This window comes from Vitis vinifera, chromosome 4, assembly GCF_030704535.1.
Source record: "Vitis vinifera cultivar Pinot Noir 40024 chromosome 4, ASM3070453v1".
NCBI classification, from domain to species: Eukaryota; Viridiplantae; Streptophyta; class Magnoliopsida; order Vitales; family Vitaceae; genus Vitis; species Vitis vinifera.
This window is the reverse complement of record NC_081808.1, coordinates 3,638,678-3,763,033: the sequence shown is the minus strand read 5'-3', so window position 1 is coordinate 3,763,033 and position 124,356 is coordinate 3,638,678. Positions and strand designations below refer to the sequence as shown.

Genomic DNA, 124,356 nt, shown 5'->3' with positions numbered 1-124,356 from the left:
TATAGAGAAGTATAAAGCTCGTTTAGTTGTCAAAGGCTTTAAACAAAGGAAGAATGTAGATTATTTGACACATTTGCCTTTGTGACTAGAATAACATCAATTAGAGTATTGATCGTTCTAACTTCCATTCATAATTTAGTGATACAAATGGATGTTAAGACTACATTATTGAATGGGGATTTGGAAGAGGAAATTTATATGGATCAACCTGAGGGTTGTGTAGTTCAAGGGAAGGAAAAAAAAGGTGTGTAAGTTGGTTAAATCACTATATGGGTTAAAACAAACTCCCAAACAATGGCACAACAAGTTTGATCATGTGTTAGTAACTAATGGATATTCCATTAATGATGCTCATAAGTGTATTTCTACAACAAGTATGAGGATAACACATGTGTAGTCATCTGCCTTTATGTTGATGACATGCTAATCTTTGGAACTAGCCTAGAGGTTGTGTGTGAGACCAAGAAATTCCTAGGTTCTAAGTTTGATATGAAAGACCTAGGAAAGACAGATGTGATTCTATGAATTAAAATAACTAGAACACCAAATGGGCTGAAACTTTCTTAAGAACACTATGTTGAAAAGATCCTAAGGAAGTTTAAATACTTTGATTGTAAGCTGGTGTCAACTCCTTATGATCCTAACTCACAGTTGAAGAAAAATAGAGAACATAGTGTTGCCTAAATAGAGTATGCTTAGATCATAAGGATCCTAATGTACTTAAGAACTATACCAAACCTGACATTGCTTATGCAGTAGGTAGATTGAGTCAGTACACCCAAAGTCCTAATCAGGACCATTGGACTGTTGTTCGTAGAGTCCTTAAGTATTTGAGAGGCACCATTAACTATGGTTTGTGTTTTAGTGGATTTCCAAGTGTCCTTGAAGGATTTAGTGATACAAATTGGATATCAGATTCAGATGATATGAAATCCACTAATGGATATGTTTTCATCATTGTTGAAAGTGCAATTTCTTGGAAGTCTGCCAAGCAAACTTGCATTACTCAGTCTACTATGGAGACTGAATTTATTACATTAGAAAAGACAAGTTCTGAAGTTAAATGACTTAGAAACCTCTTAGCATATATCTCTTTATTGACAAGACCAATCCCGTCTGTGTCTATGCGTTGTGATAGCCAAACTGCAATTGTTAAAGCTAAGAGTAAAATATTTAATGGAAATAACAGACATATACGCCTAAGGCAGAATATTGTGCGACAGCTGCTTGAAACATGGGTTATATCCCTAGAATTTGTGAGGTTAGAGTTGAATTTGGTCGATCCTTTGACCAAACCACTAAATAAGAAACTAGTGGAAGAAACATCAAGGGGGATGGGGCTTATGCCTATTACAAAAGTTAAGAATGGTGGTAACTTAACCTATTAGAATGGAAATTCCATGAAGTAGGTTCATATGGGTAATAACAAATTATTTGTTGACTTGAGGTGCTCTATCAACTCTAATTATATGAGAGTCCATCCCTATGGTGTAGATAGAACGTATTCTGCATCGACTAAGGTTGAGTGTTTACTCTTAATGAATACCATATTCCTTATGGATGGTATGTTTAATACGGAACATGCATGATGGATTCACCTATATGAAAGTGGAGGTGGGACCGCTTCCTATGAGAACTTAGGCAGGTTCTCTAGAGCTCTCATGAATATCCATGTAAGGCGCATGACCTGTTTGTGTCAACCCATTTTGTACAGCTCATAGTGTAGTTGAAAAAACCAATGTGGATAAAAGTCTATTAAGTTACATAAAGAAACACTGGTTCATAAAAATTTATTTTTACCGTGTTTTGTGATTCAATACTTATTTGTCCTAAGACTGATTCATAACCTTTGTGCACCAGTACTGATGCATTGAATTTTTTTTTCCTAAAAAAAAAAAATCACGTTTACGCTCTGTAGGGGATTGTAGGAAGAGTGTAAATAATTTTTTTATTTTATGTTATTCTATTAGTCATATATTTTTGGGAAGAATCCTCCTAGGAATTATTTTTATTTTATTTTATTCCATTAGTTTTATATTTTTGGGAAGAGTCCTATTGGGATTGTGCTAGTGAAGTCTCATTCATTTTATCTTTCCACATTAAGTCATATTCTAATTACAAGTAGAGTCTCATTGGGATTGCGTTAGTGGCCTATAAAAGCAGGTCACCTATCACTCTCTAAATATGAATACCAATTTTCCAGAGAGTATTTTCATACATCTATCTGGAGAAATTTTTTCAAAACCCGAGTTGTACACATCTCACTTACAGAGTACACCCAAGGCAAGATCTGATTGTTGAATCCTAGAGGTAGACCACCAGTACCTTGGTACACCGAGTTCGTTTTCTAGGAAGGTAGATCTATTTCAAAGACAGTGTTTGTCACGCTTCAACCAATAAGTTTTTCTTCTTATTAATTATGTTATTTGCTTGTGTCTTTTAGGCTAGTCATTTGTTTCCATACCCTTAATACCAACAAAATAAGATAAGACAACTTTCAATAATTTTTTTCTTACCTTGTCAGAACACGTATAGCACTACATTTGGAACAAAATATTGTCAATTTGCTATAATCTTACCTTAATTGGTTCAAATCGCTAATCATGCACATAGCAGTGATCTTAGCCTTCATATGCTATTAATTTTGTGAGTCCTTAAACATTCTTGAATTCAAACACTCATGGTCAAGTAATGAGTTTATTTAAATTAATAAAATCGACTATTAACTTCAAACATCCTCAAGAATGTCATTCAGTGCTACTCGTTATAGATGTGCTACTTAATAATAACATGTTGCTTTTATTTTTAAGTTGTAAGGTGAAGTTAAGTTGAAAAAACGATTAGTGTTGGTACTGTTGTAATTGCTGGTTGGGAACAAGGTGTTAACTTTAATATCACCTAGATCTAACTTTGAAGACACCTAGCATACAACTTTATTTTCTTTGATGCCCAGTTTACCAACATATGGGTGCCTAAATAGTGAGCAACCCAAATAGATCCACCAGAATGAACTCTCCGGGCAGCCTACCACCCAACTAAGGTGATATCTATCTGAGTAGCCAGGTGATTACATACAACAATCATTACATGCAGTGAATAAGCAATCGTTACAAAAAGTCAAGATTTGAGTGTTATGCATTACAACCATAATTGAAGGCAATCATAAAGGCAAGAATCACATTATAGATCATCATCTATAAAAGACACTAAACAACCAAAAGGAAAGGTATGCAATCTAACCCTTGCATGAACTTAGCCATCGAAGGGGCTCGCTCGGACCAAGATCTAGACATGCCTTTTTGTAGGTCCGTCTAATGCATGTAAGAGGAAAACTACTCAGAGGAAGCACTGTTGACCACGGTCCAACAATTCCCACTCGCAACTCTTCTCCTAGATAAATTAGTATACCAAGAATAAATACTTTGAACGAGTGTTGGATGTTAAATCACTAGAGATCTCTTTCATTGTTTGTAGTTGTTTCTTAATGAATTTTGAGCTGTAAAATTTTCTTTGTAAGATGACTACTTTATCAATCTCAAAAGATTATTTAATGGTTGAATACAATTAAGTCAACTAGATGGACTTTGCCTATGATTAAGTTTTCAACTACCAATGCATGAATAATTGGTCATTTTACATATGAATGGTAGGGATTTTTTTTTCCCAAAACTAACAATATGCCTCTTGTGAATTTTAAAGGACTCTAAAAAAATATTTTATGTAAAGTTTCCTATGAAAAAAAAAAAAAAAGTCAGTTTGTAAGCCAATGCACCACTGAAGTTTGTTCACACCCATTGAACATCTAGTTACAATGAGGCTAAACCGGGCTCATCACAATGAACATCAATCTTTATGGTGATTTAAAGAGCCATCCTCCTATAGGTGGTAGCATGTCAAACCTTACCAATACATGGTTGTCTCTATCTCCTATACGACAAGCCTTGTCATAGGACCGTTTTAAAAAGTTTTATTAATAAAATTTGCATAAGCTTGACAGAGGGTTTCCAAAAGAAGTGGCATTACTCTTATATTAAATTAAGTCATTTTTTAACATGAAAAAATTACTAATAGTAATTATATAAGGCCGCATGTTATGGATGTCGAGGGGCCTATTGATGAGATGACACCATGCACCCTTCAAAAAAATTATTTAACTCTTATTATGGGAAAAAAAATGAATGTTTCTCTAAAAAAAATTAATGATTTTTTATATCGCCTAAAGGTGTCACACTCGATACAATGATCGGATGTTAATATATTTGTTTGAGTTGGGATAAGGCTCGAGGAAATGTGATATGGACTTTACACATCTTGATGGTCGAGTTAGTCTTTTTACCACCAAACATTGAATTAATTTAAGAGTCTTGATATGATAATTTGAGTTGTGTGCTTATCAAAGTGGAGTTGATATATTTGTTTCAACCAAATTGAGAGTAAGCAAGAATCATCATGTAGTGTAACATGTATCATTGATTCATTATCAAGAGCTCAAATATTATCATGATGAATGATGAAAATATTATAAATTAATAGAATATTGTTAGTTGGATTCTAATGATATACTAGAAATATCATATGAGAATTAATTAAAACTTAAACAAGTATTAGAAAAAAAATTTAAGACATTGTAAAAAGTAAACAATAATACACATGTTAAAGGAAATACAAGTTTTGATGGTGTACACTCAATATTAATGTGGGGTAATATTTGTTTTCATTAAAGGCGAATGGTTTGTATAAATTTCATTTAACAGTTTCTTTTAATACCAAAAACAAGGACCAACGTGATTCCATGATACTTAAGGATAAAGGAAGACCATCTAAGTGGGGATAATATTAGTACCATAATATGATATTTTCATAATATTGACGGTAATTACGAACATATTATGCATAGATCTAATGACTTCTTCTCATTGCCTACCAATGGTTGAAGAACAATAAACTAACTCATATACTTGTTTAAAATACTCATTGCATCTGATTTTGAGCGCTACATGATATATGGGATGATATTAAATATACCATAGTTATCATAAATTAAACATGAACTCATCTCATAATGTAAAGGATGTTGGTCATACCTCATAACATAAGATAATAAAATTTAGCTTCATTTGATGATTCACCGCATTGACTCCTTATACTCATTGAATCAAAATTGGTTGAAAGATGATTCTCGTTAAATATTGTTAGCATTTATTGTGTCCTCCCTTTTGTGCGACTTTTTGACAACTATTATGCTTGGATCAACATCCCCTTTATCATTCTCGTCATAATCTTTATCATGAGTATAATGTGTGAAATCAACTTCATTGGTGAATGAGCTCTAATGGTGTTGACTTTGATCATGTTATCCAACATCTCCTCTATCATTATCATCTTAAGCACGATCTCGATCATCAACTTTCTCTCATCTTTAGGCATCATAATCAAAACCAAAAGCATATGTACCTACTATTTTGGGCAACATTGAGAAAGTTAACACTAGCACAAGAAGGTTGTGTTAATGGTAGCATTACCTACTCAAATGAATTTGATTCAACTTCGCTGCAACTATCGTTTTAAACTTCTTTAAACAAAATTCTTTTAACTTTAACATTATAATAATGAATAGTGCAACAATTTATGGACAAGGATTTCCGTTATCATTATTTCTATGTAGGGGTCTAGCCTATATAAACAACTAGTCATGCTCTCTATCTCCTTTATCAATGGGAATACTAAAATTGTGTTTTGCTCTAAAAACTATCAAGGAAAGAAAAAGAAAACCGTTAAGAAAAATGAATTTCTCATAATTGGTTTTATTGTAGAAAATAGTAAAAAAAGTCAAATATAATTAAAATTAGTTAAAAACTTGTATATTTTTAAATTATTTGATATTTATATAGAAAAATTAATTAAGCAAAATGGGATTGAAATAAAATATCAAAATAATTTATGGATTTTAAAGGTATTTTGTATTTTATTTCATTCTACCATTTCTTTCTATTTTATTTCTTTCAAACTTTCCAAGAACCCAACATCTACGAAATCAAAGAAATTCATCTTCGTATTTTTATCATTTTAAATCTATATACTAATAGTTTTACTTTTGATGATATAAATAATAGACCTAGTTTTATGTTGCAATTACAAAACTAATTGTTGACAACATAAGTAAGACGATTCAATTGTTTTGCGTGGATTATAACAAATGTGTTTCAATTTTTTTATTATAAAATATTCATCGTATTATCATAACTATTTATACTTCTATTTTTTTACTACCAAATTCAAAAGGTATTAAGAATTTTTATGTAATTTATTATTGTTACATGATAATTTTAAAATTTTTTATATTTTATTTATTTATTTTAAGATGTAAAAATCAATTAGATTTAATGATGGAGAGCTTGCTTGCTCATATCATTATAATAAGAGAATGACTTATGACTTAAGACTTATGACCAATAAGTTACAATAAATAGACAGGGACTTCACTGCAAAATCTTAAATCTCATTGGTAGAATTCTTGACGCTTTTTATATTTTACAAATTTTATTTTATTTCCTCGGTACACACTCCTCACCTTTCAAAATTTTCCATATATTTCTCTTACAAGAGATCTAATCTCATTTAATTGTTTTCAATTTTGCCCCCCAGTTTTTCAACTATCACACTCGCATTGGTTGGAACTCGGGATCCAGATCTAGAGTTTCATCTGTGCGTTTCATTCGGTTTCGAGCTGAATTTTGTGAAGGAAGTTCGGTTTTGTTCGTGGTGGTGAGATCTGGCATTTTTGGTGGATTATTCGGGCTTGATTTTTAGGTAATTTGGTTTTTTATTGAAATTGTAATAACTGTTTGGTTGTTGAGAAAATGCGGGCAACGAAAATTGGAGTTTTACTTCTTCTTCCTCTTCTTCTTGGCTGTTCTTTCCACTTTTTCTTTTTTTCCCCCTTTTGGTGTTCGCTTATTAACGAAGCAAGAAGTTCGACCTGGATGTAACAATGGAAATGATAGGTTTTTAGATTTATTCTTATTTTATTTTATTCGTTTGGAATTATAAGTTCTTATTGGCTGTTGAGAAAATGTGGGAATAGAAAATTCAAGTTTTACAGTTTTTATCATTATTGCTAAATGTTTTTGTTCTCAAGGTAGCGAAAAGCTAGACCTTTAGGTTTATTTTTCTTATATTTCTTGTATTATATAGGCATCCATAGGGCAGATTTAAGGGCTTTCAGCTTACTTTTTTGGATTTGAAGGTAATTCCATTGTGCAAAGTTTTATAGTCTTGGGTTGCTGACAGACCGAGGATAATCAGATTGAAGCTTTACGATTGTGGTCGTATACAACTCAGTTGAAATGAAATTTTGTTTTTTAAGTGAATTTAAACAGTTTAAGTTATGTAGGGTTGGGGATTCGTTTTCCTGTATTTTGTTCTGTTTTATCAGCAGCCAAACAGTGGGTGATGAGAGGTGTGGGAATTTCATGTTGATATGTGGTTATGTTAATCTAATAATTATATTGCTTGAATTTTTTAAGGTTGGTCGTGGAAAATATCTGGGTCTGCTCAAAATGCCTGTGAAACTGCAGCAATCATCATTTCGAGATCGGACGCCAGAGTTTCTTAATGTGGCGGAGAGGCTGAAGAAGTCATTCTCGTCAACTCAGAATGGGGCAAATAGTGCTTCAAAAGCAGAGGAACAGCGCTTTGCAGTTGCAATGCAGTCAGAGTTTAACAAAAGAGCTTCAAAGATTGGGTTTGGAATACATCAAACATCGCAGAAGCTTTCAAAGCTTGCAAAATGTAAGTAACAGATATGCGAAACAAGTATTGATGCATATGATAGTTATGTGTATTTTCTTGGTTGGTAATTCTTGGATGATACAACTGAAGTGTATTTGAATGGAAATGCACATGCAGAAGCTTTCAAAGCTTGCAAAATGTAAGTAACAGATATGCGAAATAAGTATTGATGCATATGATAGTTATGTGTATTTTCTTGGTTGGTAATTCTTGGATGATACAACTGAAGTGTATTTGAATGGAAATGCACATGCAGAAGCTTTCAAAGCTTGCAAAATGTAAGTAACAGATATGCGAAACAAGTATTGATACATATGATAGTTATGTGTATTTTCTTGGTTGGTAATTCTTGGATGATACAACTGAAGTGTATTTGAATGGAAATGCACATATTTTTAGTGGAAGAAAGAAGCATTTGAAATATTATAGTGGACGGGTGGGTGGCACATGCAAATGTGCAATTTCGGTTTTGGTAATGTGAAGTAATTTTAGTAGTTTATTGGCTGTTGGCTGTCATGAGAATAGAAGTGGAAGAGTTGATTTAGATAAAAAATATTAGACGAGTTTTTCAATTGCAGTTGGATGAACAACCTCATGGTTTCTTTCATTACAATCTCCATTTTAATCTTTGATATTGAATATGGAAGCATGCATACACATATAGTGTAACATAGGACAATTAATCAGTTTTTATGGGAAATTTGTATGACAGGTTGTCCACTTCACTGAATCCTGCAGGTTTTGTTAAAATTAAAATTGGATTAAAGCAGGAAACTGTGTATATCATTATACTATGCGTGAAGTTATAACATATTAGCATGTATGACATGTTCTCTATGGTGCTTGGACTTTTTTGGTTGTGAATTGATTTTGAGAAGGAATTCTACTAACCAATATGAAAAGGAAGATTATTCTTAAAATTATTTGCTTTCCATGTCCAAAGATTGGAGTAGAATTAGGCAATAGTATCTGAATTTTGTATTAGTAAAATAAAGACATAAAATCGTGCCACATATATCAATAACATTATCATGCCTGGAAAAAAAAGGGGAATGTGATAATCTGTAATCTGCATGCATGAAAAAATATGAGTTTTGATCAACGTCTATGATGTGTAGATACATATATTGACAATTTGAATTGCCTTGATTTACAGTGGCTAAAAGGACTTCAGTTTTTGATGATCCCACCATGGAAATCCAAGAGCTGACTGCAGTTATAAAGCAGGATATTACTGCTCTGAACTCAGCAGTAGTAGATCTTCAGCTTCTCAGCAACTCCAGAAATGAAAGTGGGAATATCTCCAGTGACACCACCAGTCATTCGACCACAGTTGTTGATGACCTGAAAAACCGCTTGATGAGCGCCACAAAGGAGTTCAAAGAAGTTCTCACTATGCGAACAGAGGTAAGTAAAAATTTTGTTGCACACTGTTACTTGCTGGATTAGCCAAGTAACGTCAACAGAAGTCTATTCTATGATATCTTCTCCTAGACTGATTGCATTTTATTGGATTTATGAAGAACTTGAAGGTTCATGAGAACAGAAGACAGTTGTTTTCCACTGCTTCAAAAGATTCTACAAATCCTTTTGTTCGTCAACGTCCATTGGCTACCAGGTCTGCTGCTAGTGCCTCAGCAAGCCCTCCTCCATGGGCTAATGGATCCCCATCTTCATCCCAGTTATTTCCCAGGTAAATGCTTGTTCAATTGTCTTTGCTTCATACTGATGTGAGATCACCAGCATTGTGAGTTCTGAATTACTAATAATCTTTCCGTGGCTGAAACATAACACAGCTTTACCACTGAGTTTTGATATGTCGAGGATAATTCATAACTTATATTAGAGTTACATTTTTTCATTCCAAAAATTGCAAGGCAACTATCATCAATTAAAATTGTGAATGTATTCTTATTACTTCTAAAATTTTCTCCAAAGTTTATTTGGCAACAACTTGAACTTTTTCTTCTTTTCTAATTTCTGCTCTCTGAATTCTTTCCTTCTGGGTGACAGGGAATATTTCCAATGATGTTAATATGCTTCATCCAATTAACTTTACTTCTAAACTCGTTTTGCTTTTAATTGACTTCTGAACGTGGAAGTTCTTTTTTAGGCTTCTTTGTAGCATGTGAAAATTCTAGCTGCTCGTAATTTCTCATGAAGCATCATTCTTGAAGATTGACCTGGACCTGAAACTTTGGTTAGTGCACTACTAAAACCTTAGTCCTGATTTTTCTTTTTCCAGGAAGCAGATTGATGGAGAGAGTCAGCCACTGATACAGCAGCAGCAGCAGCAGCAGCAACAGCAACAACAGCAGTTGGTTCCATTACAAGACAGTTACATGCAGAGCAGAGCGGAAGCTCTTCAAAATGTGGAGTCTACAATTCATGAGTTGAGCAGCATCTTCAACCAGCTGGCAACACTGGTTTCTCAGCAAGGCGAACTTGCTATCAGGTTTCAATCAATATTTTTGTATATCTACATTTCACACCAAATACACATAGTTATCATTGATCAATTTCAATGATCTGATTGAAATTGTTCATAGCTCATATATTATAAGTTAACAGAGCCTGAGCTAAATTGCACAGCTTGTGAGCTGAGCCTGATCTGCAAGCCCTGCTTGGTTAACTAAACAAGGCTAATTTAAGATCAAGGGGCTTTAGTTTCGGTAGATCTCCACTTGTTTACGATTATTTGTGTGTCATCTACATTCCAGAGTAATATTCTGTACATGCTTTTTAAGATAGTACTATTTTCAGTGTTTTTGGTAATGGGTTTTTCATTATGAACTTAGAAGATATAACTTCCGGGTTTTTAATGACAGTACCCAGTATGCTTAAAACAACCCTAGCACTGCTTGTGCCTAACAGAACTTTAATTATCCAAGTGAATCAAGCTATTAAATTGCTTAACCTTTTGTTTCTTGGGGAATCATATCAAAACAATAAATATTGATTAAGAACTCAATACTTCCCATGAAATAGTCTATTTCCATGGAGCGAATATCATTGAAATGGAAATGTTTTTGGTGCATTTTTGCAATGGCCATTTGCAAAGTATTTGGAAGACAATAAATTCTTTTTCACTTGCCATTTTTACATCTCAAAACACATGATTAGAAGGACTTGAGCATGATTTTAAGGCTTTTGACAAATTTTGTAAGGCATGTCCTTACATTTAATTCACCTACGAACTAATGCGAAGCACAGATTTCATAGAATTTGTGTATTTGAACTTAATCCCTGATGCATATTCTCTCATGGCAGAATCGATGAGAACATGGATGACACGCTGGCGAACGTGGAAGGGGCGCAAGGGGCTTTGCTCAAGTATCTCCACAGCATATCATCTAATAGGTGGTTGATGATCAAAATATTCTTTGTATTGATTTTTTTCCTCATGGTTTTCCTATTTTTTGTGGCATAATTCATGGTGGAAACTGAGATATAAAAATGAAAATGAGAGAAAATGAGAAATCCTATTACGGGTATACACCAATTATTCTTTTGTGCCCCCTTCCTTCCTTGGAGTGAGTATTTGTGCACGTTCAAATGAGATTATTGTGCAGTTTGCCTTTTGTTGTATAAGCATGTCCCTGTACTTGTAAGAGCTGTTCAAACCGGTGAAATATCATATTTATTATTTTCCTCACTATTTGTTCTTAAGCTATGTTTGGAAGCAACCTCAAAATACATGTCCTTACCAGCCATTGCACCCATTTCTGGTCATTTTCCAAAGAAACAAAAGGGAAAATTTTAGTTGTTCGACTATTGTTTTCATTATTTTTTCACATTTGTCTGGTAGTACCTTTTTGTGTAGGTATTGTCAGTTTTCGGTCTAATGAATGCTTATAATTTTAAAATGCGTTTACATAATTAAATGAAATCCTATGCTTATATGATCGTAGCATATGTTTCTTCTAATTACTTTAGAATATTACATTTAAAGTCTGTTGGTAGTGATTTTAAAAAATGTTTTTAGCGATTTTAACATTTGAATGATATTCAAGTGTTGAAAAAGTTAAAAAAAATTTCAAGTGTTTTCTATATAAAGATGGGCTACTAAGTATTATTAAGAAATTTAAGGTCAATGGTGCTTGGCTTCTATTTATTTATTTTTCTTAATATAAATATTATCACCTAATCAAGATGGAGGTTAAGAACAAAATAGCATATTATTTTAGAAAGTAGAATATCTAGAAGTAAATGGGCCTACTGTTAATTTTGTAGATTTTTTAGGTATTATGTAATATTAATATAGAGATTATCACTTAATGAAGATGAAAGTTAGGAAAATTTCTTATTAGAAAAAAAACAAAATGGTATTTTATTCCAATGGGAATTATTGAGCCAACTAAGCTTATCCAAAAAAAAGTTAATAGAACAACTCTTAATTTTGTAGATTTTTAGGTATTACGTAATCCAACACTTTGGATGGAAACTTTTTTTTTTAAGATATTATTTATAAGGTTTTTCTTTTTTCTTTTATTAAAAGAGTTTAAATAATGTCCTTATTTATAAAATTGATATTAGTTTTAAAATATTTGTTATGACACTTTTGATAAAAACATCATTTTACATTTTAGTTGCTTTTTTTTTTTCTTTTTTAACTTTTTCACTCTTCATTCTTAGAAATGACAATGGGGACGGGTTCGAGATGGGTCACCCCTATCCCAACCCTGCCCTGTTTATTCAAAACAATTCTCATCCCCTTCCCATTTAGAAAATTAAACGGGATGGGGCGGGTATGATAAATTCTCATATCTACCCCGTCTTGCCTCGTTTAACTTTTTTTTGAATTTTAATTTTTTTTAAATTACTTTTAAAATTTTTAATTACATTAAAATAAATATATTTTATAAATAATTAAATTGTTATATTTTTTATAACTTATTTTATTAAAAATATTTTATTATTATTAGTAAAATAAAAAATTAAATTAAATTAATTTTATATATAATCGATGTGAGACGATGCAATACCCAAACTCCGTCCCAGGTTTTTAAAAAAAATCTTAAACTCATTTATTAAAATTGAACCCTGTCCCATTAGGGACGAGGTGAAGCGGATATCCGAAAAAACCCGTCTCATTGCCATCACTATTCACTCTCTCTATTTTTTTCCCTTCCCAATTATCCCCCTAGACTCAAATTTTGAAATTTCTATCGATTTGTTTTTCATTTTATACTTTTAGAACTTCTAACTTCTTATTCTATTATAAATCAATCTACTCCCATCAATTTCGTTTTTTACAATGAGTTCTTAATTAGAATGTTCCTTTTAGATCTTTCGAATTTCTTACTTCTCATTCTCATGGAATCAAACCAATTCTTCAATTTTAGTATAAATTTTTAAATAAAATGTTCATTTAAGTTGTAAATATTGTTGGTGCACATATGACATACCAACTTTGTCCCGGATAGCTTTCTTCGCTCTTCTCGATTGCTACACGATCCAACAATGCATGGTCTTGCAAAAAAAGAGTGGTCAGATGGTGACCCCTCTGATGTTTATTTTTGGTGTTGATGCCTTTATATAGCGGGGAGTCTTGTAACGTTTTTTGTGTCTTTATGATTAACATTTATTACCGCTTCCATGTGCATTAACGTGTAAAGTCAATTCAATTGGTCAACAGGAATGACCAATCACTGACGCTATGCAATGAATGCAATGATTATTTGCCTTGAATGACGTATACATACAAAAATATGGATTGAAACCTAATAGCAAGGATATACAAAAAAATTTGGTGTGAAATATAGATTGAAATCCACAAGTATACTTGAGTTCTGTTTACAAATATAGTGAGCCTTTATTGTAAAGATGGTTGTAGGGAGAAGAATAAGAACTAAGGGTGAATTTGAGAGAGAAAAGTCGTTAATGTATCTTCTTTTTATTGGAATTATTGTGGACTTCATGAGTATCATGACCACATGAAGTTAATCTCTACTATTCTAAAGGTCGTGAGGTTCATGACCAAAGGCACGAACCTAATGTATTTACATTTCTCATTTTACACATTTGATGTATGAGCAAAATTAAATATATATGGTACATGGTATTTGGAAAATACAAGGTATTACAACCAAAGTCATGAACCTACCAAGTTATGTACAAGGTACAATGACCGGAGTCATGCACCCAAATTAAAAGTTTTCATATACTATAAATATTACATGGAATTAAGAAATGAGGATTCATGTATCTAAAAGGAAGTGTTCATTTGTGACTCTCAATGAAAGGTCACTTCAAATGATATAAAGGGGTTCTTGGTCCCTCTCTCAACTCATCCTTAGTATTTTGTACAAAGATTAAATGTGAGAGAGTAAGGAAAGGAAATGTACAAGTTACTAATACCGATTCAAGAGATATAAGGTACTGCCAAAAGTGACTCAACATTGTAAACAACTTACATGAGGTGATCTTTATCACAATGACACAAGATGAGTTTTATAGATCTATTTTAGGTTCATTAAACTAAAATTGAGAGTTCTTATTTACTTGATTTTCTAAAATGCCATCTCTTAAAATTTAAAGGGCTTAAATCCTACTTATTTTAAGGGCATTTTTGTTTACCATGGGTTATCTTTCTTGCTTTATAATCATGGGTATCATTAAGACCCTTTTAACCAAACAACCCTTGTTCTCTAGGTCTAAGAAGTAGGCATCATGGACATGGATCAATTATGGGACTCACTTTTACAAAAGGAAAAGTGGTATTGCAACCTAGATGACTTTGGAATCAAAGGAGTAGTGGAGGGACCTTCCGACCTCCCAATTAGATGGATAACTGGTGTGTTAACTGTGAATCAAAAACCAGCTCAACATTATTTTTTGAGTTTTGACCCAAAGTAGTACATTGAAAAAAAAAATTATATAAAATAAATTTGTTTCTAAAATAATGCTCAATTTAATGCGTCTGTGCCACATCGTGGTTGGTGACTACGGTTTTATTTTTCTAAAATGGTTAAAAAATCGTAGTCACCAATCACGACTTTAACGTTAAGTTTAAAGCCGTAGTTGATGACTACGACTTTAACAATTTTTAAATAAATTCAAAACTATAAGTTTAAAACCGTGGTTGGTGACTATAGTTTCTAACCGTTTTAGAAAAATAAAACCGTAGTAACCAATTACGGTTTTATGACATGACAACTTATGTGACATTTATGCACTAAATTTGACATTATTTTGAAAACAAGTTTATTTTATGATTTTTTTTTTAAATGTACTATTTTGGGTCAAAACTCTTATTTTCTAGTCCATGTGTTCCTATGGACAATGAATGTTTTCATGGTTAAAAATTATAAAATTAAAAATACCAATAGTTTAATAAACTTACCTTTATAACTATCATAATTAAAATGGTTAATATCAATGATAAGATGATAAAATGTGTTTAAAATTTGTAATTGTTATATATATTTTTAATTTTGTATAATTATTTTTAATTTTAATAAAATATATGATTATAATTCAATCATCGGTCCAATTTGTGAACTGCGATCTAGTAACATTTTTAATTCTCATTATCACAATTTAAATTGTTAATATCAATGATAATATAATAAAACATGTTTACTTTCTAATTATTATACATTTTTTCAATTATTATACATTTTTTAAGTTTATATAATTATTTTTAATTTAAAAAAAAAATCTATCATTATGATTCAATCATGGGTCTGATAAGTGAACCGTGATCTAGTAACATTTTTTTGTTCTCATTTTGAAAAGATCAAATCAATAGCATATTAATGATTGGAAATAACAATTTTTGGCTCTACATTATAAAACCCTAAATCTTTCATGTTTAGTATAAAATTTGATGGCAACTCTTGCCACCGTCAATTTCTCATTAGAGCCAAAAAGGAAAGAAATGGGTTTTGTAATTTTGAGAAATACGAGGGATTGGATTGCAAAGAGAAAGATTCACAAGGACCAACCTGTAAAAACCCACACCTATAAAGTGATTTCTTCCACTGTCTCCTCATTACGTTATCGGTAACCCTTAAAACTTACTGAAACGAAACAAAGTCTATCACATTACGAAACCCTAACCCTAATTCCTTTTCTCTCTCTTTTTCTCTCCTCCAAACATTGAGACATTTTCTTCAAAACTCTTGTAATCTCCCCTTCCACCTCCAACCCTAGCGATCTCCACCGAATCGCTGTTCCCACGAAACCTCTGATTTTCGAAAATTCAATAATCGGAATCTCTCTCTTCACAATTTTTTTTTTTTTTTTTTTTCCATTCTGGATCTTCATATTCGATTTCCTTGTATAATTGTATAAAATTTCAGTTGACTTTTGCGGACTCAGTTATTTTCTCTTGCATAAACCCTAATTTTCTTCTTTCCAAATTGCTGATCTTTCGGATTTTCGATTTTTTGGTGTAAATTTCAGTGTTCTGAAGCACTGAGGAAATTTTTGTTCTATAATATGCATATTATGTACCTCAAATTTTAAGAAATTGCGGCTCCCACTCGTTTGGATTTTTGTTCGTTTGCAAGATACGTGGCGTATTTGGAGAAGAAATGGTGGGCGGTGGTAGCAGGAGAGACGAGGGTTCGATGGTGATCAACAACAACAACGTTTTTGCGGTGCTTGAGAGCCTAAGGAAGAAGAAGAAGTCCGATAAGGAACGTGGAAGTTCGAAGAGTAAAGGCTCGTCCAAGGCCCAAGAAAAGGATCCGGAGCCGCAGGTGTTTTGGGCACCTGCGCGTTTGACAGTGAAATCGTGGGCAGACGTTGATGATGACGATGATTATTACGCCACTACTGCACCTCCCCAGTCCGTTTGGGGTACTTCGGAGCAGTCACAGACTATGGAGAAACCGACCCAGGTTGAGGTGCGTGCTTCCATTTCTTTAAGTCGCTAATTCATAGTTGATATTGAAGTTCTTTATTTATTCATTTTGCTGTGTATGCTACATCGATATATGTGTGATGGTTATGTAATCTCTGATATATCAGCTACATATATTTGAAACGTAGATACTAGATATAGATAATGATGGGTTAAGCTGTTGTTATGGTTCCATAATTCTTGTTCTGTGATTCCTTTGCTTGGTAACTTGGTTTTTTTTAACTCAAAGCGTTTTTTGGATTGGAGAACCTTTGTTGTTATAGCAAGCACTTGGGTTTTCATTGTGCATAGTCATGGCATGGATATTTTTAATTCTCTCTAAAATAACCTTGTACTGATTGTTGAGAAAGTTTGTAGGCCTTCTTGTTTTCTTTTAATATGCTTCTTAATTTTAGATGCCAATACCATAGATATTTTGTGAGGCATTTTTCTTTCATCGGGTAGGTGATAAGTCTTCACCGTTAGCACATAGTGAACTTCTCTAGCCACTGAAATGTTTTCCTTTTTATTTTTGGGTGGTTTTTTCATGGGGTGTTGAATGATCCCATTGGTCGATCCAAGATCCAAATATATCTGTTGTGTTCTGATTGGTCAAACTGCACAAATTCCCATATATGCTTTCAAAGCTTTCTTCTGTTCCATGTTATTTTGTATTTCCATGCAGGTATGCGGATCCTTCTATGTTCTTTTAATAGGTCAATGGGTATGGAGAATGATTTAATTCCTTTAACCTTAGTGGAGGTTTCTTCCCTTTTTTCCATATCTATTTGTTATTATTATTATTAGTATGTTTCAACTTTCATTTCTATGTTGTTATCATTATTACTATGATGTTGATGATAATTTTTTATTGCTACTGCTTTCGCTATTCACTGAATGTAGTAGCTGATGTTCTTTTTGGTAAATGGGATGGGTAAATTATTTAAGGACAACCTTTACACTCAACCAATATGCTCATGAACTATAGTGCCTTCAATTTTCCTTTTGTGGGTATATCTTCTTTCTTTAATCTTGTCCATGCTTGGATGCAGACCTGGAACTTCCCATATCCCCATTCCAACATATTGCCACTTGAGCTAGGCCTCATGGGCTTTAATTTGTATGTGTTCTTGTAACCTTGTGCCTGCAAATGGATGCTATGGGTCAAACCATGTGGCTTGCATCTGTGTTTGTTTGTTTGGCTGATCTATAAAGAAATTAATCCAGCAACTTTATGGTTGTTTGTCTATGAGGTTGAATTTGAATGTAGAAAGAGAGATTGTTTGTATGTAGGAAAGCAGGGAAAATAAGATGAATGGTTTGAGAGGGCCATTGGGTTTGTTTTGGTTTATTATCTATAGGGCACAAAGAACGCCTAATACAGACATTATATGCCTTTGGCCGTTGTGTGCTGACGTGATTGTTTTGTGGTTGCACAATGGGCAGCAGTTACAGATGTTTTATTTTTGTAATTTTATTTTTTTTTCATTTACTTTTTCGGTTTTGCTCATTCAGTTGTGTAGATAAGAGCACCATTCCTTATCTTGTTGGTGTCACATATGAAATATGAAACAAATGTATGGAAGCATGTGGCGACAATGTGGACGATTGATAGAAACCTGGAATTTGGTCAAATATCTTTTTAAATGCTAGGCCTTACAATTTTTTTGGTAACATTAAATTATGCTCGTCTATCTGGAATAACAGGAGTCTGAAAGTGAAGAAGATATTCTTGATGAAGTTGATGATGATTTAGAAGAAGAGCATGACCATGAACCAGAGGTTCCTGTGCAACCAGAGCCAGTGGTGAAGAAGCCTGTTGAATCTTCTTTGGTGTCAAAAGAAACAGAAAGACAACTCACAAAGAAGGAAAGGAAGAAAAAGGAGCTTGCAGAGCTTGAGGCCCTTCTGGCTGATTTTGGAGTTTCCCAGAAAGAAAGCAATGGCCAAGTTGAGTCACATGGTAAGTATTATCTATTATCTGCAATGAAAACTTCCCCATTTTCTATGTACCCCATGTCTTTTCCCTGAGCATGCTCTTTTCAATATCTCCATCCCTTTGTTGAGACGCCAATGTGCTTTTGTCATTGTTGTTGGAGCCTCCTTGAGAAACACTGGTTTTCAGAAATCATACAGATTATTCCCAAAGTAATGTTGCTGTTTCAAGGGACTTCTCTCACCCTCATGGCTGCCTGAAAGCTCCATAGTACAATGAATCTAGAACTGCGATTTGGGCTCTTCAATTAGATTACCACCTTCAAGTGAAATTTTGAAGAAAAAAAAAATTTAAATAGAGAACAGGTTTTGCCGTCTGTTGTTTGGTTAGTTCTAGCAAAACACGGAAACCGACCACTGTTTAAAACCAATAAAGTTGAGTATTGCTTAAACAAGAAATCTTTGTCAGGTGTTTCACAAGAGAAGAAAGAGGAGGATAAGAAGGGGGAGCTTAATGGTGATGGAGAAAAGAAGGACAATGCTCCTACAGAGTCCAAGAATGCTAAGAAGAAGAAAAAGAGGGATAAATTGTCTTCGAAGGAGGTGAAAGAATCCCATGATCTGCCTGATAGCTCAGATGCTGCCAATGGGCTGGAGGAAGCTGCTGCAGGTGAGCAAGTTGAAGAGGAGACACCTGCTGTGGATATGAAAGAGCGGCTAAAGAAGATGGCTTCTGGGAAGAAGAAGAAATCAACTAAAGAGATGGATGGTGCTGCTAGAGCTGCTGCTTCAGAGGCTGCTGCAAGGAGTGCAAGGCTTGCTGCAGCAAAGAAGAAAGAGAAGAACCATTACAACCAGCAGCCAGTCCGGTAAGAGCCCCATTTTGTTCCTCACATATGAACATGTATTTGCCCTTGTTCATTTGAAGTTGATACAAAATAATCAGAAGGCTCTGGTTTTGTGGAAGATTGCCTTTAGTAGTATTGCCATGGACTCAGAGCTTCTTTTTCTTGGGGATCTTATTATGGCTGGCTATCATGGGACATTGTTTTTCTAGTTTTGTGCATTGAAAATCCTTCCACGGACGGACACGGGAGTTGAACTTCATATTATTAGTAGTATATTTAATATATTTTTTGTGTTTTTAAAAATTGTTTTAAAAATAATTTTATACATAGTTTTCATTTTCAATTGTTTTTTATTTATATAGTTATTTTTAAAAAATAATTCTTAGAAAATCAATAAAAATAATTAAAATATGTTTTCAGACAATATTCTGTATTTTTGGAAAAGGTGTCCATAGTGTGCTCAAGTCTGATCAATAATATTTGAAAGAGAAACTTATTTTATTCTTGGAATAAAATGAAAACAAAAATTTGACAGATTTATTTTTGTGAAGAATAAAAAATAATCATTGAAATAAAAGTAAAATAATAATTTGAACTTTGTACGGATTTTGGCAAATAATAGGTTTTTTTGGAAGGTCTAAAAAATATAAATATTGAATACTAATGAATTTTTAATTTTAATGAGCCAAAAAAAATTCAGTTGTTTGGTAATTGTTTTTAACCATAATTTTGAAAATAATTTTTAAGAATAATTTTTTAAAATTATTCTTTAATTTTGGTAGAGTAAAAGTTTATTCGAAAACATAAAATATTTTTAACTTGTTTTTTCATATTTTTAAATATGTTTTAAAAATATTTTTTTATATATAGCATTTTATTTTTAATTATTTTATATGCTTATATAATTATTTTTTAAAATATTCATATAAAAATAATTAAAATATATTCTTTAAAAATTTTTCTATTCTTAAACAAAAAAAAAAAAAAACCAAATTTATTGTTAAGTGTATTTTTTTGTACTTCTTGTTATGAAGAAATAAAATTGTTTTAAAAAATAATTTCATATAGGTTGATGGTGTTTTTATGAATTATTTATTTACTTTTTTTTGTAAATGCAAACTTTTATATGATATATAAAACTCTTTATGCAAAAAAAATTTAATATGTTTTTAAGAATTATAAAAATAAGTTCCATTTTTTATATAAGAGATTTTATATTTTGTAATGAAAAATTTACTTTTAGGAAAAAAAAAAAAACATACACATATTAATCATGAATAAAAAATTATGGAGGTTATATAAAATAAAATTATTCAATATTAAATAATAGATATAAGATTTCATCACTTTTGAAGATGAGATTTTAGAGGTTGAAAAACTTTAAATTTAAAAAATTATTAAATTAATGGTGGGTTGTAAATACTTTCTAACTATTCAAATAATTTTCTTATTTTAAAAACCGTTTTTAAAAACCATTTTTAAAAATTTAGAAAATCACTTAAAATAATTTATTAATAATCTTTTTTATTAGGGATTCTTTAAAAAATATTTTTTAATCTAATAAAAATTATTTTTTTTAGCGAAAAATATACTCCTACCGAACTCCTTAAATTTCTCTACCAAAAGAAATATCAAAATAAATAAATTTTAATTAAAATTTTGAAAATATAAAAACCATCTAATTTTTTAATAAAAATATTTTTATTGTAAATATAAAATCTATTGGGCAAAAAAAAAAAAAAAATCCTCTTTTACCATGGACTCACTCAATTTTTTTTAATTTTAAAAATAATTTTATATATAGTTTCAAAATTTAAATTTCGTAAATAAAAAATAATATGATTGTAAAATATATATATATATATATATAATAATTACTTTAAAACATAGTATAAAAGATGAAAAGTAAAATAGGCAAAATGGCGAAGATCAGACTTCAGCGTTCTGACTGATCCATGTTGTTCTGGATGGATGTCAGATAAGGTCATTTCCGTCATTGAACTACTTTACAGGGGCATTTCCGTCAACGAACCCAAAAAGCCCAAGAATTGTCTCCAACTCAAGCAAACTCCTTCCTTCTCTTTCGTTTCCCTCTCACTTTCTTTGCCGAGAAAATCACCTCACAAGTATCCACTCATTTTCTCTCGAGAGTAAATGCTCATTTTCCATCTGTTCAGGTTCCATTCCTCTCATTTTTTTTATTCAATTAAATAAGTCTTACATTTACTTATTCAAAATTCGGTTTGTTTCTTATGTGCCAATCGTTACCTTTTTTTTTTTTTTTTCCTTTCTGCTTTTTGATATTTTTTGCGTTTTTACTTTTTGATCTTTGATATTCGGTTGGTTTCGGAGAATAGAGAAGGGGATGAAGAGGAAAGAAGTAGGTTTTGTGTTGGTTTGGTTTCGAAATACGAATGAAGTGGCCGAGGAAAGTAGGAAGGAGAGAGAAGTGAACTGAGAATCTTAGGGCCTGTTTGGTGGCGCAAATGAAAACCATTTTCTATTTTTTTAAAGCAGAAAAGATGAAAATGGTTGAGAGAACAGGTGTTTGCACGCTTGCAAAAAATTGTTTAAAATTGTTCTATGAAAATGGATCGTTTAGTTTCAATATTGAAAACGGTAAAGAGAGAGAGAGAACATCTTTGTGTTTTTCATTTTTGAAAATGAAAATGATTATAAAAACTATTTTTATTTCCATTATTATCAGGGGCTTATGTTTTATGTGATAATAGTTTTGGGATTACTTGGATAGTTGGATTAGGTTCAGTTGATGCACAATTGTTTGAAAATTGAGGAAAAGAAAAGGAAATTTTGGTTTCTTTAATTATTGCTTTGTTTTATTGGCATGCAAACAATTGGAAACTAGTAATGATGTGATACTCAATGATTTTTTTTGGGATTGAGGGTGGGGATATGAGAGGTTTTCCAGCATAGGGACAAAATTTAAAAAATTAATGTTACCTATCAAGAAAATATTCAACAATTTTTTCATTGTTTAGTTGCTGTGAAGTCTGAGAAAGAAATAAATAAAAGAATTCATTTTTGTTGGGTAATAAAAATGAGAACTGTTTTCAGATATGAAGAATGTGCTAATGAGTTTTTTGAAACTAGGTTGTTTTTGGAAATGTCGTATCATTGCCTCTGGATTTTTAAAAAATACGGGTGCTTTAGTAATTAACCATGGCCTGAAAATGGAATGGTTTCAAATACATTTATCATTTTTATTTTCAAAAAATGAGAATGTTTTTTCATGGAAGCAAAGTGTTTTAATTTTTTCTACTGAATGGATCTTTATGTTTTATGTTAATTTTGGTCTCCAAAAAATAATTGATGATACGTCACAGCTGAATTCTTATTTTAGGCTCAGTGTAATGGATAGCATTTTGTTTCCTTCCAAACAATTAAAAATTCTGATACTGTTTTTGAACAAATGAAGGAAAAGAAAAGAGATATTAGACTTACAATGGCCACAAGAACCCCAACCGGTTATAAAGATTTCAAATTTTCATTTCTTTTCCGGTGGTGGCTTAGCAATTGAATGGATGATCTTCAAAATTTTGATTCTCTTTCCTTTCGTGCCATTTTTTCCCAGCAATCAATTGGTGGATTTACTTATCACTGAGTGGATTAATTGGAGTATTCATTTTTTAATTGAAAAAAATTTACTTATTAAATTTATATTTGGAAAACGTATCTTGCCAATTAGATTTTATTTAACATGTAAAAGGTTTTGGGGTCATGCTCCATTCTTTTTCAGAGAAAGCTTACGGAAATATCATAAAATAAATTTTGAATCCCAGATTCCATGGTTTGGAACCCAATACTCCATGCAATTATTAACTTGGTTGAGTTTACTTTTTCATTTTTAGAAACTAAGACAACATAAATGATATGATTTGATGGCTTTGCTTCCTTTCTAAAGGCTATTGCTTGTTTGCAATGTTTGATTTTCACAAAATGGTTGATCTGAAGTGTTTTTTCCACCTTTTTTCCTCAGGATTGGAATGTTTGGGTGCTTTATAGTATTCTGAATTTGCAGGGGACTGAGACAGGGTCTTGGTCCCCAGAAGATGAGTTACAATTGGGTGGAAGCATATAAGGGGAGATAATGAGCAAACTTCACAGCCCATTCCTTGGGCTTCCTCTTCAAAGCTCTAAAAATGGTATAGACCGTGGCAATTTAATTTCTCTGAACACATGGGCAAAAAAAGGTCTCTGTAAGTGTATATGCTCAAAAGATAATTGTTGGATATTTCAACCAATTAGGTTTTCAAATTTTTGTGGGAGAAATATATTATTATTGAGGAATTTTGGGTCAAGGAGTGGGTCAAGGGTAAAATGTTTGAAAGAGCCTTTTTCTCGAAGCAGATCTCTGGTAAGGTCTTTAGTTCCTTTGTGGAAAGAGGGGTTACTATTTGTCAGGTGTTCTGTCTTTTTGGCTGTGATTTCTGGGGTGTGCTTATTGGTATGGTATGGACGGGCAAAAGCCAAGAGTTTTATTGAAGCCAAACTTTTGCCTTCTGTTTGTTCTGTGCTGAGCGAGCATATTCAGCGGGATCTTGATTTTGGCAAGGTTTTAAAAATTTCACCTTTAAGCATCACATTGGAGTCATGTTCTGTTGGGCCTCATAGTGGTGAATTTTCTTGTGGTGAGGCCCCCACTGTAAAACTTCGTGTTCTTCCTTTTTCAAGTCTAATGAGGGGAAAGATTGTGTTTGATGCAGTTTTATCTCATCCCAGTCTTTTGATAGTGCAAAAAAGGGATTTTTCTTGGTTGGGTATACCTTCTTCTGAAGGTGGTTTGCAGAGGCACATCTCGACTGAAGAAGTGATTGATTATCGTACGAAAACCAGGAGGATTGCTAGAGAGGAAGCCGCTGCTCGCTGTGCCAGAGAAAGAGATGATGCAGCTAGACAAGCTGCAGAAATGGGGTACATTCTTTCTGAGCAAATTTCTGGTCCATCTGAAGTTGATGCTGTGCAAAAGGATGCGACTCATTCGATGGGGTTAGCTAGCTCTGAATCTTTTCTGTGCATGGATGAGAGGACACATTGGAGGGAGCATCATTGCATGGACACGGGTGTTGCATATGATCTGAAGCATGCAGATTTAGAGAAATCATTTGGTGTAAAAGTTTCTGGCTCGGGGCCTAGATTTTGGTCTAGAACTATATCAGTGAATCCAAGAGACAAATTAAAGAGGAAGGCCAACAGGAGTAATAACTCTGCAGCTGGTGTTACTGCCAAAAGAAGAATTCTTGAGCGCAGTGCATTAATGGCTTCTGCATATTTCCGGGGTCTGTCACCTGGGAATTTTGATGAGCCGTCACAGTCAACTGCAGGTTATGATTCTGCAAAACTTGACAACGTTTTACTGAAAATTGAGGGTAATGCCGATGGCTGCACTTCTGTTGTGGATGGATATAGAGAACCTATTCCATCTGCTAACCAGATTGGAGTACTTAAGATTGGAGGGGAGAAAAATGTTGAGCATGGAGAACTGAGAACTGCTATCAATGATGCTGGAAGCAAGGGAAGTTTAGAATTAGGGAACAACATAAAGCAAGATATTGGGAATAGAGATGATTCAACAACTCAACTTATTACAGAACATAAAAATCCCAGTGCTCCTGTTAATAATATTAGTTTGACACATGATCCATTTCATATGACTATAGGTAGACTTAGCGAAGTTAGAATATTAGGTGAAAATATGGAACCACTTAGTGAAGTCAAAGGAGTAGCCAAAACAGATGAGTGTAATTTAAACAATGAGGTGTTAGGAGGAGCTCATGTTGTAAACAAAAATATGGATATGGGAGATAACTCCTGCGGATTGCAAGACCATGTGGTGGAGCCTCTTCATGATTTATCTGCAAGTCAAGAAGGTCATAAATCTCGAGGTTTGATTTTGACAAGGTTGGGGCCTTGGCATGCAATGCACCATTCATTTCCCATTTGGCCCTTGTCCCCGAAATCATTGTTACCCTCTTTTCCTAAAAATATGGGGGATCTATTATCTTGTTTTCTTGCTCATTCTATTCAAAAGTTGAAGTCATGCATTGGTCAGAAAGTCGAAGATATTGTTGCAGGCCACCTAGACGAAGTGCATACCGAAGGTATTGAGAAAATGTTTCCAGTTACACTGGATTCTGTTCATTTCAAAAGTGGAACTCTGCTGCTACTAGCATATGGTGACAGTGAGCCCAGGTGAAGTCCACTTCTGTTACATTTGCTGCAAATTTACTTTTAAAGATGAGAATACCTTCTAAAGATGCTTAAAATGGTATAATTTGTCAAATCATGTATGATAGATATCGATCTAATGCATTTTCCATTTTTAAACTGCACCAACCAAGTGGCCTTCTGGCTTGGTTACCTTTCTTTTGGTGGTTGTATGTGGATGAGCTTTGACACATGTATCGTTTGATGACTTATTACTTTTGCATTAAAAATGGCGTTTTGTCTTCTATGTTTAGCATTTACAGTTTTATACATGTGCTCTCTGCTTGAAGACAATGCTCTATATATAAAAATTTGAATATGCATTGTTTCAAGCATTTATACATGTTTATTTATTTATTTATTTTTTTATGATAGGCATTTAAACATGTTAACTATTAAATGACCTAAAACTTTAGAATTTAGATAGAGTTTTATCTTCTATGCTTAGTATCTACAGTTTCATGTGTGTGCTTCTTGCTAGAAGATGCTTTGCAATATTTAAGATTTTGAATATGCATTGTTCGAACATTTTATGTTTTTCTTAATACACCATTTGCAGAGAGATGGAAAATGTCAATGGACATGCAAAGTTTCAAAATCACTATGGTCGTATGCATGTTCAGCTGAGTGGCAACTGTAAGATGTGGAGATCAGATGTGACATCCGAAGATGGTGGCTGGTTGTCATTGGATGTTTTCGTTGACAATGTTGAGCAGCAATGGCATGCTAATTTAAAAGTCATTAACCTTTTTGCACCGGTAAGGTACAAAGTGAAGGTTTTATATGAACTTGGAAGAAATATGATGGCTACAACCTAGGTGATCTGAATTGTTCGTGTCCTGTTTATCTCTTTTTGCAGCTCTTTGAAAGAATTTTAGAAATTCCAATCATGTGGTCCAAAGGGAGAGCCAGTGGTGAGGTGCTTCTCTACCTTTAATTTGATTAATTTTCTTTCGTTCTTCAAAATTATCTATAATCATGTTTCTATTCAAAGCTTCATCACATGCATGCTATCTCTTAGATAATCCATAAAGAATTCTAGATTCCACTGTCTGTTTTTTTTTTTTTTCTTCTGTTTGGTTGTTATACAAGTGACTCAATGTTTGTATCACTGATCAAAAGTTTTTTATCTGTCCATTTTTGGGTCCACCCATATAATGTTACCATTCTGATCTCTTTATACGTTTTCCGTGTACAGGTTCACATATGCATGTCAAAAGGAGAAGCTTTCCCTAATCTTCATGGGCAGCTTAACATGACAGGGTTGGCCTTTCAAATATTTGATGCTCCATCAGGGTTTTCAGTATGTCCTAGTTTCTTTTGTTCTGAAATGCTTTCCTCTGTACTTTCTGGAGATTTCTCTTAAGCTTTATGATGTCTTGTTACTGCTTATTTTTTCTAATTTACACGAAGGCACATTTTAAGTTCCAAGGTGACATGATTTCCATATTGTTGGCAAACATGGTGATATGGGGTTCAGGGGACATCCTAGTATGTTGGGGCTGTAGGAGTTTCCTAGTTGCTTGCTGAACAAATACATGACCACTGAGGTAGAGGCATGAAGCTATGCCTTGCCTTTTTTTTTTTTTTTCCTCCCTTCAAATCTCAAGCAACTTATCAAAAAAGTGGGGAAAAAGCAGGACCTCTTCTCAAGCAGGCAATTTTAATGATAATAAATGTGATTTTCAAGATGTAGAAATTTGTTTTATTTTTAAATTTTCTTTCATCCTTTTCCCACTGAGCGCCTTTTATTTAGTTTTGACAAATCAGTAAATTTAGACTTGGAGAGAGTGCACCCTGTCCTATGAGTTCTTGGGTCTTTATTCAAATGTAATTTCTATGGATAAGGTTAGCAAAAGTGAGGGAACCTAATGCATTATGATAGAAGAAGTTGGGAAATGCATGGGTTAACCGAAGTGAGTGAACCTGATGGACTGTAATAAAAGAATTGTTTACCTGGAATAACAACGACTATCTTCCTTGTCTTAGTGGGTGTTTGATGAAACTTAATACTTATTACTTAATGACTTAACTTGACTTTAAGTTAAATTATTCTTAAGTTATTAACTTAAAACTTATCACTCATTTTTTACTTTAAGTATTAAGGTTGTTTGGTCAAATTAACTTAAAATTTATTTTAAGTTGTCAAATTGACATATTTACCCTCATTAATTGTAATTAATGTTTATCATCATTAATTTTAACTAATATTTATTTTCATTAATCTTAAATAATAAATTTGTTTATTAAACATCCGTACTTGAAGTATTTTAGATATATAAGACAACCTTAAAATATTTGCTATAAAAAATGAGTTATGAATTTGGAGTCATGATTGTTAAATATATTCTCATTAGATGTGGACAAATAATACAAAAAAGATTTGAGATTAAGAATAAGTTAATTATTTTAACTTAATATTTAAAGTTATTTTTAACTTTAAGTTGTGATATTAAGTTATTTTATCAAACATGCTTAAAGTAAGAGGCTATCTAGAGGAAGGAATATCTTGGCTGAGAAACTGAGAGAGGTTGGGGTAGCTCCATTTGGAGGATTAAAGGATCCTCTTTCTCGTGAGGTGCTGAAGAAGGAAAAGGAGCTTGATCAAAGGACATATGCGGATGTAGCAAAACTGAGATTGGGTAGACTTGGGGATAAGGTTTGGTTGGAAGTGGGAAGAAGGGTGAAGCCTAGTAGATTAGAGCAGTTGGGTCGTTGCTTAGTGGGTAGTTGGGAAAAGGTGGAGAACCATCCCCCTGAGTTAGATTACCTGAAAAACTGGGCTGTCCACGCTTGGCTCCTCAAAGGCAAGCTGGACATAGCTGTAATGGGAGGTGGGCTAATACTCTTCGAGTTCGAATTGGTTAGTGAGGCCGAGCGTGTTCTTGCTAGAGGGAAGAGAAAGGTTCTAGGCAGTGTATTATTGATGGAAAGATGGCACCCGGAGGTGGGGTGCTTTAGCAATGGAGCTTTTGCTAGCGAGGTATGGGTGAGAGTGGTAGGTCTTCCCCTTCATTTATGGAATCGAGAGGTGTTTAAGTTGATAGGAGATGGTTGTGGTGGGTTCATTGCTGCGGACAACAAGACGGATTCAATGGCAGAGCTGCAATGGGCTAGAATGTTGGTGAAAACGGTGGGCAGGGACACACCTTCCTCCGTCCAGATTGTGGATGAGATGGGGTGCTTCTTAGTCCAGCTGTGGTGGGAATCCCCACCTTGGTTCTCTCAGGTGGTGCCGGCGGGAAGTGGTCTCGGGAAAGGGGCTGCAGTGGCTGTAGAAGTTACAGGAAGTGGGTCTCGTGATGAGTGCAGAGGAGGCGTGTTGGTGAAGGTTGGACAACCGAAGGAGCAGAGGGGAGTAGCTGAGCCGCCCTGTGGTAGCTCTTCAAAAGGGGGTTCAGGCTTTCCATATGTGTTGGCTGAAAGGGGGCCTGGAGCAGAGGTGATTGATGGAGAAGACAACTTTGGGATGAGAAGTCGAGGAGGAGGGAAATCAGCAAGTCTGGGAGTTTTTAAATCTGGACCAACAGCTTGTGTTTTTGGGCCCGTTTGGGTGACCCAAGTCAGAAGCGGGCTTGGAGAGGATGGTTTTAAGCCAGACCATGAGGGAGCCCAGATGGTTAGGCCAGACTGTGAGCCGAGGCCCATCACATTAAAAGGATGGGTAATGGGCTGCGAGGATAGGCCTTTCCTCATAAAAGATTCGATTGTGGGCTGCGAAGGGAGGGCCGGTATGGGCTTTGAGCCTGAGTTGGGGGGAATAAGAGGAAATAGGGCTTCTCCTCTAGCCGAGGTCGGGGAAATGGAGATTAGGGCTACGATGGAAGATTCGGGTGGCCAAGATAAGGAGGACGGGGGGGTCGCTTGCTTTCTCGGAGGAGATTGGAGGGATTCTGAGCCTCTCACGGCGAAAGCGAGAGCGCGAATGATTGAAGAAGCCTTGTCAACTGAGGCATCCAGGTACGAGTCCGTTACTGATGTTCTTGGGGGGGGGGGGGGGGGGGGATCAGGTCCTCTTCTCTTCTTCTACTCTCTCTGGGTGCGATCGGGCTATGGTGGTGGGGGGTGTTAGGGGTACGGTAGTCATTGATGAAGGTATTGGGTATCAAGCTCCGTTGCGTGCCGTACTGACTGATGGCAGTCCGTGGGAGACGGGTACAGAGGGGGGAAAGAATATGGGTTTCAGGTCAAAGGAGAGTGAGGATCTGGAGGAAGAAGAGGACCAGGGTAGCGGATGGGATGACAGTAGCTTGGCTAAGTTCAGTAAGACTCTGGGATTCTCGACAGTTGGTGTTGAAGGGGAAGTTCTTAAACTACTGTTAAGGCTGAAATCCAGGAGGGATCAAGGCAAGAAGAAAGAAATTTAAGGGATGACTAGGTTTGATAGGGAAGTGAAAAAACTGGAATGGTCGATTAATTATGAAGGAGAAAGCAGGAAGAAAGGCTCGAATAGAAGAAACGGGGATAGAGCTCTGTGTTTTAAATGAAGATTAAAATCTTATCTTGGAATGTCCGGGGGGTGAATGATAGAAATAAGAGGAGTTCAATTAAGGCCTTAATCAGATCCCAAAAAGTGGACTTGGTATGCCTGCAGGAGACTAAAATGTCTCAGATGTCTTTAGGGGTGGTGAGAAGTCTTGGAGTGGGGAGATTTTTAGATTGGGGAGTTCTGAATGCGAGGGGGGCAGCAGGAGGGGTGTTGGTTTTTTGGGATAAAAGAGTGTTGGAGCTGGAAGGGATGGAGGTGGGTCTCTTCTCCATTTCCTGCCGTTTCAAGAACTGTGAAGACGGATTTAGTTGGATATTTTCAGGAGTGTATGGTCCTACCTTGAAGAGATATAAAGAGCTGTTTTGGGAAGAGCTAGGGGCCATTCGCGGTCTCTGGAGCGATCCTTGGTGTATCAGAGGAGACTTCAATTTGATCAGATTTCCGAATGAGAGTAGAAGAGGGGGTAGGTTGTCTTCTTCAATGAGAAGATTTTCGGAAGTGATTGATGACCTAGATTTGAGGGATCTCCCCCTTCAGGGGGGTCCATTCACCTGGAGCGGAGGTTTGAACAATCAAGCTATGTCCAGGTTAGATCGGTTCTTGGTGTCGAAGGATTGGGAAGGTCACTTTAAGGGGGCGGTGCAGTGTACTCTTCCTAGGCCTGTGTCCGACCACTTCCCTATTCTATTGGATGGGGGAGGGGTTAGAAGAGGTCCTGTTCCTTTCCAATTTGAAAATATGTGGCTTAAGGAGGAGGGATTTAAGGATCTGTTGAAGAGGTGGTGGCAAAGACTAAGCTTCAATGGTTCGTTTAGTTTCATCCTTGCTGAGAAGTTCAAGGCTTTGAAGGCTATTTTAAAGTCGTGGAACAAGGATGTTTTTGGGCAGGTGGGTGTCAATAAGAAATTGGCCCTGGACAAGGTGAATTTCTGGGATGGTCAGGAGAAGCTTCGCCCCTTATCATTGGAGGAACTGGAAGCTAGAAAGGTAGCAAAGGGGGACTTCGAAAAATGGGCTCTAATGGAGGAGGTTTCTTGGAGACAAAAATCAAGAGAAGTTTGGCTAAGGGAGGGTGATAGAAACACAGGATTTTTTCATAAAATGGCTAACTCCCATAAAAGGAGAAACTGCCTGTCCAAGATTAAAGTTGACGGAGTATGGTTAACAGAGGAGCAGGAGATAAAGAGGGGTGTGGTTAGAGCTTTTAAGGACCAGTTGACTGACCCGGGGGGCTGGCACCCATCTATGGAAGGTTTGGACTTTAATAGAATTGGAGATGAGGATGCAGCTAGACTGGAGGAGGTTTTTTCAGAGGAAGAAGTCTTCAAGGCTCTTTCAGACCTGAACGGGGACAAGGCTCCGGGTCCAGATGGTTTCCCCCTTAGGTTTTGGCAGTTTTGTTGGGATTTTGTCAAAGAAGAGATTATGGGTTTTTTGATTGAATTTCATGAACGTGGCAGATTCGTTAGGAGCCTAAATTCGACCTTCTTGGTCCTAATCCCAAAAAAAGCTGGCGCCGAGGATCTTAGAGACTTTAGACCGATCAGTTTGGTGGGCGGGTTGTATAAACTGTTGGCAAAAGTGTTAGCTAACAGACTTAAGAAGGTAGTGGGCAAAGTGGTGTCTTCAGCTCAAAATGCTTTTGTTGAAGGAAGACAGATTCTCGATGCTGCCCTTATTGCCAATGAGGCAATAGATTCTTTGTTGAAACGAAATGAGAGTGGGGTGTTATGTAAATTGGATTTAGAGAAGGCATACGATCACATAAACTGGAATTTTTTGCTGTTTGTATTGCAAAGCATGGGATTTGGGGAGAAGTGGACCGGGTGGATCTCCTGGTGCATCTCTACAACAACGTTTTCAGTCTTGATCAATGGCACCCCGGAAGGCTACTTCAATAGTTCAAGGGGGCTGCGTTAGGGGGACCCCATATCCCCTTATCTTTTTGTGATAGGAATGGAGGCCCTTAGTAGGCTGATCAATAGAGCAGTGGGGGGAGGGTTCCTATCAGGCTGTAGGGTTAATGGAAGGGGTGGGGATGGGGCTTTGGTCTCTCATTTGCTGTTTGCCGACGACACTTTAGTGTTTTGTGAAGCTTCTGAAAATCAGATGGTCCACTTAAGCTGGTTGTTGATGTGGTTTGAAGCCATATCAGGTTTGAGAATCAACTTGGACAAAAGCGAAATTTTGCCGGTTGGTAGAGTGGAGAATTCGGAGAATTTGGCTCTCGAGGCTGGTTGTAAAGTGGGCAGGCTGCCTTCTTCTTATTTGGGATACCGTTTGCATGGACAAAAGGAAGGGGGGCTTGGGAGTTAGACGCCTATCCATCCTTAATAGGGCCCTTCTTTGCAAGTGGAATTGGCGTTTTGCGAATGAAAGGGAGAACTTTTGGAGGCATGTCATTAGTAGGAAGTTCGGGGAGGAAGAAGGGGGTTGGGGTTCTAGAGATGTTAGGGAGAGTTATGGAGTAGGATTTTGGAAGGAAATAAGGAAGGAAGGTGCCCTTATGCAAAATAAAGTCGTTTTTTCAGTGGGGAGTGGTAGAAGGGTAAAATTCTGGAAAGATTTATGGTGGGGGAACTTCGCCTTATGCAATTCTTTTCCCTCCTTGTATGCTATTGCCTCCTCTAAGGAGGCTTGGGTAGAGGAGTTTTGGGATACTTCGGGAGTGGAAGGGGTTTGGAGTCCTAGATTTTCTAGGCCCTTCAATGATTGGGAGGTGGAGGAGGTGGAGAGGCTTCTTTTGACAATCCGAGGTGCAGGGCTTAATCCTCTTATGGAAGATAGAATGATGTGGAATGTGACTTCGAATGGGATTTTTTCAGTTAAATCACTCTATAATGATCTATCTTCAAGAAGAGCTGGTCCTTTCCCGCATGGCTTGATATGGAGCCCTAGTGTGCCTTCCAAAGTGAGTTTTTTCACTTGGGAGGCTTCTTGGGGTAAGGTGCTTACTATGGATCAGCTTAAAAAGAGGGGGTGGGCTCTTGCTAATAGATGTTTTTTGTGCTGTGAGGAAGAGGAGTCTATTGATCATATTCTCATACATTGCTCCAGGGCAAGAGCTTTATGGGAGTTTTTGTTCGCCCTTTTTGGGGTGTTTTGGGTCCTCCCATCTTCGGTTAAAGATACCCTTATTGAATGGAGGGGCTTTATGCTGGGCAAGAAGCATAGAAAGGTGTGGAAGGCAGCCCCGTTGTGCCTTTTTTGGGCGGTTTGGATGGAAAGAAACAGGATTGCTTTCGATAATGAGGACTTTTCGGTTCATAGGTTGAAAAATTTTTTTGTTTGTAATCTTTGGGTGTGGACAAAGTCAATTGTAAATGAAGGTCCTCTTCCTTTACTTAGTTTTTTTGATTGGCTAGGCGCTAGATGAGGGTTGGTTTTGTATTTCCTCTTCTTTTGTGAGTGCCTTAAGGGGCCTTTTGTATACTCCCTGTATGCTATTGGGTTTTCCTCAAGGTGCCCTTTTCTAATATATTTCTGCTTTTGCCTATAAAAAAAAAAATGCTTAAATTAAGTTATCAAGTCATTTTAAGTTATTAAGTTGATTTACCAAACACCCTCTTAGTTAGAGAGACATTCCTTGTTCAATAAGTAACAGAGTGAAATTTTGGGGTTGGGCATGTAGCAGAAACAACTACTGTAAGATCAAAACTTACATGCATGTGAGCTGTGCTTAAGAAAAAAAGAGCTGAATCATCTAAGTGTAAGGCAAGAAATTTGAGTGCGAACATTCATTTAGCTCTTGAAGGAACCTTACAACAGTATCTTTTTAGCTTTTCACTAGCCAACTGGTAAAAATTCTTATATGATGGAACTTTTAGCTCTTTGTCAGGCTTGCAAAAATTAAATTTTAGAAACTTTGAATTAATGACTTAAAGCTCTTCTTGCTTGGCCATGGATGTTTGACACTATGCAGTGCTTTTTCACATACAAACAACCTGCTCGTAACATTAATTATCACCTAAACCCCTTTTTGACTCTATTTTACATTAACTCTGCCAGCCTAGTGCTAAACCTGTAACTTTTGCTTGCTGTCAGACATTCCAGAAAGTTTTTCCATTCATTTCAGCCCATTGGACACCTTCAAATATGGCCAATCTAACCCTTATTCTTCTGATAAACCCTAACTCTACCTTCCTCTCCATAAATGCTAAAAATTGAAGTCCTAATTGATGTTTATTTGATTCTAAACAACTATTTTAAGGGTTGTTCTACATTGAGAAGAGGATTCGCTTATAAGAGGTTTATGTTAAAGACCGACATTGACGTCATTGAACTTTTGCATTTGTTTTGGCTGGATACTCTGGTCATTCTCTAAATGAAGTTATTTGGTGTATGTTTATTTAGACATTTTGTGTGGTTTGGTTGTTGGCACTCTGGAGTATATGCGAAAGTAGAATTCTAGAATGGATTTTTGGTATGTAAATGCAGATGAATGAAGTGGTGAATAAAATGAGGTCAAGAATGTTTCCCTTCATATATCTTTTCTTTACTAGAAATAACAATAATTCATTGAATTATGAATCAGTAGTTGAATAAGGATTAGTCATCCTTGACGGATATTGGCACAAAAGAAAAGGAAGTAATATGAAAATACAACCAAACAGCCCAACCATAGAACTTAAAACACAAAGCTCAAGGGGCTATGTAGGTAACTCCCCCATAAAAACCTCTAGCAGTGATGCACCTTGCTTGGATAACTTATCTGCCGATTGTTTAGCTAGACCAAGGATCCAAGTATAGGAGCACCCCAACTCTGTAGATGGATTATGATTTTACGTAGCCAAATGTCCGATTTCCTAGGTCCTTGCTTCTTCAGTAAGACATATGGATATAACTGTAGTTGAGTCACCCTCCACTAGGACATGTTCAAGCCCGAAGAAGTAACCAGTGTCAATCTTTCCAGCAATGCTGACTTTTTTTTTTTTGACGAATAAAGCAAGATAATATATTAAAAACAAAAAACGCCTACAAAGTGCCCTAAAGTACACAGAATGTATACAACATTATGCTTTTTATCTTTTCTGCATGGTTGCAACCAAGGAGGAAAATGTCGTGATATTTCGGCGATATATCGCCAAAATATTGAGTATCAGAGCATCTCGACACGATATATGTTAGAGAAATATCGGTTCCACGATATTTTATCAATTTATCGTGAATTTCACCCATTTCTCATTATTTATTGGCATTTTATCATTTTATCTTCAATATATTGCGATAATTTGGGCGGTCAAATGAGGATCAATGCGGTCAAACTTTTAAAAATGCCTCAGGATTTCCGTCGAGGGGGCTCAAACCCCAGCCAAAAGGTTTGGCTGGCAACGAGCCAACCGCTGCGGCAAGTTTGCCCCTTGGTATATAATGTGCACCAAATATATATAAAGTCAAATTCATCATATAAACATAATTTTTTTAAAAATGTTTTAAAGAACAAATTAATTATAATTATTTTATAATTAAATAAATTTTTTTCATCTATTTGAATACCAAAAATATAAAAATTATCGTGATAATTTTCTTCATAGTGTTTTTAATATTATTAATATATTAATTAAGTATTAAAAATTATACATATATCATCATTTATTTTATATCATTTAATACAATTAAATTAAATTAATTATAATTTTAATATTAAATATATTTTAAAATTAGACATATTATAATCAAATATCACAAATATTATTATGAATAATATTTGATATAATTTAATAATAAATATATATTTATGAAATTTATAGTTTTTTTTATTAACACATATAATATTATTATCAAATATGATAAATCATATTATACATATATCAAATTATTTAATAAAACAATTTAAAAATATCATTATACTTCTAATTACATTTTTATGAAGTTTTTCTTATATTTTTATAAATTTTGATCAATTTTAGGCTTATTGATATTTTTTTCCAAAATATCCGCCGATATATCTCTGATATATCCGATATATCCGTAAAGTCGAAGTACCGATATATCTGTGATTACCGATATTTTCATCCTTGGTTGCAACATAATATCCATACCACAGTTTTGTTAATGTTGTATTTTATTGTAGTGTCTCACTTTATGCTTCAACAGGATGTTTTTTCTCTGATTTTGTTCTTGTTTCAAGCTAATGTTAATCACCCTTTCTTAAGTTTCTCTCTGTAAAATGGTAAAGTATTCTCACATACTTTAGTATTTCCTTTCTAATTGTCTCTTCTGATATATTGCTTTTTCTTGCTTGTGCATGAACATTTGGCAATATCCAATTTATCTTTTTATCCGGATAAGTTTGAATATTGAAAGCTAACTCATATGACCAGTTTGGAAGTACTATATACACTATGCCTTTTTGACAGGACTTGTCAGCAAATTTATGGTTCCGTGGTCAACAAATATTCTTGCACAATGCTAGTGGCTGGTTCGGCAATGTTCCTTTGGAAGCTTCTGGAGATTTTGGCATTCATCCAGAGAAAGGAGAATTTCATCTAACGTGTCAGGTACAATTCTTTGTATAAGCATGCACTAGGCTTGGATGAATGTTTTTAATACTTCAGATCAGAGATGGTCCATTTTAGCTAATGCAAAAAACTTAGTATTTTACTTGTATCAAGGAGTTGCATGCTGCCAATTGTTGTCAAATTGAATCTTTATAGTTGTTTGGTGGGAATCTTTAGTTAGATTGGGGAAGAAATCTGTGAAGATTTGAGACAGTTCCCCTCCTACTCTAGTTGAAGATTGACGATCATAACCTTGTACATGTTAAATGCTAAAGAATGGTTTTTCTGACCTCATCTTTTGTGGAATGTATTCTGATGAGAAGTAAAAGGTATGTGAAGGATGGGTTATCCTTTAAGAATAGGACAAAAAAAAAGGGAATTACAAGACAAAAATAATCAAGGGAGCTTTTTACCAACAAGGGAACAAATGCTTATCAATGTAGTTGAATTGATTCTCTTTTATAACTTATCCTTGATCCTTGAATCTATTTTCTTTAAGTCTGATATTAGGGGGTGAGGAGAGGTCTCGCTCCTTTTAGATTTGAAAATATGTGGTTGAAGGAGGAGAGATTTAAAGATGTTATGAGATTGTGGTGGGAGGGGCTTAATTTCAGTGGGTCTACTAGCTTCATTAAGATGAAGGCTTTGAAACCTATTATGAGAAGTTGGAACAAGTGTTTAGGAAGATTGAAGTTCAGAAGGCTTTGGCCTTGAATTGTGTGAATTTCTAGGATAAGGAGAAGAGTTGTCGTTCTCTGCCTCTGGAAGAGGAGGATTCTAGGAGGGAAGCTAGGGAGAATTACAAGAAATGTGTTCTTTTAGAAGAGACGTATTGGAGACAGAAATCAAGGGAAATCTAGCTGAAAGAAGGGGATAGAAACACAAGTTTTTTCCACCGAATGACTAATGCGCACGGTAGAAAGAACCAAATGGCTAGAGTCAAAATTAATGGAGCGTGGATCACTGAGGACAATGATATTAAGGAGGAAGTGGGTAAAGCTTTCTAGAAGTTGCTCTCAGCCACTAGTGAGTGGAGACCTAGCTTACGTGGTATGTCTTTTGAGAGGTTGGAAGCTTTGGAGGCGGAAAGGCTAGAGAAACCTTTTACAGAGGAGGAGATTTTTGGCGCATTGTCAGATTTTAGCGAAGACAAAGCACCAAGCCCAGATGGTTTCTCCATGGCTTTTTGGTAGTTTTCTTGGGAGTTTATTAAGGATGAGGTGATGAATTTTTTTAGGGAATTTCATGAAGATGGTCGTTTTGTTCGGATTTGAACACAACCTTTTTAGTGCTGATCCCAAAGAAAGGGGATGCGGAGGACTTAAGGGATTTTGGGCCTATTAGCTTGGTGGGGGGGGCTAAGGTGCTTGCTAATAGGTTAAAGTTGGTGTTAGCTAAGGTGATTTCCAATGCCCAAAATGCGTTTGTGGAGGGTAGGCAAATTATGGATGCAATGCTTATTGCCAATGAAGCCATTGATTCGATTTTGAAGAGTAAGGGTGGAGCAATTCTCTGCAAGTTGGATATTGAGAAGGCGTATGATCATGTGGAGTGACCTTTTTTGTTTTCGGTTCTAAAGAAGATGGGTTTTGGGGAGAAGTAGATAAGGTGGATAAAGTGGTGTGTGTCCACTACTAGTTTTTCCGTTTTGGTTAATGGTACTCCTTCGTGATTTTTTCAAAGTTCTAGGGGTTTAAGGCAGAGAGACCTTTTTTCGCTTTACCTGTTTGTGATAGTAATGGAACCACTTAGCTACTTTTTAAAAAGAACCGTTAGTGGAGGCTTTTTGTCACCATGCCAGATTAGGGGTAGAAGGTGAAGGGGTTAAAATCTTTTATTTGTTGTTCGCTGATGATACTTTGGTTTTTTGCAAGGCCAACAAGGACCAAGTGACCTTTTTGAGTTGATTAATTATGTGGTTTGAGGCTATATCAGGGCGGAAAGTTAACTTGGATAAAAGTGAGCTGATCCCAGTGGCCAATGTGGAGGAGTTGGTTTCTGAGCTTGGTTGTAAGGTGGAGAGTTTACCCTCCACTTACCTGGGGATGCCGTCAGGGGCTCCTTTCAAGTCTGTGGCAGCTTGGGATGGAGTGGAGGAGAGATTCTGTAAGAGATTGGCTATGTGGAAACGTTAATATATTTCTAAGGGATGGAAAATTGCCTTGATTAGAAACACATTGTCTAGCTTGCCTATTTACTTCATGTCTATTCTACAATTGCCAAGGGAGGTCAGATTAAGGCTAGAGTTGATTTAGAGAGATTTCCTATGGGGAGGTGAGACCTTAGACTGGAGACCTCATTTAGTAAGATGGGCAACAATGTGTCTTGATAAGAGAAAAAAGGGTCTGGGGGTTAAGAGCCTTTCTACGCTCAATAAGGCCCTTCTTTGCAAATGTAGTTGGCGTTTTGCGAATGAGAGAGGGGCTTTATGGAACCAAGTAATTAGGGGGAAATAAGGGGAGGAACGAGGAGGGTGGTGTTCTCTAAATGTAAGAGAGAGGTATGATGTAGGGTTGTGTAAAGTAATTAGGAAGCTCGAGCACATCGTTAGCAGTAGACTCTCCTTTGTGGTGGGGAATGATCAAAGGGTGAGTTTTTGAAAGGATATTAGGTGTGGGACTACACCTTTGTGTGCTTATTTTCCTTCCTTATTTGTCCTAGCTGATCCCAAATAAGCTTGGATGATGTTTGGACCGGGACACCGGGAGGAGAGGGGGTGGTGGGTGGGTGGAGTTAGAGTCCTCGCTTCACTAGGTCTTTTAATGATTGGGAGATGGATGAAGTGGAGGGCCTTCTGTTACGCTTGTGTGGTTAGAAAGTGATCTTGGAGGAGGAGGAGGATAAGGTGCGGTGGATGGAAACAAAGGATGGAGTTTTCTCGACAAAGTCACTTTACAAAGCCTTAGTGTCAAGCTCTTCAGTTTTGTTTCTAATGAAGATTATTTGGAAATTGTGTGTGCAGCCAAATGTAAGCTTCTTTGCTTGGGAGGTATCATGGGGCAAAGTTTTAACCTTGGATTGAGTTAAAAAGAGGGGATGGGCCTTAGCAAATGAATGTTGTTTTTGCCATGCGGATGAAGAATCCATTGACCACCTCCTTCTCCATTGTGAAAATACAAGGGCATTGTGGGAGATGCTCTTCACTCTTTTTGGAGTGTCTTGGGTGTTTCCTTCTTCGGTTAGGGAAACTCTCTTGGGTTTGAATGGATTCTTTGTGGGGAAAAAACGCAAGACAGTTTGGAGAGCGGGTCCTCTTTGCATTTTTGGGACAGTTTGGAAGATAAGGAATAGAATTGCCTTTGAAGATGATGTGCTGTCCATCCAAGGGCTGAAAACTTATTTTCTTAACTCGCTTTGGTCGGAGACTAAATTGTTTATAAAAGATGGTCCATCGACCTTTTTTGAATTCATTGATTGGGTGGGTTCCCATTGAGGGAGGGGTTGTTTTTTGTATATCTTTGTGGAAAATTTTTTGTTTCCAATGTTAGGAGGTGAGTGTTTCCCTTTCTATTCAGTACATCTTGAGTCGCTATTTTAGCGCCTTTTTGTAATACAATACTTTTCCTTCTCAAAAAAAAAAAAAAAAAGTCTGACATCAACTAATGGTTGATGGAGCTTCTTCCCAATGAAGGAGTGGATGCTAAGCTGTATGGTTGTTAGTCTTGATCTGACTATTTTCTTGTTGTTTTGTCTTTTTTCTCCTGTTCTCTCCCTTCTCTTTTGGTTCTTTTAAATACTTATCTTTTGGGCCGCTCCTCTTCCTTCCCTTCCCTTTTCCTTATTTGCCACTGCAACAGTTGCAACTAACTTTTTCATGTTAATGATCTTACAAGTAAAAATAAAAATAAGGGATATTTGGTGGCTCTTTTAGCTATGATCGTGGAGTTATCGACACATTGACATGCCTTGTATATCAAAACACAGATTGATTCAGTTTTGGACTGTACCAAGTGGATGTTCTATGCAGTTCACAATAATTTAGTCTCGTCTAGAATTGTTGTATTCATTAGTATTCCTTTCTTCTGTTTGATCTCTCAATGAGAACTGGGGCAGTTCTTTTACACATCTTCCCCTTGAAATCACAGGTAGAAACCAATTTTCTGCCTTTTTTTAATCAGAAACTCAAAAGATCTTTTCAATCAATTAAAAAGATCAATAAGTACGAGACATCCTACCACAAGGTACAAATTTAGATCAACCAAGTGAATGGATATCATTACATGGATCCATATTGCTGAACAAACAAGAGAAATTACAAAAAGTGAAACAATAATTGAAACATTCAAAACAAACATTAGATAGACTCAAGGAGACACATAATCTCCAACAAAAGATGCCAATTGCTTTGCTCCTCTTGTAGCTAGCTCATCTGCCACTTGATTAGCTAAGCGAGGATCCCATCAAATGCAGCATCCTAACTTTGTAAAGATATCGAAACTCTGGCATGGCCGCCTATCAATTCTCCATGAACCCCTCTTCTTTTTAGCTACCCATGAGATAACAACAACATAACCCCCCTGCACTGCAAAATTGGACAAGCCAAAGCTTTTTCTTGTACAAGGCCCTCTAGAAGTGATAGAACCTCAGCCTCAATAGCAAAACCATCACCTGCAGGTTTAGAGTATGCTTTGATTACTAAACCTGGATGATCTCTAATCACACCACCAATTCCAAGCTACCCCTAGGGTGCCCAAGACACACCCATCGAAGTTCAATTTAACCACTACTTAACAGGCTCTTTTTTCTTTGCTTTTTTAAATATTAGAAATGAAACACTTCATTTCATTAAATGAAATGGAAGGTACACAGAAGGATGAGTATCCTTAACACATATACAAAATCTGACAGAGGAAAGAATACTTTGCTGTTTCTTATGCTGTGTCTTTACAACTTACAAGTAACAGCCTCACCATATTTGTGAATTTTGTGTGTGCTTGTGTGTCTGGGCTTTTTGGTGAATGTGCCATAGATACCCTCATTTGCATCTGTTTGATATTCTATCTATATATATATATATATATATATATATATATATATATAAATATATTTATCAGAATTGATGTCCTCAGTAATACACTACACTGAGATGTTCATATTTTTGAACTTTCTTTTTATAATGAAATCATGGCTTCTGAATTAAGGCTTTCTCTTTGAGTTTCAATTGGCAGCTTGAAGTGGTCTATCTATTTTTACCTTTTCTTTTGATCAATAGTTGCATATGCAATTAGTAATGCTTGTGTGATTATTCTATTTCCAGGTCCCTTGTGTAGAAGTAAATGCTCTGATGAAAACTTTCAAGATGAAGCCTTTGCTGTTCCCGGTATGTATATTGTGTTTCATGCATCTGAGATTTTTCAATTTAAAGTGTTAATACTTAGATGCATTTGCTATACTGTTTCTATTTCAGTAGTTTTTGCTCATTCTTAGAATTTATTTAACTTAGAATGTAATATTCTTAATTTCTTATACTTTTTGTACAAGGCTTGCTTTGTGATTTTCTTATCTTTGTAGTTCAAATTGCTGGATTAGGTAATGTAATGCTACCACTATCTCAGTTATTTGTTCTTTCAAAGATCAAATGATTTTTCCTAGCCTTTCTATTTATTGCCTCCACTCACTGCAGCTGGCTGGTTCAGTAACTGCTGCATTCAACTGTCAAGGTCCCTTGGATGCTCCTACATTTATGGGCAGTGGCATGGTTTTAAGGAAGATATCCAATTCTGTTTCTGATTTTCCTGTATCCTCTGCATCTGAAGCACTAATGAAGAATAAAGAGGCTGGAGCTGTAGCAGCATTTGATCGTGTACCCCTTTCATATTTATCGGCTAATTTCACTTTCAACACTGATAACTGCGTAAGTTTTTTGTAGATAACTGATCATGCACGTGTCCAGAATAGACAGTGGCTTTTCATCCTTAATCAATTTGTTTGAATGAATTTACATTTGACAGGTTGCTGACTTGTATGGAATTAGAGCTAGCCTTGTGGATGGTGGTGAAATTCGCGGGGCAGGGAATGCATGGATTTGCCCAGAGGTAGTTAACTGCCTGTCAGATAATCTGTTTTGGTCATAAATGAATTAGGCTGAATGCTAAAGATTCATGTTACTTTATCTTGTTAGATTCATGCTTTTCTTAAGTTTTATCCTTTAGTTACTTGAAAGAATTGTTAAGTTATTCCTAAATCATCTTTGCAGTGTCTTGTTTTAATTTATTGGTAATCAGATTGCTGCCACTCCATTACTAAATATCAAGATCTTCATTTTTAGTTGAATTATGACTTTGACATACCAGATTTTGGTAAATGTCGAGAGGTGTCAGATACCATGTGCTGGGACTTTCTAGCAGAGAGTACCCAATAATGTGAGGCTGGTGTCAATGTTTTTGTATTAGCAATGACACTGTTGTTAACATTTTTCTTTATTACTGGCTCATTGACTTGCATAAATCTTGGAGGCACCAAGCACAGTGTGCCTGACACTGTTAATTTCTTGTTAATGTCAGGCACCTTACCACATGGGAGAAAATGGATTGTTACATATATGTGTTTGTGTAGATATATAATTCCTTGTCAGGAATGGGCTACTACTTAGCTTTGGGGATTTAGGGTATGTGCAGAAACTGTCATTGAAAACAATTTTTTGTTCTAAATAAGAAACCAGTTTTCAAACTTAAAAACTAGGTTTGACAAAGTTTTAACTGAAAATAGTTTTTTAGGAATCTGTTCTGAAAATGGTTTGTTTTTAGAATGAATTTGAGGTGTTTTTTTTGTTTTGTTTTTAAGAAATAATAATAAAAAATGGAGAATACCTCGGGAACTTTTGCATTATTCATTAGAGTAAATACCTTCACGGAGAATAAGCCAAGAAAACCATTTTTCATACTTGAGTTCTTAAACAGAATTTTATTTCTAAAAATAATTGAGAACCATTTTTAAGATCTGTTTTCAAGAACTGTTTTTTGAGAATTTTGCCAAATAGGCCCTAAGTAATTCCAAAATCTACCCTTGTACCCACCTAGAATCCAAATATATTTGGAAACAGATGTACAGTTGTCCTGATTTCCTCTCATTTAGTAGATATCTCTTGCATTTTCTTTTTAGCTTTTTTTTATTGATTGGTTGGAATTTTGATGTGTTATGTCATTTTTAAGAAACGAATAATTTCTAGCTCTTAATTCTCAACAAGGATGAGTACAACTTATATAGATACATGGCTGACTAGGCTACAGCTAATTTAGGACTAAGTCATGGAACCTAATTACATGCAGATTTCTAGGAAAGAGATAATGAAAGAAATAAAATGTACAACCATACAAATCAATTACAATATTTACAAATTTGGACATAATTTGTCAAATCTTCCCACCTTCCTCCTCAAGCAGGTGCAAAGATGTCTTACATTCCTAGCTTTTCTAAGATTTGATGAAAACCCAGATTTGGTAAACCTTTGGTGAGGATGTCTGCCGACTGCCTAGTTGAGGAGACATATAGTGTACAAATCTCTCCAGAATCCACTTTCTCTTTAATGAAGTGTCGATCCACTTCCACATATTTGGTCCGATCCTGATAAACTGGGTTATGAGCTATATTTATAACTACCTTATTGTCACAGTACAACATCATTGGCTCCTTTACTCAATCTTAAGATCTGTGAGTATAATTTTCAGCCATAGTAGCTCACAAATACCCTGAGTCATAGTTCTAAATTCAGCTTATGCACTAGATCTAGTCACAACAGGTTGTTTTTTGCTTCTCCAAATAACTAAATTTCCTCCTAGAAATGTGTTATACCCTGTAGTTTTATCTTCTATCCACCAATTGAACTTGCCCAATCCACATAGGTATAGGCTTCCAACTTGAAATCACCGTTCCTTTGAAACATTATTCCCTTGCCCAGGGTTGTCTTTAGATGTATGATAATTCTATACATAGCCTCCATAAAAGACTTAAGTGGAGAATGCATAAATTGACTCACCATACTTGTAGCATATGCTATATTAGGTCTAGTGTGTGATAAGCAAATTAGTTCCCTCACTATTCTTTGGTAGATGCCTCAGTCAGCCATAGGTTCTTCATTATTTTCCCCTAACTTATGGTTTGACTCTATAGGGGTATTAGCAGGTTTGCACCCTAGCATGCCAGTTTCTTTGAATAGATCTTGTACATATTTTCATTAAGAAATAAAAATCCCATTTTTGATCTTGCAACTTCTATCCCCAAAAAGTACCTGAGACTACCCAAGTCTTTGATCTTGAATTCCTTTGCTAGGTATGACTATAATTTTCTAATTTCTTCCAAGTTGTGACCAGTAATAATGATATCATCTACGTAGACAATCAAAATAGTTACCATACCAAGAGGGGAATGTTTGAAGAACAGTGTGTGATCACCTTGGCTTTGATGATAGCCTTTCTACACCATTGACTTCGTGAATCTTCCAAACCAAGTTCTTAGGGATTGCTTGAGCCCATAGAGTGATTTTTTTCTTGAGCCCATGGAGTGATTTTCCTTCTCATGTTTTTTCTCAATTAATACAATTGTTTGTTTCTGATAAAAAAAAAAGAGTGATTTTCTAAGCCAGCACACTTTGTTTGTCCAAGATTTGTGTATGAATCCAGGGGGAACATCCATGTATACTTCATCCTCTAGATCTCCATGAAGGAAGGCATTCTTTACATCAAATTGTTGCAAAGGCCAATCAAAGCTAGCAACCAAAGATAATAAAACTCTGATGGTATTTTATCTTTTCTACCATTGCAAAGGTTTTTTGGTAATCTATTCCGTATATTTGAGTGTACCTTTTAGCAACCAACTTTGCTTTGTACCTTTCTATGGTTCCATCAACCTTGTATTTGATCTGATAAAAAAAAAAAAAAAAATCAACCTTGTATTTGATGGTATAAATCCACCTATATCCCACTGTTTTCTTCCCTTTAGGCAGCTCGACAACCTCGGAAGTTTTATTCTTTTCCAAGGCTTGTAGTTCTTCATTCATGGCATCTTTCCATGGTTTACTATTTGAGGCCTCTTGGACTGTTTTGGGAGTTTCATTAGAGGAGAACTGAGTAATAAAGGCATGGTATTTTGATGACATCTCTGTAAGGATATGGAATGTTGGGTGCATGTTCTAATTCCTTTCCTAAGAGCAATAGGCAAATCCAAATCACTATTAGTATCAAGATTAGGTTTAACATCTCCATTACCTGTCATGGTTTCAGAGATTGGAGCATGTGCAGGTATTGTAGATATTTTTATCCTTGAATACACATTGAAATTAGGTGCTTTAGGTCTCTTGTGCTCAGTCTTAAGTGAATAAATTTTCAATATAGGTTTTGAGGAATTCAAGCTCTTTTCAAGACTTGAGGAAGTTATACTTTTGTTCAGTTTCAATAGACATACATTCAGGTTGATTTTCTTGGACTGGTTCACTCTCAAAAAGAGTAGGATGAGAAAGAGACTGATCATAGAGATTAGACGAATGATCAGATATAGCACTTGGCAAAACCTTATCTAAAAAGTGACCAGAATCATGCTCTGCAACCTTATCAGAATTCAAATTCTGCTATAAAACCTGACCAAAATCCCAACATCCATCTTCCATAATCTTGTTGCTCTCCCCTTGAAGATAGGTTTCAGAGAAATAAGGTTTGTTTTCAATAAAGGTAACATCCATGGTGATGTATTTCCTTTTGGTGGGAGGATGGTAGCATTTATACCCCTTTTGTGTGTGAGAATACCCCAAGAAAATGCATTTGAGAGCCTTTGGATCAAGCTTGCTTCTTAAGTGGGTATGAATAAAAACAAATGAAACACACCCAAAGATTTTTGGAGGAAGAGAACCAATGCCTTGAAAATTTGGAAAGAACTCTAAAAGAGTATATATAAGAGATTTGAATGCAAGAACTTGAGATGGCATACAGTTGATCAAGTAGGTGACTGTTAGAATGGCTTCATCCTAATAAATTTTAGGAACTTTCATTTGGAATAAAAGAGACCTAGCAACCTCTAGTAAATGCCTATTTTTTTCTCTCAGCAACCCCATTTTGTTGGGGAGTATCAAAACATGATGACTGGTGAACAATGCTTTCATTTTGCAGATATGTAATCAAGTCATTACTAAAGTATTCCTTCCCATTGTTAGATCTGAGTGTCTATATTTTGACTCCAAATTATGTACTAATGAGTTTATGAAAGATAAGAAAGATAATGGAGATCTTAGACTTTGATTTTAAGAGATAAACCCAAGTGGATCGGGTGCAATTGTCGATAAATGTAACAAACCATCAAGAACCTGAATGTATCAAACTAAATGGAGAAACACATTTAGAATTTTTTATTGGAAATGAAACTCGATGGTGCCTTAGCAAGAAGACACACTTCAGAATGAAAATCGAGACAATCAAAGTTTTTAAACAAAGATTGAAACACCTTTTTCAAAAATGGAAATGGAGGATGTCCTAAATGTCTATGCCAAAGCCAAATCTGATCAACTTTTGAAGAAGAGGTATAGTCCAACCCTTGAGACCTTAAAATACTCGTCTTCCAATTGGTATCTAGGTAGTATAGTCTATCTTTTTCCTTACCATGTCCAATCGTCCTCCCTGTTACCGAGTCTTGAAAAGTGCAACCAGAAGAAGTGAGTATAACCAAACAATTCAAAGCTTTAGTGATTTTTCCTATGGACAAAAGGTTATAAGAAATATTGGGAATGTGCAACATGGATTTTAGAGATGAAGCGGGGTTGATGTTGACTGTGCCTTGACTGGCTATAGAGGAAAAGATCCATCAGCAATATTTATTTTTTGCTCTCCAGAATGTGTGGAGGAAGTGGAAAATAATTTTGAAAAACTGGTCATATCATCTGATGCACCTGAATCAATGATCCAGGTGCTGGAAAAACAGTCCTTAGAGACATACATTGCATGGATATTACCTGACTGATTCATAGAGCAAAAACCTGAAGTTGGTGTAGAACTTTGATTGTGATATCGAAGTTGATTCGACAGTGAAGGCTAAGCACTCTTGATTTTCAAGCTGACAGATTTAAATGGGACTGATATAAGGCTCAGCAATGAAGGCTATGCACAACCGTTGGCAAAAAAATGGCAATGGAGGCTTAGAAGAGGATGACACAAACTGCAAAATTGTTACCTGCTCTGATACCATGAAGAAGCGAATAATTTTTCGCTCTTAATTCTCAACAAGGATGAGTACAACTTATATAGATACAAGGTTGACTAGGCTATATCTAATTTAGGACTAAATCATGGAACCTAATTACATGTAGATTTCTAGGAAAAAATAAGGAAAGAAATAAAATATACAACCATACAAATCTTCCAGCACATTTTTTTTTTGTAGGAATTGCATTGTTGCTTGAAATCTTCTTTCCACAGGGTTGTTCTTCCTCATGATGTTGTATCTTTGAATGTTTGCTATGACTCTTTTTATCTGCATATACACATAATTAATTCTGTTGTTCAAAGACTGATAAGCAAGGCAGGTCACTTGCCTAACTTCTAAATTGGGAATAGAATAGAAGTCAGAAAGGTTGTGGAATGATATGCAAAATTCTTTATGAAGTTTTTTCTTTTTCTAGTCAAAAGTTTATTATTTTCATTTTGCAGGGTGAGATGGATGATATGGCGACGGATGTGAATTTTTCTGGAAATTTACCCTTTGAGAAGATTATGCATCGATATTTAACTGGTCATCTTCATCTGGTGCCACTTAAATTAGGGGATTTAAATGTTGAAACAAAACTTTCTGGTTCCCTTTTGAGATCGTAAGATTCTTAGGCTTCTTTGTAATTGTTGATAGAATCATTGATATGGTTGCTTATTAATCTCAGTTGGAGAATATTTATTTTTTAGTAATGGAATGTTGCTATATTTCAAGTAGGTGCTTATGTCATTTTCCAAATGTAGGAGGTTTGACATCAAATGGGCAGCGCCAGAAGCTGAGGGGTCGTTTACTGATGCTCGAGGAGATATCATAATCTCACATGATAATTTTGCTATCAGTTCTTCATCAGTTGCTTTTGAATTAAATTCAAAAGTTCAAACATCTTGTCCCGGTGAATATTGGTTAAACAGAAAGGATTATGATGTGAAGAGTGCCATGCCACTAATCATTGAGGGTGTTGAATTAGATTTGCGTATGCGTGGTTTTGAGTTCTTCAACTTTGTCTCTTCTTATCCTTTTGATTCTCCAAGACCTGTGTATTTGAAAGCAACTGGAAGGATAAAGTTTCAAGGGAATGTTGAAAAGTTTCCTACTATTGATAATGAGCAAGCTTTTGATTCTGAGAAGAATATACAAGGTGCGCAAATAACAGATAAAGAAAATACCCATGGTCTTGTTGGTGATATCTCAATATCTGGTCTCAAACTGAATCAGTTGATGCTGGCGCCTCAGTTGGCTGGAACCTTAAACATCTCCCATGAGTGTATTCAGGTATCTCCTCAAAGCATAAATGAGAATTATTTTCTCTTTTGGTCTTTCTGGAATTGTGCTTGAGGTTTTATGTTGAGTTTTGTGATGTCTCGTCTTATTACTAATAATTTATAATGATCAATGAACTTGCTAAGGGTTCAACATGAGTTATATATATCTGTAGCTTTGTAAAAGGAACCTATGGTGTTCTCTGATACTAGAAGTCTGAAATCTGAAATGCTCTTGTAGAATTGGCAGTACTAATATCTGTCTGAGAAGCACATATGATGGGTTGGGTCAGAAAGTGCTCAAATAGTGTTTCCTTGTTTTGGGGGTTCAAGGTGTGTAACTGATTGGGATGAGTCTCCAGGGCCTATTCATTTGAGAATTTTAGGACTTGTTTAGGAATGTTATTGAAAACAGTTTGCAAAAAACTGTTTTTGAGAACAGTTTAAAAAAATAATTCTCTAAGGTTTTTTGGAACAAAAGTCTGTTTGAGATCTTGGAAGGTTCTCAACCTGGTTTTTGTTTTTCCAAATATTTTTAAAAATAACTTTATTTATAGTGCTTTATTTTTAATCATTCTTCTTATTTGACAATTATTTTTTAAAATAGCTCTTAGAAAACAAGTAAAAACAATTCAAATATGTTTTCAGAAAACTATTTTTTATTTAAAAGATTACCAATCATATTTTTGAGTATGGAAAACAGACTCTTAGGTTTTTTTAGATTCATAATTAATGAATAGTTGGTATATGAGTCTCAATTAGAACTTGGATGTATTTTTATTGAAAATTTCTTTTGAAAAAAAGTTTGTATATTTCTAAAACTTATTATTTTCTAGAAAAATCTCTTTTTCTAAAGTTTCTATTTGAGTACCTTTTTATAATCTAGAAAATCTTCTTTATTAGGAGCCCTTGTTAGAATAAATTTTAATAAAGTTGTAAGCTTCTAATTCTAAAAGAGTGTCTCTATTTTTTTTAATTCCATTATTTGGAAAATTTAGGAGTTTAAGGAGAGAAATAAGAGTTTTAATAAGTTACTATATGGGTTAAGCTTCTTTTTGTGGTTTTATTTTTCTTCTAGGTAAGACCGATAGAAGGCTCTAGTGAGACTCTAAGGTTTCATATCTTTACCTCTGTATCTTTTTTCTTTTTCTATCTTTTTTTTCTCTTTTCCTTGCTGACATAATTTTATTCCTCATTCCTGTCCATAAATTCTAGAAGATTGAAGCTCTTGCCCATCTGATTTGATTTTAGACAACTCTCTTATGGTTGTCCTACATTAGTAATCCAACGTAAATCCTTAAATGTGATGTCCATTGTTGTATGATAAGTTTGTATAAATGTGAATTAGTCCTAATTTGGTGTTTCATCTGCCACCTTTGAATCCTAGAAATCCTAAAACCTGGGACCAAGTCAAAACATGTTTCCAAATCCACTTCCTCTTTGGATGTGACGGCTTGTGAATGGTTTTATAATTTATCTTGGGAGCAAAACCATCTTTGAAAATATCTTTTGAAGGTAATAAATTAGTTTATAATTTGCAAAATTGTGCTAATTTTTTACTTTTTATGTAAGAACCCTCCTCAAAACTCCATGTTCTCTTGTAAATTCTATTGTGATAATACCAAAAGCCTCCACATTTTTTTATAACTTAATATAAGTTTTACTTTAAATTTATATTTTTGAATAATTAGAGTTATAAAGGTTGGTTTTCTATGATGATTTTATAAGCTTGATGGTTTAATGGTAAACCTTAGAATTTTTAATTTGTGTCCTAGGGTAAATCTCCTGCCATGCATCTTTGCAGATATATATGCCAAGACATAAGTATTTTAGTGCAAAATTTATTCTTCTTTTTAAAAACACACTTGAGAAAGATTTTAATGTGCAAAACTTATGTGTCTACTAAAGGTTGAAGTTATTCATTTCCTTGGATACATGCCAAGACATGAGTATTTTCAGTCACATGATCACAACAAAGTGACTTGGTATCAAGTGTCTGCTTAATGTTTTTCTCTATGCTACTGGAAAAGCAGTTCCAATCATTGATTCACTGGGATCACAATGTTGCATGTAGTGTGTGGTGAGACTCATACATTTATTTGTACGTCTGTTTCAGGCATCAGTAGTTATACATCTACTCATACTACCTAGCTATTTTTCTCCCAGTTTTAATAACTAAATTATACCGAATTCTAAGCTCTTGCTGTTATGCAGTTCAATGCCACAGGTAAGCCTGATGAAAGTCTTTCAGTGAAGGTTGTTGGACTGTTGCAGCCTAATAGTGAAGAAAACCTGCATAGTGAAAAAATGTTATCTTTTTCTCTTCAAAAAGGGCAACTTAAAACTAATGTCTGCTATCGGCCACTGCATTATGCGAACTTGGAGGTTCTTATCTCTAATTTCTTATCTTCTGATTTTAGAGCACTTTTTGTTCTTAGGCCCCATCTAGCATGGTGATGAAGTCCATTAAAAAATAAAAAATCTCTATGTAGGAGAGGTCATTCAAAAGAGATTTGTTTGAACATACTTAGAAGGACTTTTAACATAGTTATTTTTTAGATAAAAAATGAATGGATTGTTTTGCAATTTTTAAAAATTTATAAGGTTATAATTTTCTTTCCTTTTTTTTGTTTAAGGAAAACACAATTTTATTGAAAGAGCCTTTGAAGTCCTAATCTCTTTAAGCCAAAAGACTTAAAATGCAACCAGACACGGGATTGAAAGAGTTTTTTGATGCTTTCACCATCAAAAAGCTCTTTAAATCCTCTCATATGGTGTGCTAAATTTGATATGAGATTATAGTCTGAATAGAGCTTGTCAAAAAATAATTCATGTTGTCAGCCCCAGATGGTTGGGGATTGAGGCTGTTATTAGTTAAGCCTAGTGTTAGTCTTGTGAGTGTAAATGATTTGAAAATGCAATTAATTTCTTCTTGCACCTTCCCATACAATTGTCATAGGTACGCCATCTGCCACTTGATGAATTGGAGGTGGCCTCACTTCGTGGAACAATACAGAGGGTAAGTTGTCATATGGACTTTCTTGACTTTATTGTTTAAAGATCATCTTCTTATTCTCCCCTGCCTCCCATTTGCCCTCACATTCAGAACAACCACAATGAAAAAGTAAAACAAGATCTTAGGAGGAAAAGAAAGCAATGCCTACTGATTTGGGGATTGGTTTGAGTAGGGCATGGTGTTCAAAGTCTAACTCACATTGTCTGAGGCTGGATATTATAGCTTGCTGTAATTATTTTTGCATTATACTTCAGCCCAAAACTTAATTGATGAAATTGTAAATAATTTTTTCCTGGACGCTGAAAATAGATTATGGTGACTTGGTGATTTGGGTTCACCACTTACTATTAATTATATGTTGTTTACAGTTGAACCCAAGCTCCTAATTCAAGGGTTTTCAATTAGTGGCATGGTTTGGGAATATTGGGTGTTGACAACCATAAGTATAACTGAAAACATTAGGGATCTTGAAAAAGTATTCAGTTGCTTTGAAAAGGGGAGTTAATTTGAGATAAAGGCATTAAAGGGTAAAGAGAAAGGATGCTAATGATATGGATAGAATTTATAGTTAGTGTGAAAGGTTTCTAAGTTTTATAGTCTGTACTTTACCTAATGCATGGTTTATGACTGGTTGAGTGGTAAGAGACAGAGACGATGGACCTTTTGGGACCACTGTTCCACAAGTTCAATAAGTGCCTTTTTTTTGGGTGTCCCTATTTCTTTTTTGTGATGACATAAATGATTCAGGTTCTCAGAGAAGTGGTGTAGAAGTGTGTACCCTAGTCAAAGGGTGGTCACATTTTTACAAAGTAACATTTAGAGAAATAAGATCCAAAGAATGCACCATGAAGAATTTCTTCACATGACTACCAAAAAGAAAGTGAACAGACTTAAATCTAGCACTTACTCCAAGAAGCCTCATGAATCTGGAAAATGTGATTCTAGTTTTCTTTCTGAATAGATCACAGTATAATTGAATTTAAAATAACACTTAAACTGAATCACAATCTGATGGTTAAGTGAATAGCAATAGAATTGCAATCTGATGGTTAAGTGTAATTTGTCTGAAGTGGCTATCCTAACTGTTAGATGACCAATTTTCCTAAAAACTTGTTTTTTTGATAGGTAATTTTTTTGTCCCCATTGGGACTTGAACCTGGAATGTCCCGCACAATTTTCCTAAAAAATTTTAACTTGTAGGATTTGGGTCCACAATGTATACCATATTCTTTAACACTTGCCTTCACGTGCAACCCTATATCCACATGTGGAGAGAGACATATGTCCGTAAGCAAACAAATACAATTATGGGCTTACATGCGGGCTCAATAAATTAGGGAAATAAATATTATACAGTGAGGCTTGAGCACATGACCACTTGCCAAACAAGGCTTTGATACCATGTTAGACAACCAATTTTCCTAAAAGCTTGAGTTTGTAGAATTTGGGTCCACAATGTATATCATGCTCTTTGATGCTAACAAACAAATCAACTTCAAATGGAGCTGAAGATCTCCAAATAACAAGTACAAAGGGCCTTCTCTGTGGACTGGAAGCCCTCTTGAGATTCCTTGTTCCTTGGTGCTTATCAGAGAAAAAACTGAACCAAGTTTTGTGAACTAAGCCATCATCCTTCCTCACCTCCTGTGACGGCTTCAATCTATAGCAGTTTCTATTGTGCACATTCTGTTAATGCTAAGATGTTTCTGCTCTTTACTTTATCATATGTGATTAATCACTCATTACATAAAGGTTATTTAACACTGCAGATGTAATATATTTTAAGCCTTATGATGGTCTCTTATGTTTAATAGTTGGTGATTGTCTATGGTGGTTTAAATTTTAAATTTACTCAGGTGATAGTTGCTTGTTTACTTTCAGGCAGAACTTCAACTGAACATTCAGAAAAGAAGGGGACATGGAGTTTTATCTGTGCTTCGGCCAAAATTCAGTGGTGTATTAGGTGAAGCTTTAGATGTGGCTGCTAGATGGAGTGGGGATGTTGTGAGTACCTAGAGTAAAGTTTCTATTCTAACAATCTGTCCTTTTTTGCTGTCTTCTGTCTGGGCATCCATTGCAACTAGTGATTAGTTTTAGTACAAAATTTTCATCTCACTCCTACTTTTACAAAATTTTCATCTCACTCCTACTTACCTATGGATTGTTATTAGTCACAGAGGTTAAATGAAACCATTGATTTCTCTCTGCAGGATTTTCCTTAATATGACATCTTTTAAATTTTTCAAATGCACTACCCTCCAAAACCCATAAACCCAAACTTAAGGTGAACTTTTTTCAGTAAGATTGCCTCTGCTTAGGAAAGGAAGGGGCAGAAGTCTTTCATCACCTTCAGTTTGTACTTGATATCTTGAAACTATGTGGGTGGGTTTTTGAACAGGAGCTATAATTTTAGATCTTTAGTATGTTATTTTGTTTTTTGGGTATGAAAATACGGTGTCTATTGTTATCTTATTTGTGGTTACTACTTACTACCAACTTGGCATGCTATGCCACCTGAATGATGTTTCTGATTTTATTTCTTGCCGGTTGATCTTCAGGTTGAAAAGTTTTAAAATCCTATCTTTTCAAACAAACTGTGGGCAATAATACCTCCTTAAGCTCTCTCATTTCTGAATTCTTTTTCCTGTGGTCAATGAGCTCTTGCCAGAACATTAACCTCAATTCCTTTTTCAGTCATTTGTTTCCAATTATCATTTTACACCTGATTGCTGGGAAAAAAAAATCAATTTTGCATTTAGTTTTGTGAGCTTTAGTTTCTAATTATATCGATGATGTTATGCTACTGATCTGATCAAAAAAGAAAAAAAATGTTATGCTACTGATAGAGACACTATTATCCAGATAACTGTTGAAAAAACTATTCTGGAGCAAAGTAATAGCCGATATGAGCTTCAAGGTGAATATGTATTACCTGGCACCCGAGATTGGAATCCTTCTGGAAAGCAAAGGGGTGGCTTGTTGGAAAGGGCAATGGCTGGACATCTGAGTAGTGTGATATCTTCTATGGGAAGGTGGAGAATGAGACTTGAGGTTCCTCGAGCTGAGGTTGCTGAGATGCTTCCACTGGCAAGACTTCTTTCTCGAAGTACGGATCCTGCTGTTCGCTCTAGATCAAAGGTTGTAGTTCACTCAAACATCCAACTAGAAAGGGGCTCTATGTGGAGTTACCAAATCAACATTCTTGTACACCAACACAAAAACTTTGCATTCTTGACCTCTTAGAATGTATCTAAGGGCAGCATTATCCTTGACTTGCATTCTAAGAACTGAACTTGAATAAAGTTTATATAAATGGAAGTTACATGGTAAATTACTTTTAACTTTAGGCTCTTTAATGATTGAAACAGCCATAATAATTATCGATGCTACTTTTTTAAGCAGTGTATGATTTTTATTTTTTTTTCTTAGTCCAAATATTAAAATTATAAAGAACGGATTTGTATTTTTTTTTTTTTTTTGGTCGAAAATAAAAATTGGCACAACCTCGTAGACCTTCTTTAATGTATTCTACCTGGAGGATAGGTTGAGGGCCCGGCTACACCTTGTGGAGATTCTTGCTGCTGATATTCTATATCAAGATAGTTTTATTTTGTCCAGTTATGTTCTGGTGCTTCATTTGTTTCAGATGTCTTTTAGATGCTACATACCAATATGAGGAAAGTCCATAGAAAAATGTTCTTTGGCTTTAATTTATTTGTTTAATTCATTTTTCCTCAGTACATTATGAACACCAAATATAAGGACTATGGCGAACCTCACCTTTTTTAAAAAAAAAAAACTGTTTTGTAACATTTTGTATGAGCATTCTTCAACATCCTGTAATAGGAAGCAAGTGTCTGTGCCTATTTACATAAATCTTGATTATTCATGCTTCTCATAAACTCATTTGCAGGATCTTTTTATACAAAGTTTGCAATCAGTGGGATTATATACTGGAAGTCTTCAGAACCTGCTTGAGGTACTTGTTTGACACAGAATTATGATAATTATTTAAAAATTCCAATTTTCATGCTTCTTTTTTAGCGCATGTGGGAAAAACCATAAAGAAATGCATTTTGGTCGGTGTTTTCTTTTCCAGTCATCTGAATAAGATGAACTACCTAGAATGTTAGGCTTCCTTGTATCCATTTTTTATTTGCTTTAAGTATTTTAATAGAACTATGAATTTTCAGGTAATACGAAGGCATCATACTGTATCGGATGAAGTTATTCTTGAAGATGTATGTCTTCCTGGTCTAGCCGAGCTTAAAGGTCGCTGGCATGGTTCTCTTGATGCAAGAGGTGGAGGCAATGGGGACACTATGGTAGATATCTTGGACTTTTTGCCTGAGGCCATATAGTTTAAATATCATGCATCTGTGATCCAAAACTTCAATCTAAATGGCAGAGATAATATTACCATAATCTGGACAATTGAAATTTGTGATTGCTGACATTATAAAATTTAGTTCTTGATACATGTACATTAATTTTTAAACATGATGGAAACAACTGCAACTAGATCCACTGAAGCGATGGGAGAGAGAGAGAGAGAGAGAGCGAAAGAGAGAGAGAGGGCGAGAGGGAGCGTGAGAGCGCGTGCGACGGTGACGACGAGGAGACCGGCGAGGCGAGCCGACGGCGTAGCTTCACGGTGGAATCCAAGACCTTCGAACTTGCCCTGGATGATAGGAAAGGGAAACGCCAGTTTCGCATTGTGGAGAAGAAACGTGGGGTCTCGACATGGGTTCGATTAGGGCTGGAAAGCTTAGGGCTTTTCAAGGAGGGATTAATCCATTGTATTCGTGACGATGAAGAAGGGCGATGGGAAAAGGAATGGAAAGAAGGAGGTAAGCTGTATACCTTGGCTCGGGGTTTCAACAGAGCGGGTGTTTATCTAAGATTGGGGGTTGTGGGTCTGGAACGAAAGAGGTTTTGCATATTCTTACCGAGAGGGAGAAGGGGCAAAAGAGGGTGGACGGCTATGGTGGAGATGGTAAGTCAAATGGAAGAGATGGCCGGTAGAAGAACAGAGGTGCAGGAGGTAAGGACTGTCGGAAGAGCTAACCCGGCGAAATCATACGTAGAAGCCGTCAGAAGGACAAATTGGGATGGCCTAAACGCAATCAAGATGAGGGTTACAAGGGAGGAGATTGCTGGCAACTTACAGAAGCTGGAGCATTGCCTCGTCGTGAGCTGGAAATCCGAAAAAGAGGAGGAAGACGACTTGGAGAGATTGGGTAGTCTCTGGGCGAATTCTTGGGGACTAAAAGGCAAGCTAGGGTTGGCCAAATTGGAACGAGGTAAGGCTTTGTTGGAGTTTGAAGATCTAAGTGAGGCACGCCGTGTGGCCTCCTCGGGGAGCAGACTGCTGGGAGGAGCCCATTTAGGGCTGGAGTTATGGAATCCAAAGACGGGATGTCGGGTAGAGGAGAAGATGGAGCAGATAGCTTGGGTTAGAATATACGGCCTCCCAATCTCGCTCTGGAGCCCGGGGACTTTGAAGAAAATAGGGGAGGAATGTGGGGGCTTCGTAGATATGGATGAGCGCACAAGATCGATGGGGGAGATTCAATGGGCTAGGATTTTGGTTAAAACAAAAGGCGATTTCAGACCGAGCTTGTTAGAAATTGAGGTAGAGGATGAGATATACTCTGTGGCTTTATGGTGGGAGATCAGGCCGATGGTGAAACGGCCCTTCTCTGCGACGGAAAACAGGAGGAATAAGGAGGTCAGGGGTGAGTTGCATTCACGCGCGGAGAAGCGCGTGGGAAAGGAGTTGGTAGGTGCGGGAATCGAGGAGCTGCAGACGCCAGTTGATGGGAGTGATTTGCAGGAGAATGGGCCGGGTCCTGCACCCGGGTTACAGTTCCAGGGCCAAGAGAATCGGGATTGGGTCTCTCCAATTGGTAGAATGGCTGGGCCGGCTGCAAGTGGCCCAAATATGGGCCTTAGTGGGTTAAAGAAGGATGGTGGGCTGAACAAAATGAATGGGCTGCTGGGCCGAAAGTTAAAAAACAAGCCTAAAGTGAATGACTATTCAGAGGCAGGCCCAAGTTGGGCTGCTGAAATGGGCTGCAATCAACTAACTGAGGTGGAAGGTCCGGAAAGGGAGGGCCCAATTGCTCCATTAGAGAAGGCTGGCTTTCTGGGTCGCTTTAGCTCCAGAAAAGGACCCAATTCAGAGGATCCTTTGATAAGCTGGGTGATAGAGGAGCCTAGAAGGGAACAAGGGGATGTTGGTCTTTCAATGACTGACCGAGCGCTGGAAGAGGAAGTTAAAAGGTATGCTTTAAATCCATATCCTAAAGGTAAAAGGGCTGTGGGAACACCTCTTCTTCTCTTCTCTAATTCTGATCGGGCTCCGGAGGGGGAGTCTTTCGATCACCCAGGGGGTATTGAGGAGGAATTAAGGGGGGATAAGTCCACTTGGTTAACAGTATATGAGGGGAATGTTGAAAACGAAAATGGATTCTGGAAATTGGGAGAGGACAGCAAGAACAGAGACAAGGCTAAGGATAAGGAGGGGAACAATGGTGGCTCTGCTTCTCAAGATACTGAAAACGAGAAAGAGGATCCTTGGGAGGAATGCAGTCTAGCAAAATTTAGTCAATTCCTGGGATTCTCTACAGAGGGACTGGAAAAGGAGATATTGAGCTTCTTGATTAAAATCAGAAAGAGACGGGAAAAGATTCACAGCAAAGAACTTTTGGAAAAGTCCAAGTTTGAGAGGGAGCTGAAGAGGCTGGAATGTTCCGTTAATTACGAGGGGGGGAATAGGCAGAAAGGTCCTTCACAGGGCAAAGGGAACCAGTTGATAGTTGCCCAATGAGGATGAAGATCATTACCTGGAATGTGAGGGGAGCTAATGACAGCTCAAAGAGGAAAATTATCAAAAACTATATAAGGAACCAGATGGTGGACCTAATGTGTATTCAGGAAACCAAGATTCAGGAGATGTCGGAGGGTATTGTGAGAAGTTTGGGATTGGGGAGATTCTCAGATTGGAGAGCCCGAAATGCGGAAGGGGCTGCGGGTGGCATTTTGATATGCTGGGATAAGCGGGTCCTGGAAATTCTGGATTGGGAGGAGGGTCAGTTTTCCTTGTCTTGTAGATTCAAGATCACAGAAAATGGGGCTATCTGGGTTTTTACGGGTGTGTATGGCCCTTTTACCAAAGTGGAAAGGGAGGGTATGTGGGAAGAACTTGGGGCAATAAGGGGACTGTGGGGTGATCCCTGGTGTCTCGATGGGGATTTTAATATTACTCTGTTTCAACACGAAAGGAGCAGCCAAAGAAGAATCAGCTCAGCCATGCGGAGATTTGCTCAAATTGTGGATGATCTAGAGCTGGTGGATTTGCCCCTGCAGGGGGGAGAGTTCACATGGAGTGGGGGGCTGAATAATCAGGCGTGGGCGAGGCTAGATAGATTTCTAGTCTCCCCTAGCTGGTTAGATCAGTTCAGTGGAGTCACTCAGGGCAGGTTATCTCGTCCCATTTCTGACCATTTTCCAATCGTGCTAGAGGAGGGTGGTGTAAGAAGAGGCCCAACCCCGTTTAGATTCGAAAATATGTGGCTTAAGGTTGAGGGATTTAATGACATTATTAGAACTTGGTGGCAAGAAATTGAAGTCAGGGGCAGCGCTAGCTATAGATTGGCAGTTAAAATGAAGGAAATTAAAAAGAAGCTGAAAGTGTGGAACAAAGAGGTTTTTGGGAGGCTGGAAACTAACAAAGCTTCAGCCTTACATCAATTAGATTTTTGGGATCGGGTGGAAAGTGAGAGAATCTTATCTATGGAGGAAGCTGAATTAAAAAAGGAAGCTAAAGATTCCTTTAAGAAATGGGTCCTGTTGGAGGAAGCCCATTGGAGACAGCATTCAAGGGAGATTTGGTTGAAGGACGGGGATAGAAATACGGGGTTTTTCCATAGAATGGCTAGTGCACATCGAAGAAACAACGCTATGGACAGAATTAAGGTTAATGGGGAGTGGCTAGTAGAGGAGCAGGAGGTGAGAGAAGGTGTTGTGAACTCGTTTCAGCAATTGCTTTCTGAAGATATGGGTTGGCAAGCGGATATTGGTAGTATTCAGGTGAATTGCATCAGCCAGCAAGAAGCAGAGAGTCTGGAAACCCCATTTGCAGAGACTGAGATTCACTCGGCTTTGATGGAGATGAATGGGGATAAATCCCCTGGCCCGGATGGCTTTACTGTTGCTTTTTGGCAAAACGCATGGGACTTTGCCAAAGAGGAGATCATGGAGATGTTTAAAGAATTTCATGAGCATAATTCCTTTGTTAAGAGCCTTAACAATACCTTCTTGGTGTTGATTCCTAAGAAAAGCGGGGCGGAGAATCTTGGAGACTTTAGACCTATCAGCCTGGTGGGGGGGCTCTATAAACTTTTGGCTAAAGTCTTAGCTAATAGGCTCAAAAAAGTGATTGGTAAGGTGGTGTCTTATGCTCAGAATGCCTTTGTTATGGGAAGACAAATCCTGGATGCGTCTTTAATTGCGAATGAGGTGATAGACTCGTGGCAGAAGAAGAAAGAAAAGGGCCTTGTTTGCAAATTGGACATAGAAAAAGCTTATGATAGCATCAATTGGAATTTCTTAATGAAGGTCCTTAAAAAAATGGGCTTTGGGACCAAATGGATGAGATGGATGTGGAGTTGTGTCTCCTCTGCTAAATTTTCCATTCTTGTTAATGGAGTGCCAGCTGGTTTCTTCCCTAGTACTAGAGGGCTTCGTCAAGGGGACCCCCTTTCCCCTTACCTCTTTGTTATGGGCATGGCGGTTCTGGACGTCCTTATCAGGAGAGCGGTGGAGGGGGGCTATCTTTCAGGGTGCAATATTCGGGGCGGTAGTAGAACATCCTTGAATATCTCCCACCTATTTTTCGCTGATGACACAATTGTGTTTTGTGAGGCGAGCAAAGAGCAAGTTTCCCACCTAAGTTGGATTCTCTTTTGGTTTGAAGCGGCTTCGGGTCTTCGGATTAATCTAGCCAAAAGCGAAATCATCCCAATTGGAGAAGTGGAGGATTCTCTTGAGTTGGCAGCTGAATTAGGGTGCAGGGTGGGGTCTTTGCCCTCTCATTATTTGGGTCTTCCCTTAGGGGTCCCCAACAGGGCTACATCTATGTGGGATGGAGTGGAAGAAAGGATCAGGAGGAGACTTGCGCTTTGGAAGAGACAGTACATATCCAAAGGGGGGAGGATCACTCTCATAAAAAGCACCTTGGCTAGTTTGCCAACTTACCAAATGTCTATTTTCCGGATGCCCAAGTCTGTTGCCAAAAGAGTGGAAAAAACACAAAGAGATTTCCTTTGGGGGGGAGGAAACTTGGAAGGAAAAGTTCACCTAGTCAAATGGGATGCGGTCTGTACAGAAAAACACAAGGGAGGGCTGGGATTAAGGAGAATAGCCACTTTGAATAGAGCCTTGTTGGGCAAGTGGATTTGGAGGTTTGCTTGTGAAAAGAATAACTTTTGGAATCAAGTGATCACTACAAAATATGGGCAAGAGGATTATGGTTGGAGGCCAAAGAAGGTCCGTGGGCCGGCTGGAGTAAGGGTCTGGAAGGAGATCATGAAGGAAGACGATTGGTGTTGGGATAATTTGGCATTTAGGGTTGGGAAGGGTTCCAAAATCAAGTTTTGGAAAGATTGTTGGTGCACAGACACTCCGTTGTCCCAATGCTTCAATCAACTCTTTGTCCTTGCCGTGCATAGGGATGCTACGATTGAGGAGATGTGGGATCATGATGCGGGCCAAGGAGATTGGAAGCTTGTTTTTGTGAGGGACTTCAATGATTGGGAGATGGATATGGTTGGGGAGCTGCTTCATACTTTGAGGGGTCAAAGGCCCTCTCTGGAGGATGACTCAGTTGTGTGGAGGCAGGGAAGAAATGGTATTTTCAAAATCAAAGAAGCCTACAGGCTGCTAGACAAGTCTAATGCCACAGTTTTTCCCGCAAGGAAAATATGGGTGGATAGGGTGCCAACAAAAGTCTGTTTTTTTGCTTGGGAGGCTACGTGGGAGAAGGTGCTTACCCTGGATAGACTCCAGTTAAGAGGGGTGCAACTCCCTAATTGCTGCTATTTGTGTGGTTGCGAAGAAGAGAATGTACATCATATACTTTTACACTGTATAGTGACTAGAGCCCTATGGGAAATTATTTTTGGGTTGATAGATGTTAAGTGGGTCCACCCAGAAACTGTAAAGGAGGCTTTAATATCCTGGAGGGGCTCATTTGTAGGGAAGAAAAGGAAAAGGATTTGGAAATCCATACCGTTATGTATTTTTTGGACGGTTTGGAAGGAGAGGAATAGGTTAGCCTTTAGGGGGGGTGAGTTGAATATTCAGAAATTAAAGAATTCTTTTGTCTGTAACTTGTGGAATTGGGCCAAAGTGTATCTAGGTGAGGAGTCTTTCTCCCTCATAGGCTTTTTGGAGTGGATTGCTTCCACTTAAGGGGAGGTAGTTTCTTTTTGGTCCTTTTCCTTTTTTTGAGGCTTTAGCCGTTTTGTATACTCCCTGTATGCTTTATGGCGTTTAGCCTTTTCTAATGAATATCTTGTTTACTTATCAAAAAAAAAAAAAAAAAAAATTTTTAAACATGATGGAGAAAATCGGTGTCCTTTTCATGAACAAACATGCACAAAGATTTACCCTTAATTTTTGTGGACCATGTGAGTATGGTGATAAGCACTTGCTTTCTATGTGGTTTTCTCTCATGAAAAATTAGAAGAAAACATTTTACATCACCTTCATGTTTGCCAGGTGTTCCATTGTGCCACATTTGCATTGTGAAGTTCTGTCTTGCAGGTGGTCTCTTGAATCTCTGTGCTTCTGCTGGGAACCTTATTCCCATGGCATCTTTTACACTTTACAGCGATTTTAACAAAAAGAGGTTCCCAGTGATATAGAAATTAGCATTTCACAAGTTTATAGACTTTCTTGCTGTTAAGCTTTGTCCAGTCATAATTGGTTCTTTTTCTGTACATATTTCTCAGGCAAATTTTGACTTTCATGGGGAGGATTGGGAGTGGGGAACCTACAAAGCTCAGCGTGTTCAAGCAGTTGGTGAATACAGCAATGATGATGGTTTACACCTTGAGAAAATCTTTATCCAAAATGATAATGCCACAATCCATGCTGATGGGACCTTGTTAGGGCCAAAAACAAATCTTCATTTTGCTGTTTTGAATTTCCCTGTTAGTCTAGTCCCGACACTGGTACAGGTTATTGAATCTTCAGCTACTGATGCTGTTCATTCCCTGCGGCAATTTTTAGCACCAATTAAGGGCATTTTACACATGGAAGGGGATCTCAGAGGAAGTATTGCAAAACCAGAATGCAATGTAGAAGTAAGGCTCCTCGATGGTGCCATTGGGGGTATTGATCTTGGGCGAGCTGAAATTGTAGCTTCCCTAACATCAACCAGTCGCTTTCTTTTCAATGCAAAATTTGAACCCTTTATTCAAAATGGTTATGTTCACATTCAAGGAAGTGTTCCTGTAGCTTTTGTCCAAAATAACATGTTAGAGGAAGAAGATATAGAAACATGGATCCCTGGTTGGGTGAAGGAAAGGGGCAGAGGTCCTGCTGATGATGTCAGTGAGAAGAAAATCTCCAGGGATAGAAATGAAGAAGGTTGGGATACTCAGTTGGCAGAAAGTCTCAAAGGTTTAAACTGGAACATATTAGATGTAGGAGAAGTTAGAATTGATGCAGATATTAAAGATGGAGGCATGATGATGTTAACAGCTTTATCTCCTTATGCTGACTGGCTTCATGGCAATGCTGACATTATGCTTCAGGTAAGTCAAGCTAGAAAAGGTTTTCAATGGGCTCATCTGAATATTTATAATAAATCAAGTGTTGGATTCTAAATTAAAATGATTTGATTTGATTAGGTTAGATTATACTTCTCTCAAACATTGATTTGTTTTAAATAAACAGGTCAGAGGTACAGTTGAACAACCGGTGATCAATGGATCTGCTTCTTTCCACAGAGCATCTGTATCATCACCAGTCCTCTGGAAACCACTCACAAACTTTGGTGGCACAGTTCATGTGAAATCAAATAGATTATGCATCAGTTCACTAGAAAGTAGGGTAGGCAGACGGGGAAAGTTGTTTGTAAAAGGGAATCTTCCTCTCAGAATAAGTGAAGCATCACTTGGTGACAAAATTGACTTGAAATGTGAAGTTCTAGAAGTACGGGCAAAAAATATCCTAAGGTGCCTTATCTCTCTTTCTAACATGGGGATCTACAGGAAGCATTTGGTTTGGCTTGTTTGCAGCATATATCTTGATATAATTTTTGATAATATTGTTCTGCGCTTCTTTTGATATTTCACAATTTATTGATATTCTTCCTGATTGACCAAACTAAAGAATCTTTGCTCTCTTAAATTATGTACTTCTCCCAATGCTGATAATCCATTGTTTGCTATCTATGAAAATTTTATCTGCTTTTTTGCCTACACATTTTCTTCATTGTGAACTAATGCGTCTACCAAAATCACAGTGGTCAGGTAGACACACAGATGCAAATAACTGGTTCCATATTGCAACCAAATATTTCTGGAAATATTAAATTGAGCCATGGAGAAGCATATCTACCACCTGATAAGGGTACAGGAGCAGCTCCATTTAATAGATTGGCATCAGTCCATCCAAGTGGTGGTTACAATCCAGGAACTGCTTCCAGATATCTTTCATGGTTTCCCAGTTCAGAGCCTGCTCCCTCAAGCACCAAATTCCCTCAACCCTCAGGTAATGTATAGATATTTCATCAGTTTTGGTTTGTGATGAGAACATTCTACCCTGTGATCAAGCACCTAATACTCTTAACAAAAAGTCAGTGAGTTCCTCTCCCAGAGAATGCAAACATGATTCAAAGTTACGAATGGACTATAAACTTTTTAACATTTTTCTTTTATGAATGGATTTAATCAATTTATGTGAAGTCAGATCCATTGATTTACCTGTGTTTACCATTTAGTGTATCTAATCACTTTCACCCTGTAATGTAATTGTTAGATAATACATTTTATGTGCCTTATTTATTAATATTCAATTAGATAGGTCTTCTTTGTAGTTTACAGGGATTCAATTGTTTCCATTCTGCATGAATTTCTCCACAATTCTATGCATCCAAGAACATGTCAATTTTTTTCTTTTCCTTTATGCACAGGACACCTCCTGCAGTTGATTGCACAAACTGAGGTCATATATAATACTGGAGTGCATGAACTACAGCATTGAAACCTAAAACAGTTTTGCATGGTAGCTGTCAAGCTGCCAAACTCTGCATTTAATGTTGTTCCCTTTGTAGATATTTTTATAAAATATGTTCAACATTTGCAATTGAAATTATTTTTTATATTCCCAGGTAAACAGACTGACGTTGAAAAGGAAATGGAGCAAGTGAATCGTAAGCCAAAAATTGACATCCGCCTCACTGACTTGAAACTTGTTCTGGGACCAGAATTGAGAATACTTTATCCTTTGATTCTTGATTTTGCTGTAAGTGGAGAGCTTGAGCTCAATGGCATAGCTCATCCCAAACTGATAAAACCAAAGGGCGTTTTAACATTTGAGAGTGGTGAAGTTAATCTTGTTGCAACCCAGGTGACACCTATGTTTCCTTTTGTTAGTCTTGTAAATGATTCTTGACATTCTTGTGCACAACATCTGTATTTTTTTCCTGTCTGTCGGATGGTATGTGGACTTTGTTGAGTACACTCACACTTTACCTTTTCAATTTCAGGTGAGGCTTAAGAAAGAGCATCTTAATATTGCAAAATTTGAGCCTGATAATGGGCTGGATCCAACGCTAGACTTAGCTTTGGTTGGATCAGAGTGGCAATTCAGGATCCAAAGTCGAGCCAGTAATTGGCAGGATAATTTGGTTGTGACTTCAACACGTGCTGTGGAACAGGAAGTCCTCTCACCTACTGAGGTAACATTTACTACTTTCGTAGGGTTGTCATTCTCCAGCTTTTTACCAGTACCTGTGAAGCTATCAGTCAAATCTGGAGCTTAAGATGTAAAACTCTTTTTCCAATGGTATATTTTCACTATTGCAGTTGTGCACATGTAGGTGGTGGAGTTAGACATATTACAGGTGCCACATTCTACAAATATGAATGGATTATGATATGAAAGCACCGTTTATCTTTATATTTAACTTTAAATACTTCTTGTTTTATATTTCTAGAGCTATGATAGGTAAGAAAGGGAGCTAGTAAGTTGGAATATCATAATGAACCGCAATTTATCAGCATTATGAAAAAGTAACTCTTTTGAGTCAGAATAACATAAATCTAACATGTTTCATTTTTTCTGAGTTTGTATCCCTGCATATTGACACTTGATTTACATACAACTGTGAAATGTCCATATGACACTTGCTGGCATTTTTGATCTGGTGAAAGTGGCTTGGTGGAGCCCACCTTGATTGTGATGTTGCCCTGGGTTTCTGTTGTAGCAATCTGTCCTTGTGTGGAATAGCGGATCATAGATCAAATTTTTATAGAATTTTTTTATGGTTATATTAATATGTCCTAGAGATGTTTGTTAAGCAATTTGATATTATCAGATGTTCCCATTTGCACAGGCTGCCAGAGTCTTTGAGAGTCAATTGGCAGAGTCCATTTTGGAAGGTGATGGCAAGCTTTCATTCAAAAAGCTAGCGACTGCAACACTTGAGACGTTAATGCCAAGAATTGAAGGGAAGGGAGAGTTCGGACAGGCTAGGTGGAGAATAGTATATGCACCACAGATCTTCAGCTTGCTTTCAGTTGATCCTACTGTTGATCCTCTCAAGTCTCTGGCCAGTAATATTTCCTTTGGTACAGAAGTCGAAATCAAGCTTGGGAAACGCCTTCAGGTTATTAAATGCAATTTTCCTTGTTTGAAAATATTGTTTCCTGAAATCTTTACTTTTATGTTGGTGGAAGTGCTTCTCTTTTGAAAAAGGTTGTAAACAAAATCATCCCACAAACTGAAAAGTTGATTTTAGGAAAATTAAAAATTACAAAGAGCTAGGGTGGACTCTGCACCTTGTACTAGGAACAGGATCATGGTAGCTTTCCTCATTACTCTCCTCTTGACAGGGCTGTTTTATTACAAACTCAGTCCAGAACTATCAGATTTACTGTGTTGCATGTGTTTTATATGCATGTTACAATAATTACTAAATTGTTGAACACTGAATTCAGTTCCAATGTCTGATATTGACATCATAAATTAGCCCTTGTTGGTCATAATCAAACAAATTAGCCCTCGATTTATTAGCCTAAAAAATAAATCTATCCTTCCAAAGCAGTAAGCTTCTGTGCATGATTAGGGAAAGTGATTGCTGTGTCTCACGGTTTAGTAAAGATGCCATTATGACTCATCTTTTGTAACTATCAAATTGGTTATGATGGACATCTCAGCACTCTTAAGATAATGTGGTTCCAAAATGGATAATGTCTTGTTTGATGTGAGTAAATATGCCTTTTTTGTTTTCTCTTGCAAAAGAAAAACGACTGCATAGGATTTCAGTATTATTCCACTAACAGCCTTTTAATAATGTTTTAACAATTCTATTCTCTAATTCAAAAGAAAAAGGAAAAAACTAATATTTAGATTTTATATTGTACTAACTGATACAAAATTTAGTTTTTTTGAGAAGAAAAACTTATTGTTGGCATAATGGTGGATGAGGCGAAATGATAATGTTTTCACAGACCTTTTTATCCTTTTAAACAAAGAACAGAACAATGAAAGGCAAAAAGCAAAGAAAGTCATAGATTGGATGACTGAGATTGTCAATGATGTGGAACTATGATGGAAGGATGCTATATTTAGATGTTTGATAAAAGTTAAATTTGAAAAAAATGCAAGTTTTTGTTTGTGAATTTCTAAAGCTCAGATTGTTGTTTCCCTCCACAGGCTTCCATTGTTAGGCAGATGAAGGATTCAGAGATGGCAATGCAATTTACCTTGACCTACCAGCTCACAAGCCGCCTGCGAGTGCTCCTACAATCTTGGTCTGTTTCATCCCAACGCCTCCTATTCGAATATTCTTCTACCTCACAGAACTAAACCTGCGACTGCTAGGCCTCGAGGTTGCTGAAACTCATTTTGGGAAATATTATTCAGTCCAGGGAATGGGGTGTTTGGTCCTGGTATTCTCCTTTTTTGCCTTTCATCTTCAGTTTCTCTTCTCCCTTTTTAAAGGGGTGGTTGTTAAAATAAATATTGTAAATTGTGCTTATTGGCAAGAATCGAGCCTCAAGTTCACACTAACCTGGATGCCTATACCACCACCCAGAAAAGTACAGTAAGATGATGTAAATTTTATGCCATTATATTCTTTTCTCAGAAATGAATAAAGCTGTCTGTTCAGATCTACCTTTTAGATTTATATAAATTCCAGAAAGCAAATTTAGACCTTACTGAGAATTTAGGAGGCAAGGAGTTTATGCATCAAAGTGCTTTATGCATTTGGAAGAAACTTACATTGAGGAAAATGCTGGAAAGATCAATGATATGTCATTGGTTTTGAGTCCAACATTTAAAGCCCATTTGGGGCGGTTTTTGTTTTTAGCTTTAATGGAAGTTAAAATCAATATTATAAAAATGAACTTTTGACTTCTTAGAGGCTAATCCAACCTAGAAAGGTTGGCTGTGGGGGTTTTATTCCAAATTCAGAATTTTAGGTCTTCCAGGAATGACAACCTCATGAATTATGATGATGAGAGGCAAGGTACGCAGAATGGAGACTTTCCACTTCTGAGCTATGTTCCAAATGCTATGAACTTTTCTTCGAAGTGTAAATTCCTTCAAAGTATTCAAATTTCAGCCAACATGATGATACTAATGACCTGCTTGAACAGTTCTTAATTGTCCATTAATCAGTGTAGCATCATGGAAATACAAGAGACAGAAAACTGATAAAAGGCTATTATTATTTGTAAATAGAGTGATGGTGAGAAGAAGCAAGAAATGGAACCCAATTAGCTACTAAGAATTGCAGAGAGGAAACATCACGCTCAAAAAATCCCTAAATATACATTATTACAATTATTTAAGGGAAGGGAAAAAGGAAACTCAATAATGGAAAGCTAATGGTCATTGTCACCAAAATCTCCAGGGATCCTTGTATGGAGGAACGTAGTCTTCTGTGGGGGGGAGAAGGCGAAAAGAAGAGGCAGCTTTTTCCAACAAAGGCCCCATCTGCATCATATAAAATGTATTCTTCTAGTTAGACTGGGAAATTAGACTAGACTACCCATTCTTCCAACAAGAAATGAATCACCACATTCCATAATTGTGTGTGTGTGTGTGAGAGAGTGAGCGAGAGAGACTTACTACTTTCCACTGCTTGCTGATTGTTGAAACATTCAGAGAGTACAAATAACCTGCAATAAAGTTTTCTTAAGGTAAGATGAAAAATCCTTTAGTGAAGGAACAATAACTGCTACCGTATGCTAATGATCCTTCAAAAATTATGAGTGAATGAATTATCCTGAGCAAAGTAGTTCACCCTGGAACCCAATAAGATGATACACACTGGCTCACACATACAAGGCACAATCTATTTGTATTCCCTCCCCTTTGAATTGAAGTTTCCCTGGCAGATGAGCTAGCTCACTAAGGAGTGAGGTGTTTATTTTTCTACTTAAATTTTTAACAAACTCAATATGTCTCAGTTGCATATAAATAAGATATTTTTGTACAGTTGCATATAATAATGAAATATATAACTATGAAGATCCTACCATCTCGTTCGGCAGTTGAAGCAACATAGTGCCTGTAAATGTTTGATTCTTGAGCCTGTATCATTTCATGTGAACATCAACAAGCCATTACATCATTCATGTACTTGCAACCAAATATTGTAATAGAGACAAATACTCACAGATTTTGTAGGTGATTTGCGTATTAGGTATTCATAGTACCAGTATGGCTCACCATCGACCTGAGAATGATACATTAAAGTTTAATGTTTTTAGTAGTGTTAATTATTACAATTTACACATATTAAAGTTGAAAAAAGTATCTGAAGTAAGCTTAGAGATCTCACTTCACTAGCATGTGTATCAAGAACTGAGCTTTCAGACATGCGCTGACTTGAAGTGATTCGCTACACAAAACAGTAGTACATTAGATGAAACTAGCATTTGGTTTATAGAAAACAATTCAAGAAGCCCCAAAATGGATAATGATCCATTGGAAGTTTCAAGCAACCAAACCAAAGTCCTTTGAACACTTTCTACATTCTAAAGCAAGTTCAAGAGACAGCTCTTGATTGTGCCATTCTAAACCACAAAAAACACTGAATGTCTAACCTTTCCTGTTCAGAAAGAAACTACTAAGCTACCAATTGACATAAAAGCTTAAACCGTGAGGTAATAGTGGGCTAATAATATATATATATATATATATATATATATATATCATGCTAAGTTGAGCTAAAGACCTAAATATACCTCCTGAAGGGCAGCCTTCTTCTTGGACTTGCACATAGGCTTGGTGGATTGGGTGAATATGCTTGAGATGAGATTTGAATTTATGACCTCTCAATAGCTTAGGCTCTGATATAAATTTTCAATTGACTTATAAGCTTAAGTTGTTGGACAATAATGGGTCAACAATCTATATCATGCTGATTTGCAGTAAAGCTCTAAACATCCCACCTGAGATGACCTTCTTTTTGAGCTTGCATGTGGGTTCAATAATTAGGGAAAATAAACATGAGGTGAAACTCAAACTTACAACCTCCCAACAACCAAGGCTCTCATACCATGTTAAACTATCAATTGATAAAAAAGTTTAAGTTGCTAGGAAATGATGAGTTAACAATGTATATTACGCTGATATGAGCTCAAGCCATAAACATAAACCATATATATATTTTGAGTGCTTATACTGGCTACATAGCATTTTGTATTTCCATGTACAATAACTTGCCATTATGCTGAAACTTGTGTCTAAGGTCAGTTTCAGATTTCAGTTTCTGTATCACTGTCAATCCTTATTGACCCAATGCCCTTGGCAAAGTTCGACACAGACAGCCAGACTAATAATAATTGCTGAAAATAAAGGTTGTCTTTACTGCAGAGAAGAGACAAGAAGACAAATTACCAATGCAGCCTTGTCAGCTAAAACAGAGTCAGCAACATCTTTTGCAGTCCATGTACCCTTGTCCTTCGATTTTAAGAACTGTGAATTGGGGGGACCTATCTGAATTGAAGAAAACAAAATCACTAATCTTCATGAAAGAACCAACAGGAAGTGCAAGCAACAAGCATATGGTTTTATCAAACTTACGGTAACAGAAATGATGAGGTTATCGATTATGTCAACACGCTCAGACACAATGCGCAGGCGTGCATCAGCTACATCGTAACAATATCCAGTTATTTCTTATAAGATGCATGTAAACAATGCTCAAATTGTTTGAAAGATAACACTGCAGCAGTCACTAATATTTCCAAGCATATCCAAAAGGCACAGGTAGCTTGATGAATCTTATAACAATAGGCATACTTTCAAACTTCCGTGAAACTTCCATGAGAAATATATACTACACTTACGAGACAGTGGTGCAGCTGACGAATAGCGTTCTGGCTTTCTCGATTCCACCCTTCAAGCAGAGATAAAGAATCAGGTTTCCTAGAATTCAAGGATATTTGATAACAATAGAACGACCTAATCCATATTAACATTCAGTTGAATGAAGAGAAACAGATATGGAGTTGTGACTGCCACATCTTGTGAGACAAAAAAGCAATGAGAAGTGCTGAACAAGAGAGTTTCTTATAATAATTATTTTCGAGAGATAGAGTTCAACAGCATTATCTCTCTAAGTATTCCAATTCTGAGGACTTAAACCACCTGAATTAATTCCTACTAATAATGTAAAACATCAATAGAACATGAAACATTTCAGTAGCAAATGCAACAATATTCTGTTTGCTAAAAAGAACAAAGTGCCTACCATTTGAACACAAGCTTCTTAGATGGCAACTCCAATGGGTATAGATAAGAATAAGCATTTATATCATCAACTACTGAAGCCATTTTAAATTCTTCTTCTGTACCATATCCTGTAACAGTAGTTATGTAAGTAAAAAAATAGCAAGTTACAAATCAAGAAATGAACCTTGGAAAAAATTTGAGATGAACCCATTTCAACTTCTTATATTACAAGTGGGTGAATTCACCTTCAACAAGAATCTATGAAAATTTTAAATTTTAAATTCAAGCAAATCCATGAAATCCTCCATAAAAATTTGAGATGTACCCATTTTCAACTTATTGGGTCACCATTGGGCACTCACTATTCTCAAGAATTTATGAAACTTTTACATCACAAACCAAGTTATTTCCTTACAAACAGTCCCTAGAAATTGAGAGAGGCCCATTTCAAGTAACATGCAGCTTCAAACACAGACTTCAGAGCTAAATATCAAATGGAGAATCAATGTGGATTTAGCGAACCTGAAGGAGGGAAGATTAGAGCCGCTGAAGAAGAGAAGCCAAAGAGAATCAAATCCCTTCTGTAAAACCCAATTTTTGAATTGGGTCTTGAAGGAACACATGAACATGAAATGATTTTCTCAGGCAATCCACATTTCTTCTGGTTTACCATAGTTCTTGTATGGTTTCTGAACGCCACATATAAATTAAAAAATAAAATAAAAATAGAAAGCAGTAGCTCTGAAGGGAAAGTAGAAAGAGAAAGGAAAAAAATAAAATACCTGAAGATGAGAAGATTGGGAGAGAGGAGTGTGGCCATAGCTCTCGCTCTGCTCTTTTTTTCTCTTCCTTCTTTCTTTGTTCTTTTGTCAGCTCATCTACACCCACCCTTTCTTCATGCCGGATCCAGATCCGGGTCCCGGCCCAGGTCCTATCCATTTATCTTCATGAATCCACATGACCTGCACGTGACTCTTGTCCGTGAGATGGAATTGCCAAATATGGGCTGGGCTCTTGTATGGGCCAATTTGGAGGGCTTTTGTATGGGCCAATTTGGAATGTTTCTTTCACCCGTAAAACCCTAAACCCCCTTTTCTTCTTCTTCTTCTTCACTACGCTTCCTCTACTCCCACCCCAAACGACGTCGGTTCAGTTTCACCGTTTCTCACATAGAAAAAGGCATGAATGAAGTACTGAAGCTGAACCCCCCACCACCCATCAACCACCATGCCTCTCTCTCTACTCACCTCCCACCATTTCCACAGATTCCGCAAAACTCTCTGCTTCTCCATGGTCAATTTTTCATATCTCTGCGCTCTCCCAACCCTAGATTCCATTGAAGAGACCAATACCCACGACCCCAATCACCTCCAATTGCAGCACACTATGCAGAATGACGCCGCCCCGGGTAATCTCAGAAAATCTCTCTGCGCATTGAATTCTATAAGGTACCCATCTGTCAATGATTATAATGCTTTGTTGTATCATTATTTGAAGTCATCGTCGAGGCATTTGATTGTGTTGGATGAGTTGGTTCAAGTGTACTTTGGTATGAAGAGGCTTGGGCCATATCCAAATGCTTCCACATTCAATATACTTTTGGATGGAATGACGTCTACTGGGAATTTGCGTGCTGCCTTCTTTTTTGCTGAGGAAATGTGGAGAAGTGGGTTTCTGCCGTCGTTTACTTCTTTATTGAAAATTTTGAAGAAATGGTTGGGATTGGGGAGTTTGGTTGATTCTATGAGTGTGTTTGAGTTTATGCTGAGATTGGAGTATTTTCCTACTGAACCTACTTTGAATTTGTTGATTTCTATGCTTAGTAAAGCTGGGATGGCTAGGGAGGCCCATTTTGTGTTCCGGGTTCTTCTAGGAAAGGGTTGTTTAAAGTGTGCTCACAGTTATAATCCTATATTGTGGGCTTTGTGCAAGTGTGGCCAGAGTTATACTGCTCTGGCATTGTTGTATTCATTGAAGAAGATGGGTGCTGTTCATAATGCGGCATCATATACGGCTTTGGTTTATGGGTTTAGTAAGGAAGGGTTGTGGGAAGAAGCCTTTTGTATGTTAGATGAAATGAAAATTGATGGGTGTAAGCCTAATGTAATAACATATACTGTAATTGTGAAATTTCTCTGTGATGAGGGGAGGATTGGGGATGCATTAGACATCTTGGGTAAGATGGGCAAGGAAGGTTGTGATCCTGACATTGTCACATACAATGTAATTCTTCGTGAACTTTTCCATCAGGATAGATATGTTGAAATTGGTGAGCTCCTTCAGGTTATTGATCAAAAGGAGATATCACCTGACTCTTTCACCTATGCGGCTTTAACTGGAGGGCTGTTAAAAAGAGACCAAGTAAGAGTTGCTAATAAATTATTGCTTTATGTTATTTCAGCAGGCTGTACTGTAGACGTTGCCGTTTACAATATATACTTCCATTGTTTATGTCGTGAAAATAAATCAGGAGAAGCATTGTCTCTGTTGCAGAGTATGGTGGAAAAAGGTCTCGTGCCAACCAATGTATCATATAATACTATTTTGAATGGTTTCTGTAGGGAAAACCATATTGATGAAGCTTTGCAGCTCTTTGACCACTTTGAGTGGGCCAATAATAGTCCTGATGTGGTTTCCTTCAATACAATTTTGTCTGCTGCATGCAAACAAGGTAACTCTTCAATGATTCGAAGAGTCTTGTACCGAATGGAGTATGAAGGTGTTAAGCTTAATGTTGTTAGTTCAACTTGTTTGATTCAATATTTTTGCGCCATTGGAAAGATTTCAGAATGTTTGGAGCTTTTGGAATCCATGATACGTAATGGCCTTAATCCCACTGTAGTGACTTTTAATATGCTTTTGGACAAACTTTGCAAGAATGGGTTACTTGGAACAGCACACAGAATATTTAGAGAGTTTAGAAACACTGGATATTTCCCCAATACAACTTCATATAATATTCTTATACATGCTTCAATAAGAGAGGGCAATGATTCACTGGTGGAGCAGTTGTTAAGGGATATGTATAGCTGGAGATTGAAACCAGATGCTGTTACCTATGGTTCCTTCATTAAAGGTCTTTGTAAGGAGGGGAAGATATCAGTTGCCATCCAGCTGAGGGACCAGATGCTAGAGAGTGGACTCACTCCAACTATTACTATTTACAATACCATATTAGCAGCAATGTTTCAAAGAGGCAAGTTTTGGGATATTGTCTCATTACTGAAAGATATGACCATGGATGGATGTGAACCTAATGCTGTTTCTATTGAGATTTTGAAACAAGCAATGTCAAAATGTTGGATGAAGAGATTCCCTGAGGTATCAAAACAGCTAGAATTTGTGATATGTGGAAATTGTGAAAAAGAGACTCAAACTGAAGGAATAACAAGTTAAGTGTCTTTGATATCAGTTCTTGCAGCACTTGCTCACCATGACCATATCATATGCACATATGGTCTTTGAATCAAGTCCAGCTGTCTTTCACAAGGATCTCTGTGAAGAAAACACAAACAGGTACAACTGTCCAAAGGATTCTTACTGCATATCCATTTTATGCTCTATATAAACTTCTTTAAATAGTCAAGATAAAAACTGTTACTTGTGGATTTACGGTGCACAATATGTGCAATGAAGTGTCAATAAGGTCTAAAATATTATACTTATAAAAAAAGAAAAAAAAAGTTCTGAAATATTATCTTGTTCTGCCTATCAAAAAATAAGTGTCCTAAGATTCGTTTTTCCTTTTCAGCCAGGGTACATTTTGATGTTTAAAAGTTGCAGTCTAATATACTCTTGATAAATGAAGCAGAACTGATCATTGGGAACCTAGAAACTATAACTATCAGCAAGAACTATCATATCCACAGCAGTAACCAGAAGCCTCAGGATGGGATCAATTGTCATATCCAACACAACTAGAATGGGTAGTCCTCCATGATCCCTTGGGGTGAGATTTTGCTTCTCCTGAAATTTTTATTGTTCAACTTTTTGTTGAAGTTGTTACCTTTACCTCTGAATTCTTATTAGTTACTGCCCATGCATTTTCTTTTATGTCTTATTTGGGACCCAATTCTGTCTATGGTGACTAGCAGTTCACTCCCTACCTCCTTCTCATGAGTCATGACCTCTCTTGACTTTTGAGGCTGCTCATCTTTCTATACATGAGGATTTTTTTTCGGGAGCTTGTTTCTATTTCATTTAATCTCAGTTCCTTTTGGTTCCTAGTCATTTCCCCTCATGGTAATTAGTAAAGAATTGTTATGATTGCTTGAATCCTGTACTAAAGGAACTTCTCTTGCTGCCAACATCCCAGTGCTTGGGGAGTTCTGGCTGGAAAGTGTTCGAAATATATACTCTGATATGAAATGTAACCTTAGATAGTTGAGTACAGTTTGCCTTCCTTGACATTTGAAGCATGTTGCTACGCTATGGGCTTGGAGGCATTTGCACTGTCTGGTGATCACTTAATAATTAAGTTGGTGGGCTTGAATGGAGAGATTACTAAACTCTCCAGAGACAAACAAGAATAAGCTTATTTCTTGAGATACCAGAATACCATGGGTTAAATGACTGATAGAAGAAAAATACCCTCGCCGATTGAAAAAAAAAAAAAAAAAAAAAGCCAGAACAACCCGTTATGATGGTCTAACTAGAAAATTAATTGACAGTGAACAGGTTTGATTCCATGGACATTTAAACATCTGTTAGGGTATTATTATAAATCTGTTGTTTCTGTAGTTTATTGAGCTGTGGGTTGTTCACCTCTCAGGTTATCAACTAGCATATTCCTAATAATTTTAGCATTTTTATTTGGTCATTCTGTCTTCTTTTGGCTTTGTTTGCATACATGCTAATAATCCTTGATTGCTCCTTCCCTTCTCTCCTTTGTTTGTGCCAGCATCAAGAAACTAAATGAGCTTTGCAGTTATTCAACTGTATGATGGGAGCACAGTGGTGACAGGTTGTGTTCTTTAGTTATCAGACTGGTACTGTTGAATATCATTTGAAAATTCTGTGCTATATAGGACCTGATATTACCATCTGGAGTGAACTGCAAACCATGGTTGCTGAAGTGACACTAGTTGTGTTCCTTGGTCCAATGCATCTCCTTTAGAACAGGTACAACCTTTTATCTATGCCATTTCCATTATTGCACTTCGGTTAGGGTTTTCATTTGTCATTAATACGATCTTCAACATATTCCTCCATGTTAGTCAAGATGTGAACTCCTCGGACATGTTGAAATGTCAATAAGACATATCGGCCTCCTGGGATGATTGATATGCGATGTGTTCAAAGCCTACATTACCAGCAAGGGTCATCATCCCTCCCTCAATTACAATGCCTGCATACAGATTTCCTCGGTCTCCTATGCTGCAGAGACGGGTAGAATCATCTCTGTAACAAAAAATGGCCTTGAAGAGAATCGACCTCCTGGACTTACCAGTGGAAGAACAGTTGACAGGTACTAATGGGGCAACTACCTTCCCTTTGCTTGCAATGGAAGTGACCTCCAAATCTGTTTGAACTGCAAGGATGGTGGCCATGGTTTTTCAATCTTTAACATTTTCCTCCCTAGAGTTGTAGGGATGACGCCAATCTCCACTCCAGCCAAGAATTGTACCATCAAACCATTGTATCCATCTTTTCTTTTTCCAATATGATAAAACCATTGTATGGTTCCTTTGGATACTGCCCATAATTTGTAGACTAAGGTGCCAAATCGATACCCATTTCACTTCGAATCTAAGTAGTTGAAAATGTAGGATGAAATATAAGTCACTGAATGAATGTTTGAACGGATGAATAAATGAGTCCAATGTATAAAGAGATGAGATCATTCTACAAAACCATGAAACCTCATATGTGGTAAAATTAAATTAAATAAGATTCGGGTATAAAACTATAAGATTTAAGTTGTAGACGTATTATTATTTGATTGATGATGAATTTTTTTTGTTATATACTTTGTAGTGTTTGTATTTTGGATATAGATTGAGTTGTAAACTAATTCCCAAGAATTTCCTATTACACATGTGGATGTCCTGCATATACAAAATTAGTCGGGAGCATAGATAGAAATTAATCCATTAGTCAAGAGCGACCATAAAATTTAATCAAGAACCGTTAAAATGTAGTATTTATATCATTAAAAAGTACTATTTTACCTAGATGATCAAATGTACCATCTTTGATCAAAAAGTGAATGAAATACTAATTATTTTTAGATGATCGCTTGAAATTTGTATTTTATAAATTTTGATACTAATTTTATGATTTTTTTTTTTCATATGAACATATGAAAACATGTTTTTTTTTTTCCTTTTTTTGTGTTATTTGTTCTCTTTAATTATATACAATTTCATTTTATATATTTTTTAGTATATAAGATAGAAAATAAATAAAAAATAAATATTGGGAAAGAGTTTAAATTATATTTTAAATTCTTTTTAGTTTTAATTACAAAAGTAAAAAAAAAAATTGAAATTTGTTGTTTTATTATTGATGTCAATTTGTAAAGATAAAGTGCTATCAAAAGATAGAGTATTTTAATAAAGAAAGTGTATTGATATGATGACAAGAGCATCAATGAGGATTTTTTTCCTTGTTAATCCACATATTATATAATTAAAAATTTTATAAATATTTTTATTTATAAAATAAATTAAATATACAAAGTAATTTTATGATAGAACCTAAGGTCAATTTGGCAATGGTTTTGCAACTGTTTTTAAGAATAACTAGTTTTTTGTCCTTCATAACAAAAAATATAAAAAAAGTATTTGATAACAAAAAACTGTTTTATATTTTTTGTTTTTAAGAATAGAAAACATGATATTTTCAAATAACATCTTTTAGTTGTATTCTATTTTTTTTACTTGTTTTTTTTTATATTGTTTTAAGAAATAATTATATAAACATATAGAATAATTAAAAATAAAGCATTAAGTATAAAAATTATTTGTAAAATATATTTAAAATTATTAAAAAATAATTATTAAATAGACCCTAAATCTCTTGTAAGTTTATACTTTTAGTCAAATTGATACTTCAACATAGTATTAAAGGTTTGACATGAGGTCTCGATTTGTTTTGTTGGATACATGAAATGCATATCGAACCCAAATCCTCTAAAAAATCGGTGGTTGAAAGAAAATATGGGTTTTTATTTTTTTTTTCAAAAGAAAAGTAAGAAAGAATTTGTAATTTTTATTTTGAAGTGACCATATTGGGCTTTAATGTTGGTGGGGCTTAGGAGTGGGCATAGCATGAAAGCAATCAATTTCTTAAGAGTATAAGAACAAAGCTATTAATTAATTAATGGATCCACCAAAGATGTTAAGTTACCTTCCATTAAAAACTTGTTGGAAAATCAAAACCCATTCTTTTATTTATTTTAATTTTTTATTTTTTATTTTTTTTATTTAGAAAAAAAAAAAATCAGTTTCTATCTTCTGAGATTGGAAAAAGGAAAAATAGAGAAAAGGCTAAAATTGTATTCCATTACTTGCGCCTATCGAAACCCAATCCTGAATTCGATTATTTTAAGGCTTTGTTTTCTTTAACCTAGAGAGAGAATGAAAGTGATATTTACTAAACCAGAAAGAGAAGATCATCATTAAGATTCTGATTGGATTTGATTTTGATGATGATCTAGACATGTAAAAGAGTTTTGAATGTTTTGGAGAGAGAAGATGGTGTCTTGATTCATGATCTTGAATTGTGGAATGCTATTAAAGATCAGAGATTTTTGTGATTAGGGTTTTGTTTGTCTTTGAATGATTTGGGGTCAAAATGGGGGTGGATTATTACAACGTATTGAAGGTAGGAAAGAATGCAACGGATGAAGATCTCAAGAAGTCATACAGAAGGTTGGCTATGAAATGGCATCCTGATAAGAATCCCAATAACAAGAAGGAGGCTGAAGCCAAGTTTAAGCAAATCTCTGAGGCTTATGAGGTTTCATTCCTAAATTTTTGTTGTTCTTCTTTGTCGGTTTTTTTTCTATGTTCATTTCTTTTTCTTCTCTCTCTCTCTTGTTCGATTTTTGGGCGTTAGGCCCTTGTTTGGTTGTTGAGAAAATTGATGTAAAAGGAAGGAAAATAAAATATTAGGCTTTTGTTTTGTTTTTTTTTTGGGTTTTTTTTTTCTCTATAGTTTAAATTTTAAACCTTAAGCATCTCCGTTTGGTTGCTGAGAAATGGAAGGAAGAGGGAGAAGAAAATGCAATTTGATTTTTTTTTTTTTTTTTATCAATTTGTTATTTCTCTCTTTCTGTGTTTATATATGTAGAGAGCCTTTCACCCTGTTTGGATGCTCAGAAAGGGGAAAAAGACAAATTGTTTTTTGGGTTTCAAAAATAAATCGAAACACAAAATGAAGTCATTTAATTATATCATCCACCTTTTAATAACTAATAATTATGATAATGAATGATTAGCAATGAAGAATCTGACCAAATTCAAGCAGATTTGGGATGCTATGAAGTAAATGTTTTTCCTCCCAAATTCTCCTCCTCCTAAGTCCTATGGTTCTGTTTCTTCCAATTTTTACAACATTTTCCTTTCATTTGTTTTCTGAATATTACTCATGCCTTGGTGATTCAGAAAATAGAGGGATTGGAAAAAAAATATGGGATTTTGATTTCTGTTTTAGATTTCCAGGAACTATTATTAGACTATGAAAAATGCCATTATGATACCTTTTACAAGCTCTCCCATTAGATGTGATATGTTTTTTGTTAAATAGTAATGCATCCCAAATGATGGTGAGATTATGCATTGAATTTCCAGTAATAGATTGACAATAAAGAAGCAATGTTTTTATTTTTATATCTAACCAGTTCAATGAATTCCGATGACACAAGACACCTTAAAATTGAAGGTGCTCCATTTTCATCAAGTAAAGCATTTGAGTTTATAATTTTTCTGTTTTTCAAACTAAGAAAGTGAGATTTTACTGACAGTTTCCGGGGAATTGAGAATTTTACTTTGTTAAATTGATGATTCTATTGATACAGGTTTTGAGCGATCCGCAGAAAAAGGTGGTTTATGATCAGCATGGTGAAGAAGGGTTGAAAGACATGCCACCTCCTGGCAGTGGTGGTGGATTCCCCTTTGGGAGTGGGGATGCAAACGGGTTTTTTCCTCGGAATGCTGAGGACATTTTTGCTGAATTCTTTGGGAGTAATCCTTTCGGATTTGGATCAGCAGCACATGGAAGGTCCATGAGATTCCAGTCAGAAGGAGGAGGCACTTTTGGGGGATTTGGTGGTGGTGAAAGTGCTTTCCGTTCGTATACTGAGGGCACCGGTGGTAGTGTCAGGCTTAGGAAACCGCCACCAGTGGAGAACAAATTGCCATGCACCCTTGCAGAGCTGTACACAGGATCAACAAGGAAAATGAAGATATCCAGGACTGTTGTCGATGCTAATGGGTAAGTTTATTCTATTCTGTCGCCATGCCTAGCCATCTTTTTCTTCTCTGGGTCTTACCTATCCAGGTTAATTAGGAACAAAGGCTACCTTATACCTAACCCTGGACAATATAATGTTATAGTGCTAGATGGACTTGTATGACAAAACTGTTCTCAAGTAGTCATATAATAATCCAGTCTGCATAGGAATGTGTGTCTAACAAGTTCAGTTACATATCACTGTAAGTTTCACCAAAATTTTCTATGAAAGACAGATGCTTTATGGAATGGGTTTCTTCTAAGCCGGCTAAAACTCAACAAGACAAGGCCATTAGCCAAATACTTAACATAACATGTGATGTAGTTGTAAAGGATGAGGTATACCTTGTTACAACTTCCTCTACCCAAATATTCTGTATGGCTATTGAACTTAAATCATTGAATATGTTCATTATTTCCCCACTTCCATGACAATAATTTGGTGGTCCTTAGAATCAAATTATTTACTTATTTCAACATATATAGAATGGAAGTTGTGACTTTTTTCTTTTTCTTATTTAATTTTGTAAATGTTCTGTTGTTGCTGTAAATACAAGAAGGCAAAGGGGACTGTTTTCTATCATTCTTTGAGATATGATTCTGCATCCCCTGTTCATATACTTGGTTCCTTTTGTAGCATATTAACAACCCACATAATGATAATTTCGGCTTCATCCAAGTAGACTATTGGATAAAAATGACAAGACAGAGCCTTCAAAGAGCACCATTGCCTGGATTTGCAATAGGGGGACCTGGACTAAGATGTTTTAAGTCTACTTAGAGTCCACCAATCTAATAAAAAAAATTGCGATTATTTGCTTTTATCGAGTTGTTCATTATATTTATGTAAAATCAATTGCCCCATTGCATATTTCTTGCACTGCAGACCACTTCCACACATTGATTTCACTCGCGCCCCCACCCCCATCTTTTTTTTTTCTTTATCTCATTACTTATTGCGGAATCATATAATTGATATCATGCTCTGGAACCATAACAAAAGCCACCCTCTTTACATTCCTCTCTGTGACTATTGTAGTTATTTTTTTGTATAGATGCGTGTTCCAATCTAATGTTTGTTACTCATTTCTTGGTTACAACCTGTTTACATTGTTGAATGTCTAGTTAATTTGCTGATGATCTATATACGACTCCGATTATAACAATACAGTTGACTACTTTGTACACACATGGCTAAGCAAGCTTAGGCTAAATTCAATTGCCTCTCTACTTGCTGATTAGTTTTGCAAACAAAAAAATGTTTTACAGTCGGTTAGTGCCAGAAACAGAAATATTGATCATTGAAGTGAAGCCCGGGTGGAAGAAAGGAACAAAAGTCACTTTTCAAGATAAAGGGAATGAACAGCTGAACCAGCTAGCAGCAGACCTTGTATTTGTGATTGATGAAAAGCCTGATAATGTTTTCAAGAGAGACGGCAACGACCTAGTCATGAACTATAAGGTATCACTAGCAGAGGCACTTGCAGGGACTGCAGTAACCCTCACTACACTGGATGGCCGTAATCTAACAATCCCAGTTACAGATATTGTGTCTCCTGGTTATGAACTTGTTGTTGCTAAGGAGGGAATGCCAATTGTGAAGGAACCAGGTAACAGGGGTGATCTGAGGATCAAATTCGAAGTGAAGTTCCCGACAAGATTGACTCCTGAGCAACGTGCAGGACTCCGACGTGCCTTGGGAGGTTGATTGTGATCCATGCTTCAGATTAACAAGATGATATACCAACAAGGCTGCCCTCCATACTGTTGACGGAAACATGGATTGTATAGTGTTGTCCCATTTGCAGAGAACCCTACCTGGCTTTATCATAGAGATGGATTATACAGCAATATCCCCGTTCCACTATAGGTTTTTTTTCCCTTTTTTCTCCCTGTATTCTCTGATTTCATCATCAGTTTTCTCATGTATGGGGTGGGTAAACGTTTCATGTATTTTTGATTGATGGTTGTATTTGCTTAATACCGTATGTATGATATGGTTCACTACAAAGAACATGGATTCTTAGCAAGCGCATATGTAAGAAAAATAGTTGATATAGAGAGATTTTGATAATTAGAATTCAGTAATGGATTATGAAATGTGTATTGGAAAAAGAAAAAAGAAAATAAAAATGGATGCAAAGCAACATTGAATTCTAACTGAAGATAAAGATGGTGGCCCCAATGTTGTACGTATTTTGTAAAGTTCAAGACCAAGCGAAAAGAAAGACATTTTCTCAACAGTAAATGACACAATGGTACTAATATCAAGGGCTACTTTTATTCCACTATGACCCACAAGATGACTTCATGTTGAAACTAAATTCATGAGGACCCTTTTTTATTTTTTATTTTTCCCTCTTGATTTTGTATGGGCAAGTACATAGAATTAATCAATGAATGAAATGAAAGGATCCACATCAAAAAGAGCTCAAGAGAAACCGGCAACGAAATTAAACTAAAACTTAGTTTTTTTGTTAAACTAGTTCAAAAACTGTGACAACTAAAGCAACCATGTACAGAGATTTATGGGTACAGAACTGAACATTTCTAGAGGGAAACAAGTTAAGGATTTACAAAACATCAACTTAAAACCCTCTGCTTCTAGGTACATCCTGCCTCCAGTTTATCCCGGTCTGCCCAGTACCGGGATAAGGAGCATTTCCCTGGACAGAGGGAAGGCCTTGGGGACCAGATGGGGGAACCCACCAAGAACCCTGCTGCTGCTGCTGCTGCCATGAAGGGGTAGGAGGGTTTTGTGGGGCTTGTACCAGATTCACTGATGATTGCAGGGACTGCAGAGTCATTGACAGAGGGGTTGGTAATGGTCCCAGTGGCTGCTGGGGCTGTGCTGCTCCCAAATGCTGTTGCATATGGGTGGGCAGCACCGGCTGCGCCTGAAAACCATAAACTGGAGGTGTTGGTTGTGGGGGCTGGAGCTGCTGTTGGGGGGCTTGTGGCTGCCATTCTGGTATATCATCGTCGTCATCATCAGCCCATGGCTGAGTCACATGCCCTATTATTCTGCCTTTGTCCCGCCAGTTCCCTGAACTTGGTTGGGCTCCACTTTGCCCATATTTTTGGATCAGCTGTCTCATCTGTTCTACAGGGCGGGGTGAGTTATGGGGAGGCTGATTAAAGGGGGCCACTCCTGGGCCCCCAGGGGTGGTTCGGGCAGAGAAAGGCGCAGTTGATGAGTTTGAGCCACCCGAAAATTGGAATTCAGGCAGGTCATCTTCATCCCGGGAAGCCGCAGGGCCAAACCCAGGAGGAATGTCATCATCATCATCGGTTGAGGGTTCAGGTATGTTGGGAGCAGAGCCCAGAGGGTGTGAGGGCTTGGATGTGAAATTGGAGTTCATATTAGCATCTTTTTCATGGTGTCTCCTAGTTGAAAAGTGTTGTTTCTTTGTGCCGTGTTTATGCAGTGAAGATGAGTTTGGTGATATTGTTGAAGTTAATTGAGCTTTTCTCCATACAACAACACCAATTAGGCCATTATCAGTAGAATTAAGTGTCTCAGTCTGGTCCTTGTAAAGGTGTTTGCTGATCATTTCCAGAGTTCTTGTGTGAGGTGGGCAAAAGTAGAGTTCCATGCCAGGTGCTGGCTCAGCAAACCCCACTCTCTCATCCAAAACATATGAATCAGCCACCTGCACACGATGGTGTGTTGCAGTGAGTATGAGGTAGTTGCAGGCCAAGACGACTTAAAATCATATGGGGGGAAGTATGTTACCTCGCAAAGGTTTGCACGCCCATCCTCTGAGGATCCCTCCTTCCAAGCAAAACGGACAACCTACAGAACAAGAATTTCAACATCAATAGCAACCCAAAAATACATCATCATTTGTAGCTTGTTAAAGAGAATGTAAATCTTCTACACAAGCATAGAGGAGATTTCCATGTTTGTAGGTATTCCCATTGCCTTAGTGTTTCACAATTTTTTCGATTTTCACCTGTTAGTGTAAGGTTTTGGCTATTGAGTTTCATGATTTAACACTCTTTAGCTACATCAATTACTCATTTCCATTCTTCTATTTTCTTAGTGTTCTTCCACTGGAAAAAAAAAATGTCTTTTAAGTAGGATAACTCATAGACTGCTTCACAATTTAATGTGATCAGCACCTTAATCATACTTTTCATTTTTTTTTGTGAAAAATTACAAAATCAGAGAATTTGTTTCCATTTGGTTTTCATTAGCCACAACAATCTCTGGAAAACTATGGTGAGCACTAACGTCCTTAAAAGAAAGAACTCGTTCATTGAGAAAAAAGAAATATTCATCTTCCTCCATCATATTTCTTCTCACATTCACAGAAAAGCAGATATACACTCTCATTATTCTAGACAAAATGCCATTCACTATGAATGGGAAGGGCCTGCACCGTATCAACAATGGGCAGGAATTGACAGAACAGCAGCATAAAACTGGGACAAGTAGCTCAATTACAATAGTAAATAGGGGGAGAACTTGAGATACCATGGTGGCACGACTTCGAGACATAGGAAGCTCTTGGAGGAACTTCTCAAATGCATCAAGTCTGACTCTTCCCTTGATCTCAAGAAAACCAGGCCACTCTTTTGTAGATGCTTTTTCACCACTGTAACAAGAAAATCGGATCAGCAAGAAACCATGACAACTTCCACACAGAATCAGAGGTATACCCCTTTCAAGAAACTCCACTATTCAACCAAGATATTGCCAAGCAGCAACACTTATAAACTAAAAAACTGTAACTGGTTGGTTAATATCATTAAAACCAGGAGACAATATCATAACAAGCATTGTTTTTTTTTTTTTTTCTCGAATAGAAACAACCATCGTCATTTATCTTAAAAAGATAAATATAAGATGGACAAGCAATTCTTCAAGGATGTACAAAAAGGTTAAAGAGCAACCTAGTGTCAAACCTCACTAGTGGGAAGAAATACAAAGAAATATAGTACACTCAAGGGGGAAGAAAGTTTCCGGCAAAGGAGGTAAAATGCATAGCTCCAAACAAACATTGTGAAAGTTCCATACCTAGAAATAATTGGTAAACAAAGCAGACAGGCACACATGTGATCCACAGAATTAATTAAGAATAGGCATCTTTCATTCACTAATATAGCATAAAATGGCTAGACAGGATAATAGAATAATGAATTTAACCAATAGTAAACCCCATCACACATTTCCTATGAAGGTTCATTACTAAACCCACCTAACACAATTTTTATGAGTACTGTTGGCAATTTGCAAAATTACAAGACCAAATATCATTGGTTTCCTCATATAGCATGAAACAAAGGGGCTAATCAAATAATAAACATTGGATGAGTAGAGGCGGTGCTTTTTGCTATCTATGAACCCAACCATAACCTATGCCAGTTTATTCTTGGGTTGGCTTATTAATAATACCATGCAATATCTCTCTTAGTTGAGAATAAGTATTCTTTCTTCAGCAGAGATGGATATAGCATAACAATTAGTAGATAATGCAAGAATCAATTACTTGCTCTCATAAGCATTTCAATTTCAATGGGTTTAGCTCATCAGATGCAATAAGAGGGTGCGTTCAGGGCAAAGATTTCCAACCCGATTAATTAAATAGTCTGATCACAAGAAGGTCTCACAAATTTTCTTCCCAGATGAGAGATAAATGCTGGTATAATTGCTGACATTTCAAACTGCAAATACATCTTAAACACTATTAAGATAACTTAACGCAAGCGTGTTATAAGGTTGAATCAACTCATAAACAACAATTTCATGACAAGAAATAACATGTAACAATTTGGAAGACCAGAATTTAACAGACAAGGCATACCTTTTAAAGAAACAAACAACTGTGGCCATGGATGAGACATTCAACTGAAGTAAGCCTTCCCAGACATAATCACCCTTCTTTTGGTCAACATGAGGGGCACTTTCTGATTGCATATGAACGTGACTTGATTTCTCATTACTCTTAGATGTACCACCTGGCAGGGAGGTTTCTGATTGTACGTGACCATCATTAGGTTTCTCATTAGCATCAGATTTTGCATCTTTTTCATGCATTTTATCAGGCTTGTTTAGTGTACTATCAGGGCCCTTTGGAGATACATTAACCCCTGAGTTGTCCTTGCCCGAGGCAGGTGTCACTTTCTCAGCATCCACCGGTAAATTTTCAAATGGTGGCTCAGAGTCAAGAGACTGCATGAATTCATCCAGAGAGACAATTGGAGGAAGAAATTCTTCATCCTTAAATTCATCCCCCATCAGCCCTTGCATCAAATCAGGGTCTTCATTTGGAAGAATAGTAAGGCTACAAGGAGTATCCGGCTGATCTAAACTACCTTTTTCCTCTATAAGATTTGTTTTGCTTTTGGTTCCATCAGGTTCAGAGGGACGACGAGCTTCCTTCTCTTTGGTTCTTGGTCTGACTCGAGTAAGTGAACTTGTTCCAACAGAAACCTCCACTGAGGCACCATCATCCTGCTCAAACTCTACTTGGAACTCACCCTTATGTGTTTTCCTCACTAATCGCCTGATATCTACTTCTGAATCAGGCAAAACTACCATTTGGGCAAGCTCTTCTGCTTTTGCTATTCGCCACTCAGACAGCTCTTTCGAAGCAAGTTCCTCTGCAGTCATAGAACATAACCGTTCTGGGGAAATTTCACCAGCCACAACTCTTTCTCTCAGTTCTGGATTATTACGATCTTTTAGATTGAACAAAAGAGACCTACCCTTTTCTTTATATTTCTTATTCACACCTCCAAATAATTTAAAGAGTTCTGCTTCAATTTCAAATGCCAAAGTTTGTGGAGATTGAACTGTTTTTTGCCCCTCATTTACAACCTCTTTACCATCCAAATTTTCATTTTTGGCAGTGGAAATTTCCTTTGGTTCTGGAACCTCCGTGTCTAGATCCAGTGCCCAAGAGAGCCCATTTCCCTGCAGAAGCTCATCTTTGACAAAGAAGTTGTCACTAAAAGAACTTTCCGCATCAGGCAACACAGTATTCAATTGGAATTCTTGCCTGTCATACTTCCAGTTCTGCGCATAATCCCCATTGTTTTCATTAGTAAGAGTCTCCTGGGAAGCACTTTGACCATCATTGCACTTCTGAGCAGAACAATCTTCTTTGGATGGCAAAGTCTCACTAGGCTTTTCAGAAACCTGGTCAACAATATTAACAGCAGTAGAAGCAGATTCAGCAGGCTCAGAGTCCTCCTGTGACTGCCTTGGAATGCTCGTATTTGTAGCCTCATTTTTAGAATTCTTTTCCATATGTGGAGGTTTATCTTGCTGCTGGTAAACCAAGGCCAATGCATCAGCTAATGATTCCCTCAGCTTAGTCCTCACAGATTCAAATGACTCCGATCGAACCTTGGGAGATGGTTGCATCTGGGTGGTTTGACCTTTTGGAGTTACTACTTGCTGAGGGGCAGATTTACGAGACATGGAATCTGTACGCACCATTTTCTTATTCGGTACTGTTAAATGCTGTGAACCTGGAGTGTTGGGTGCAACCTGCACTGGTATTTTTTTATTGGGAACAAATAATTGCTGTAACCATGGTCTATGCTCCATTTGTGCCACCCGCTTGTTAGGCATTGATATCTGCTGTGCTCCAGGACTATTAGATATAGGTTCCATTGGTACCTTCCGTTTATTAGGTGTTGAAGACTGCTGTAATCCAAAATTATTCGAATTTGAATCCACCACTTCCAGTTGCCTGTTTGGCATTAAAGACTGTTGTGCCACCAGATTATTAGCCCTTGGTTCCATCTGCCCCAGTTGCTTACTTGATACAGGTATCATTGGAGGCATATGAGTACAAGATATAGGCTCCAACAGTTCCATTTGCTTGCTTGATACTGATAGATGCTGTAATCCATGGTCATTGGGCAAGGTTCTGATTTGTCCCATTTGCATGTTGGGCATTGACGAGTCCAAGTTGTTGGAAGTGGGTTCCAGCTGTGCCATTTGCTGGTTTGGTAGTGATAACTGCTCTGATACAAGATTGTTGGACATGTTGAGCTAGCACCATAAAACATGTGCAAATACAACTGCAATATGGACCTCCAAGGAGCTCCTCAACTTAGTAAACTAAATTCACATAGGCAGTAGTATGTTCAATCATCACTGAAACACAAACAAAAAGAAATCTGCATTCAGAAGAAAAATGATATCCGTTTGGCTACACACCTTCAAATCCACACTATTATAATGATTGGTGGACAAAAATATAACACCTTTATAAAAATGGACAAGCAAATTCAGCCCCAAAAAATTAAGAACAAAGTGAATAATCACATCAATCATATAGCACAAAGCTGGATCACAGACTCAACAGAATTAATTATTTCTCAACCAGTAGAAATGACATGCACACAAAAATAATGTTGGCAGCTAAGTTTACTAAATTGATCCAACAACACTGGTTCAAAAACTACCTTCATACTTAATTACCAGGAGTCTAGGAAGCTTTCAGGTACCACCGATATTTTTTATGCAACCTTCAACATTTCCATGCACAGCAGTCCTTTTTTGGAAATGCATAGTTCACAATTCTGAATAACATCATCTAACTTAAACCAAAAAAAAAAAAAAAAATCCACAAACTTGAATTCCCAAACATATATACTGCTTTGAAGATCTGACATTATGATACTTCCACTAAATAAATATGATCTGAGAACCAAGCAATATACACCTAATTTTCCATGAGTTGCAACAAGCTCCAACGAAATACATTGAAATTTACACACAAGTTGTCAAATACAATCATAGCACCAGTTATGCTCGTGTGAACAAGCAAGTAAAAGGCGGGCATAATTATTATTATACAAGAGTGTGTAATAAAGCAGCTACAGCTAAGTACAAAATTATGAATGAAAAAAAAATTATTATTCATCAATAACAATGAAGTAATTGGGATTCTAAGTGTCTTTCATCAGCTTCATTTCTTTTAGTTCTCCCAAAAATATTGCTCAAATGCAAGCACAACGGATCTACATTAATAAGTCAAATCCAATTCAGGTTGAATGGAAAGAAGCCTAGGCTTAGAACAGTGCTAGAAATAAAAAACCAAACTATATCAGATAACGAATTCAACTTTTGTTAGCAGCTGAAGAGCATTCCATTTTGTCACTCATGCTGGGTAGCTGAATGATATTTTCATTAACCAAATAAAAACAAGGGAACCATACACCATCTAAATCAGCCCATTTATTTCCTCCACAATCCCTGAATCCATAAGAAAGGGCTTGTGTTTTAAGTCTAAAATTTGACATAGTACCATACCAGCCAAAGCTTAGGTTACTTAATCACTCATAGTTTACAGGTGTATCAGAGGTAGCACTAACTCTATAAACCAAGAAAAGTATCACAAACAAATAAGCCCAGAAAATTGTGTAAAACCCGCAAAATCCAGATGGATATAAACGGCGACAAGAGGAATTCGATCCAAATGGATAGATAAGAAATCATTCAGGTGCCCCAAACCGCAATAAATTTTCTGGAGGATTGCAGGCATCACAGTGCACTTCCCAACAAAATTTTCTAAAAACGAAACATATGATCATGGAATTAACTTCTCTACCATAAAAAATAAAAAATAAATAAATAAAATAAATAAAACTATTAAAAAAAGGGATTTGGATAGAACTTTTTCAATTTCATCCTTTCGAAAGCTAACCCATCTCACACATGCTTTAAATGGGCACCAGCAAGCACAAATCCAGACACCCAATCATATATTCTCAGATTTAAACATAGAAGGCTGAAGAAAAAGATAAAAATAAATATAAATAAATAAATAACTGACTAATCATCGACAAACATAACACAAAAACAAGAAAGAGAACGAGATAAAAACGACATCTTTTCACACAGATGCAATCAATCTTGGGAAAATCAACTTGAAAGAAAACCCTAGCTTCGGAATAAATCGCTACAGCATCAGCTAAAAACGAGTGGAAACAAAAAACAAAAAAACAAACAAAACTTAATCCTAACTAACAAATCGAAACCCTAGATCAACACAACTCCTAAAGATGGAAAATCAGGAGACGAGGAGTACCTGATCGGAGGCGGTGGAAGACAGAGGCGGAGAATGCAGGGAAAAATGAAGAAGAAGCGAGTCGGCTGTGTCTGAGATTAGGGTTGGAGTCTGAGTCTGGAATCGGACGATGGCAATATAAACCCTAGAAGAGTGAACGCGTACGTGGCAAAAACGGAGCAGGGTTTCACGAAGAGTCTGGATTTGACACGTGTGATTATCTTTTCGTCGGATAAACTTGGTCACATTGCAATTTCTCATGACACGAAGGGATAGTTGTTAAAAGAAATATTTAGCTTAAATAAATAAATAAATAAATAAAATATATATATATATAAAAAAAAAATTATGATATTTTATAAAAAGTATTTTTATAAATAAATAAGTTGTTTTAAAATTTTTTTTAAATATATATTTATAAATAAATTTCAATTATTTTTAAAAAATAAATTTTTTTAGTTTGATGTTGTAAAAAAACCATAAATTTAATTTATATAATATTAATTTAATTTAATTCCAATCTTATTAAAAATAAAAATAGTTTGTAATAAAAAAAAGTGTGAAACCAAGGTTTGATTAATCTTGATTTTGATGATAACAAAATAAGGTTTAGAACTAATGATCATATTTCAAGTGTGATTAGGCAAAACGACTTCCAAAGTGGCAATCCAAAGACAAATCAAGTCAAGGAGAAATCATGAAGAAGAAGACCACCTCGAAGAGAAGCGTTTTTCAAGACCAAAGCTTTTTAAGATATCTTTGTAAGGTTGTTGGTGCACTAGGACTTTCGTGCATTTCATTATTTATTTATGCACCAAAATCATCCAAGAGTAATATTGTTTTAAATATATATAAAAATTGGATGATTTCATATTTTCAACTAAAACCTTATGTTAAATGATTTTCAAACTTGTGTTAAAAGGTTTTAAATTGAAAAAGGTTGAGTGTTGAGCCAAAAGAATGGCTCAACCGGTTCAACCGGTCGACCAGTTGTGCTCGTCCGGTCGAGAATCGGTTGAGGGAGGCCAAAAAGTTTCTCTCTCCCAGTGGCCTTCTCTTCCCGGTCAAGGTTGAACCTTAACTGGTTGAGGTCCGGTCGAGGACCGGTTGAGGCCCAACGGTCATTTTCCCTAACAGTTAGTCAATCGGTCGACCCCTAACTCGATCGGTCGAACCCCCAGCTCGACCGGTCGAACCCCCAACGGCTAATATGACTTTTTTCTTCTATAAAAAGGCTCCAAACTTCATTGTTTCATAAGCAAAACCTTCCAAAATCTTTCTTGATTATATTTGAGCCTTGGAAGAGTATTTTTGAATGCACCATTATTCCAAAACTTGCATATCTTTAGTGCACCATTTAATCCTAGTTTTTCTTGTATCTTTGAACCTAAAGTTCTATTACTAGGATTTTGAGAGATCATTATTTGTATATCTTTGTGAGGAATTTTCTCAAGTGAGGGGTATCACTTGAAAGGTTGTTCAAGAGATGAATATCTCTTGAAGAAGTGTAAAGGGTGCTTGGAGCCAAAAGTCCAATAGGGTGAATTGGAACCATAATCCAATTGTAAAGAAATTGGAAGCTTGGTTGAAGCTTTAAGATAGTGGAACCCTCACTCGATTAGGAGGTTGAGGAGAGTGGACGTAGGCAAGGAAGTGCCGAACCACTATAAACTCTCGTGTTTGCACTCTCTCTTCCCTAACTCTTTTAAATTATATGCAATTGTGTTTATTTTGTTTATTATATATTTGCATATAATTGTCTCTTATTTTTGCATAGTTTAAATTTGTGAAAAAAAGACCATCACCCTATTTACCCCCCCCCCCCCTCCCTCTCTAGGGTGATTACCATAGTTTGGATTAACCTCAAATTTCCAACAAAAATGAATAATATTATAATAATAAAATCATAAACTATATTTTTAAAATATATATACTATTTTAGTATATATTATAAAATATTGATTTTTTTTAAATTGAACAATAATTTTTTAAAAAATTAGTTAATATTTTTTATTTAAAAACAATTAAATAATTTTTTTAATATATAAATAAATTAAGAGATACTATTGTTTTGGTTAATTGGATCACTTTTTGAATTACCAATTATTCTTATAATCCAAATTATTCTTAAAAATAAGTAAAAATAATCATTTTTTCATATGTAAATAAGTTAAGAGAGAAACATTGTCATTCAAAACCAATTTTAACCTATGAATTATAGTTATGAAAAACACAATAGAAGAACGGGCTCTTAAATTAGTTATTATTTGAGTTTCAAATCTTAACGAAATATATTGAAGAATCCGTTTGATCATATTTTTAGAAAGCACTTTATAAAATTTGGGGAAAATCACCTGTAATGTTTCATATTAAAAAACTTTTTTAAAGAAAACATTTTATTAAAAGTACTTCAAATAAAAACACTATCAAACACATCCTAAATCTTATTTGACACAAATTTTATTTCCTTAATTAAAAAATTCAGAAAAATAAACTTATATATGTAAATAAGACACTAATAAAGTAATTTAAAATGAGTTTTAGTATGTTTCTAATATTGATTAAATTTGGTTTGAATTCCATAACTTTTTAGTATTAATTAGATCAAATTTTAAATTTTAAATTATTTTTAAGAATTAATAAATTCTATTCCAAATTGGCTTAATTTGAAATTTATTCGTTTAATTGAAAATTTTAAAAAGGTTAAAGAAAAATTCAGAAAAAAAAATGCCTGAAATTAAATAGTTACTATTAATGGAGGAAACAAAAGAAGAGAGCAAATTACACTTCATTTACCTCTTATAACTTTCTAAAATTTGTTCTTTTGTTTTTGAAAATAGACTAAAACAATTTCTAAACATTACAACTAATTTTTTAAAAACATTTTCTAAATTTTGTTGAACACCTGATCTTCCCAAAAGCGCTTTTTTATGCCATTAGTATTTTCTAAAATCACTGTCAAAAAAGCTCTAAAGTCGGCAAGCAAACAAACTCTTTAAAATCATTGTTAGTTTCCAACCAAAATCACAATATCACATCCACCTGTGGGATATTTTATGCTTTTGAAGCTTGATAAAAGCCAAATCTGCAACTTTCCACTCCAATTCCATGATGTGCACCACCTGATGGGGTGTGTTATTGAACAATTTTTGGTATATAACAGACTGTCAAAAGGCACTTGCCTGGTATAACAAGTATCTTACAACCTTTCTTAACCTAGAAACATCAACCACCAAAAAAAAAAATCCATGAATGAATTTTAAGTGGTCATTCATTCATCCACCATCAGAAGAACGAAACCTAAAAGTACCAGAAGCACCAATTCATACATACCATATGTGATGCACATATACTTGAAAAAAAAAGGGGGGTGACATATACTTGTCAAGTAAACATATTTGCTCCACCTGAGCCTTTCAACCACACCACCATTCTCACCCTCTTTCACTAGTTGATACTTAACCCTGAGAGTGAACCTAAAAAGCTCTCACCGACCTCACGCTTGCAGAGGGGACATAGAGCATTGATCTTCAGCCATTTATCCACACACTCCTTGTGGAAGAAGTGAGAACATGGCAGCTCCCGAAGCTCGTCGTTGTTTGCATACTTTGCCAAGCAAATACAGCATACCTGTACAAACAAATTTGTCATTTATGGGACTAGCATGGTTTTTGCATGTTTAATTAAACGCTGTAATAGACCGACAATGATCGACTAAGGCTACTTGAGATATAGAAATTTCAATCTCTTCCAAACCAACCGATTGGTAGCAAGTCAAGGTTAACCAATTCTCAAATGGCTGGCACAGAGCAGGCAAGAAATGCCATGTTCTCACCTCTATTTACCAATGGTCCTCCATGGGGCATGGAAAGTTGGAGGGAAAGTATGAAGCTAAGAAAATGAGGGGAAAAGGAAGGAAAGTAAAAGCGAAGGAAAAAAAAAATTTAAACTTACTACTTTCTTTTACCATGGTTCTCCAATTTTTAAAAGATTAAGATTTTTAAAATGTGTAAGTTTTAAAACTTCCATTGTATTTCATTTTTCTTTGCATTTTCCCAGACAAACTAAACCAGATTTCTTCTTCCTTGTCCCTATTACTTTCCAAAAACCAATAGCAACCTAAGCATCAGGTTAGAAACACCTTGTGGGTTCAAACCAAAATGAAATTTCAGTTGACCCCGTGAAGACTAGGAACCTTTCATCCAATGAGGAGTTTGGTTTTACCAACCCTTCCCTCATCATCATTAGCTACAAAATACAGAACTAGGCATGCAAAATGGGCAAAGCATAGTATGAACTTCTTTAGTCCAGTTGTATCACTGATCACAGTGTGCAGTATCAAGTTATGGAGGGCTCTGGTATAACAACTGAGTTACATAGAAACAGTGGCTTTTTTGGTAAAAATACACTGCACAAGCCCTCCCAACAGTGATGTGGCACAATGCAAAGAGTTAACAATGAACCAAGGAGGCTCATGGTGGAGAACTCATGAAGAAAATCTAGAGACTTACTGCATCTTCTCCAGAGATCACCCGCTCCCTTTCTGTTCCAGCTGCTACAACCCCACCTTCGCCCGCACCTGAATTGCCTTCTCTATCATCGCCATTTCTATTTTTTTTCAGCTTGAACTTGTAGGTTGGAAGAGCATTTATTGATTCTGATGTGGCTCCTCTAGTCTGTGTCAGATCCTCTCTAAAGCCAAGGATGGAAATTATACAAGGGAGGCAGCAGCAGATTGTAGCACATAGAATGAACGGCATGGCATATCCGATACAGCTAAAGGTAAGAAAGACTATACATAACCTGATGAGGAAATGCAAAGAATAGGTTGAGTTCTCACAGAAGGGAGTAATGGAAATGACAAAATGTGATAAATGGTACTAAACAATACCTGTACAAGTTGGGAGCCTCAGAGGATGAGGAGTGCCCTCCAAAGATCCACACGTTTCCTACCACAAACCAAACAGCAAAGAAGCAATCCAGAGCCATCTTGAAGTATTCCACCAGAACCTTTAGTCTGCCAGGGAGACAAACACCTACTCCTTAAGTATTATGGTTGTAGTTTTTGTTTAACTCAAGATATCTTGTAACTAACAGGAGAACAAGTTAAGCTTTTATAGGATGCATGCACACACACACACATATGTGCAATTAGGGGCAAATGGCCAGAGACAGTATGTCAAATGAAAAACAATGGCAGTGCTCCTCATCAGAATAATAGTTGTTCCAAACAGCTCATTGAGGCTTAGTGAAGACAGAGTATTGATATATTTTTCGTTTCCAATAGGCAGAGAATTGATCAAGCTTTTAAGAAACCTTCTTTTTTAACATGTGACAATTATAACCCACCATCAACAGATCAAGAAATTAAGGTTGAAGCAATCATTGAACCTCTCTGTTCAAGAAGATGTTGGTTCAATACTTTCAAAATACTAGTTCATAAAATATCTGGAGTTTAAAGCAAAAGGTTGAGCCCAAATCCGATTTTCAAAGAATATGCATAACATCAGATCCTCCAATTTTGTCAGGAAGATCCTATCATGTTCAAGAAGTTGGCTTTGCAAAGAGAATTCCATTGGAACCTCCCCTCAGCAAGAAGAATCTGATCAGTTTCAGTCCTAAAGCACATTCAATAACCAAAAGGTGGACTCATATCACTATGCAGTACATAATGGGTGTACACAATTTTTAAAAATGTTGGCTTTGTTATCAACTTATCAGTTAGCTCTGTAACAACAGAAACTCGACACAAATGCACCATCTCCGCCCATCCACCAAATAAATGCATTCTATCCTGGAGCATTAGTAACAAGGAGTTAAGTACTTCAACACCTTTTTTAAAGCACATTCAACATTCAATTAAAATGGTCAGCAATTTCAACTGTCTATCAAAAGCCAACGATTGCAACTGCATTTTACAAGTGCAGCCATGATATTACGAGTTAAAATGACCACCAAGACCTCCAAAAGGAAACCATGTGCTGGCTTACTTCCTTGTAAATAGTCCAAGAGACATGACCTTGAAAAATAAACAATCATCATGAATCACATACCTACCCATAGCTTCATATTGCTCTTCTTGACATGGCCAATATGTTTGCCTAGATCCGAACCTCGTTATAAAGACCCTTAATGACTTCAAAGCCTGTACAACCTCAAGTGCAAGAGTGCTTAAAAGTGTCCTCTTGGATAAAATGCATCAAGACCCTGTTCTGAGTGCCCTCCTTATCTTAAGAAGAAAAACATACCCCCTCCCTCATGGGGAAGTTTCCCATTTCACATGTCAAGACTTCAAATGTTGTTGGGAAGTTTCCCTCTTGGTTTGCGCCTCAAAAGTTTGAAGTTTGTTGGGGTTTCTCTTTGTTTTTAGAGTTCTATTGTTGGGAGCTTTATCCTTTGTTCAGTTTGTGTAGGAAGGACCTCTCATCCTTCCCTTGCTTTCTTCTCTTTCTTTTGTAACTTTTCTTTCTCTTGTATCTTTTCTTCTATTAATATATTCTTCTTCGTTTCTGATCAAAAAAAAAAAAAATGTTGTTGGGAAGTACAGAATTTTAAAACTTTTATGATTGGAATTGTGAGTTCCCATTTTAGCTAAAGGGAGAAGTTTCTAACAACTTTTATGCAATGGGCTCCTCTTAACAATGTAGACTAGTTTTACAATCGCAAAGGTCTTGGCTAAAAGCAAACAATATCTACATGGGAGATGCAAGTTGTTACAGATGATATCAAAATCAATCCATAGTCAAATGTAGGAGTTTATCTAACCATGTAATCCCATTGAACATGATGAGAACTTCATGCCTACCAGGGGCGAGATGGTGGGGGTGAGAGGAGAAGAGGGATTGTTAGATCCTATATCAACTAGAGAAAGAAGTACTTGAAATTTTATAGGTAGTGGATTTCTCTTATTGTTGCTAGTTCACTATGTGTCCTTGTTGTCTAGTTATTGTTGGAGTTATGGAGAGGGGATTAAAGTTGTCTGTAACAATTTATTCTCCACTGTTCAAAGATGGACAAGAATGCCAAAAACCAATCTGACAAAAAATTGCTATAACATAGTCAAGACGGTATTACATTAGAATATGATTCCTCTAGCATATGAAGAAATGACCAAGTTTTTTCCAGATCACCGTATGACACCCACTGCACAATGTTTTACCCAGCTTTACTTGATCAGGCCAATATAGCATTGTGCTTCCTTGTTTTAAAATTCAAAGGACTTGTCGAAACTAACCAAACAAGGTGGAAGGAAGTCAATGTAAAATGAATTTTGCACATCTATAATTGTTACAGGACATTTGAGGGTGGGGAGAGAAAGGTAAAAGAAAGAATAAATAAAATAAAATAAAAAAAGAAAAAGAAATAGCCAAAGGCTTACTGTTTTTTTAGCATTTTGTCTGTTTACAAATAAAAATTGAAGGTTAGAGCCTTCACTTGCCTTGTGGCTAACAAAAAGGTTAATACCAATGATCTTTACAACAGAGGAGGCCTTATAGAGCCCTTAGTCTGAGCAATGCCTAGTGCATTGAGCAGTAAAGAGAACCAATCACCTTGTCCTTAATTGACCAGCAAAGATGGAGTTCAGACCGACTTTTGTCCTTGCAGGCTTGGCTTGGGTAAGTCCAAGAGAGGTAGAGATGTGATAGAGATCTACTTTCCAAAAGTTTGGTGGCAATGCTAGAAGCAGGGTGCTTTAAGGTGTGGTGACAAGCCTCTACTATGGATGATCTATCTAACTAGACAAAAGTATCAGGAATTTGAAGATAGATGGAGGCATTTAGAGTCAGTTCAGGGTATACTGCATTTCTTCTCCTCCCTATGGGTTTGATTTCTTCAGAATTCTTAAGCACTCCTTAAGAGTTATTGGATTGAAGAGTTTCTTCTTCTGACAAGATGAGGTTCATTATATTCATAGTACTGCATTCTGGGTAAGTTCCCCTTGTTAGGCCACCTAAAGCTCATCTTCAATTTTTTTTTTTACTGGGATTTTTTTTTCATGCATGTGAGGGTAGGACTAGTTATAGAGATCGAGGTACTAGCACTGTTGGAATATTTGGCCAAGGCAAATGCTTTAGTTAGGTTGCAGCAACGTCTTTATGCAGGAATGGGTATCTCAGAGAAAAAGAGGTCCTAGGTATTTGAGCTCATTGTTGTGAAGAATATCTTGCCTGTCCACAGAGTTGGGGTGTTTCATTTTTATGAATTCCACACTCAACAAACCAGTTAGCAAATTCTTTGGCTAAGAATGAAATGCCTCTATTTAGAGGTTTTCTTAGGGGATTTTGCCTCTCCTTAAGTTGTATCTTCAATTTTTATATTGGTTTTTCTTTCAGGTTCCTTTAGGGGAACTCCTCTGTTTTATTCTGTTTCTTCTTTGAAGGATACCTCATCCTTTTTGTACTTTTTGATTCACAATACAATGAAATCATTATTTCTGATAAATAAAAAAAATAACAAATAAAAATAAAAACAATGAAACAACAATATAGCAAGGTCATATGGACCTAAAATCTAAAACACTCATGGAATTCAGATATGGTGCTTTCTTAAGTTAACTACTAGATCATCAAATTCACCATGGATCTGTTGTTACCAATCAAAGTGCTATAGCTACAACGATGATCTACGAGAAGCTTCAACTGCTGAGAAGCAAATTGATTAACCAAAACAAGTTTTTTGAAACAGCATGGTGACTCAGAGCAAAACAGATAGTTCAACAAAGAATAATAGAAATATTCTTGATTGAAGAAGGACAACATGGCAATTGCTGCAAAATGATAACATAAACGCAATCTGCTTAACAACAACAGCAACACCACAAATTCATACCTTGCACTTAATCTCCTTACACTTTGACTGTTTCTCGTGGCTGGAACAGAGGGTTGGCGATCTTCTTCTTCTGAGGTGCCAGTAACTGAAAGGGAAAAGGTAGGTCCTCCAGGGAGGTTGCTGTGAAAAGAAACCTGCCGCGATTGAGCTGACTCTTGCTCATGACCCTGGTTGCGATGACGAAAACGCCAATAGAGAATAGGGAGGGTTGCAACACATCCAGATGCATATCCCACAATCCATGTAAACAATGGAGCATGTGGGTGCTCATGCCGTGACAAAGATAAAACAACAACAGATGCAATAATCTGACTCACAGTCAGAGCTAGTTCGATAGAAATCCATAACCCAGAATTCAATGGACTCCTACGACGGCGGGCATCTGCTCTTCTTCTGAAGGAATTTCTGGAGTTTGATACATTGGAGGAAGAAAATGAAGGTTGAGAAATAGGGACCCTCGCACTACTTGCGGGTCTATCGTCATGCTGCAACTGGTCCAAGCTAGTTGAAGGTCCATCATTGGATGAATTAGATGAGGAAGCATCACCACTCCTTGTTATGTCAATGATGTGCTCAGTATCAATTTGATTTCCTGGTTGCTCCATTAATAATGGGTAAATATCACTTTGACTTTTACTATGTAGTTCCAGTGAGGGAATGGCCATCTAAGTCCGCCAAACAAATAGGAAGCAAGGGAAGCATAGGAAGATTAAAATAAGAACACTGTCTTCACATCTGCTTTTCAACTGTGCCCAAATAAAGGTTGAACTTGTATTCTGCATTCACTGTCTCATACTTGCCAACTTAAAATTACTTGAGGCCACAAGATGTGGAGAAATTAACAGTCAAAATTCTGATAAGATGAAGCAATGTCAGAATGATTATTGTCTTCTTTCACCTTTCTGAATATAAAACCATGACAAATTGACAATATTAAAAGAAAAAAAAAAGATTCAAAACTTTATATTCTTTTCTTTCCTCAATTTTGTATGCAAACAAATGGAGGGTTAATAGAATATGCATCAGGGATAAGTTTCAGCAAATTCTATAATATGATAGCTAGCGCTTCAGAATAAGCCAGCAATAAGAAAATAAATAAATAAAGGCACTTGAGGAATACTTTGATTAAATCAACACTACTACCCATAATTTCATAACTGTCCATACATATGAAAAAATGAAATACCATCCCTTAGATAACATAAAATGTAGCCATAAACCCGACCTAGTTCTTTCTTTTGTGGGGGAACCAAACCCTAATCTGCTTTGAATCTTATATTTTTCCTTTTCCTTTTATTAGACTTGGAGAGAAATCCCCGCTTAGACTGGCACAACTACTTTGCTTAATTGAGGTGAGTTTGAAACAGCCTAAAGCAAACCATTCAAAGCTTAAGTTTCTTTCATTTTACTCAGTTTTCATAGCAACCAGACTGTAAGCAACGCTCAGCATAGCACCCAATCAATAATCAAACATTCCACCATTTTCCTTAAAAAATTAATAAGAACAACAACAACAATAATAATAATAATGCAAACAAAAATAACAGTGACAAGGGGACAATTTGACAATTTACAGATGGTAGATTCGGCAGTGGAAACCTAAATCTTCAACTTGGAAACTCAGAAAGTATTCAAAGGTAAAGGAAAATCAAACTTTATTTTCCTTGGCCTTCTTAAGTTGATTTTATACGGTTTCTTAACCTCAAAAAGATTCGTTTATTTTCCACCATCAAAGTTTCTCTCAGCACCCAAAGAGACGGCAAATTCAGAACAACCGTCCACTGTCTTAAAAAACAATCAAAACCCTAGCCCCCTCAATTACCTTCCGAGAAATTTGCGAAAAATAAAAGAAAATCGCACTCTGAATCTTAGATTTTTCCATTATCTGATGCGGCGATGCCCAATAAAAATAAATAAATAAATAATTTCACCGAACTGAGCCTAATACTATCAATCCTTCCTGAGTTAACTCTTTGACTACGTTAATCCAGAAAACAACACAACCCCAAAATTTTCTTCCGTTTTCTTTAGGTTTCCCAGCAACGAAACAGACCACAGATTCAAACCCCATGGCCCTCTTCAAGACAGATCAAAACTCAACGAACCCACCAACAAAAGCTTCAATTAACGCTACAAACTCCCCCCAAAACAATAAACCGACATAAAGATTCGCCAATAAAGACATATATAAATGAGTAATTAGAGAGAGGACTGACCAGCGGCAATTGAGGTAGCAATTGGGAGAAGAATCGGCGAGGTTCCGTAGTCTGTAGTTCTGATTTTATTCAGTGCTTTTTTGTAATAATTTTTTTGGATTTTTTTATTTTTGGGGATTTTTTTTTAGGCAAATGGCGTCAACTTTAGAGCTCCGTTGCTTCAAGGCATCGTCTGGGAATATATATCAGACAGATGGAGAGAGAGAGAGAGAGAGAGAGAGAGAGAGAGGATAGAGAGAGAGAGGAGAACAATCTCTCGCCCTTCATTTCAGGTTTGATAATATACTAAATAGTAATAATTCAATAATATACCCCCTGTGTTTGACTCCCACACACATATCATTTTGCATTCAAACTACTTTTCCATGAAAATTTGTAGATTTGAGAATTTTCTCTAGTCCCGATCAGACAATCACTTTACTTTTATAAAGCTAAAAATTTTATTCAGTATCAAATAGCTTGAGTACTAATATAATTCTTTTGTTTTTTTATTTTTAACTTGAAAATTAAAATAGAAATCCTAATTTTAATAAAAAGATTTAAATATACAAATTTTTAGTATGAAATAGTGATATTTTTATTTTATCTCATATTTAAAATTCAATACTTTATCCTTTAAACTTACTTAAAAAAATGATATTTTGTCTCCAATATTTGTTAAATAGTTGATGAATAATTTATTAAGTTAATAGTAAAGAGTATTTAATAAAACTTAACACTTAATAACTTAAATTGACTTTAAGATTAATTATATTTAAATTGTTTACTTAAAACTTATTACTTATTTTTTATTTTAAAGTATTAAAGTTGTTTAATAATATTAACTTAAATTTTATTCTAAATAATTAAATTGAAATATTTATCTTTATAGATTATAATTAGGACAAAAAAAGTCGAATAACAATAAAGATCGTAGAATAACATAAATAATTAAAATAAATAAGGAGTTGAAAATCTAAATTCGCTACTTGAAATTATTTTTTACTTTAAATCATATCAGTAAGTTATTTTATCAAGCTTGATTACTTAAATTAAATTATTAAGTTATTAAGTTAATTTATCAAGCACCCACTAAAATATAAAAAATAAAAAAATAAAAATCAATTGTTTAAATTTGACATTATCATACTTGACGATGATTGCATACGAAAAATCAACATCTTGAAAAGTATTTATAAAATTTAATGTTAAAATGATTAATTTAAAGTTGATTTTACGACCTAATGTTCCAACCGGATTGCAAAAAAAATAAAAATAAAAAATCGGATAAAATGAATTTTATAAAGTGTTGGGTTTTGAACGTGGGGACAAAAACGTGAAACAAATAAAATGCTAAAAGATATTAAGTGCACTTAGGTCCAAAATTTATTAAATATGAAATATTTTATTATAAATAAAAATATTAATTATATGACTACTTTTTCTATTTTATCACGCAATCAAGGATGATTTGACGTTATTTCATGATATAAATGGTGACCACGTAACACTATCCCAAAAAGTCTACAAAGATTTTAAAATTTTATTAACACCACTAATTTACAAATACCATATTAAAGCTATAGGGTGTACTATTGACACGTCAACCAAAACAACAATCAAAGCTAACACCAAGGTTTATGACTCGGACTGCCTTTGATAATGTTTTTTGAAAGTATTTCTATTATTTTTAATATTTAAAAATTATTTTCTTTAAAATATTAAAAATATTTCATAAAACTACTATCAAATATATTTTTAAAATGCATTTGAAAGTAATTCTAAAAAGTGTTTAGTCATTTTAACACTTTAATTTTTTTTGTTTTAAGTATTAGAGACATTAGAAACTCTTCCTATAATGAATGTCAAAGGCACTCTTAATATTTATAATAAATAAAATATTTTTAAAAAATTACTAGAAATTTAGTATTAAAATACATTTTAATAATATTTATAAAAAAATACGTTTTTTTAATATTTAGTAAAATTTTAAAAATACTTTTAAAAATTTTAAAAATCACTTGTAATGTTTTCTATAAAAACACTTATAATGCTTTTTGCATTGATTTTAAAAAACATTAATTTTTGTTTCTAGTCTTTTTTAATATTTGAATGATAAAACTTTTTAAGTGTTAAAAATATTAGAAACGTTTTCTAAAATTACTGTCAAATTAGCTTTTAAATGAATGCTCGTGAAAATATATTAAAAAAAAACACTTTTGGGGTGTTTGGTAAAATTTAATACTTAATAACTTAATTTGACTTTTAAGTTAACTTATATTTAAATCGTTAACTTAAAACTTATTACTTAATTTTTATATTAAGTATTAAGATTGTTTGATAAAATTAACTTAAAATATATTTTAAATCATCAAATTAATATATTTATCATCATAAATTATAATTAGGGTAAAAGAGATTAAGTAACAATGAAGTGGAGTCACAAAGGAGATCATGTAAGTAATTAGGTTAAATGGAGTAAAAGTTAATATAAAAATGTAAACTTAAAAATAAGTTAATTGGTTTTACTTATTAATTAAAGTTATTTTTTATTTTAAATCATACTATTAAGTTATTTTATCAAATATACTTAATTTACTTAATAACTTAAATTAAGTTATTAAGTCATTTTAGGTTAATTAAGTTGATTTATCAAACACCCACTTTCACTAAAAACACTCTAAATAAAAACTTTGTGATATGCACTATCTCTGTAACATTATAACTTGATCAAGTAACTAATAAGGCGATTATATCCTCATAAAATTTAAATATAATTTTCTTCTATAATAATAATAATAATAATTCTTAAAACTAATTCTCAATTATTTTAAAAAATAAAATTTTATTCAATAGCTCAAATATTAAAAATAATATGTTATTTCTTGTCTTTGATCTCCATTATCACCAAAATATATGCAGAATATATTTATGAATTCACTTAGAACATGCATTTATTCACATGGAACATACCCGAATCCATTTCTGAAGTTTGGTTGAAGATGTATGGATCTTCTAAGGCCAAGGAGGGTAACCACCGTCATTGGATTCTCTCTGGCAATGGGAAGCGGGAGAGATTAGGGTTATGTTCTATTTAAAAATGTGATGATGCAAAATGAACAGACCCTTGACCTTTTATATCCTCCTGCCTTAGGGATCATATCCATTGGGCTATTGGGCCTTACGAGTCTTAGGCCCATTGTCTAAGACTCGTGATGACGTTTGGGCTCTACACATAGGTGACTCATACTCTTGAACGAACAGAAAACAAATTGAAGAAGTGAATAGCTTAGTCATGAATTATTGTGAGATATGTGAGTCCATATCTTAACATAATATTCTCAATGTATGAAGGGATTATATATAATATAAAAGTTTTAAAAACATTTGTTATATTTTAATTATTGATCGAAAATGTTGTACAAAAACAATTGAATAGAACAATGGATTTTAAAAAAAAAATGTTTTCTATTAAAAGTTGGTCAAAGTATTTTTTGAATTAAAAACAATTTTTTGTTGTAAATAATATAAATTTATAAAAAAATTCAAAATCAATTTTCAATTACTCTTTTTAATAAAATAATGGTTCTCATATCCATAGTTTCATTTATGATTTCAATTAAGATTTTTGGACATTTATAATCGGAAGCTTTGGACATTTATTTTACAACCCATATCTTGATGCAAAGCTACAAACTTAAGATAAAATAGTTAGAGGGTGTTTTCTAAATCAACATAATGAATTAATATGACTTAGTAACTTAATTTAAGCCATTGAATAGACTAAACATAATTGATAAAAATAATTAAGAGTGTTTAGTAAATCAACTGAATGACTTAAAGTGACTTAATAACTTAAATTTAAGTTATTAAGTAAATTGAACATGTTTAGTAAAATAATTTAAAGTTAAAAATGACTTTAAATATTAAGTAAGAATAGTTAACTTATTCTTAATATCAAAACTCTTTTATCTACCTATCTACATCAAATAAAAATATATTTAATAACCATGACTCCACATTCTTGACTCATTTTTTTATAATAAATATTTTAAGGTTATTCTATATATCTACGATACTTTAAGTATAGATGTTTAATAAATCAATTTATAACTTAAAATTAATAAATAAAAATATTAGTTAAAATTAACCACCATTACCAAATAATCTTAATACTAAAAGTAAAAAATAAGTAATAACAACTTATGAACAAATTAACTTAAAAGTCAACTTAAGTCATTAAATAATAAATTTTATCAAACACCCGCTTAATATTGCAACTTAAAGTTACTTTTAACTTTTAAGTATTAGGTTAAAATAATTCATTTATTCTTAATATCTTTTTTTGTTTTTTTTTTTGCCTCATTTTCCCACAATATTGATGATATATTTTTAGAAGTTTGATTCCAACTCATTTTTTTATTTATAAAAAATAAATAAATAAATTATGGTTATCTTCTATATATCTATAATATTTTAAATATAAATATTTTATAAATAAATTTATTGTTTTAAAAATTCATAAACATAAATATAAGTTAAAATGTATGAGGATAAATATCAATTAAAGTTAATGAGGGTAAATGTATCAAATTAATAACTTAAAATAAATTTTAAGTTTGTGTTATCAAACAACTTTAATACTTAAAATAAATAATAAGTTTTAAGTTAACAAATTAAGAAAATTTTAACTTAAAGTCAACTTAAGTTATTAAATAATAAGTATTAAGTTTTACCAAACATTATATTAAAATATACATTTTGGATATATACTAAAAACTAAAAAGACATCATGGATCATACATGTAACTCAAATTCTATTGTTCTATACATGAGTTTTATTATTTTATACCATGTATAAGTCTGAATACTTTGTATGTTGATCTTATTTGTTTGTATTTGGTTTCATTATTTTGCTCCTTAATTCTATTTATTTATATCTCGATCTTATATATTTATATTTTTTTATTCAAATAACTTAAATTTCATCATATATTTTCAATAACCCAAATTAGAAATTTGGTTATCACCAATTCACTATCTTACTATTTTTAGAAGGTAAAATATTCAATTTTAACTTTAAAAAAAAAAAAATTACCCTTAAAGGTAGGCTGGGAAAAAAAATGACTGAAAATGGTAAGTAGATTTGATAATTCTTATGAAGGCTTAACATTTTTATTAGACCAATTTACCCTGAATTTCTCAAATTTATTTACTAATTGAGAAATACATCTTATTTCCTGACAATTATAAAGTATAAGTACAATACAAATGTAATATAGTTACAATGAAAAAATATTAACATTACGATACATTACAATATACCAAAATGACAAAATATTGAATTCGTTTTTTATTGAACTAGCATTTATAAGCTATCATGTTGTATTTCTATCATAAAGTATCCTTGCAAATCAAAATTATAAAAAGACAACAACAATACACTATTATAATTTCAATACATGAAGTTATTGATGATAATCCAATGATGTATAAAAAAAAATCTATAAAATTAATTTTTTTATATAAAAATATAAATGTACAATAAAAATTCACTACAATTACAATATAAATACAATAACATTACGATACATTCCGATAAGGTAAAATTTTGAAAATTTCAAATTTCTTATAAAATTGGGCAATTGTAGGTTTTTTAGCATATACATGTCTAATATACAAAAAATATTGTTATTTATTATATAAAATATGTCTCAATTGATTATAATTTTTAGTTTTCAATGAAAATCCAAATATATTCATAAATACCCAAATAAAGTGGTTCCAAACAAGTATGAAACAATTGAGAAATTTTTTTCTTTTGCCATGTCAAACAAGTCTCAACAACAAAATTAAAGTGCAAACATTTTCAATGGAAATCAATAATAATCATATCAAACAACCCACCCGGAAAATAAATTAAAAATAAAAACACATCTTGAATATGACTAAAATAATATTAAAAAAATTCAAAAAAAAAAATTAAATAACATTTTACACAAAAAATGTAATTTCTTTCTCAAAACCTCCTTCAATATTTTAGATTTAATATTTTAGATCTACATTGTTAAAATTATTAACATTTTGTTTCTTCAATCCAAATTTTAAATTATTTATTTATTTGCATAAACTGACGTATTTTTATTTTTTTTTAAATCTTACCTTTAATGGATTTCTTGCTAGATTCACACAAAAATACAAGCTTTGTGGAGATTCAGATCATAACCTGAAGTGATAGAGTTTTTTCCTTTTTCCATTTTTTCTTCTTTAATACCGACATAAGGAAATCAATGAGACTGGAAGGCATTTTAATGTTTACCAAAGGAACAAAGAATTTAGAGATGTGGTCTGCAAATTTCTGCACAAGAGTTTTAGCCATCTAGACCGAGTTGTGGTTGGTTTGGGGGTCCTGTGACGGGGGTTGTGGTTGATGGGATCATCATTTCGGCGTTTCCGACGACCCATATGGGTACGAGTCCTTGTGGGGCCAAACTGTAGCTGGGTTAAAGAAGATTTTTTATTTTATTTTTTATTTTGTTGCTTTTCACTTATAAAGGGTAGTCTTGGCATTTAAACAAAATAAGACATTTGAAAGAATTATCATAATTTCATCCTACCATTAAGAAGAATTATTATATATACCCACCTTTCTCGATCATATGTTTCCCCAGCCTACCCTAAAAAGTAATTATCCCAAATAAAAAATAAAAAATCAAGTACATCTACTTGAATTGACTTGTGAACTAATATCAATCAAATCTTAAGATGACAAATTTGTACTTAATGGTTCAATTAATGCAATTAAATGGTTGATTTAGCACTTTGAACTACCAGTAGGGTTTATTAAATTTTAAAATTGGATTTTTTTTTGGCTTTCCTGACTTATGTGGTGTGGGAGAACATTACTACAAAGTTTTAGGTCACGTCTCTTAACCAAATCACACACAAATTAAAAATAAAGAAAAAAGACAATATTTTTAACGTGATCCTTACGCCCATGGAGTTCATTAGTACTCAACAATCTATTAATTGCGGCCAAACTTTCTAAAAATCAAATCCTAAACAAAAGAGGGTTAAATATATAATAGGGGCAAACTTTTCAATCAACATATAAAAAAAAAATCTCTAGGGGGCAACACTCCTGACATCTCGGGCCAAGTGCAACAAAATTAATTTAGACTTCACAATCGAACAATGTATCATTCTTTAAAAAAATGTAAAAAAAAATGAAAAATGAAAAATGAAAATTAATTTTAAGGAAAAAAACACTGTTGTAAGGAAAAAAATGTTTTTAAAAAAACAAAAGCAAAAAAAAAAAAAACAAGAAATAGATTTTTTTAATATTAAGTTGTTTTCACTTTCTTTTTAAGATTATTTTCTAAAAAATAATTATATAAATATAAAGAATGTGAAAATAGACATTAGTTATTCTAAAAAAATATGAAAGAGATTGAAAACCTTCCAATTTCTAAATAGGTTTTTATTTTATAAAAGATAAAAAATAATTTTTGAAGCTGTTTTTAAAAATATTTTTCACACAAAATCTTATTTTTATAACATAATTTAATGGTTTTCACACGGAGAAATATTGAAAATAAAATATTTAAAAATATTCAAAATATAAAAAATATCATATAAAACATTGTATAATAATTTTTTAAAACAATTCTCAACTAATATTTTTCTCAATTATTTTCATACTTTTCAAATAAAATAATTAGTTTTTTCGATGTTTTGTTTTATCACTAGACCAAAGTCTTCTTCAACTCAACACTGTTTGTCATGATATGCCTTTTTGTAATTACAAGCAGCATTTTTTAAATACTTGAATTAGTAAAGGCTAAAGAGAGGCCAAAAACTAAGTCTATTTGGTCATATTTTTCAAGCCTTGTTTTCAAAAAGTTGTTTTCAAGTTGAAGAACTAAAAATTGTTTTTGATTATTTTTTTTTTCTAAAGTAATGGTTGAGGCCTCGCGTCCCTGGTGATCCACGTAGTTGCCAAATGGATGGACGCACGATCTCAACCAATATAGGTTCTTGATTCAGTCGTTCCACCTGCAAAAGGCGTCCGGACGGGGTGTCCGGATGCACCCTCCAATGGTTTTGTCAACCATGGTAAGAGAGAGAGAGAGATAAATCAGTTGGCCTTTTCTAGGTATCGTGAGCTTACCTTCCTCTTTGTGTGAAGGTTGATATATATAGTATCAGAAGCTTTTATTCTTCTTTAATGGTGGGAAGATATTTTGTGTTGTCATCATGACACTAAGTGGTGGCAGAGCCATCATCACCCTACGGGCGGTTTGACAGAGATCGTGGTAGGTGATGCGGCTGTCAGAGATCGTGGTAGGTGATCATGTGAAATGATCGTGGGAAGTGACTTGTTGTCACTTCATCTTGTCCCTTTACTCTGCAGGTGGTGGAACGTGGGCCATGGCAGACTGTTGTGATAACGTGTAAGACTTGCTTTACTTTAATCAATGACTCGGACAATCATATCCGGATGACCTATATTGGTCATTCGGATGTATTGTGAAAGCCGTCCGGATGTTTATGTTTATAAGTGTCGTTTGCCCTCCCTTGAGGCGGTCCGGATAGGAGAAGCGCGTCATATGTATCCAGATGGGGGTGATCCGGATGATAATGCGTGCCACGTGTCACTATGAGATGTGTGACACGTGTTCTCAGGAAGAGGGGTCCCTACAATGGTAATTGAGAAGTTGTTTTGAAAAGCATTTTTGGAATAACAAACATTAGAATGTTTTTTTAGATAAATAATTTAATTTATTTTTAAAATTAATTTGTCTATTTTGATTTTGTTAAAAGAAAATCTGAAAATATCAATTAAATTCAATTGAAAATTTCAATTGAAGTTTTATTAAAATTAAAAATAGTTTTACAATTACAAATAAATTAAAAATAAATATTTTTTGGTAAAATATAGCATTTTTTATAATAATAAAATTATAAATTATATTTTTATTAAAAGATAATCATACTATTATAGAAAATATTATAAAATATGATATTAACATCTTAATAAAAATGTAATCGGTTTTTTTAAATAGATAATAATATTTTTAAAACATACAATTTTTTTTTAAATATATAAATAAACAAATTTTTCATTATATGTAGACATTTATCAATCAATTATGGATAAAGTATTTTAAGCAAGATTTAATTCTATTTGCTATTCATGAAATCAACTTTTTGAAAAAAAAAATTATCAAAGAATCTAAAACATTAAACCTTGTTTAATTTGATTTGATTTAGAATATATTTCCTTAGTGAGAAAAATAAAAAACATACAGTTGCGAGGTTTTAATTTTTTTTGACAAAATATTAGATACTTACTTTTTCTTCTAATTATGATACGTTATTTGAATGATTGATTATGAATTGAAAATTCATTTTGAAATATGTTTGAAGGTATAATTTTTAGTCTGAGTATAATTCTTGACTTGAAAATTGCTTGAAAATGCCATTTAATCTTGATGGCCATTTATTCTACTTTATTTATTTATTTTAGAGCATTTAATTCATTTTATTGATTGTAGCATAAAGTTGCAATTATGGATTGATTAATTAATTGAATATTATAATTTTAGGATTGATTAAGTAATTGAATATTATAAGTTTACATATCAATGTATTGATTTGCAAAGGTTTCAAAATTCCAGTTAAATGAATGTCATTTATAGTCTTTTAGTTATTAAATATAGGTTAATGGGTAAAATATTTAGAGAAATGAAAGTTAAGCGTATCTAATGCTCATCAACTCAATCAACTTGAATATATATTTACTAACCCAATTTGAACCCGATTTTAGAAAAATATATTTGGGTTGAGCTTGGGTTAACTATTAAACCAACCAAACCCTTCGGAGTTGGACCATTATCATTTCCTTAAACTAATGATATCAGTTGACAATAACATATGAGGTGGTCGATCGGGTCCTCTAAGTTGTTATAAGCTTTAAATTTATGGAAAACAAATCTTATAGGTACCTTTGCATCTATAATTCAGGGAAGACAATGAGATGTTTGACCAAGTGATGAAATTTTTTTCCTCTCATAGAATCTACTCTAACTTTTAATTCATCTTGATGCATCTTTAGGATACCCTTATTCTTTATGAGCATACAATTGTTATAGTAGTTCCGTATTCTCCCGAGCTAGGATTTCATTCTACAATATTAAAGTTTCTATCTTCTAGTTAAATTGATCCTATTGTTTTTCTGCTTACACATGAAAATCCCTTAAAATATTTCTTACTCTATCTAGTTTAGTACCCCAAGTTTGTTAGGATTGAATCCCTAAAAGCAAGATATGATATAATAAAGTCAAACTTGACTATCTCTTTGTTATTTCTTTGGTGTATTGACATTGATTTGAGCATTTTGACTATATATTTTACATTATACATGACTTAAGTATATTAGGAGTTGCATAGAGGATATAAATTATGAGTTCTTTGTAAGCAGATAAGTTGTCCATAATCAGTTCATAGATTTAGGCAATCTAATATTGACTGCAATGCATTACATTCTAATTAGAAGGATGATTTGTTTTGATCATCGAAATGAGTTTCTCATGGTGAGTGCATTAATGTATGTGGTGCACACTAGATAGGCTTTACGGTGAATCATAATGTAAGGTTGTTAGTTTTCATGATTCATTAAGTTATTATATTGTATGGACTCTCAACCTTAAGTGGATATCGAGTCTGTGACCAAAATTAATATGAGGTTTTGATCTATGGGTGATACCTTAAAGTGGTCATATATTCTTAAGGATTTTGTCACTATTGATGGAGGTTGGCGACAACAAGTATTCTCAATAGAGACATCATGATATTTCATGTGATTAAGATAGTGTGTCTCATTGGGTGAGATCCAAAGGACATGTGATAGTAAAATTTGTGGCGTCATAATAATTCCTTAAGTGGAATTTGACATAAGCTCTTTATAAGGTAGAATATGTCAATTGATCACATAATAAGTGGAACATGTATCTCAAATATTAGAGAGGTAATCCTGATAAGTGATAACACTACCTTGTTGGATTATGGACACTAATTTATGGAAAGTTTGCATGTAGTGGATAGTAGGTCATAGACTCAAGTTTTGTCTCGTTGTTATTTACATAGGACACTAGAGGAAGTTGATTCTCTTTAGTGAAATGTTGAATCAACTTTAGAATTGGATTTTAAGGAAGCTAATACTCTTATGGGTCACAGTGGTCCTCGCTTTGAACTCATATAACATGATGACATGGTTTATGAGAGTTAGATTGAATCTAGGTTTACTCTTGCACATAAGGACGTTTTGGTAACTAAGTAAGGTTGCACACGGAATAGTGAATAAGGTATTTGGATTGGACTAATTGATTAATTAGATGACCCATGTGGTTAATTAATCAATTAGAACTCGTTTTGGGCTAGATTAAATAACATAAACCTTTATGAACTTAAGTCACTTAAGCCTAATGAGCAACCCTATAAATACCCCCTTAAGGGTTAAGGTTTTCTAACAGAATGATTTTTAGTTAATCTTCTTCTACCTCTAAAGAGAAAGAGACAAAGTTTCCTCCCTTTCATTACCCACACTTTGAAGTGCTAAGACTGTGGTTCGAGTCATCGAGTAGAAGATCTTGGGTGTACGAAATCTTCAAATTTCTTATTCTCCATGAGAAATTGATTTGGGAACATCTAGATCTAGGTATGAACTTTATCTTCTTTAGATCTTTATCTTAATATGGTTTTTGTAGTAATATGTTTCCATTTTGATAAATTTAGTGAAATTTAGGATAGTTTTGTAAGCACTCGAGTGATATCTTGCGCTTGAAAAACACTTCTTACCAAATTCAAGATGAAAAACACTCGATATAATTCTCTTAGTTTACAAATGAAGCTTAATTTCTCTATTTATAAATGCACTTGGAGCACTATTAGATAGAAGTTTATAAGAAAAAAAATAAGCACTAGCCACATTTTGTACCAACCAAGTTACTAATTGTTGGAGGTATAAAGTACAATAGGTGATCACTGTAAGGCGAAAAGCTTAACTAGTGCATTGATTGTTCGATCGGTTACCCAATTAGTTATTGCCTTCCCCATTGCCAAAACCTCCTCAACCAATTGACCAATACCCTTACATTTCTTGATTTTTATGAAAATCTTCACTTCTAACTCAAAAAAATTGGCCAAACAAACTCACAATTTTGAAAATCTTTGGACATGAGTTGTTTGATTTTAATGTGGTTATCAATTGAAAAGAGAATTCAATTTTTGAAAATAATTTGATTTAGCTTGGATGAGTTTTGATGCCTAAAATATGATCGCTTGTATTTCTTAGTTCATCCCAACTTTACATAAAATTAACCTAAAAACGAATCTTCAATCTTAATGTGTTCTTCATGGTGCACACTTTGATATTCCTTAGCTTTATATCATTGAGTTATACGTTGCTTCTTGAATCATCCATTGTAATCTTCTTTCCTATTACACTAGAAATTAAAATGTTAAATCTAAGTGATGTTTTGTTATCATCAAAACTTAGGTTTAATCAAACATTGAGTCAATAATGGTTGGCTTTTATGTTGTGTATCTTTGAATTTATGGATTTGTGTTTGATTGCGAACATTGATTCATTAATTTTGAACTTTTCAATTTTAAAAAATAATCAAAATCTAACTTCTTGTTTTTCAAAATTAATTGGAATTGTTGATTTTAATAGACATTTAATTGAGTGTGAATTATGTTTTAGAGTTGTAATTAAACAAAATTCATTAAAATGGATGTGAGTGTTTTTTTTTTTTTTTCTGGTTTATTGTGCAATAAGATATTAAGTTTTGAAAATGTATAGTAAATACATTTATAATCTAAACTTTATGTTTTTGATTTGGTTATTTTTATTTTAGAATGAGGAAACTATAAAAATTTATAGAATTTAATTTATTTGAGAATTACATAAGTTATGGATTACAATAGTGGCAATATGTGGTAAAATTTAAATTTAAATTTGAGAATTTGTAGATTTTTTTTAAAAATAATTTCTTATCCAAATTATGTCATTTTTAAGTTGTTTATTATGAGAAAATTTTATTTTTAATTTACGTTGATTATTTAAACTTATTTTTATTTTTTAAAGAAAATTTAAATGGTTTATACCCTTCCTAGTCCGATTAATTTTATTTATTTATTAGTTTTAATTTTTTTATTCTAATAAAATAAATATAATTTATAAAAAATAATATTATAATTTTTATAATTTATTTTTTAGTTGTATAATTTTTTATTTTACTTGTATTAAAAAGGGAAATGAAAAAAATATTAAATTAAAATATATATAATAGAAGGTGAACAAAATTGAAATCATATTTGAATTTCAAACTTGTTTTTTTTTTAAAAAAAAAATAAATCCATTATTAACTCGTTTACCTTTATCCCAAATCTCGTTTTATTACAACTGAGAGGGTAGTTGTTTATAATTAAATAATTTGTTTTGAATGCCCCAGTTTATTCGGTCGCAAAAAAAAAAAGAAAAAAGAAAAGGTCTTTAAAAAAAAAAAAAGGAAATATGTTGATTGTAAATTTTTGAAAATTATTTTAAAACTAAAAATGTTCTATAAAAATGGATCGCAAATTTACTACTAAAAATACTTATATTTTTAATAAGATTGGAAAATAAAGGATGGAATCAATTCAAATACGAATATATATATATATTTATTATTTTCATAATATTTTATTAAAAATCTATAGTACAAGAACATGAGCGTGTCTTTTAAAAAGCATTATATAAGACTTAGGCGCTTCTGCAGGTTGTACGGTAGCGGTCATTGCCACATTCTGGCGCATTGTAGCAAATAAGAGAAACCAACGGTCCAGATTGAAGGTATGGTCACGAGAAGGTCCAGATTGAAGGTGTGGTCACGACTCACGAGAAGGACGGGGACGGCACCTCGGCGCATATTAGTATAAATTTTGAAAAGTTAAAATATTTAAAATTTGAATTATTGCAATTATTATTATTACCTGAGGCTGAGAAGTAGCTGCATTTTCTCGGAAAATGGCTAATATATATTTTCTCGGGAATCAAGAGACCGTGGATTCATCGGCATCTTCTGTGATGGAGATGGAGATGAACAGGATTCACTTGCTTTGATTTCAAACCTCAAAATCTCCTCTCATTCTCACACACACATTCGGTAACGTCTCATTCTCTCTCTAACATTTTCTCTGGGATTCAATCTGGATTTGGAAATTATGTCTATCTTTGAGTGCTGATTTTATTTAGATTTGTCCCTATAATCAACACCCGATTTTTCCTTCTTTTTCTCTGTTTAGAATTTTTTTTTGTGTTCAGGATTTCTAAATTTTCATCATTTTCTCACTTTTCTCTCTCTAGAAATTTCATCATTTCGTTCCTTCCTTGCTCTCTAAGATTTTTCCATTCGTGAAATTTCGTAATATATTATTTTCTCTCTGAAATTGCATAATTCGGCTGTTTCTCTCTCTAAAATTTCATCATTTGGTTCGTCTTCTTTTTCGAGCAAGTTGTTTTTGGGTTCATGCAGGTAGACTTTAGCTGATTTCGAATCATTTGTTAATCATTAACTATCATTCACATTTACGACATCTCATATTCTTTAGTCGATCATATACAATGCAGATCTAGGGCATTTTTTTGATATTGCCTTGCATTTGACCCGTACAGGCCCGCAGAGAAGAAGATCTAGGGTTTTGTGACTGCTTCAGGGTTGTGATTTGCGAGTTTCACAAATATCAAATTGGTCCCTATGGATGTGATACTGTGTTTTGATCTATAAGGATTATTTCTAATTGATATTATCGAAATGCTGAAGCAAATTCTCAGTAGGTTGCCACGGAAGGCATTGAAAGCCGAATCCGGTGACTTGGTGCGAACCGACACCGGCACGCCACGGTCGAGCAGTGGGAGCCCGGGGTCTCGACCAACCAGTGCAAAGAAGACATCTTCGGTTTTTCCGACAAATGCTGTAGCTGGAGTTGAGCCCTCAGCGGCATTCAACGATGTGCCAATTGCAGAGAAATTGAATCTTTTTGTGAGTAAATTGAATCTTTGCTGCACAGTTTTCGATTTCAATGACCCAAGTAAGAATTCTATAGAGAAGGACGTCAAACGTCAAACGTTGATAGAACTTGTTGATTTTATGGTTTCGGGGCCTCCTAGGTTTACGGAACCTGTGATTGCCGCAATGTGTAAAATGTGTGCTACTAACCTTTTTAGGGTTTTCCCCCCTAATTATCGATCTAATTCTCTTGGTGGTGAGAATGATGATGACGAACCAACATTCGATCCGGCGTGGTCGCATTTACAACTTGTGTATGATTTATTGCTTAAATTTGTTACTTCATCGTGTCTGGATGCGAAGGTAGCCAAAAAGTATATAGACCATTCATTTGTCTTGAGGTTGCTCGACCTGTTTGATACCGAGGACCCAAGAGAAAGAGAATGTTTGAAAACTGTTCTGCATAGGATTTATGGCAAGTTCATGGTTCACAGGCCTTTTATCAGGAAGTCCATGAGCAATATATTCTATCGTTTTGTGTTTGAGACAGAACGAAATAATGGTATTGCTGAGATGCTGGAGATTTTTGGGAGTGTAATTAGTGGGTTTGCATTACCTCTGAAGGAGGAGCACAAGATCTTCCTGTGGAGAGCTTTGATTCCTCTGCACAAGCCAAAATCTGTGGGAGTTTATTTTCAGCAATTGTCCTACTGTGTTACACAATTTATAGAGAAGGAGCCAAAGTTAGCCAGCAGCGTGATAAAGGGTTTGTTGAGATACTGGCCAATAACAAATAGCCAGAAGGAAGTAATGTTTCTGGGTGAGTTAGAAGAGATACTAGAAGCAATTAACATGGTGGAATTCCAAAAGATCATGGTTCCATTATTCTGGCGGATTGGATGCTGCATCAACAGTTTCCATTTTCAGGTACATATATTTCTTCCCTTTAGTTGTGGTAATGCTGTAGATTCCCTGATTCAGCTGTGTGTTCTAATTTTTCATTTCTTCATCTCCTCTTCACCTTGTAGAGGAGGTTCTAATTTCTTTGATTTGTTCTGGTATTTAACTGGGTGCTTCTAAGCTTTGCTATCACTCTTTTTCATTGTCTTCATTTCATCCTGTGATTATGGTTTAGCATTTATACCACATTAATAATTGAGAGCCTTGAGACCTGGCTCAAGTCTTTCAAATATAATATATAATATAAATACATGCATTCCCATGAAATAATAAAGAGCGTATGAGAGCCAAGGGAGAGCCTTGTTTTGTTTTTTTCACTTTTTGTCTCTTTTTGGGGTGGGGCCCTGGGGGATCAGTCCTATTTTAGCACCAACTTTGGTCTCATGTGCCCTACATAAACAGGCATTCTGGAGTTTTCTAAGTATTGGAAAGTGAATAAGAATTGTATTCACACCTGAAGAAATAATAGCCATCAATTGATAGAAAGATACATTTCTGTAACTCAGCTGTGATTATGTTTGCTATTGTAGCATCCCACTTTTCAGTAGTAGATATTTTGACTTGAGGATGATCTACCCAGAGTATATTCGTCAGATTCTTCTACCTGGTTAAAACTTCGTGCATGCATTATGCTACCTGCATCAGTTATTTTTCTACCTGGTTTAATTTCCCAAGTTATTTTTCTTCAATTATTCTTCTTTTTTCCTTGAACAATGGTTGCATAGGTGTGATGTAAACTACCCACATCAGCATTATGCTAGTTCTTGAATATGAACTATCTGTTCGTTGGACTTGTTCTACTTCTTCCACTATGTTAAGGTTTTCTGATAGGCCCTGCCCCAGTGTGAAGGCCCTTGTTTCTGCAGTTGGCATAAAAAGGTTGTCCAGAACAGAAAAGCTGTACAAATTTTGGGGCACCTTCAAATGAAGAAACAGATCCTCAGTGGTGTCTCCTGATTTTAGCAGATGAACCAAGTAGAAGGCAAAATCACCTTCCTAAAGCCTCTTGTGAAGTACATCTCCAAACATAACCTGGACAATGTTATTAGGGAACCCACTGGAACATTTCCTTGTCTATAATCCTACTTCAAATTTTCAGGGCCATAGTAGTCGTTTGTTTAAATGTTTAGTTCTGCTCCCTAAGTCCTTTAGGATGGGTGAGAAACCGGAGACTTTCCTTATGATACCATCCATGCAATTATAGGAGCTAGTGAGAGTAGAACTTTTCTGGCTGTCTCTTGTTGGTCTTCAGTTTAAGAATTCTTCTAAACGCTGAAGGGTTAGGTGCTTTTCCTTTGGTTAGGTGCTCCATGACTCAAAAAGGAGCCCCCACATTGATAGAAGTCCTGCATTAGTATTGGGCAACTTCTCCTGGATGCCGGCCAAACATGTTCATTCCTCCTTGTACTTTCTTTGATTTGTCACAAGGAGAAAATAATGAGAATAGCAGTCAGTTTGTTTATTGGATTTGCTTTTGAGATGCTTCAAACTTACATTTAAGGTTTTAAGAGCAAACCCATGCATACCAAGAAAGATAATTTATTTCTTTTTTCCACCTTTAAATGTTTCAGGTGGCCGAAAGGGCCCTTTTCTTATGGAACAATGATCAGATTGTAAACCTGATTGCACATAACCGACAAGTTCTCATTCCAGTTATATTCCCGGCTTTAGAAAGAAATGCCCAAAGCCATTGGAATCAAGCAGTGCTCAACTTATCTCTAAATGTGAGAAAGATGTTATCAGAGATGGATGATGAACTATTCTTAGCCTGCCATGCCCGGTTTAAGGAGGAAGAAAGCAGGCTAAACCTGGAAGCACAAAAGCGGAAGGAGACATGGGAGCAACTAGAGAATGAAGCCAGCCTTCAGCCAGTGAGTGGAAACACTGCTGTTCTAGTAACTCCTTTAGCAACCTCGATTACTTGTTAATCAGCATTTTCAAACTGTTGCTGCCTGGCTTTTTTGTCTTTTTCCTTTTTTCTTTTTCCTATTTCCTTATGACAGTGGGAGGCCAGAAGAGGTACAAGGAAATGGATGTTGTTTTGGAGGTGGGGCTTTTTTCTTTTTTTTTCTCTCCCCTTTGGATAGTCCTATGAAGCCAGCTGTTGTAACTCGTTTTGTACTATTACCACTGAAGGGAGTGATATTTGCTTCCTCGGCAAGGTTATTGAAGAGGCTGTGCTGCTAACATTTCTTGTGGATGTGTTGATTGTACCTCTCTTTGGGTGAGAGAAATTTTAGGAACATATATGCATTGTGTTGGGAAGCTTTTTTGGGTAGCATCTCTCTGCTCTCAATGAGTTTTCTGGGCTGAAAAGTGGAAACCAGAAGATAAGATTCATATGTAGGCTCCAAATTACAAAACATAACATGTGGTGTATCCATTTAATAATTACTTACCATTTAAGGATTTGCTTTAGTAAATATAATTAATATCTCAATTTGACATATTTACTGTTAATTTATGTACTTAAAATAAAAATTTTAAGAGTTAGAACCCGTAATTTTAGGAAGTATTTTTAATATTTTTAATACTTGAAAAACTTTATTATTCAAGTATTAAAAATGTTAAAAATGCTCTGTAAAATCAGCTTCAAATGCACACTTAATTGTGGATTCAATAGGACGTAGTTACTATTAAATTCAGGTCAAACACGTTAGATTCAAGTCATGTTGGGGAAAAGTATCAAATTTTTTGCGATTTGTGAGCCCTATTCTATATCTCTAATTGGTCATAAATAGGATTGCAAGTTGGTCAGACCAAACCAAGCTTGTGGGGCTGGGTACAATTTTTCATAGACTGGGCTGACAGCAATCTTGATTATTTAGAAAATTGTTTTACATTCTTGGGAGGGCCTTATGGGTAGAGAAGCAGCCAAAGTCGACATCAAAGACTTGTCATCCTGCTGCACTACCTTCATTATCATCTTTGCTACGTCGTCCCACTTGGTTTCTCAATCTTTTGGCCATATTCTCACGTGTCCAAGATCTACCTGCCTCTCTTTTTGCAGTCTTTGGCCGGTTAGGCCGGTTATTTAATAATCTATTTTTGTAGTCTTTTAGCTATATCATCTTTGTTATTTAATAATAGACAATGATTTTACATATTTAATAATATAATATTGTATTTTTTATTTAAATAATTTAAAATTTTTAACCATGAATATTATTAACAAACAAATAAAAAAAACTACATCATAAATTATAAATTGTAAAATGATTTCCAAATAATATAAAATATGAAAATGACAAACATTAGGATGTAATTTTTTTTTAAATATTAAATATTGAATATTGAAATGTAATATATATATATATATATATATATATATATATATATATATATATATATATATATATTAAATTTATGATTGACTTATAGAAATCAAATATGAACATAATATATAGCTTTTTTTTTTTATTCAATATAATATCCTAAAATATTATTTCCAATCCAATATAAATCCCATTACATTTATGGGTCAATGTAGTATCCTAAAATATTATTATCTCATTGAAAATCATACTTAAGTATATGCTAATTCTATGTCTTGTACTCTAATCAACCAAACCTAACTTTCGGTCACATTTGTTAACTAAAAATAATATAAGATAAGATAAAAATGAGATAAAATATCTTACCTTACGAGTTTGATTGACAATGAGATAAAATGATTTATAATATTACTTATCAAATTGATATATTTATCTCCATAAATTATAATTATAATAAAAAATGTTAAGTAATAAGGGAGATCGAGTAACAATGGAAGTTATGAGTAACAAAAGAAATCATGAAAATAATTAGGGCAAATGAGAATAAAAAGGTAAAATAAAGATGTGAATTTAAGAATAAATTAATTGTTTACTTATTACTTAAGGCTGTTTTTTACTTTAAATCATACCATTAAATTATTTTATTAAACATACTTAATTTACTTAATATCTTAAATTAAGTTTTTTCATTAATTTTTCTATTTTTTAAAATTTTGTACTACTCATTTCGTAAAATAAAAAAATTTTATTAAAAAAAATCTAAAATTTTATTTGAAAAAGAAAAGAATATGTATATATATATATATATATATATATATATATATATATAAATATATCAATTTAGTAATATTTATTGATAAAAATTTAAATATTTTAATAATGAATATTATAAACAAAAAAAATCAATTGGTATTATGTTAGGTTTAAGTGCTGAATATAATTTTGCCATTTGATAATAAAAATAATTGAACTCCGAAAGTGATTTATTTTCACAAATTTTACCTTATACATATCATCAAACATCTTTTAAAAAAATTCAATTTTAATTTTAAAATAAATAAATAAAAATTCTAGATTTATATTTTTTATTTTTAATTAATTTAATTACAAACAATAAATAAATTATATGTAGATTTATAATTAAGTATAAGTTAATTACATTCCAAAAATATCCTATAAATATTACAAAATAATAAAAAAGAAATTTTTATTTAATTTAATTTCCTTTATTATAGTTTTTTATTTTAATGAAAACTATTTAAAGTATATTGTATTCTTAAAAAATACTAAGGAAAGAAAATACACTACTTCTCCGCTATTTGGAGATAAGGAAAATAGGATAAAAACAATAAAAACTAAAATATTATGAAAATTTTAAAAATATTTCCCTCAAAAAGAAATAAGGAAAGTTTGAGACTGTGTTTCTTCTATTTTTTTCAAACCTTTTGATAACTAAATGTAATATATATATATATATATATATATATATATATATATATATATATATATATATATATATATATATATATATATATATATATATAAATTATAGGTTGAAAATTCAATAAAATAGAAAAATAATCTTATATAGGTTCTTATTAAATAAAAATAATATATTACTTAATATATGTCATCATTATTTTTATTTTTTATTTATCAAAATCATTTAAAGAAATATAATTATAGTTTTCGGTTTTTTCATTAACTCTTAAGTGAAAAATTAGTTCTTATAAATAAATTAAGTTAAATTTAAAATTCATTTTATTATATTAAATAACTAAAGTAGGTTTTTTAAAAGAATTTTAATTTCTTTACGCGAAGGAATTAAATTATAATTTTGATTAAAAAAGACACAATTTAATATAATATTATTTAATAAAAAATTATTTACAAAACAATAAATATAGAATAAAAAAAGTCATAAAATTCTAAAATTTAGTTATTGTGATAAATGTGTCATTTTGATAAGATCACTTTGGTAACATCTTTCTTATATTGACATTGATACCTTGCATCTCTTTTTTCCTTGCTCTCTTCAAAATGTTTGCTCAAATGATGAAAACCTCACAGACTTAAAGATGAGTGGAAAGAAGGATGGAGTCATTTCATATCATATCAAGACCTTTCATCTAGAGTCACAAATGAACACTTCGGATTAGATGATATGAATCCACCTTTTATAATTACATGTTACATAAAAACTTTAACGTAGGTATCGAATTTTAAGCATTGCATCTTGTACACAATTTAGTAGGTTTTAAATGATATTAAGAACTTATTTAATAATGATTTTAGAAAGCGTTTTTAATCTTTCTAGTATTTGAAAATAATTCTTTTGATAATAATTTTCAATAGTAAAAAGACTAAAAATATTTTCTAAATTTACTACCAAACTAATTCTTAGTATTAAAGGGTTAAAATATAGTTGTAAAAAAATAAGACCTACCCTTTTTAAACACCCTTTAAC

General features: G+C 34.7%; 9 protein-coding genes across 14 annotated transcripts; 6 read left to right on the top strand and 3 right to left on the bottom strand.

Annotated features, from left to right (window-relative positions):
• The first annotated feature begins 6,548 nt into the window (after window positions 1-6,548).
• On the top strand, window positions 6,549-11,446 carry LOC100257761 (syntaxin-32). 2 transcript variants are annotated; one of them, XM_010650262.3, is made up of 6 exons: window positions 6,549-6,810; window positions 7,527-7,791; window positions 8,948-9,198; window positions 9,315-9,484; window positions 10,037-10,246; window positions 11,062-11,446. In XM_010650262.3, the coding sequence occupies exons 2-6, from the start codon at window positions 7,560-7,562 to the stop codon at window positions 11,219-11,221; spliced, it is 1,023 nt and encodes a 340-aa protein (XP_010648564.1). In that variant the 5' UTR covers window positions 6,549-6,810; window positions 7,527-7,559; the 3' UTR covers window positions 11,222-11,446. The 2 variants fall into 2 exon arrangements, with proteins under 2 accessions (XP_010648564.1, XP_010648565.1); XM_010650263.3 differs by lacking the exons at window positions 6,549-6,810; window positions 7,527-7,791 and adding an exon at window positions 7,985-8,069.
• Window positions 11,447-15,786: 4,340 nt separating this feature from the next.
• Window positions 15,787-19,728, top strand: LOC100262887 (chromatin modification-related protein EAF7). Of its 2 annotated transcripts, none has more exons than XM_002284568.4 (3): window positions 15,787-16,646; window positions 18,350-18,605; window positions 19,047-19,728. In XM_002284568.4, exons 1-3 carry the CDS (start codon window positions 16,332-16,334, stop codon window positions 19,448-19,450), a joined length of 975 nt encoding a protein of 324 aa, XP_002284604.1. In that variant the 5' UTR covers window positions 15,787-16,331; the 3' UTR covers window positions 19,451-19,728. The 2 variants fall into 2 exon arrangements, with proteins under 2 accessions (XP_002284604.1, XP_010648563.1); XM_010650261.3 differs by having other exon boundaries at window positions 15,793-16,640.
• Window positions 19,729-21,467: 1,739 nt separating this feature from the next.
• On the top strand, window positions 21,468-68,514 carry LOC100247424 (protein TIC236, chloroplastic). Its single transcript, XM_010650259.2, has 24 exons — window positions 21,468-21,602; window positions 23,423-25,635; window positions 26,210-26,408; window positions 26,510-26,569; window positions 26,849-26,953; window positions 36,499-36,639; window positions 41,897-41,959; window positions 42,263-42,493; window positions 42,591-42,674; window positions 48,267-48,424; window positions 48,567-49,095; window positions 51,297-51,467; window positions 52,042-52,101; window positions 53,980-54,102; window positions 54,961-55,236; window positions 56,012-56,077; window positions 56,292-56,423; window positions 63,117-63,923; window positions 64,066-64,346; window positions 64,637-64,884; window positions 65,504-65,742; window positions 65,882-66,073; window positions 66,731-67,003; window positions 68,053-68,514. The coding sequence occupies exons 2-24, from the start codon at window positions 23,534-23,536 to the stop codon at window positions 68,203-68,205; spliced, it is 6,693 nt and encodes a 2,230-aa protein (XP_010648561.1). The 5' UTR covers window positions 21,468-21,602; window positions 23,423-23,533; the 3' UTR covers window positions 68,206-68,514.
• Window positions 68,515-69,044: 530 nt separating this feature from the next.
• On the bottom strand, window positions 69,045-72,991 carry LOC100252532 (psbP domain-containing protein 5, chloroplastic). The gene is made up of 11 exons (XM_002284550.4): window positions 72,870-72,991; window positions 72,610-72,776; window positions 72,107-72,215; window positions 71,703-71,752; window positions 71,437-71,504; window positions 71,251-71,349; window positions 70,190-70,249; window positions 70,025-70,084; window positions 69,885-69,939; window positions 69,475-69,524; window positions 69,045-69,339 (listed from the first exon to the last, which is right to left on the bottom strand). The coding sequence occupies exons 1-11, from the start codon at window positions 72,905-72,907 to the stop codon at window positions 69,241-69,243; spliced, it is 855 nt and encodes a 284-aa protein (XP_002284586.1). The 5' UTR covers window positions 72,908-72,991; the 3' UTR covers window positions 69,045-69,240.
• Window positions 72,992-73,170: 179 nt separating this feature from the next.
• On the top strand, window positions 73,171-77,834 carry LOC100853063 (pentatricopeptide repeat-containing protein At1g63330). 3 transcript variants are annotated; one of them, XM_010650255.3, is made up of 4 exons: window positions 73,171-75,603; window positions 75,839-76,036; window positions 76,988-77,208; window positions 77,304-77,834. In XM_010650255.3, exon 1 carries the CDS (start codon window positions 73,315-73,317, stop codon window positions 75,481-75,483), a length of 2,169 nt encoding a protein of 722 aa, XP_010648557.2. In that variant the 5' UTR covers window positions 73,171-73,314; the 3' UTR covers window positions 75,484-75,603; window positions 75,839-76,036; window positions 76,988-77,208; window positions 77,304-77,834. The 3 variants fall into 3 exon arrangements, with proteins under 3 accessions (XP_010648557.2, XP_010648559.2, XP_010648560.2); XM_010650257.3 differs by having other exon boundaries at window positions 73,177-75,603; window positions 75,899-76,036; XM_010650258.3 differs by having other exon boundaries at window positions 73,177-75,603; window positions 77,309-77,834.
• A 1,376-nt stretch (window positions 77,835-79,210) lies between these two features.
• Window positions 79,211-83,627, top strand: LOC100268033 (uncharacterized). The gene is made up of 3 exons (XM_002284536.4): window positions 79,211-80,049; window positions 81,110-81,525; window positions 82,813-83,627. Exons 1-3 carry the CDS (start codon window positions 79,885-79,887, stop codon window positions 83,249-83,251), a joined length of 1,020 nt encoding a protein of 339 aa, XP_002284572.1. The 5' UTR covers window positions 79,211-79,884; the 3' UTR covers window positions 83,252-83,627.
• A 369-nt stretch (window positions 83,628-83,996) lies between these two features.
• LOC100267937 (uncharacterized) lies at window positions 83,997-91,835 on the bottom strand. Its single transcript, XM_002281837.4, has 5 exons — window positions 91,599-91,835; window positions 87,354-89,659; window positions 86,024-86,144; window positions 85,280-85,339; window positions 83,997-85,196 (listed from the first exon to the last, which is right to left on the bottom strand). Exons 2-5 carry the CDS (start codon window positions 89,546-89,548, stop codon window positions 84,132-84,134), a joined length of 3,441 nt encoding a protein of 1,146 aa, XP_002281873.1. The 5' UTR covers window positions 89,549-89,659; window positions 91,599-91,835; the 3' UTR covers window positions 83,997-84,131.
• Window positions 91,836-94,652: 2,817 nt separating this feature from the next.
• Window positions 94,653-102,833, bottom strand: LOC100245718 (E3 ubiquitin-protein ligase At1g63170). The gene is made up of 5 exons (XM_002284500.5): window positions 102,623-102,833; window positions 100,407-101,259; window positions 96,469-96,594; window positions 96,089-96,380; window positions 94,653-95,207 (listed from the first exon to the last, which is right to left on the bottom strand). Exons 2-5 carry the CDS (start codon window positions 101,069-101,071, stop codon window positions 95,025-95,027), a joined length of 1,266 nt encoding a protein of 421 aa, XP_002284536.2. The 5' UTR covers window positions 101,072-101,259; window positions 102,623-102,833; the 3' UTR covers window positions 94,653-95,024.
• Window positions 102,834-116,607: 13,774 nt separating this feature from the next.
• LOC100250858 (serine/threonine protein phosphatase 2A 57 kDa regulatory subunit B' kappa isoform) lies at window positions 116,608-120,814 on the top strand. 2 transcript variants are annotated; one of them, XM_010650251.3, is made up of 3 exons: window positions 116,608-117,180; window positions 117,321-118,581; window positions 120,186-120,814. In XM_010650251.3, the coding sequence occupies exons 2-3, from the start codon at window positions 117,460-117,462 to the stop codon at window positions 120,540-120,542; spliced, it is 1,479 nt and encodes a 492-aa protein (XP_010648553.1). In that variant the 5' UTR covers window positions 116,608-117,180; window positions 117,321-117,459; the 3' UTR covers window positions 120,543-120,814. The 2 variants fall into 2 exon arrangements, with proteins under 2 accessions (XP_010648553.1, XP_002284526.1); XM_002284490.4 differs by having other exon boundaries at window positions 116,619-116,811.
• Window positions 120,815-124,356: the final 3,542 nt, after the last annotated feature.

Coding starts and splice junctions, on each gene's coding strand:
- LOC100853063 (XM_010650255.3), top strand. CDS start 73,315: ATGCCTCTCTCTCTACTCACCTCCCACCATTTCCACAGATTCCGCAAA.
- LOC100250858 (XM_010650251.3), top strand. CDS start 117,460: ATGCTGAAGCAAATTCTCAGTAGGTTGCCACGGAAGGCATTGAAAGCC. Junction 118,582..120,185: donor TCAACAGTTTCCATTTTCAG/GTACATATATTT, acceptor TAAATGTTTCAG/GTGGCCGAAAGGGCCCTTTT.
- LOC100252532 (XM_002284550.4), bottom strand. CDS start 72,907: ATGGCCACACTCCTCTCTCCCAATCTTCTCATCTTCAG. Junction 69,940..70,024: donor GCAAATCACCTACAAAATCT/GTGAGTATTTGT, acceptor GAAATGATACAG/GCTCAAGAATCAAACATTTA. Junction 69,525..69,884: donor TTCAACTGCCGAACGAGATG/GTAGGATCTTCA, acceptor ACTTTATTGCAG/GTTATTTGTACTCTCTGAAT.
- LOC100262887 (XM_002284568.4), top strand. CDS start 16,332: ATGGTGGGCGGTGGTAGCAGGAGAGACGAGGGTTCGATGGTGATCAAC. Junction 16,647..18,349: donor AGAAACCGACCCAGGTTGAG/GTGCGTGCTTCC, acceptor CTGGAATAACAG/GAGTCTGAAAGTGAAGAAGA. Junction 18,606..19,046: donor TGGCCAAGTTGAGTCACATG/GTAAGTATTATC, acceptor AATCTTTGTCAG/GTGTTTCACAAGAGAAGAAA.
- LOC100267937 (XM_002281837.4), bottom strand. CDS start 89,548: ATGTCCAACAATCTTGTATCAGAGCAGTTATCACTACCAAACCAGCAA. Junction 86,145..87,353: donor GTTGTTTGTTTCTTTAAAAG/GTATGCCTTGTC, acceptor TTCTTGTTACAG/TGGTGAAAAAGCATCTACAA. Junction 85,197..85,279: donor GGCGTGCAAACCTTTGCGAG/GTAACATACTTC, acceptor CATCGTGTGCAG/GTGGCTGATTCATATGTTTT.
- LOC100247424 (XM_010650259.2), top strand. CDS start 23,534: ATGAGCAAACTTCACAGCCCATTCCTTGGGCTTCCTCTTCAAAGCTCT. Junction 42,675..48,266: donor ATGCATGGATTTGCCCAGAG/GTAGTTAACTGC, acceptor TTCATTTTGCAG/GGTGAGATGGATGATATGGC. Junction 64,885..65,503: donor CAAATTCCCTCAACCCTCAG/GTAATGTATAGA, acceptor TTATATTCCCAG/GTAAACAGACTGACGTTGAA.
- LOC100257761 (XM_010650262.3), top strand. CDS start 7,560: ATGCCTGTGAAACTGCAGCAATCATCATTTCGAGATCGGACGCCAGAG. Junction 9,199..9,314: donor TTCTCACTATGCGAACAGAG/GTAAGTAAAAAT, acceptor GGATTTATGAAG/AACTTGAAGGTTCATGAGAA. Junction 10,247..11,061: donor CAAGGCGAACTTGCTATCAG/GTTTCAATCAAT, acceptor CTCTCATGGCAG/AATCGATGAGAACATGGATG.
- LOC100245718 (XM_002284500.5), bottom strand. CDS start 101,071: ATGGCCATTCCCTCACTGGAACTACATAGTAAAAGTCAAAGTGATATT. Junction 96,595..100,406: donor GTAAGGAGATTAAGTGCAAG/GTATGAATTTGT, acceptor TCTCCCTGGCAG/ACTAAAGGTTCTGGTGGAAT. Junction 95,208..96,088: donor TGATCTCTGGAGAAGATGCA/GTAAGTCTCTAG, acceptor TTGTTTGTACAG/GTATGCTGTATTTGCTTGGC.
- LOC100268033 (XM_002284536.4), top strand. CDS start 79,885: ATGGGGGTGGATTATTACAACGTATTGAAGGTAGGAAAGAATGCAACG. Junction 80,050..81,109: donor AAATCTCTGAGGCTTATGAG/GTTTCATTCCTA, acceptor CTATTGATACAG/GTTTTGAGCGATCCGCAGAA. Junction 81,526..82,812: donor ACTGTTGTCGATGCTAATGG/GTAAGTTTATTC, acceptor AATGTTTTACAG/TCGGTTAGTGCCAGAAACAG.